Genomic DNA, 144,179 nt, shown 5'->3' with positions numbered 1-144,179 from the left:
TAAAAGTGTCAAACTTGTAGAATTTGACAAAACGAATGTCGGTTTGACCAAGTAGCCGCCCGACAAAATATTCATGGAGACCCCGCGGGCGGCTGCCCACGAAAGTCTTACAATGCGCGTAAAGCGCGCTGAAATGGAAAACGGAGGTTCCCTAGTAACCGCCAAGAAGACTGTCTGATGATCAGATGTATCCAACTGTCCAGCATATGCTGGGGCCCCGGCTATTTAGTACGGGAGCATCATCCAGAGCAAAGAAGAAAAAACACTTCATCGAATAGCCTGAGACCTCTGTAGAGAGAGTTGACGAGCCCTGACAACATTCAGAGAGGATTGAAAACCACTAGTGTCAGATTTATATGAAAAATGGACCTCCCCTCTGGAAGAAACGACCGCTGAGGCCGAAGCCGAGCCCGGGGAGTTGCCAATAGAGTACTCCCTGAACAAGAGGCCGAACTTACGGCCGCTAGGCTAATCTCATTTGGAAGAAAAGCGAAAAAGGCAGAGACCTAAAATTCCGGTCAGTGTGGTTTGAAGCGCAGCGGAGCAAAAAACCTCCCAGAGAAACCAAAGATGAATGGTAACTGGAAGAAGGGGGAAAAAACCCCTTTTATCTTCATTATGTTCCATAAAGTTTTCCCAAAGTGGCAAAAGCGAGAAGAGGTAATAGACTTCTGAAATCGGAGCCCAGTAGGCCTAACCGAACTAGGGAACTCCTCCCTTCTGAGGTCTCGTGAACAGTCACACGGGTAACCGAAACCAGTGTAAAATTGAACAAGGAGAAAAAAGGAGCCTGTTGAAGTAGACAGTCCAGTCGAGGTAGGAGCCAAGGCTCCTCTACTGACAACAGGCGTATCTGTATCTTCAAGTCATGCGTGGCCCAACCAGCGCCACCGAGAGGACTAGCACGCATAATCCCCTCCTGTGTTACTGAACATGAAGTAGAAATAGAAAAAGGAGGCAGGATAGAATAACCAGAAAACTCCCCGGAGCCCTGAGGGCCTCCACGGCTACTGCCGTCCGAGAGTAATAAAGGGTTAACGAGTCAGTCAGAACGCCCTGAGGTCGATCCGAAATCTCCGCCCACAGCGGACCAGCTGACAAAACTCCGGGGCATGTTCCCTCACCCAGGAGTCTGACCTGGTGGCTTGATCTGGAAACAAGATTGTTGTCCCCCGTTCCGAGAGGAATGGAGGCGACCACTCATTACGTCGCAACTTGACTGAAGAAATAGAGTCTCTGGTGCCGAGGAATGAAAAAACCTCTGACGGACCGTGTTGAGAAACGTCTATGCGGAGCATAAATTGGATCTGTGTCGAATCAGAAGCTCGTGGATCCTCCGGATATTCAGAAGCCACCTAATGTACAGAGTGGGATAGTAGCAGTAAATTGTCCCATTAGGGAACCAACGTCACCCACTGCCCCTGAAAAAGAGTTATTCTGTTATCTTCCTAAACTCTGTGGGAGCGGAAGAGAGAAGAGTAAAGGACTTACAGTGAAAATGAGAATCCTGTTAAGGGGGAATCTGAGAAAAGCCTGTCCAACGGAAATCAGTAAACAGGCATCTCTGAAGACAAGGGACACGTAAAACTCCCTTTCTTGTTTAAACTAGCAATCACAGACTAAAAGGATTGTAAGGCCAGAATAGGCCTGTCCGAGCCACTTGGCTTCGGAACGTGAAAAGAAAACAAAGGCCTGAGAACTGTCCTAATTCAAATGATATGTGAAAAACAGGGATCAACACCCTTTGCGGTTAGAAACCTATGGAGCGCAGCCTGCAGTATGACTCTCTTGTCATCGTAAATCAGCCGACCTATGCCGAGGGACTCCTGAGACGGTTGTAACCGCCCAAGCCTTCTCCCATCGACCTGCGCCTACCCTGGGACCCTGCAGGTGTAATGGGTGTATAGGATGACATAAAATCAGACTGGACTGAGGATGTTGAACCTCTGCTTCAGCCTTTTTACCCTGAGAACCCCTGGCGACGAAGATATCACCCGTGTGGAGTCAAAAACCTGAAAGGGCACGAAAAAATCTAAAGGGAAGACCAGTAAAGGTCTGTCTTGGAGCTGGGGCAGTAGTAGGAGAAATCAAAGTGGACCTACCTCCATTGGTTCAAGAAATCCTGCAGAAAGTTCCTTCCCCAGAACCATCTGCCCCGTAGGATTTCATGTTTACTTGTCACTGTCGCAGCCCCAGAGGTCGTCGGGTTAAGACAGCCCAAGCGAAGATGCAGGGTCCGAGTCTGTAGACATGGAGACCTCCAAGGAACATAAAGCAGAATCGTGATTCTGACCTGTATCAAAGTATCAATTGATCCTGATGCGAAGCATCCTGTAACCTAGAGGACAATTGTTCCCCAACCTACCTGCTCCGGATACGGTAGAACCATGCTGCCGCATATGTCGATGGATCCCTGAGCAAGGTTGCCTCAGGAAAACGGCGGCTTGATGGACCGGCGATACACCGAGGTGTATACCCTAGAGAGGTTCTGATACCCTCTCCTGCCATCTGCGGGGAAAAGATAGGAAAACAAACCTTGTTTGATACCTGATATTGTGTATTCGGGTGTCTGTCGGCCGCCTACCGGAGCCTGCCCAGCTCATCCGAAACTGAACCAGTCGCTGTCATTTTCGTCAATGGCGTGGAACCCTGATGGACTTGACGTGTCCTCCTCCTTTACCTGCAGTATCAGATGAACTGCTGTATTATGTACCTGTATATTCTGAGACACTGGTTCAGATCCACAGAAAACAGACATCAGTAATGCATGGAATGTTAGCAAAGTTTCTTTTTGGAAAGGTGTGTTTGGTCCCGCTGTGATTTGATCCTGTGACCTTGGAAACCAAAGTCCAAGGGCTTACCTGATGAGTTATTGTCTGGTTAATAGTGACATTACCTGCATCATTGATCAAACAGGGGTGTGCAGGTGCGTGGAGGGCGAAGCAGATGGCTCCGCCGCATACTTCACACCTAAGAGGGAATTCTTCGACTATCCCAGGAGAGACAAACGAAAGGAGAAAAGGTGGGTTAAATAAACAGAGCCCTACGTAAGGTGTGCACTATAATGTGTAGTGACCGATACGATTAAAATAAACTTTCTGGAGCAGCGGAGACCTGAACCAGCAACGCTGCGCTGTGGGACAGGAGTCTTAGCCCTAGGCTATAGGAGTTCTCCTTAAAGTTTTGTTTGGATTCAAACCCCTGTTCAGATACCCGCTACTAGCGTACTGAGCCGCAGCGCTATTTGTCTTATGCCTTACACGCATTCCACAATTACAAATAGCATTAGTAACTAGTGACAACAAGGAATAATAAAGGGAAGGCAACACCCCGCCCTGTATTTAGTGTACCGCTAATTAAGGTGCACCAGATGTTTCTCTGAGGTTCCGCTGGCTTTTCAAAATGGTGACCAGCCTGTGAGAAAGATGGGGGAAAATGTTATGTGCAAGATGTTGTTATTAGAAAACATTGCGGAAGTAGCCTACAGCACCTGGTATTCCCAGGCGGTCTCCCATCCAAGTACTAACCGGGCCTGACCCTGCTTAGTTTCCGAGATCAGACGAGATCGGGCGTGTTCAGGGTGGTGTGGCCATAGGCTTTTATCCCCTATATCTGGTATTTTATGGATTTATCTATATACATACCTACACGCACTTAAATATATATATCTATATATATACATGCACAAACATAACTATATATGTATATATACACACACACCGTAGGTAAATAAATACTGCACAGTAGATCCTTTTAATTATTATTGAGCTGAGTCCCAGCTACTGTAATAGAGCAGGTTCCCTGATTTGCAAGTAGGAAAATGCTGGGTAGAGGACTCTACTGCAGGAGGAATGTATCTATATTTCAGCAGCCTGAAGTATCGAAAAGTTACAAATCCCAGAGCTGTTGCCTAGCGACGGGGAGACCTGGGAGCCCGCTGAGTAAAGCAGGTTAACTGTTAATATACCTGGGACTTTATTTGTATTTGTCTCTGAGTATGCAAGATTAGCCCACTGGGCTATAGGAGACACTGCAAATATGAAGCCAGGTCTGTGCATGGAGGAAATGGCCGCCAGAGTGAAACTCCTCTGGGCTATGCGATAAAATCTATATAGTGGATAACTGGATTAGTGCTGAGCCACTCTGACTATATCACATTCTCCTCAGCACCATGTGCATTAAACTCACATAAATGCCTATTACACTATAACAGTGGCCGGGGAGCGGAGAATGCTGAGCCCGCTGTACAGAGCGGGAGTTAGCTCCGCCCCCCGGCTATGGCGCCTTATTGCAAAACTAAGCGGGAAGCGAGCTGTACCCTCCGCTGGGCCTGCGAGTCACCGCCGGGGAGCGCTGAGCGCTGAGCCCGCTATACAGCGCTAGTAGAGCCCTGTATCTGCTAGCCGCCGCCGGGGAGTGTTGCGCTGAACAGAGCGCGAGTCGCCGCCTGGGAGCAGGGAGCGCTGAGCTCGCTCTACAGAGCGGGACTTAGCTCCGCCCCCTCCGTACAAGGCGCCAAATTTAAACATTGCTTTGCGCTCGAGCGGGATCCCTGTGCCGGCTCTGTGAGTCGCGCTGAGTGGGGATCTGTGCGGGGGGTGCGGGGAGCTGGGGGAGCAGAGGGTTATCAGAATGACACACACCCGTTTTTCAGTCAGGGTTGTATAAACACATACTCAGCCTCCCCCAATCATCCTGTCTGTTTCTCCATGAGGAGGACAGGTAAGGATACAATAAAGTACATTACAGCCCCAGAGAGCCCTTCTGGAGTGGGTTGTACAACAATAAACAGTGCATTGCTCTAAAAACATACATAGCCACCACAAATAAAGTATACTTCACTCACCACTGTGTTCTTGGTGGATCGGCCCCGACACACGCCGCACGCAGCGGCGTCCAGCCGGAATCTTCTGTGGTGGGGTGGTCCCGACACAAGCCGCACGCAGCGGTGTCCGACCATTTTTTGATACTCACCGCTGCCATGCTGCCGGAATCTTCTGCTGGATGGAGTGGCCGCGACACGCGCCGCACGCAGCGGTGTCCGCCAACTCAGGAGAGCTCAGTGTCTCCCTCAGCCGGGGCCCATCCCTAGCCGCACGCAGCTGCGATGGGACCCCGCCGGCAGCTCCCACGGTGCAGACTGGCAGTGGCAGAGCTGCCAGTCTGTGAGTGTGTGTAAGAAAAATAAAATAATAAAGAAAAAAGAAGAAAATTCTTCAGCTAAACCCAAGTGAACCAGCTACCTCGGGCACTTAACTAAGACTGGCTTGGAGGGGAGATAGTAGGGGAGGAGCTAGCCACAGTGTGAGAATTTTTAAAGTGCCAGCTACCAATACCACCTACTATCTCCCCATTGTAACTACACTCCAGTGGCCCCTAGTGGATGAAGGAGAAACTATAGTGTTAATAAATTAGTGTTTAGGAAGCCGAAGCAATAAAGTGATACAAAAATGAAATGCAATTAAAATAGAGAAATAGTGTTAAAAAATTAATAAGTGAAAAGTGTTAATAGAATGTAAGGGTATGCCACACTAAGGCCATCCAGCTCAGCCAGTCCAGAGGCACCACACCTCACACCTCCATTACCCCAATCTGGGTCTAAGATTAACCAGCAAGGAGCCACATGATAATGGCTCCTTACTACAATATGTCTAAGCTAAGAGCTACCTACCTTGGAGCAACCCCATAATGCTCCATGTGGCATGTCAGGGCCTGCACCTCCTCCTAATGCAGGAACCTCTCTGCCTCTCACAACAAACATATATATTGGTAGATGCTCAATTAGCTTAGTGATATCATTCAGGTGCTCGAAAGGGAGGGGTATTTCTAAGCAAGAAAAAAAGCCATTTGTTTCCCCCAGCACCCTGAATGATAACCGTAACCAGATTTAAATTCCACATAATAATAGAATTCAGAGATCTTCGTTACACATATTTGCGCAAATGTGTGAATAAGCCCCAAAGCCGCATCAAGGCATCTCTGTATATTTGGGGTCCCTAGCGCTATATCTAGGTGCAGGGTGTGGCACCCCAAAACACCAGCATAAGCCAGAAAGCCCAGCGTAGCATACCAGTGAAAAAACTATAGTGTTAATAAATTAGTGTTTAGGAAGCCGAAGCAATAAAGTGATACAAAAATGAAATGCAATTAAAATAGAGAAATAGTGTTAAAAAATTAATAAGTGAAAAGTGTTAATAGAATGTAAGGGTATGCCACACTAAGGCCATCCAGCTCAGCCAGTCCAGAGGCACCACACCTCACACCTCCATTACCCCAATCTGGGTCTAAGATTAACCAGCAAGGAGCCACATGATAATGGCTCCTTACTACAATATGTCTAAGCTAAGAGCTACCTACCTTGGAGCAACCCCATAATGCTCCATGTGGCATGTCAGGGCCTGCACCTCCTCCTAATGCAGGAACCTCTCTGCCTCTCACAACAAACATATATATTGGTAGATGCTCAATTAGCTTAGTGATATCATTCAGGTGCTCGAAAGGGAGGGGTATTTCTAAGCAAGAAAAAAAGCCATTTGTTTCCCCCAGCACCCTGAATGATAACCGTAACCAGATTTAAATTCCACATAATAATAGAATTCAGAGATCTTCGTTACACATATTTGCGCAAATGTGTGAATAAGCCCCAAAGCCGCATCAAGGCATCTCTGTATATTTGGGGTCCCTAGCGCTATATCTAGGTGCAGGGTGTGGCACCCCAAAACACCAGCATAAGCCAGAAAGCCCAGCGTAGCATACCAGTGAAAAAACTATAGTGTTAATAAATTAGTGTTTAGGAAGCCGAAGCAATAAAGTGATACAAAAATGAAATGCAATTAAAATAGAGAAATAGTGTTAAAAAATTAATAAGTGAAAAGTGTTAATAGAATGTAAGGGTATGCCACACTAAGGCCATCCAGCTCAGCCAGTCCAGAGGCACCACACCTCACACCTCCATTACCCCAATCTGGGTCTAAGATTAACCAGCAAGGAGCCACATGATAATGGCTCCTTACTACAATATGTCTAAGCTAAGAGCTACCTACCTTGGAGCAACCCCATAATGCTCCATGTGGCATGTCAGGGCCTGCACCTCCTCCTAATGCAGGAACCTCTCTGCCTCTCACAACAAACATATATATTGGTAGATGCTCAATTAGCTTAGTGATATCATTCAGGTGCTCGAAAGGGAGGGGTATTTCTAAGCAAGAAAAAAAGCCATTTGTTTCCCCCAGCACCCTGAATGATAACCGTAACCAGATTTAAATTCCACATAATAATAGAATTCAGAGATCTTCGTTACACATATTTGCGCAAATGTGTGAATAAGCCCCAAAGCCGCATCAAGGCATCTCTGTATATTTGGGGTCCCTAGCGCTATATCTAGGTGCAGGGTGTGGCACCCCAAAACACCAGCATAAGCCAGAAAGCCCAGCGTAGCATACCAGTGAAAAAACTATAGTGTTAATAAATTAGTGTTTAGGAAGCCGAAGCAATAAAGTGATACAAAAATGAAATGCAATTAAAATAGAGAAATAGTGTTAAAAAATTAATAAGTGAAAAGTGTTAATAGAATGTAAGGGTATGCCACACTAAGGCCATCCAGCTCAGCCAGTCCAGAGGCACCACACCTCACACCTCCATTACCCCAATCTGGGTCTAAGATTAACCAGCAAGGAGCCACATGATAATGGCTCCTTACTACAATATGTCTAAGCTAAGAGCTACCTACCTTGGAGCAACCCCATAATGCTCCATGTGGCATGTCAGGGCCTGCACCTCCTCCTAATGCAGGAACCTCTCTGCCTCTCACAACAAACATATATATTGGTAGATGCTCAATTAGCTTAGTGATATCATTCAGGTGCTCGAAAGGGAGGGGTATTTCTAAGCAAGAAAAAAAGCCATTTGTTTCCCCCAGCACCCTGAATGATAACCGTAACCAGATTTAAATTCCACATAATAATAGAATTCAGAGATCTTCGTTACACATATTTGCGCAAATGTGTGAATAAGCCCCAAAGCCGCATCAAGGCATCTCTGTATATTTGGGGTCCCTAGCGCTATATCTAGGTGCAGGGTGTGGCACCCCAAAACACCAGCATAAGCCAGAAAGCCCAGCGTAGCATACCAGTGAAAAAACTATAGTGTTAATAAATTAGTGTTTAGGAAGCCGAAGCAATAAAGTGATACAAAAATGAAATGCAATTAAAATAGAGAAATAGTGTTAAAAAATTAATAAGTGAAAAGTGTTAATAGAATGTAAGGGTATGCCACACTAAGGCCATCCAGCTCAGCCAGTCCAGAGGCACCACACCTCACACCTCCATTACCCCAATCTGGGTCTAAGATTAACCAGCAAGGAGCCACATGATAATGGCTCCTTACTACAATATGTCTAAGCTAAGAGCTACCTACCTTGGAGCAACCCCATAATGCTCCATGTGGCATGTCAGGGCCTGCACCTCCTCCTAATGCAGGAACCTCTCTGCCTCTCACAACAAACATATATATTGGTAGATGCTCAATTAGCTTAGTGATATCATTCAGGTGCTCGAAAGGGAGGGGTATTTCTAAGCAAGAAAAAAAGCCATTTGTTTCCCCCAGCACCCTGAATGATAACCGTAACCAGATTTAAATTCCACATAATAATAGAATTCAGAGATCTTCGTTACACATATTTGCGCAAATGTGTGAATAAGCCCCAAAGCCGCATCAAGGCATCTCTGTATATTTGGGGTCCCTAGCGCTATATCTAGGTGCAGGGTGTGGCACCCCAAAACACCAGCATAAGCCAGAAAGCCCAGCGTAGCATACCAGTGAAAAAACTATAGTGTTAATAAATTAGTGTTTAGGAAGCCGAAGCAATAAAGTGATACAAAAATGAAATGCAATTAAAATAGAGAAATAGTGTTAAAAAATTAATAAGTGAAAAGTGTTAATAGAATGTAAGGGTATGCCACACTAAGGCCATCCAGCTCAGCCAGTCCAGAGGCACCACACCTCACACCTCCATTACCCCAATCTGGGTCTAAGATTAACCAGCAAGGAGCCACATGATAATGGCTCCTTACTACAATATGTCTAAGCTAAGAGCTACCTACCTTGGAGCAACCCCATAATGCTCCATGTGGCATGTCAGGGCCTGCACCTCCTCCTAATGCAGGAACCTCTCTGCCTCTCACAACAAACATATATATTGGTAGATGCTCAATTAGCTTAGTGATATCATTCAGGTGCTCGAAAGGGAGGGGTATTTCTAAGCAAGAAAAAAAGCCATTTGTTTCCCCCAGCACCCTGAATGATAACCGTAACCAGATTTAAATTCCACATAATAATAGAATTCAGAGATCTTCGTTACACATATTTGCGCAAATGTGTGAATAAGCCCCAAAGCCGCATCAAGGCATCTCTGTATATTTGGGGTCCCTAGCGCTATATCTAGGTGCAGGGTGTGGCACCCCAAAACACCAGCATAAGCCAGAAAGCCCAGCGTAGCATACCAGTGAAAAAACTATAGTGTTAATAAATTAGTGTTTAGGAAGCCGAAGCAATAAAGTGATACAAAAATGAAATGCAATTAAAATAGAGAAATAGTGTTAAAAAATTAATAAGTGAAAAGTGTTAATAGAATGTAAGGGTATGCCACACTAAGGCCATCCAGCTCAGCCAGTCCAGAGGCACCACACCTCACACCTCCATTACCCCAATCTGGGTCTAAGATTAACCAGCAAGGAGCCACATGATAATGGCTCCTTACTACAATATGTCTAAGCTAAGAGCTACCTACCTTGGAGCAACCCCATAATGCTCCATGTGGCATGTCAGGGCCTGCACCTCCTCCTAATGCAGGAACCTCTCTGCCTCTCACAACAAACATATATATTGGTAGATGCTCAATTAGCTTAGTGTTATCATTCAGGGTGCTGGGGGAAACAAATGGCTTTTTTTCTTGCTTAGAAATACCCCTCCCTTTCGAGCACCTGAATGATATCACTAAGCTAATTGAGCATCTACCAATATATATGTTTGTTGTGAGAGGCAGAGAGGTTCCTGCATTAGGAGGAGGTGCAGGCCCTGACATGCCACATGGAGCATTATGGGGTTGCTCCAAGGTAGGTAGCTCTTAGCTTAGACATATTGTAGTAAGGAGCCATTATCATGTGGCTCCTTGCTGGTTAATCTTAGACCCAGATTGGGGTAATGGAGGTGTGAGGTGTGGTGCCTCTGGACTGGCTGAGCTGGATGGCCTTAGTGTGGCATACCCTTACATTCTATTAACACTTTTCACTTATTAATTTTTTAACACTATTTCTCTATTTTAATTGCATTTCATTTTTGTATCACTTTATTGCTTCGGCTTCCTAAACACTAATTTTTCTCTATCGTCCTAAGTGGATGCTGGGGTTCCTGAAAGGACCATGGGGAATAGCGGCTCCGCAGGAGACAGGGCACAAAAAAGTAAAGCTTTTACCAGATCAGGTGGTGTGCACTGGCTCCTCCCCCTATGACCCTCCTCCAGACTCCAGTTAGATTTTGTGCCCGAACGAGAAGGGTGCAATCTAGGTGGCTCTCCTAAAGAGCTGCTTAGAGAAAGTTTAGCTTAGGTTTTTTACTTTACAGTGAGTCCTGCTGGCAACAGGATCACTGCAACGAGGGACTTAGGGGAGAAGTAGTGAACTCACCTGCGTGCAGAGTGGATTTGCTGCTTGGCTACTGGACACTAGCTCCAGAGGGACGATCACAGGTACAGCCTGGATGGTCACCGGAGCCGCGCCGCCGGCCCCCTTGCAGACGCTGAAGAGAGAAGAGGTCCAAAATCGGCGGCTGAAGACTCCTGAGTCTTCATAAAGGTAGCGCACAGCACTGCAGCTGTGCGCCATTTTCCTCTCAGCACACTTCACACAACAGTCACTGAGGGTGCAGAGCGCTGGGGGGGGGCGCTCTGAGAGGCAAATAAAAACCTTATTAGAGGCAAAAAATACCTCACATATAGCCCACAGAGGCTATATGGGAGATATTTAACCCCTGCCTAACTTCAAAAATAGCGGGAGACGAGCCCGCCGAAAAAGGGGCGGGGCCTATCTCCTCAGCACACAGCGCCATTTTCTCTCACAGAAAAGCTGGAGAGAAGGCTCCCAGGCTCTCCCCTGCACTGCACTACAGAAACAGGGTTAAAACAGAGAGGGGGGGCACTGATTTTGGCGATATTGTATATATATATAAAAGATGCTATAAGGGAGAAACACTTATATAAGGTTGTCCCTATATAATTATAGCGTTTTTGGTGTGTGCTGGCAGACTCTCCCTCTGTCTCCCCAAAGGGCTAGTGGGTCCTGTCCTCTGTCAGAGCATTCCCGGTGTGTGTGCTGTGTGTCGGTACGTGTGTGTCGACATGTATGAGGACGATGTTGGTGAGGAGGCGGAGAAATTGCCTGTAATGGTGATGTCACTCTCTAGGGAGTCGACACCGGAATGGATGGCTTATTTAGAGAATTACGTGAGAATGTCAACACGCTGCAAGGTCGGTTGACGACATGAGACGGCCGACAATCTATTAGGACCGGTCCAGGCGTCTCAGAAACACCGTCAGGGGTTTTAAAAACGCCCTTTTACCTCAGTCGGTCGACACAGACACGGACACTGAATACAGTGTCGACGGTGAATAAACAAACGTATTTCTCATTAGGGCCACACGTTAAGGGCAATGAAGGAGGTGTTACGTGTTTCTGATACTACAAGTACCACAAGAAAGGGTATTATGTGGGAGTGAAAAAACTACCTGTAGTTTTTCCTGAATCAGATAAAATAAAATGAAGTGTGTGATGATGCGTAGGGTTACCCCGATAGCAAATATTGGCGTTATACCCTTTCCCGCCAGAAATTAGGGTACGTTGGAAAACACCCCTTAGGGTGATAAGGCGCTCACACGCTTATCAAGTGGCGTTACCGTCTCCAGATACGGCCGCCCTCAAGGAGCCAGCTGATAGGAAGCTGGAAAAATATCCTAAAAGTATATACACACATACGGTGGTTATACTGCGACCAGCGATCGCCATCAGCCTGGAGATGCAGTGCTGGGTTGGCTTGGTCGGATTCCCTGACTGAAAATATTTTATTCATGTAGAGCATTTAATAGGATGCATTCTATATATATGTATGTGAGATGCACAGAGGGATATTTGCTCTCTGGCATCAAGATAAGTGCGTTGTCCATATCTCCCAGAAGATGTCAGGGACACGACAGTGGTCAGGTGATACAGATCCCATACGGCACATGGAAGTATTGCTGTATAAAGGGAAGGAGTTATTTGGGGGTCGGTCCATCGGACCTGGGGACCACAGCAACAGCTGGGAAATCCAACCTTTTTTACCCCAAGTTACATCTCAGCTAAAAAAGACACCGTCTTTTCAGCCTCAATCTTTCCTTTCCCATGAGGGCATGCAGGCAAAAGGCCAGTCATATCTGCCCAGACATAGAGGTAAGGGAAGTAGACTGCAGCAGGCAGCCCTTTCCCAGGAAAAGAAGCCCTCCACCGCGTCTGCCAAGTCCTCAGCATGACGCTGGGGCCGTGCTAGCGGACTCAAGGTGGGGGGGTAGTCTCAAGAGTCTCAGGGCGCAGTGGGATCACTCGCAAGTTGACCCCTAGATCGTACGAGTATTATCCCAGGGGTAAAGATTGGAGAGTCGAGACATCTTCTCCTCGCAGGTTCCTGAAGTCTGCTTTACCAACGGCTCCCTCCGACAGGGAGGCAGCATTGGAAACAATTCACAAGCTGTATATCCAGCAGGTGATAATCAAAGTACCCCTCCTACGACAAGGAAAAGGGTATTATTTTTCCACACTATATTGTGGTACTGAAGCCAGACGGCTTGGTGACACATAGTCTAAATCTAAAATGTTTTGAACACTTACATAAAAGGTTCAAATCGAGATAAAGTCACTCAGAGCAGTGATAGCGAACCGGAAAAAAGGGGACTATATGGTGTCCCTGGACATCAAGGATTACCTCCATGTCCAAATTTTGTCCTTCTCATCAAGGGTACCTCTGGTTCGTGGTACAGAACTGTCAATATCAGTTTCAGACGATGCCGTTTGAATTATCCACGGCACCCCGGGCCTTTTTACCAAGGTAATGGCCGAAAAGATGTTTCTTCAAAGAAAAAAGGCATCTAAATTATCCCTTACTTGCACGACCTAAAAAGGGCAAGTTCCAGAGAACAGTTGGAGGTCGGAAGAGCACTATTTAAAGTAGTTCTTCGACGGCACGACTGGATTCTAAATATTCCAAGAATCGCAGCTGTTTTCCGACGATACGTCTGCTGTTCCTAGGGATGATTCTGGACACGGTTCAGAAAAAGGTTTTTCTTCCCGAGGAAAAAGCCAAGGAGTTATCCGACCTGCAGGAACCTCCTAAAACCAGGAAAGGTGTCTGTACATCAATGCACAAGAGTCCTGGGAAAAATGGTGGCTTTTTACGAAGCAATTCCATTCGGCAGATTCCATGCAAGAATTTTCCAAAGGGATCTGTTGGACAAATGGTCAGGGTCGCATCCTCAGATGCACCTGCGAATAACCCTGTCGCCAAGGACAAGGGTATATCTTCTGTGGTGGTTGCAAAAGGCTCATCTATTGGAGGGCCGCAGATTCGGCATACAGGATTTGATCCTGGTGACCACGGACGCCAGCCTGAGAGGCTGGGGAGCAGTCACACAAGGAAGAAACTTCCAGGGGGTATGGACGAACCTGGAAAAGTCTCTTCACATAAACATTCTGGTACTAAGAGCAATCTAAAATGCTCTAAGCCAGGCGGAACCACTCCTGCAAGGAAAACCGGTGTTGATTCAGTCGGACAACATCACGGCGGTCGCCCATGTAAACAGACAGGGCGGCACAAGAAGCAGGAGTGCAATGGCAGAAGCTGCCAAGATTCTTCGCTGGGCGGAGAATCACGTAATAGCACTGTCAGCAGTGTTCTTCCCGGGCGTGGACAACTGGGAAGCAGACTTCCTCAGCAGACACGATATTCACCCGGGAGAGTGGGGTCTTCATCCAGAACTCTTCCACATGCTAATAAACTGTTGGGAAAGACCAATGGTAGACATGATGGCGTCTCGCCTCAACAAGAAACTGGACAAGTATTGCGCCAGGTCAAGAGATCCACAGGCAATAGCTGTGGACGCACTGGTAACACCTTGGGTGTACAAATCAGTATATGTGTTTCCTCCTCTGCCTCTCATACCAAAGGTATTGAAGATTATACGGTGAAGAGGAGTAAGAACAATACTAGTGGCTCCGGATTGACCAAGAAGGACTTGGTACCCGGAACTTCAAGAGTTGGTCACGGACGACTCGTGCCCTCTACTTCTGAGAAGGGACCTGCTACAACAGGGTCCCTGTCTCTTTCAAGACTTACCGCGGCTGCGTTTGACGGCATGGCGGTTGAACGCCAGATCCTAAAAGGGAAAGGCATTCCAGAAGAAGTCATTCCTACCTTGATTAAGGCAAGGAAGGAAGTCACCGCGAAACATTATCACCGCATTTGGCGAAAATATGTCGCGTGGTGCGAGGATCGGAGTGTTCCGACGGAGGAATTTCAACTGGGTCGTTTCCTACATTTCCTACAATCAGGATTGTCTATGGGTCTCAAATTGAGATCTATTAAGGTTCAAATTTCGGCCCTGTCAATATTCTTCCAAAAAGAATTGGCCTCAGTTCCTGAGGTACAGACTTTTGTTAAAGGAGTACTGCATATACAGCCTCCTGTGGTGCCTCCGGTGGCACCGTGGGATCTAAATGTAGTTTTAGATTTCCTCAAATCCCATTGGTTTGAACCATTGAAAAAGGTGGATTTTAAATATCTCACATGGAAAGTGACTATGTTACTGGCCCTGGCTTCCGCCAGGAGAGTATCTGAATTGGGGCTTTATCTTATAAAAGCCCTTATCTAATCTTCCATTCGGATAGGGCAGAACTGAGGACTCGTCCGCATTTTCTCCCTAAGGTGGTATCAGCGTTTCACCTGAACCAACCTATTGTGGTGCCTGCGGCCACTGGCGACTTGGAGGACTCCAAGTTGTTGGACGTTGTCAGAGCCTTAAAAATATACATTTCAAGGACGGCTGAAGTCAGAAAATCTGACTCGCTGTTGATACTATATGCACCCAACAAGTTGGGTGCCCCTGCTTCTAAGCAGACGATTGCTCGTTGGATTTGTAACACAATTCAACTTGCTCATTCTGTGGCAGGCCTGCCACAGCCTAAATCTGTTAAGGCCCATTCCACAAGGAAGGTGGGCTCATCTTGGGCGGCTGCCCGAGGGGTCTCGGCATTACAATTCTGCCGAGCAGCTACGTGGTCGGGGGAAAACACGTTTGTAAAATTCTACAAATTTGATACCCTGGCAAAAGAGGACTTGGAATTCTCTCATTCGGTGCTGCAGAGTCATCCGCACTCTCCCGCCCGTTTGGGAGCTTTGGTATAATCCCCATGGTCCTTTCAGGAACCCCAGCATCCACTTAGGACGATAGAGAAAATAAGAATTTACTTACCGATAATTCTATTTCTCGGAGTCCGTAGTGGATGCTGGGCGCCCATCCCAAGTGCGGATTATCTGCAATACTGTACATAGTTATTGTTAACAAATTCGGGTTATATTGTTAAGGAGCCATCTTTAAGAGGCTCTTTCTGTTATCATACTGTTAACTGGGTTTAGATCACAAGTTGTACGGTGTGATTGGTGTGGCTGGTATGAGTCTTACCCGGGATTCAAATTGCCTCCCTTATTGTGTACGCTCGTCCGGGCACAGTACCTAACTGGAGTCTGGAGGAGGGTCATAGGGGGAGGAGCCAGTGCACACCACCTGATCTGGTAAAAGCTTTACTTTTTTGTGCCCTGTCTCCTGCGGAGCCGCTATTCCCCATGGTCCTTTCAGGAACCCCAGCATCCACTACGGACTCCGAGAAATAGAATTATCGGTAAGTAAATTCTTATTATTAACACTATAGTTTTTTCACTGGTATGCTACGCTGGGCTTTCTGGCTTATGCTGGTGTTTTGGGGTGCCACACCCTGCACCTAGATATAGCGCTAGGGACCCCAAATATACAGAGATGCCTTGATGCGGCTTTGGGGCTTATTCACACATTTGCGCAAATATGTGTAACGAAGATCTCTGAATTCTATTATTATGTGGAATTTAAATCTGGTTACGGTTATCATTCAGGGTGCTGGGGGAAACAAATGGCTTTTTTTTCTTGCTTAGAAATACCCCTCCCTTTCGAGCACCTGAATGATATCACTAAGCTAATTGAGCATCTACCAATATATATGTTTGTTGTGAGAGGCAGAGAGGTTCCTGCATTAGGAGGAGGTGCAGGCCCTGACATGCCACATGGAGCATTATGGGGTTGCTCCAAGGTAGGTAGCTCTTAGCTTAGACATATTGTAGTAAGGAGCCATTATCATGTGGCTCCTTGCTGGTTAATCTTAGACCCAGATTGGGGTAATGGAGGTGTGAGGTGTGGTGCCTCTGGACTGGCTGAGCTGGATGGCCTTAGTGTGGCATACCCTTACATTCTATTAACACTTTTCACTTATTAATTTTTTAACACTATTTCTCTATTTTAATTGCATTTCATTTTTGTATCACTTTATTGCTTCGGCTTCCTAAACACTAATTTATTAACACTATAGTTTTTTCACTGGTATGCTACGCTGGGCTTTCTGGCTTATGCTGGTGTTTTGGGGTGCCACACCCTGCACCTAGATATAGCGCTAGGGACCCCAAATATACAGAGATGCCTTGATGCGGCTTTGGGGCTTATTCACACATTTGCGCAAATATGTGTAACGAAGATCTCTGAATTCTATTATTATGTGGAATTTAAATCTGGTTACGGTTATCATTCAGGGTGCTGGGGGAAACAAATGGCTTTTTTTCTTGCTTAGAAATACCCCTCCCTTTCGAGCACCTGAATGATATCACTAAGCTAATTGAGCATCTACCAATATATATGTTTGTTGTGAGAGGCAGAGAGGTTCCTGCATTAGGAGGAGGTGCAGGCCCTGACATGCCACATGGAGCATTATGGGGTTGCTCCAAGGTAGGTAGCTCTTAGCTTAGACATATTGTAGTAAGGAGCCATTATCATGTGGCTCCTTGCTGGTTAATCTTAGACCCAGATTGGGGTAATGGAGGTGTGAGGTGTGGTGCCTCTGGACTGGCTGAGCTGGATGGCCTTAGTGTGGCATACCCTTACATTCTATTAACACTTTTCACTTATTAATTTTTTAACACTATTTCTCTATTTTAATTGCATTTCATTTTTGTATCACTTTATTGCTTCGGCTTCCTAAACACTAATTTATTAACACTATAGTTTTTTCACTGGTATGCTACGCTGGGCTTTCTGGCTTATGCTGGTGTTTTGGGGTGCCACACCCTGCACCTAGATATAGCGCTAGGGACCCCAAATATACAGAGATGCCTTGATGCGGCTTTGGGGCTTATTCACACATTTGCGCAAATATGTGTAACGAAGATCTCTGAATTCTATTATTATGTGGAATTTAAATCTGGTTACGGTTATCATTCAGGGTGCTGGGGGAAACAAATGGCTTTTTTTCTTGCTTAGAAATACCCCTCCCTTTCGAGCACCTGAATGATATCACTAAGCTAATTGAGCATCTACCAATATATATGTTTGTTGTGAGAGGCAGAGAGGTTCCTGCATTAGGAGGAGGTGCAGGCCCTGACATGCCACATGGAGCATTATGGGGTTGCTCCAAGGTAGGTAGCTCTTAGCTTAGACATATTGTAGTAAGGAGCCATTATCATGTGGCTCCTTGCTGGTTAATCTTAGACCCAGATTGGGGTAATGGAGGTGTGAGGTGTGGTGCCTCTGGACTGGCTGAGCTGGATGGCCTTAGTGTGGCATACCCTTACATTCTATTAACACTTTTCACTTATTAATTTTTTAACACTATTTCTCTATTTTAATTGCATTTCATTTTTGTATCACTTTATTGCTTCGGCTTCCTAAACACTAATTTATTAACACTATAGTTTTTTCACTGGTATGCTACGCTGGGCTTTCTGGCTTATGCTGGTGTTTTGGGGTGCCACACCCTGCACCTAGATATAGCGCTAGGGACCCCAAATATACAGAGATGCCTTGATGCGGCTTTGGGGCTTATTCACACATTTGCGCAAATATGTGTAACGAAGATCTCTGAATTCTATTATTATGTGGAATTTAAATCTGGTTACGGTTATCATTCAGGGTGCTGGGGGAAACAAATGGCTTTTTTTCTTGCTTAGAAATACCCCTCCCTTTCGAGCACCTGAATGATATCACTAAGCTAATTGAGCATCTACCAATATATATGTTTGTTGTGAGAGGCAGAGAGGTTCCTGCATTAGGAGGAGGTGCAGGCCCTGACATGCCACATGGAGCATTATGGGGTTGCTCCAAGGTAGGTAGCTCTTAGCTTAGACATATTGTAGTAAGGAGCCATTATCATGTGGCTCCTTGCTGGTTAATCTTAGACCCAGATTGGGGTAATGGAGGTGTGAGGTGTGGTGCCTCTGGACTGGCTGAGCTGGATGGCCTTAGTGTGGCATACCCTTACATTCTATTAACACTTTTCACTTATTAATTTTTTAACACTATTTCTCTATTTTAATTGCATTTCATTTTTGTATCACTTTATTGCTTCGGCTTCCTAAACACTAATTTATTAACACTATAGTTTTTTCACTGGTATGCTACGCTGGGCTTTCTGGCTTATGCTGGTGTTTTGGGGTGCCACACCCTGCACCTAGATATAGCGCTAGGGACCCCAAATATACAGAGATGCCTTGATGCGGCTTTGGGGCTTATTCACACATTTGCGCAAATATGTGTAACGAAGATCTCTGAATTCTATTATTATGTGGAATTTAAATCTGGTTACGGTTATCATTCAGGGTGCTGGGGGAAACAAATGGCTTTTTTTCTAACTATAAAGACCTGCAAGCGCACCACTGAGACATGGCTTCTCACAGCTAATGATCCCGAGTCGGGCGCAACTGGAAATGTGAGCGGACAGCTGCATTAGCATAAGGCAGAAAGAGGACTGCTACGGTCACATGGAACTGCTGCTGCAGACTGGTCCGACTCGGAATCAGCCACAGTACATCTGGAAAATCTAGATAGGTAAAATTGGTTTACACCCAATATAGCAGGGGTGGGGAACCTCAGGCCCGCGGGCAGTATAAGGCCCGCAGAGCCACTTGATCCGGCCCGGACAGGCTCACCTGACCGTGGAGATGCCAGGCGCCCGCTGAGATTTTGTTACTAGTGGGCGCCTGGCTTCTTACCCTCAGCAGCAGCCGGAGGCAGGAGCTCACCCCTGAGTTCTGGCTTCCGGCCCTGGCAGTGTGCATGTGCTGCTGTGCGGTGTTATGGTAGAGATGTCATGACGTCTATCCCATAGTTCTGAAGAGCGAGTGGCCAGGAAGAGGGCAAGGGTCTGGAAGCAGGAGCGGGGCTGGTGAGTATTGTGGGGTTTTTTCTTTCTTTTAATGTGCGTGTGTAAACGGCGCTACTAGAGAGCATATCTAATGGGGCATATTTAATGGAGCATAACAAGTGACTGGGGGCATATCTAATGGGGGCATAATTACTGACTTGGGGTATATCTACTGGGGCATAACTACTGGTGGCAGGCTAATTTTTAAGTTGATCATTTTTGTTTGGCCCCCGAAGTATTTTATAAATATCCAAATGGCCCTTGGTAGAAAAAAGGTTCCCCACCCCTGCAATATAGGTTTACACCCAATATAGAAATAAAGAAATACCGTTTCAGGGAGGGAGCAGGCCGCGGCGGTCTCCCCTTGCTGCTTCTCTTGCTGGGTGTGACCTGTGTGCTCTCTGGCTGGACCTTTAAAGACTCCACGATGACCCGAGCCACGTGCATCCGACCCAGAAGAGTCAGGCGGTCGATCGTCAGATCAATGGCTTCCGATCTCGTTGCAGCGTCATCAGACTGCCCGTCAGACCTGTGCGTTCTTATGAGTGACAATATGGACATTTACTGGGGTTACTGAAGCACTGAACACTGTGCGACTGCAAACTCAAGCTGGGAGTCTCAGAGATAGAAATATTACTTTATCATATTGCTTTAGGGGCAATTTAATCATCACTTTTATCAATGCAGAACCTATTACATTCTAGTCATAGTGGTTTATTTCCGAAGTGTCGGGTTGTACATCCAGCGCTTCTGAGCGAGTGTATGCCAGATATTTAAAAGGGCAATGCTTTTACTAGCCATGTCTCGCTAGTAAAAGCATTGAGCTTTTAAATATGGGCACAAACACGCTCAGAACTTCGATAATAAACCTCAGAGTCTTAGTCCCAATTTATTTACACAGGCAGGTTCCAAAAGGTCAGCGGTTCCAACCAAAGGCCAGCACGGCGGACAGGTCTTGATATCCCAGGACTGGCACACAGCGTCAGACCCAGACTGGATATTATGAATGACACATAAAAATAAGTCACAGAAGTCGCCCACAGAAGGCGTCTCTGGTGCTACTAAAAGGCACAATTCACTATCACAGAAGATTTTATTTTTAACCCTCACATCCCCCCAATGCCTAATCCTATCGCCCCTTTCTGCGGCCTAACCAACTCTGCCCTAAGTGCCTATCTGTCCCCTCTGGCAGCATAACCCCAACCCTCCCCCAAGTGCCTAACACCACCCCTAAAAATCCTTGAAAAACATGCATCGACCATCTGTGCGTTGACTTTTTGCCCATGTCGACCTTCTGACCCTGCCGGCCTACTGCCTTCGACCTATTGACTGTTTATCTATGTACTGTCTCCCATAGTGTGGCTTCTACTTAACGGACATGATTTGTCATCTAGGCTACTAGCAGTCTCCCCTCTCATCTACTAACATTCTCTCTCTTCCTCCTCTCTGGTACAGACAGTTTCCCACACTCACCCCTTCCCTCTATCTTGTATTAAAGTAGCCAGAGTTATCTAGCATATCCTTTGTTCTCCGATGTCAGTTTCCGCATGGGGTTTATAATTATTATATGAGTTTTATTTTCCCTATGTTCAATCTCACGGGCAAAATCCAACAAAAAGATTTCACTAAGTAAATCTATGATTTGAGCAGCTCATGTGTGTAGAACAAGGACGGGCAGCCGCTTTGTGATGGTTGGGCTTCCATTAGGGGATACATGACCTGTGTGGAGCTGAATCAGCAGTGACAGGCTTATTGGCCGGTCTCTTGGCAGCTGTACTGCGACAGAAAGACGCAGCCCGGTAATCTGAGGATTTACCCATAACACCCGCCTCAGCTCACTGCCAAGAGTCTCTTCCGACCAGTGATCTCACATCCGTCTAATGACCGTTCTTACCCAGAGATGTGTAGCGATGCCCCAGAGGCCTCCGCTTTACGCGGCGACTCCCCCGTTGGCCGTCCTTCATTCCGGACCGCTTTATTTTTGTTTTTATTCCTTTGAGACTTAGACAGGTCATCATCACTTATGTAATCGCTGGTGCTGCCATCCGATTTCTTCACACAAGTGCGCACCCCCAAAAAAGAAATATATATATATAAAAAAGAAGAATAGACAAAATGTTAGAAGTGGTCGTTGAAGGACCCTCAGTTGTGCTTTATGAAAGCATAATAAGAGTTATTGGATATCATAGATGTGACAGAGAGGATTCTTTGGACTTACAGGTGTCGTGTAGAAGAGGTTCTCCAGCAGGCTCTGGTCATAGTGTGGATCGTTCAGTTCACTCTCATTGTAGAAGTCGCTTCCTGCCATGGATTCTGGTGGTGACCCAGTCCCATCCCAGTAATGGCCAGGAGACAGAGGAGAGCTGAACAACAGACAACCGAATCAGCTGCATGAGTGGGTTTATGTATACTGCATAGGAGGCCGGGTGCACAGCAGAGGGAGATCACAATGTATACACTGTAAATCTATAGTACACATGCAGCAGGAGTATATGTCACATATTCTGTAATATATATACTGATGTACATGGTGCGGTAATGTTATCACATATTTATAGTAACAGGTAAAAAAAATAATTTTAGGCTTAGCTTATAATATGGAGAATCAGCCAAATATAAATACAGAACATTCGCAGACTATAGAGAACAGACCGCACAGGGGGAGATACAGGATCAGCCTGACCAGAGACCGTGTAAAGTCTGCAGCACAAATTACTGAACTCATCAATAAATGATTAAGTGTTAGGTGGATTACCCTAAGTAACACCCGCGCCCAAATAATGATTAACCTGCGGTCCAGTATTCGCATTCTCCAATGACTCCCATGAAACAGTGATGGGAGCAGCCAGGAGCAAGCTAAGCAATCGCAGGAGTGGGCAGACGCAAGATAAGCAGTCATGGGCAAGAGCAGACAGGAGTGAGCAAAGCAGCCACGGGAGTGGGAAATCACAGGCTTAGTAACCACAGGAGGAGGAAAGCTTGAGCAAAGCAGCCACGGAAGGGGGAAATCACAGGCTTAGCAACCACAGGAGGGGGAAAGGTGAGCAAAGCAGCCACGGGAGGGGGAAATCACAGGCTTAGTAACCACAGGAGTGGGAAAGTGTGAGCAAAGCAGCCACGGGAGAGGGAAATCACAGGCTTAGTAACCACAGGAGGGGGAAAGCGTGAGCAAAGCAGCCACGGGAGGGGGAAATCACAGGCTTAGTAACCACAGGAGGAGGAAAGCTTGAGCAAAGCAGCCACGGGAGGAGGAAATCACAGGCTTAGCAACCACAGGAGGGGGAAAGGTGAGCAAAGCAGCCACGGGAGGGGGAAATCACAGGCTTAGTAACCACAGGAGAGGGAAAGTGTGAGCAAAGCAGCCACGGGAGGAGGAAATCACAGGCTTAGCAACCACAGGAGGGGGAAAGGTGAGCAAAGCAGCCACGGGAGGGGGAAATCACAGGCTTAGTAACCACAGGAGGGGGAAAGTGTGAGCAAAGCAGCCACGGGAGAGGGAAATCACAGGCTTAGTAACCACAGGAGGGGGAAAGCGCGAGCTAAGCAGCCACGGGAGAGGGAAATCACAGGCTTAGTAACCACAGGAGGGGGAAAGCGTGAGCAAAGCAGCCACGGGAGAGGGAAATCACAGGCTTAGTAACCACAGGAGGGGGAAAGCGCGAGCTAAGCAGCCACGGGAGAGGGAAATCACAGGCTTAGTAACCACAGGAGGGGGAAAGTGTGAGCAAAGCAGCCACGGGAGAGGGAAATCACAGGCTTAGTAACCACAGGAGGGGGAAAGTGTGAGCAAAGCAGCCACGGGAGAGGGAAATCACAGGCTTAGTAACCACAGGAGGGGGAAAGCGCGAGCTAAGCAGCCACGGGAGAGGGAAAGTGTGGGCTAAGAAGCCACAAGAGCAGGAAAGTGCAGGCTAAGCAGGAGCGAGGGGATGTTAGAGGACCCACAGTTTAGCCTCAGCTTGGACAGCAGGTAAATGGTCATTTAGGACAAGTTCTGTTTCGCATTGAGGCCTCGTTACCAGCGATATCCATTAGGCACAGACACTTACCTGCCCAGTAGCAGCTCTATAGCCCTGTCATCATGTGAAATATGTAACTCGGGAAGAGCGTGGTCTGCCGGTTGCAGGATCACATCTCTACCGAACATAGATTTATGGACATTCAGGAGGTTCTGGTGAAGACGAGATGAAAGGATCTCTGGAGAAGACCTGCAATAAACAAATGTGTATATAATAACCACGTAACAGTCTGCTATTGAAGAGAAATGTTTATCTGAGCACTTCTAGTACAGTCACCTGACAGCGTGTGAGGTGTAATCTCTATTAACCAAGACAGGGGACAGCACTGACTCTCCGTCCAGGTTAGGTTCCAGCCGCAGGGCAGATTCGGCTATGGCGTCTCTGAGACGGTTTCCTTGGTGTAAGAGAACTGAAAAACACAAACTCGCCCTCTTAATAATGTACTGTAAGCTAGGAAGTCTGCTTGTGTGAGCAAACAACAATGCAGGGCACCCGAACAGGCCAGGTTTTAAGGATATCCATGCTTGTATAATAAAACTTAATGAGATACTAATTTAGTCACCTATTCTCTAGCATGGATATCTTTAAAACCTGGACTGTTAAAGTTCGTCGAGGACAGTGTTTGCGAACCTCCCCGAAAAAAACCTTATCTTTGGAGTAAACGGTTTATTGGTAAGCGCCCAAACTCCAGAAGCGGAGGCTCCCCATTCACAAAAATGAGTAGAGGATTATTATTATTAGCGGTTATTTTTAAGGAGCCACGAGTCCTGCAGAGCCGTACATGGGCAAATCAGGGAAGAAGAGGAGGAGGAGGAGGAGGAGGAGGAGGAGGAGGAGGAGGAGGAGGAGGAGGAGGAGGAGGAGGAGGAGGAGGAGGAGGAGGAGGAGGTTGTTGACAGGGGGTGCGAGTGGAGATGATGTTGGGGATGTAGAGGGGGAGAGGTTGTTGACAGAGAGTGTGAGTGGAGATGATGTTGGGGATGTAGAGGGGGAGAGGTTGTTGACAGGGAGTGTGAGTGGAAATGATGTTGGGGATGTAGAGGGGGAGAGGTTTTGTTGACAGGGGGTGTGAGTGGAGATGATGTTGGGGATGTAGAGGGGGAGAGGTTTTGTTGACAGGGAGTGTGAGTGGAGATGATGTTGGGGATGTAGAGGGGGAGAGGTTTTGTTGACAGGGGGTGTGAGTGGAGAGGATGTTGATGATGTAGAGGGGGAGAGGTTGTTGACAGGGGATGCGAGTGGAGAGGATGTTGGTGATGTAGAGGGGGAGAGGTTGTTGACAGGGGATGCGAGTGGAGATGAAGTTGGGGATGTAGAGGGGGAGAGGTTGTTGACAGGGGATGCGAGTGGAGATGATGTTGGGGATGTAGAGGGGGAGAGGTTGTTGACAGGGGATGCGAGTGGAGATGATGTTGGGGATGTAGAGGGGGAGAGGTTGTTGACAGGGGGTGTGAGTGGAGAGGATGTTGGGGATGTAGAGGGGGAGAGGTTGTTGACAGGGGGTGTGAGTGGAGAAGATGTTGGGGATGTAGAGGGGGAGTGGTTGTTGACAGGGAGTGTGAGTGGAGAGGATGTTGGGGATGTTGAGAGGGAGAGGTTGTTGACAGGGGGTGTGAGTGGAGATGATGTTGGGGATGTAGAGGGGGAGTGGTTGTTGACAGGGAGTGTGAGTGGAGATGATGTTGGGGATGTAGAGGGGGAGAGGTTGAAGGCTTTGTGAGTGAGCGGAGTTTGAATCTGATTTGGTGTAGTCACTGGAGAGTCAGACAGCCGGGAGGAGGATTGGTGAGTGCGGAAAACGAGATTGGCAGTAGAGTGGAGAATGGAATGACGAGGATGTAAAGCGAGAGAGGAGTAAGACTGAGAGGAGAAGGGTACGGTAATAACGGAGGTAGAGGATAAGGGAGTGGAATGACAATTTTGGTGGCTTCTAGAGTGAGAAAGGGACCAATCCCAGAAATATTTTGGAGGTAAAGAAGCAGGATTGAGTGAGGGACTGAAAGCGGGGAGTGAACGAGAGGGTGAAGTCACCAAGATAGCTGGATTGGAATTTGGAGGAGAGGAAGGTCTTGGCAATGGACAAAGGGGGTCATTCCGACCCGATCGCTCGCTGCAGTTTTTCGCAGCGCAGCGATCGGGTCGGAACTGCGCATGGCAGCCGTCGTTGCCTAGCGATCGCCTCTGAGGCAGAGGCGGTCGCTGGGCGGGAGTGGGGGGACGGCCCGCGGCATCTGCGTGACGTCACACGCAGTCGCTGCGGCCCGGGGAGCGACGAGTAGCTCCCGGCCAGCACGCTAAAGCTGCGCTGGTCGGGAGCTACTCTTGAAGTGCAAAGGCACTTCTCCGGGGGGGGGGGATGCTTCACTGACATGCGGGGCGTCCACCCGCATGTCAGTGTGAATGATCGTAGCTGTGCTAAGTTTAACTCTGAATGACCCCCAATGTACTTTGGAGCGGGGAAAGACGATGAGTTTGGTTGTCTAGATCTTCATTTACAGGTAAACGCAAAAAGTTGCAGAGGTGTCAAAGTGTAAAAATAAGATTTTAAACCTACCGGTAAGTCTTTTTCTCCTAGTCCGTAGAGGATGCAGGGGACTCCGTAAGGACCATGGGGTATAGACGGGCTCCGCAGGAGACATGGGCATTATAAAGAACTTTTAGTATGGGTGTGCACTGGCTCCTCCCTCTATGCCCCTCCTCCAGACCTCAGTTAGAGAACTGTGCCCAGAGGAGATGGACAATACGAGGAAAGGACTTCGGTAACCTAAGGGCAAAATTTATACCAGCCCACACCAATCATACCATATAACCTGGAATATACGCAACCAGTTAACAGTATGAACAAAAACAGCATCAGTCAAAGACCGATCTTAACTGTAACATAACCCTTATGTAAGCAACAACTATATACAAGTCTTGCAGAGTAAGTCCGCACTGGGACGGGCGCCCAGCATCCTCTACGGACTAGGAGAAAAAGATTTACCGGTAGGTTTAAAATCTTATTTTCTCTTACGTCCTAGAGGATGCTGGGGACTCCGTAAGGACCATGGGGTTCATGACTCTGTAGCACCGATTGAGCAAACGCGAGGTCCTCATCAGCCAGGGTATCAAACTTGTAAAATTTAGCAAAAGTGTTTGAACCCGACCAAGTAGCTGCTCGGCACAACTGTAAAGCCGAGACCCCTTGGGCAGCCGCCCAAGAAGAGCCCACCTTCCTAGTGAAATGGGCCTTTACCGAATTTGGTACCGGCAATCCAGCCGTAGAATAAGCCTGTTGAATCGTGTTACAGATCCAGCGAGCAATAGTCTGCTTTGAAGCAGGCACTCCAATCTTGTTGGCTGCATACAGGACAAACAGAACCTCTGTTTTCCTAACCCTAGCCGTCCTGGCTACATAAATCTTTAAGGCCCTGACTACATCCAGGGACTTGGAGTCCTCCAAGTCACTCGTAGCCACAGGCACCACGATAGGTTGGTTCATATGAAATGAAGTGTCAAAGTCGAAAAATATTGTAATGCATACACCATGTACTAACCCCATACACATGCCCGCTGCGCGTGCACTTGTTCCGCCATGCGTGCACATATCCGCAATTTGCGTATGATCGCTCCCGCGTTCCTGCGCGTGGTATAGGTATATACGGCGGGGTTTGTGAGCACATAGGGGGTTATCAGAACATTACATATTTAACCCAAATAGTGCACATTGTACACATATCCCCCTGCACCACATCAGCAAGTATCAACAGTTTAAATGATTCCAGGACTAAGGGATTCGCCTTTGCATGATAGGAAGGGACAGACTAAGGTTAGAAGGTGATGTCTAGTATCCAGCTGTACGGTATTTTAAGGGTAACATTCCGGTGTTGGTTAGAGAAAGATCGCATGTTCCTGCGTATAGTTATGTGCAAAAGTAGAATATAGATATAAACTGCATTTACTGTATATTATGTATGCGGCGGGAATCCAGAGGATACCACCCCCAAGAGCAGTTGAGAAAGACATCGCCCACCTTTTCAAATCAACCTATGACCTCTCCTGTAATATAGAGATGCATCCCTGTGTCCAATGGACAATGAGATTACAGTAACCATTGTATTGTGTATGGAAGTTGTGTATAAAAAGCCCATTGCTGCCTGGCCGGTCAGAAGACTCTGAACGCTTTCTACCCGATAAGCGGAGGACTGGTCCAGGTTGCGCAAGCGAACATTCTCACGTATGTACATTGACTGTAGCCATTATTCTGTTGTAGATTTATCTTGTTAGCCTTGTAGTGTATAACTTGTAACTGTTATCCCCTTTCAAATAATCCACTGTGGTGTTAGAACCCAGCGGTTAACTACATATCGGTGTTGTGTCCTCATTTCCCTGCTAGGGTTTAAAGTGTTTAACTGTGAAAGGTTTAAAAGTGTATTGATAAGGTGTGTACGCATAGCGGGTACTTTATACCGTCAGCGCTGCGTAAGGTTTAAAGTGTAACATCGTTACAGTGCTTTGCGGCACATAGTTTAGAGTGTAAGAATAACATTGCATTGCATTACGAATAAGGTTTAAAGTTTAATAAAAGTGTGCGCGCGCTGTGCGTACTCTGTACACCCAGCGCGGCGTGTGTACGCCAAGTACGTACAACGTACGGGACTCTGTACGCAAATAACGTACAAAGTGCGTAGCGTGTGTAATAAGTCCAGCGGCAGCAGCGGCTCAATGGTTAAAGGGTGTTTAAAGGTATAGCTTTATCGTTTAAGATAATATCGGCATTATCAATTGGGGGCATCGTCCGTTTTTTCCTCATACCCACAACCTAGCAGGTTAAAGCAGACTTCATCTATCAGCAAAGGGCGGAGAGGTATCTAGGTATCCTACGTAAGCCTTTTCCTGGTCGTAGAATACACTGATAAACCCTACCTCAATTGCTGATATGATGGCGTCTGCTCTGCATGGTTTGTAGGGATGCTGGTGGGATACGTAAGGTAAGAACGCAAAGCTATTTTTAAAGTCTGTAAATTTCTGTTTGGCGCCAAATGCGCACACAACACACGCATACACCTGTATTTTGTACTTTGCATATTTGCTTGCATTGTTGCCATAAGTAGCGATTACTAGATTCATTTAGACCTGTACTGAAAAATTTGTTGCTATTTAGTTAAAATATAGTTAATATTTAAGGAAGTAAGTGTAAGACGCATACGCAGCCTGGCCTAGTTGTAAAGGTTTATACAGAAGAAACTGTGTGTGGTGTTAAGTGAGCGATTATAGTTAATATCGCTTACATTTATAGAAGTGTGGTATTTGTACTACTGCGGACGTACGGTCTTTGTACACGTGTCTTGGACAAAGTACGGGACTGCGTACGCTACGTAAAGACATACGCACGTGGCGTGTTCACGCAACGTGCGTAAAGGTACGACCGCTAAGTACAAATTACACAATAGCATTGTTTACTTTAGGCGCGAGACGGTAGCCACGCGATAATAGCACAAATTGTTCAGTGTCCAAAATTTAGTTTAAATAAATCCTTTTTTACTGTATTACCTCTGGTACTAAGGCTGTTTATCTGAATGAAAGTTAATTTTCTGTACAGAAAAACCAAAGTGTATTTGAGTGAACGAGTGTGAGTGTGCAAACAATAAAGGTTTTGTGGACCCAGGGAATTCGGGATCCCGTAGGAGACCACACCAGGTGAGTGGACACTTGGTGGCGTGAGAGTGGCTTGCTCACGTTAACATTGATTAAAGTACAAAGGAGCAAAGTAGTAGATATCGCAGACCAAAGGTCAGCGAAGGTTTCGAGTACCGCAGACCAAAGGTCAGCGAGGTTTTTGTTTAGATACCGCAGCCCAGGGGGTTAGCGAAGAACCCATATAGGCCATTTGATTGATACGCTCCGGCTGAGGTTTCGCAGCCTGAAAAACGATTCCATTGGTCGTACGGCGGATAAGTAACAGTTATCTATGCGCTGTGCGATTGTACCGCGCGTTCGTGAGTGCAATACTTAGCGCAAGGTGATACCCTTTTTACGAGCTTTGTGTAAAATCGCGAGATCATTAGCGCTGGGAGTTGTTTTAAGGGAGTTTCGCTGGTCACTCAGGAAATCTCCAACAACCAATATTTACTGGAAAGGGTAAGTCACTCCCAGATACTTTCAGTAAATAGAGGTTACACAGGGGCCCTAGGTTGGGTACATTGCCTGCGCTATCAACAGTGTATGGTAGTATTGGCCAACGTGGGCGTGAGTGGGTGAGAGCACTCGTTGAACTTTCACCGTTGCCTTATATTGAGTATTTTGTTTTTTTTGTAGGAATTAGCTGAGAAGGCAATACCTGCAAAATATGGGGGCCAGTTGCTCAAGTAAGGGACGTTCAACCAGGGTTCAGGTTGATATTCCGCGGCCCAAGGGGTCGGCGAGGTACATAATGTGTGAGAAGTATGGATCACACACAGAGGTTTTATGCAATGAATGGGAACGTATGACTGCGGAAGATAGGGAACCATTCCCTAAGGTAGGAAGTTTTAATCCAGAGGTATTGCAGAATTTAAGGTTTAGGATATGTCTGATAAAATCCCGAAAACAAAGGGTCAGACACACAAACGGTTTACATTTATGGCAGCAAGAGGGCGATATGCAGAGGGAACTAGCTCACGCAGCCGGTTCCAAACCTAGCAGGAAACTGATGGCAACCGCACTACTACCACCGTATATTACAGGGGAGAAAGTGGCTACAGACAATGGCATACTGATATATGATAAGAGTGAACTTGATAAATGTATTAATGCTAACCCGTGCAAGTTGTATCCCATTCTAAACTTCCCTCAGGACTGCGAGCAAGAAGATGAGCACAGCACAATATCGGCACTCTCTCTAGCAGCCACCATACAAGACACCCAAGTGGGCACGGACCAACCAATAAGAGTAGTAAAGGCCCCTAGCGGAGGAGTAGGTGAGGTCGTGTCCACAGGTAAGTACGGTACAGTACATTATGCAGAGACAATTGCACCTCACATTGAAGAATCAACTCAGAATGATGTAATTGAACTAAATCCTGTCAGGGTGATCGCAGTCCCCAATGCGAGGACTGACGCTCAGGGAATCACTCCCATCAGGAACATTGCTATGCATTGTCCTTGGTCCTGGACAGAATTGAGAACAATTATGTCTGAATTTCCCGATCCCAGAAAGGATCTAGCCGCATGTCAGAGGTTTATTAGAGAATTAGGTAACGCCACCGAACCCACAAACAAAGATTGGCGAACAGTGCTACGAGTAGGTTTACCCTCCAATATTGACCCTGCGAAATTCATTACTGATTGTAAATTGGACGTAGAAGTACCTTTCACTGATGAATACACTCAGGAGAATGTAAGACAGATCAATCTACAATTAGGAGTATGTTTCCCTACTGTTGTCAAATGGAATAAAATCTTTTCCTTAAGACAAAAAGAAGGCGAAACTGCTTCTGAATATTTCCATCGAGCACTGCAAGAAATGGCTAGATACACTGGGGTCGAGGACATCAAGGAAAATATACATCATAGAGAGGTAGCCGTGTCAGTATTAATGGACGGGTTAAAAGAAACATTGAGAACAAGGGTACAAACCACTCAACCTAACTGGAGGTGTATCTCGGTGGCTGCATTAAGAGAGTCCACTATCGAGCACGATCGGAACATCATTAAGCACAGGGAGTCACAGGGGGATAAGCTGATGACAGTAAGTATAAAAGCCCTTACAACGAAGCCGCATCAGCCGAAACCCCAGACCCCTGATGGTAAGTCGTATGTAGTAAAATGTTATGACTGCCAGAGGGAAGGACATTACGCACGAAACTGTAATTATAAAAAGGCATACATAAGGTATATCGACCCCCTAGACCAGAACATGAACCACATTATGATACACGTAATAGGGATCAGGGATCGCATAGGAGGAGGAGTTATGAGCCACATGCAGGGGAAACAAGGAGGTACCCACCTAGGAGGGACTGGCAGACCTCTGGAAATTCTCAGCTACCCCCCTCACATATTGTAGCTGCCAGCGCGCTGCGGGAGGGTCACAACATACAATAGGGGTTAGGCCACACCTGTAGTTTGCAGCCAGTGAAGTTGATTGCTAGCCTTGGAAATGAACCCGAGGTCACAGTTGATGTAGCTGGTAGATCACTACCTTTCCTTGTAGATACAGGGGCGGCCAGGTCAGTGTTAAATTCAACGGTAGGTATGAAAACCACGGGCAAAACAATTTCAGCAATGGGGGTAACAGGAATAGTGCAACACTACCCTTTTAGTAGACCAGCTGAGATTACGATAGGGCCTTTGCAGACCTAGCACTCCTTTTTGCTGGCTGCATCGGCTCCGACTAATCTACTTGGGAGAGATTTATTGTGTAAGATGAGGTGTGTCATATATTGTACTCCTGAGGGTGTCTTCTTAGATATACCTGAGAATCACGTTCAGGAAGTGCAGGATATGTTAGACACCCCACAAAGGTTAATGTCACACTCTGCTGTTATAGACAAGTGTCCATCCAAGGTAGAGGAAATGATCTCCCAGATACCGGAATCCCTCTGGACCAAAGATGGACAAGACACTGGATTAATGGCAAATGTAGCTCCTGTAGTAGTGCAAGTAAAAGATGGTAGGATAGCTCCAAAAATCCCACAGTATCCTCTGAAGCCAGAGGTGGAGTTAGGAGTGTACCCAATCATAGAGCGCTTGCTACAACAGGGCATCCTAGTTAGGATGTCCAGCACTGCCAACAGTCCTATCTTCCCTGTGAAAAAGAGTGGGGGGAGGGGTTACAGGCTAGTGCAGGATCTAAGGGGGATAAACAAGACAGTTGAGAGCCAATTCCCCGTAGTGCCAAATCCAGCTGTCATCCTCATGCAAATTCCCCCTACTGCAAAGTTTTTCATTGTCATTGACCTCTGTTCTGTTTTCTTTTCGGTCCCTCTGCACCCTGACAGCCAATACCTGTTTGCATTCACATACAGGGGAGTACAATACACATGGACTCGCCTACCCCAAGGTTTCATTGACAGCCCAAGTATTTTCTCCCAGGCTTTGCATGACTGTTTACAATCCTTTCAACCTGAGAGCGGGTCAGTATTAATACAGTATGTAGATGACTTACTGCTGTGTTCAGATTCACTCGAATCGTCCTTGAAAGACACGAAACAGCTTCTGTTTCACCTTTCTAATACGGGACACAAGGTTTCAAAGGACAAGTTGCAGTTGTGCCAGACCAAGGTAAAATATTTGGGACATTGCTTGACACAAGGACTTCAGACACCTCACCGCTGATAGAATACAGGCGATTCGCGACATGACTCTGCCACAAACCCAGCAGCAGATCCGCACTTTCCTTGGAATGTGTGGGTACTGCCGAAACTGGATCCCAGGGTTCTCCATCCCAGCTTTACCTTTACAGGAAATGGTCTCCTCAAACAAACCAGATCGAATCTTTCACACAGATGAGTCCGAACTGGCATTTGAGAGACTTAAACAATGTCTATCACAGGCACCTGCATTAGACATGCCAGATTATGGGAAACCCTTTGAATTGTACGGCACGGAAAGTGCTGGGTGTGCGGCAGGTGTCCTAACCCAGAGACATGGTGATGCCAGCAGGCCGGTAGCTTACTACAGTGCACAGTTGGACACCGTAGCACGGTCTCTCCCCACATGCTTGCGAAGTGTTGCAGTGATAGCTTTGCTAGTGAGTAAAAGCGAAGACGTAGTGTTAGGACACAACCTGACCATCCGTACACCTCATGCAGTGTCAGCCTTACTGAACTCTGCCCAAACCAGACATGTCTCATCTGCACGGTTTACAAGGTGGGAATTAGCACTAATGGCCCCTGTAAACATCACCATAAAGAGATGCAGCGTACTAAATCCTGCAACTTATCTGCCAGGTGTGCCTGGACAGGCACAAAGGGTGGAGGATGAGGATGGTGAAGGAGGATTTAGTACAGACACTGACACACATGATTGTATGGAATATCTGAACCAAACTTTCACTGCAAGACCCGACATTAGTGACAACCCACTGGAAGGCGTAGATTTTACTTTTTACACTGACGGTAGTTGCCACAGACAGACGGACTCGGGAGACCTGTGTACTGGATATGCAGTCGTAGATGAGAGGTATCATAGAAGCTGAACCCCTGGGCCCACCGCACTCAGCACAAGTGCTGAGCTGGTCGCCCTAACCAGAGCGTGTGAATTGGCCAAGGGTAAGTCAGCCAATATATATACAGATTCTAGGTATGCCTTTGGAGTAGTGCATGATTTCGGGGCCCTATGGCGCCTCAGAAATTTCATGACGGCAGCTGGCACACCTGTAGCGCATGCATCCCATATAAAAAGACTTCTAACAGCGATACAGGAACCTGACAGGGTGGCTGTTATCAAGTGCAAAGCCCACACTTACAGTCAAGACCCAGTGTCACTTGGTAACAGCCGGGCAGACGAAGCTGCTAAATCAGCAGCCAGCACCCCCATACAAACAGATATCACACCACTGATGGTATTCAACACCGTCAACACACAAAAATTGAGTGAAATGCAAAATGTGTGTTCTCCACAGGAAAAGGCAGTCTGGAGGTCAAAAGGGTATGGCCAGGAGTCCTCAGGACTCTGGACAGATGGACAGGGTAAGCCAGTAGCTCCCAGAGCATATCTTCCAAGCTTAGCTGAGGCGGCACACGGTCTGATTCACCTGGGTAAAGAGGGTATGTGTAAGCTGGTGAGAGCCTACTGGTGTGCGCCAGGATTCTCTTCTCATGCGGGTAAGAGAGCAATGACATGTCTTATCTGCTTGAGGAAGAATATTGGAAAGTCAATACCAACAGAACCATCCCATATCCCGCCGACAGACGGCCCTTTCCAGGTAATACAGATTGATTTCATACAGTTACCACCCTGCAGAAATTTAAAATATGTGTTAGTCTGTATTGATGTGTTTTCCAATTGGGTAGAAGCGTTCCCTGCTGCCACAAATAATGCTACATGCACTGCAAAGACAATTGTGCAGGAATTTGTGTGCAGATATGGTATCCCTAGGATAATTGAAAGCGATAGGGGTACCCATTTTACAGGTGAAGTCTTTCAGGTTATGTGCAAACTGATGGGAATTAATAGCAAGCTGCATACTCCATACTGCCCACAGGCGAGTGCGAAGGTGGAAAGAGTCAACAGCACTATTAAGAACAAGCTGAGCAAAGTGATGGCTGAAACTGGATTGTTGTGGCCAGAAGCTTTGCCACTTGTATTGTACAGCATCAGAACCACTCCCAGGTCCCCCCTTAACCTATCACCCTTTGAGATTCTTTTTGGTCGACAACCCCATGTAATGATTGACCCCCAGGATGATTTGAAATGCAATAATGAGGTGACTGTAAAATATTTGGTTAAGATGAGCCAGCAGCTGAGGAATCAAAACAGAAATCTAAAGCTGGCGATTCCTGACCTACCGAACAGCAATTGTAATGACATTGAACCTGGGGATTATGTAATGTTTCGAAATTTTCTACGATCAGGTTGGGAAGGACCGTACCAAGTCTTACTAACCAGCACGACAGCGTTAAAGGTTGCCGAAAGAGAAACTTGGGTCCACTCGTCCCACTGTAAGAAGGTCACTGACCCAGAGAGAACCCGTGACAAAGAGCAGAGTGTAGAGAACATCTTATCACTGGAGTGTCTGTTCCGGGAAGGTTGAGAGGCAGGACTGTTGTCACGGCACCTGAGCGCGGAAAACAACAAGACCAGAGGCGGTTGTCGCACCAATTTTTCTTTTTTCCTTATTATTATTTTCTCCATCTCCCATTACTCTCCTTTCCTCCCCCTTCTTGTTCCCTTTTCTCTCCCCTTAACAAGATGGACTTACCCCAAGAGACTGCGTTCCGGATTTTCCTGTTGACCCTGTTGTTGACCAGAGCATTCTGTTTCGGTGAGAGTACCAGATAGGTCGAGAAAGGATCTGGAATGGGTTCTGATGGCAAGGACGGATTTGTAGAATTCCAAGAGCAACACATCCATCGAGCAAAGGCGAGTATCAGAAAACGATCTGGTAGTCAGGAAACTAGGAGGCACTGTGAAGGGTTATTGGCTGAGGAAAATTGCATTTGCAGGAACTGTGAAAACATAGTTGAGGACGGGTGCATCCAGAGATGTCAGTCCAGCCTTAATATCAACATGGACCGTCATCCATTGAGTGATTATCACTCACTAGTGGGTAAGCTTTTAAACCAAACAGAAAGCTGGGTGTGCTCACAATTACCTCAAGGTCAGAGCAAGTCAGGACTAGTACCGTACCCTTTAGCAATAGATGAGGTACTCGAATTACGGGGTGGGAGACCGGTGGACAAGAAATTTAATATTTCTAGGCCCCCTAGTTTGAAGCTCCACCAGTACCATGTAGATAGATCCTTAGTGCGTTTCAACATTTCCAATTCCCGAAAGCCGGGAAATTGGGAGGTGACATGGAATAACCAGACCATGGCATTTTCGCACAGAGCTGATAGGATACCCGTAGACTCTGAATTTATACGCCAAATAGCCGACGGTGGAAGGTATTTTCGGTATAGGTATACTCTAGGAAGTAAGACCATGTGGGTTGGAGAAGTATCACCAGGGTACTGTGCGCATATCATACAGCCTTATACGTGTACTGAACAGATGAGAGAACTAGGGATTGGGTTTTTACACTTGGAAAGTTTGCAATATGGTAATGTCATATTCTGTCCCATATGTTCTCCCCGATGATGCCTATTTCATATGCGGGAGGAAGGCGTATAAGTGGCTTGCCCCAAACTCAGAGGGATTGTGTTACATTGGAAGAGTGTCGCCAGAAGTAATGACCATAACCCATTATAAGATATAAGAGGTTCACCGCAATGCTCAAGCTCCTTACACTCATACTCACTATGAACACATCGTTAAGAGACACCTTATAGATAGGACAGAGCACGCAGCCTCTAATTTGATCCACAAATCCACCGGGATTCAATTCCTACTCGCGTTAGACATCACCCGTACTGCCAGAGGAATTATAAATTATAGGTATATCCATGCGCTAGCGAACCAGATAGATAATATCACCGAGATGTATGATGACACCTTCAGGTATACAGGGAGGGAATTGCATGCTTACAAAACGGAACTGATCCAGCACAGGATGGTTCTCAATTACATCACAGCAGTGACAGGCGGGTATTGTGTCACCCTAGCAATTCAGTATGGTGTGAAGTGCTGCACGTATATTACAAACAGCACTGATGACCCAACCGAGGTCATAGATCAAAAGATGGACGATATCTTGCAGTTGAAGTGGGAGTTCCGAAGGAGACACAACCTTACCCTTACTGCTGTGAGTAATGAACTGACCGGCTGGGTTTCATGGTTGAACCCACGCAATTGGTTCTCAGGTTTAGGAGAATGGGCTCAAAATGTTATCATGACTGTAGGAAAGTTTCTCCTTTGTATCCTGGGAGTCATCATAATTATTGGCTTGATATTTAGGTGTGTTCGAATTCTAACGCGGCGCAAGCACGGCACAAAATTGATGAGTCTAAGGAGCGGGGGCATTGGTACAGCAACAGATTTAATATACGACCCATCAATAGAGACAAGGTTGTGATAAGACGTGATTCCACGGCCCGTTTTTCACCCGTTTTTCCTTTGTTTTCCCTCAGCAAAAATACACCCATCCGGAAAAGACTTCAATCAACACCCAAGATTGATTACGCAAATGTTATGTGAATGTATTTTTGATATGTTTCTTATCTTCATCTCTACAACCTTCAGGTAGCGACACACATAGTCGACAGGCGATATCCATATATTAGCATTCACATATGTTCCCCCTCCATGTATCATCAACTAAATGTGCACCCCGTTTGTTGGAACAAGAAGCCGAAAAGAGCTCAGTAGTGTTTGTTGGCCCACTTACAGACCCTTAATACGGGATAAGAAGGATTTAATGTATACTTCGCAATACCTCAAAGCTTATCTAGAACATATACGGCACGATGATACATGTCCCTCAGACATGGATTTCATATATACATGCTTTTACTATCCCACTAGGTCATACATTTCCCACCTACACCTCTCCTCCTACCATAAAATCATCTGTAGATATTTGTATTGTATATTTTATCTAATCATCTGTAGATATTGTAAAGTATATTTTTCTGTTTAATGTTTAGATAGTGGCAGTTATCGTTGACTGCCAAAGGGTGGACTGTCAAAGTCAAAAAATATTGTAATGCATACACCATGTACTAACCCCATACACATGCCCACTGCGCGTGCACTTGTTCCGCCGTGCGTGCACATATCCGCAATTTGCGTATGATCGCTCCCGCGTTCCTGCGCATGGTATGGGTATATACGGCAGGGTTTGTGAGCGCATAGGGGGTTATCAGAACATTACATATTTAACCCAAATAGTGCACATTGTACACATAGCCCCCCTGCATCACATCAGCAAGTATCAACAGTTTAAATGATTCCAGGGCTAAGGGATTCGCCTTTGCATGATAGGAAGGGACAGACTAAGGTTAGAAGGTGATGTCTAGTATCCAGCTGTACGGTATTTTAAGGGTAACATTCCGGTGTTGGTTAGAGAAAGATCGCATGTTCCTGCGTATAGTTATGTGCAAAAGTAGAATATAGATATAAACTGTATTTACTGTATATTATGTATGCGGCGGGAATCCAGAGGATACCACCCCCAAGAGCAGTTGAGAAAGACATCGCCCACCTTTTCAAATCAACCTATGACCTCTCCTGTAATGTAGAGATGCATCCCTGTGTCCAATGGACAATGAGATTACAGTAACCATTGTATTGTGTATGGAAGTTGTGTATAAAAAGCCCATTGCTGCCTGGCCGGTCAGAAGACTCTGAACGCTTTCTACCTGATAAGCGGAGGACTGGTCCAGGTTGCGCAAGCGAACATTCTCACGTATGTACATTGACTGTAGCCATTATTCTGTTGTAGATTTATCTTGCTAGCCTTGTAGTGTATAACTTGTAACTGTTATCCCCTTTCAAATAATCCACTGTGGTGTTAGAACCCAGCGGTTAACTACATATCGGTGTTGTGTCCTCATTTCCCTGCTAGGGATTAAAGTGTTTAACTGTAGAAGGTTTAAAAGTGTATTGCTAAGGTGTGTACGCATAGCGGGTACTTTATACCGTCAGCGCTGCGTAAGGTTTAAAGTGTAACATCGTTACAGTGCTTTGCGGCACATGGTTTAGAGTGTAAGAATAACACTGCATTGCATTACGAATAAGGTTTAAAGTTTAATAAAAGTGTGCGCGCGCTGTGCGTACTCTGTACACCCAGCGCGGCGTGTGTACGCCAAGTACGTACAACGTACGGGACTATGTACGCAAATAACGTACAAAGTGCGTAGCATGTGTAATAAGTCTAGCGGCAGCAGCGGCTCAATGGTTAAAGTGTGTTTAAAGGTATAGCTTTATGGTTTAAGATAATATCGGCATTATCAGAAGACACCACTTTAGGCAAAAATTGAGGACGAGTCCTCAACTCTGCTCTATCCACATGGAAAATCAAATAGGGGCTCTTGTGAGACAAGGCCGCCAACTCGGACACCCGCCTCGCAGATGCCAAGGCCAATAACATGACCACCTTCCAAGTGAGAAATTTTAATTCAACTGTTTGAAGAGGTTCAAACCAGTGTGATTTAAGGAACTGCAACACCACTGGATGTGCAGCACTCCCTTCACAAAAGTCTGGACTTCTGGGAGAGAAGCCAATTCCTTCTGAAAGAATATAGATAGGCTCCATTAAAGTACAGATTTTGGCCCTAACTTCAGGCCCATATCCACTCCCGTCTGTAGGAAGTGGAGAAAACGGCCCAGATGGAAATCTACCGTAGGAGCATTCTTGGTTTCACACCAAGAGACATACTTCCTCCAAATGCGGTGATAATGTTTCGCTGTCACCTCCTTCCTAGCCTTTATCAGAGTAGGTCTGACCACTTCCGGAATACCTTTTCCAGCTAGGATTCGGCGTTCAACCGCCATGCCGTCAAACGTAACCGCGGTAAGTCTTGGAACACGCAGGGCCCCTGCTGCAACAGGTCCTCCCTGAGAGGAAGAGGCCAAGGATCTTCTGTGAGCATTACCTGAAGATCTGAGTACCAGGCCCTTCGAGGCCAGTCTGGAACAATGAGTATTGTCTGTACTCTTTTGTGCCCTATGATCCTCAAAATCTTTGCGATGAGAGGAAGAGGAGGAAACACATAGACCGACTGAAACACCCATGGTGTCACCAGGGCGTCTACTGCCACTGCCTGAGGGTCCTGGGACCTGGCACAGTACCTCCGAAGCTTCTTGTTGAGGTGTGACGCCATCATGTCTATTTGAGGTATTCCTCAGAGACCCGTTATCTCTGCAAAGACTTCTTGATGAAGTCCCCACTCTCCTGGATGGAGATCGTGTCTGCTGAGGAAGTTTGCTTCCCAGTTGTCCACTCCCGGAATGAAGACAGCTGACAGAGCGCTTACGTGATTTTCCGCCCAGCGAAGAATCCTGGTGGCTTCCGCCATCGCGATTCTGCTCCTTGTCCCGCCTTGGCGGTTTACATGAGCCACGGCTGTGACATTGTCTGATTGAATCAGAACCGGTAGGTTGCGAAGAGGAATCTCCGCTTGTCGAAGGCCGTTGTATATGGCCCTTAATTCCAGCACGTTGATGTGCAGACAAGCCTCCTGGCTTGACCATATTCCCTGAAAATTTCTTCCTTGCGTGACTGCTCCCCATCCTCGGAGGCTCGAGTCCGTGGTTACCAGAACCCAGTCGTGAATGCCGAACCTGCGACCCTCCAGAAGGTGAGCACTGTGCAGCCACCATAGTAGAGATACTCTGGCCCTGGGGGACAGTGTTATCTTCTGATGTATTTGTAGATGAGACCCGGAACACTTGTCCAGAAGGTCCCACTGAAAAGTCCTCGCATGAAACCTGCCGAAGGGGATGGCCTTGTAGGTTGCCACCATTTTTCCCAGAACTCAAGTGCATTGATGAACTGACACTCTCTTTGGCTTTAGCAGGTCTCTGACCATGTTCTGGAGATCCTGGGCTTTTTCCGATGGGAGAAAAACCCTCTTTCGTTCCGTGTCCATAATCATGCCTAGGAACGATAGTCGAGTCGTTGGAACCAATTGTGACTTTGGTAGATTGAGAATCCAACCGTGCTGTTGGAGCACTCTCAGGGAGAGCGACACGTTTTTCAGCAATTGATCTCCTGATCTCGCCTTTATCAGGAGATCGTCCAAGTATGGGATAATTGTGACAGGATCACCATCATTTCCGCCATTATCTTGGTGAAAATCCTCGGGGCCGTGGAAAGCCCAAACGGCAACGTCTGAAACTGGTAATGACAGTCATGTACAGCGAATCTCAGGTACTCCTGATGAGAGGGGTATATGGGGACATGAAGGTAAGCATCCTTTATGTCTAGTGACACCATAAAATCCCCCCCTTCCAGGCTGGATATTACAGCTCGGAGTGATTCCATCTTGAATTTGAATTTTTTTAAGTACAGGTTTAGGGATTTTAGATTTAAAATGGGTCTGATCGAACCATCCGGTTTCGGGACCACAAACAGGGTCGAATAATACCCTTTTCCCTGTTGGGCCAGGGGAACCCTGACAATCACTTGCTGCTGGCACAGCGTTTGAATCGCAGCTAACACTACTTCCCTCCCTTGGGGAGAAGTTGGTAAGGCCGACTTGAAAAATCGGCGAGGGGGCACCTATTCGAATTCCAGCTTCTAGCCTTGGGAAACAATTTCCATCGCCCAAGGGTCCACGTCTGACCGAACCCAGATGTGGCTGAAGAGTCGAAGGCATGCCCCCACCGGTGCGGACTCCCTTAGGGGAACCCTAGCGTCATGCGGTGGTTTTGGAGAAGCCGGGGAAGGGCTTCTGCTCCTGGGAACTAGCCGAAGCAGGTGTTCTTTTTCCTCTACCCTTACCTCTGGCAAGGAAGGAGGAACCCCGACCTCTTCTGGACTTTTGCGACCGAAAGGACTGCATCTGATACTGTGGAGTTTTCTTTTCCTGTTGGGGAACAAAGGGTAAAAAGGTAGATTTACCTGCTGTAGCTGTGGAAACCAGGTTCGCGAGCCCCTCCCCAAAGAACACTTCACCCTTGTAAGGTAAAACCTCCATATGCTTTTTTGAGTCCGCATCACCCGTCCATTGGTGGGTCCATAAGGCTCGTCTCGCAGAAATAGCCAAGGCATTGGCTCTGGAACCCAGCAATCCAATGTCTCTTTGAGCGTCCCTCATATATAAGACCGCGTCCTTAATATGGGCTAAAAATAATAACACGGTATCCCTATCTAGGGTATCAAGGCCAGCTGAAAAGGTATCTGTCCAAGCTGCAACTGCGCTACATACCCATGCCGACGCAATGGCCGCTCTGAGCAAAGCACCCGTATGTGTATAAATAAGAATTTACTTACCGATAATTCTATTTCTCGGAGCCGTAGTGGATGCTGGGTTCCTGAAAGGACCATGGGAAATAGCGGCTCCGCAGGAGACAGGGCACAAAAAGTAAAGCTTTAGGATCAGGTGGTGTGCACTGGCTCCTCCCCCTATGACCCTCCTCCAAGCCTCAGTTAGGATACTGTGCCCGGACGAGCGTACACAATAAGGAAGGATTTTGAATCCCGGGTAAGACTCATACCAGCCACACCAATCACACTGTACAACCTGTGATCTGAACCCAGTTAACAGTATGATAACAGCGGAGCCTCTGAAAAGATGGCTCACAACAATAATAACCCGATTTTTGTAACTATGTACAAGTATTGCAGATAATCCGCACTTGGGATGGGCACCCAGCATCCACTACGGACTCCGAGAAATAGAATTATCGGTAAGTAAATTCTTATTTTCTCTATCGTCCTAGTGGATGCTGGGGTTCCTGAAAGGACCATGGGGATAATACCAAAGCTCCCAAACGGGCGGGAGAGTGCGGATGACTCTGCAGCACCGAATGAGAGAACTCCAGGTCCTCCTTAGCCAGGGTATCAAATTTGTAGGATTTTACCAACGTGTTTGCCCCTGACTAAATAGCCGCTCGGCAAAGTTGTAAAGCCGAGACCCCTCGGGCAGCCGCCCAAGATAAGCCCACCTTCCTTGTGGAATGGGCATTTACATATTTTGGCTGTGGCAGGCCTGCCACAGAATGTGCAAGCTGAATTGTATTACACATCCAACTAGCAATAGTCTGCTTAGAAGCAAGAGCACCCAGTTTGTTGGGTGCATACAGGATAACAGCAAGTCAGTTTTCCTGACTCCAGCCGTCCTGGAACCTATATTTACAGGGCCCTGACAACATCTAGCAACCTGGAGTCCTCCAAGTCCCTAGTAGGCGCAAGGCACCAAAATAAGCTGGTTCAGGTGAAACACTGACACCACCTTAGGGAGAGAACTGGGGACGAGTCCGCAGCTCTGCCCTGTCCAATGGACAACCAGATATGGGCTTTTTTGAGAAAAAAACCACCAATTTGACACTCGCCTGGTCCAGGCCAGGGCCAAGAGCATGGTCACTTTTCATGTGAGATGCTTCAAATCCACAGATTTGACTGGTTTTAAACCAATGTGATTTGAGGAATCCCAGAACTACGTTGAGATCCCACAGTGCCACTGGAGGCACAAAAGGGGGTTGTATATGCAATACTCCCTTGACAAACTTCTGGACTTCAGGAACTGAAGCCACTTCTTTCTGGAAGAAAATCGACAGGGCCGAAATTTGAACCTTAATGGACCCCAATTTGAGGCCCATAGACACTCCTGTTTGCAGGAAATGCAGGAATCGACCGAGTTGACATTTCTTCGTGGGGCCTTTCTGGCCTCACACCACGCAACATATTTTTGCCACATGTGGTGATAATGTTGTGCGGTCACCTCCTTTCTGGCTTTGACCAGGGTAGGAATGACCTCTTCCGGAATGCCTTTTTCCCTTAGGATCCGGCGTTCCACCGCCATGCCGTCAAACGCAGCTGCGGTAAGTCTTGGAACAGACATGGTACTTGCTGAAACAAGTCCCTTCTTAGCGGCAGAGGCCATAAGTCCTCTGTGAGCATCTCTTGAAGTTCCGGGTACCAAGTCCTTCTTGGCCAATCCGGAGCCATGAGTATAGTTCTTACTCCTCTACGTCTTATAAGTCTCAGTACCTTAGGTATGAGAAGCAGAGGATGGAACACATACACCGACTGGTACATCCATGGTGTTACCAGAACGTCCACAGCTATTGCCTGAGGGTCTCTTAACCTGGCGCAATACCTGTCCCGTTTTTTGTTCAGACGGGACGCCATCATGTCCACCTTTGGTATTTCCCAACGGTTTACAATCATGTGGAAAACTTCCCGATGAAGTTTCCATTCTGCCGGGTGGAGGTCGTGCCTGCTGAGGAAGTCTGCTTCCCAGTTTCCATTCCCGGAATGAAACACTGCTGACAGTGCTATCACATGATTTTCCGCCCAGCGAAAAGTCCTTGCAGTTTTTGCCATTGCCCTCCTGCTTCTTGTGCCGCCCTGTCTATTTACGTGGGCGACTGCCGTGATGTTTTTCCCACTGGATCAATACCGGCTGACCTTGAAGCAGAGGTCTTGCTAAGCTTAGAGTATTATAAATTTACCCTTAGCTCCAGTATATTTATGTGGAGAAAAGTCTCCAGACTTGATCACTCTCCCTGGAAATTTTTTCCTTGTGTGACTGCTCCCCAGCCTCTCGGGCTGGCCTCCGTGGTCACCAGCATCCAATCCTGAATGCCGAATCTGCGGCCCTCTAGAAGATGAGCACTCTGTAACCACCACAGGAGAGACACCCTTGTCCTTGGATATAGGGTTATCCGCTGATGCATCTGAAGATGCGATCCGGACCATTTGTCCAGCAGATCCCACTGAAAAATTCTTGCGTGAAATCTGCCGAATGGAATTGCTTCGTAGGAAGTCACCATCTTTACCAGGACCCTTGTGCAATGATGCACTGATTTTAGGAGGTTCCTGACTAGCTCGGATAACTCCCTGGCTTTCTCTTCCGGGAGAAACACCTTTTTCTGGACTGTGTCCAGAATCATCCCTAGGCACAGCAGACTTGTCGTCGGGATCAGCTGCGATTTTGGAATATTTAGAATCCACCCGTGCTGTTGTAGCAGTATCCGAGATAGTGCTACTCCGACCTCCAACTGTTCCCTGGACTTTGCCCTTATCAGGAGATCGTCCAAGTAAGGGATAATTAAGACGCCTTTTCTTCGAAGAAGAATCATCATTTCGGCCATTACCTTGGTAAAGACCCGGGGTGCCGTGGACAATCCAAACGGCAGCGTCTGAAACTGATAGTGACAGTTCTGTACCACGAACCTGAGGTACCCTTAGTGAGAAGGGCAAATTTTGGACATGGAGGTAAGCATCCCTGCTGTCTCGGGACACTATATAGTCCCCTTCTTCCTGGTTCGTTATCACTGCTCTGAGTGACTCCATCTTGATTTGAACCTTTGTAAGTGTTCAAATTTTTTTAGATTTAGAATAGGTCTCACCTAGCCTTCTGGCTTCAGTACCACAATATAATGTGGAATAATACCCCTTTTCTTGTTGTAGGAGGGGTAATTTGATTTTCACCTGCTGGGAATACAGCTTGTGAATTGTTTCCCATACTGCCTCCTTGTCGGAGGGAGACCTTGGTAAACCAGACTTCAGGAGCCTGCGAAGGGGAAACGTCTCGACATTCCAATCTGTACCCCTGGGATACTACATGTAGGATCCAGGGGTCCTGTACGGTCCCAGCGTCATGCTGAGAGCTTGGCAGAAGCGGTGGAACGCTTCTGTTCCTGGGAATGGGCTGCCTGCTGCAGTCTTCTTCCCTTTCCTCTATCCCTGGGCAGATATGACTCTTATAGGGACGAAAGGACTGAGACTGAAAAGACGGTGTCTTTTTCTGCAGAGATGTGACTTAGGGTAAAAACGGTGGATTTTCCAGCAGTTGCCGTGGCCACCAGGTCCGATGGACCGACCCCAAATAACTCCTCTTCCTTTATACGGCAATACACCTTTGTGCCGTTTGGAATCTGCATCACCTGACCACTGTCGTGTCCATAAACATCTTCTGGCAGATATGGACATCGCACTTACTCTTGATGCCAGAGTGCAAATATCCCTCTGTGCATCTCGCATATATAGAAAATGCATCCTTTAAATGCTCTATAGTCAATAAAATACTGTCCCTGTCAAGGGTATCAATATTTTTAGTCAGGGAATCCGACCCAGCCACCCCAGCTCTGCACATCCAGACTGAGGCGATCGCTGGTCGCAGTATAACACCAGTATGTGTGTATATACTTTTTATGATATTTTCCAGCCTCCTGTCAGCTGGCTCCTTGAGGACGGCCCTATCTATAGACGGTACCGCCACTTGTTTTGATAAGCGTGTGAGCGCCTTATCCACCCTAAGGGGTGTTTCCCAACGCGCCCTAACTTCTGGCGGGAAAGGGTATACCGCCCATAATTTTCTATCGGGGGGAACCCACGCATCATCACACACTTCATTTAATTTATCTGATTCAGGAAAAACTACGGTAGTTTTTTCACATCCCACATAATACCCTCTTTTGTGGTACTTGTAGTATCAGAAATATGTAACACCTCCTTCATTGCCCTTAACGTGTGGCCCTAATAAGGAATACGTTTGTTTATTCACCGTCGACACTGGATTCAGTGTCCGTGTCTGTGTCTGTGTCGACCGACTAAAGTAAACGGGCGTTTTAAAACCCCTGACGGTGTTTCTGAGACGTCTGGACCGGTACTAATTGTTTGTCGGCCGTCTCATGTCGTCAACCGACCTTGCAGCGTGTTGACATTATCACGTAATTCCCTAAATAAGCCATCCATTCCGGTGTCGACTCCCTAGAGAGTGACATCACCATTACAGGCAATTGCTCCGCCTCCTCACCAACATCGTCCTCATACATGTCGACACACACGTACCGACACACAGCACACACACAGGGAATGCTCTGATAGAGGACAGGACCCACTAGCCCTTTGGAGAGACAGAGGGAGAGTTTGCCAGCACACACCAAAAACGCTATAATTATATAGGGACAACCTTATATAAGTGTTTTCCCTTATAGCATCTTTTATATATTTCTAACGCCAAATTAGTGCCCCCCCCTCTCTGTTTTAACCCTGTTTCTGTAGTGCAGTGCAGGGGAGAGCCTGGGAGCCTTCCCTCCAGCCTTTCTGTGAGGGAAAATGGCGCTGTGTGCTGAGGAGATAGGCCCCGCCCCTTTTTCGGCGGCCTCGTCTCCCGCTCTTTAATGGATTCTGGCAGGGGTTAAATATCTCCATATAGCCCCCGGAGGCTATATGTGAGGTATTTTTAGCCAAAAAAGGTTTTCATTTGCCTCCCAGGGCGCCCCCCTCCCAGCGCCCTGCACCCTCAGTGACTGCCGTGTGAAGTGTGCTGAGAGGAAATGGCGCACAGCTGCAGTGCTGTGCGCTACCTTAAGAAGACTGAGGAGTCTTCTGCCGCCGATTCTGGACCTCTTCTCGTTTCAGCATCTGCAAGGGGGCCGGCGGCGAGGCTCCGGTGACCATCCAGGCTGTACCTGTGATCGTCCCTCTGGAGCTAATGTCCAGTAGCCAAAGAAGCCAATCCATCCTGCACGCAGGTGAGTTCACTTCTTCTCCCCTAAGTCCCTCGTTGCAGTGATCCTGTTGCCAGCAGGACTCACTGTAAAATAAAAAACCTAAGCTAAACTTTTCTAAGCAGCTCTTTAGGAGAGCCACCTAGATTGCACCCTTCTCGGCCGGGCACAAAAATCTAACTGAGGCTTGGAGGAGGGTCATAGGGGGAGGAGCCAGTGCACACCACCTGATCCTAAAGCTTTACTTTTTGTGCCCTGTCTCCTGCGGAGCCACTATTCCCCATGGTCCTTTCAGGAACCCAGCATCCACTAGGACGATAGAGAAAATAGACTTTAACGTAGTCTCCTGCCTGTCTGCAGGATCCTTGAGGGCCGCCGTGTCCGGAGACGGTAGCGCCACCTTCTTGGACAGGCGTGTTAAAGCCTTGTCCACCCTGGGAGAGGATTCCCAACGTACCCTGTCCTGTGTAGGGAAAGTATACGCCATAAGAACCCTTTTGGGAATCTGCAGTTTCTTATCTGGAGTTTCCCAAGCTTTTTCAAATAACTCGTTAAGTTCATGGGATGGGGGAAAGGTTACTACCTGCTTCTTCCCCTTAAACATGTGTACCCTCGTGTCGGGAACAGAGGCTTCATCAGTAATATGCAAAACATCCTTTATTGCAATAATCATACACTGAATACTTTTTGTCACCCTAGGGTGTAATCTTGCTTCATCGTAGTCGACACTGGAGTCAGACTCTGTGTCGGTATCCGTGTCTACTATTTGTGACAAGGGACGTTTCGGAGACCCTGAAGGGCCCTGTGACTCAGTCCAATCCGTGGATTGACCCACTGTTGTCTCCCTGGACTCTGCTTTGTCCAGTCTCTTATGTAGTGATGCCACACTTGTATTTAACATATGCCACATATCCATCCACTCTTGAGTCGGCACCACCGACGGGGACTCACTACTCATCTGCTCCACCTCCTCCTTGGACGAGCCTTCCATTTCAAACATGCCGACACGCACGTACCGACACCCCACACACACAGGGATATAACTATAAAGGGACAATTCCCAGCCAGGCCCTTTGGAGAGACAGAATGCCAGCACACACTTATGCTGGAATGATACCAGATAGCGCTTTTCAGTTATAATTAACCACTTCCCCACTCACTGCGCCAATAAAATGTGCCCCCCTCCTCTTTTTCAGCCCTCTGATCTGTGTTCAGCAGGGGAGAGTCCGGGGAGCCAGCGTCTCTGCAGCTTCTGTGGAGAAAATGGCGCTGGAAGGTGCTGAGGGATGAAGCTCCGCCCCCTCCAGCGGCGGGCTTCGGTCCCGTTCTAAATTGGAAAAAATGGCGGGGGTTTAACAATTTACTGCCTCCGCAGCCTAATGTGTACCATTCTGCCAGCCTTGAGGTTTATTGCTGCCCAGGGCGCCCCCCCTGCACCCATCTGTGCCTGCCCTGTGTGTGTTGTGTAGGAGCAATGGCGCGCAGCGTTACCGCTGCGCGCTTACCTCTGTGAAGATCTGTAGTCTTCTTTTCTTCACATACTCACCCGGCTTCTATCTTCCGGCTCTGCGAGGAGGACGGTGGCGCGGCTCCGGGACGAACGGCGAGGGCGAGACCTGCGTACCGATCCCTCTGGAGCTAATGGTATCCAGTAGCCTAAGAAGCAGAGCCTATCATTTAAGTAGGTCTGCTTCTCTCTCCTCAGTCCCACGATGCAGGGAATCTGTTGCCAGCAGGTCTCCCTGAAAATAAAAAACCTAACAAAATTCTTTATTAGAGAAACTCTGGAGAGCTCCCTGTAATGCACCCTATCTCCTCTGGGCACAGGATCTAACTGAGGTCTGGAGGAGGGGCATAGAGGAAGGAGCCAGTGCATACCCATACTAAAAGTTCTTTATGGTGCCCATGTCTCCTGCGGAGCCCGTCTATACCCCATGGTCCTTACGGAGTACCCAGCATCCTCTAGGACGTAAGAGAAATATCTTTCATGTTCCCGGCCCTCCAAGTAAGTTTGAGTTTTCCTAGGGACGGGATGAAGCTTGTGCAGAAGTACAACTCCACTGCCAACCTAAGAGACTTGATAAACCCCTGCCGAGACATCAGCTGCCTGGTTGGTTCCCCCTGACTCTGCGTAAACACTTCAGAAGAGTCTCTGGGAAACTCAGAGCTGCAAAAACAGAGATTCAATATTCCCAAGCGATGACTAGGAGCACCAATAGGACAGAGCCCCAGCCACTTCCCAGCCCCCATGTCCTACCTGGAAGGTAGGAGGATATATGTAGAAGTTCAGTAGACCATCTTTCTATGCTGTGCTGGCTGGGAACACTGGCATTATGTGTAATAATGTACAGCGAGGCTCACACTGGCATTATGTGTAATACTGTACAGCAAGGCTCACACTGGCATTATGTGTAATACTGTACATCAAGGCTCACACTGGCATTATGTGTAATACTGTACATCAAGGCTCACACTGGCATTATGTGTAATACTGTACAGCAAGGCACACCCTGGCATTATGTGTAATACTGTACAGCAAGGCTCACACTGGCATTATGTGTAATACTGTACAGCAAGGCTCACACTGGCATTATGTGTAATACTGTACAGCAAGGCACACCCAGGCATTATGTGTAATACTGTATAGCAAGGCACACCCTGGCATTATGTGTAATACTGTACAGCAAGGCACACACTGGCATTATGTGTAATACTGTACAGCAAGGCTCACACTGGCATTATGTGTAATACTGTACAGCAAGGCACACACTGGCATTATGTGTAATACTGTACAGCAAGGCTCACACTGGCATTATGTGTAATACTGTACAGCAAGGCACACACTGGCATTATGTGTAATACTGTACAGCAAGGCTCACACTGGCATTATGTGTAATACTGTACAGCAAGGCTCACACTGGCATTATGTGTAATACTGTACAGCAAGGCTCACACTGGCATTATGTGTAATACTGTACAGCAAGGCACACCCTGGCATTATGTGTAATACTGTACAGCAAGGCTCACCCAGGCATTATGTGTAATACTGTACAGCAAGGCTCACCCTGGCATTATGTGTAATACTGTACAGCAAGGCTCACACTAACATTATGTGTAATACTGTACAGCAAGGCTCACACTGGCATTATGTGTAATACTGTACAGCAAGGCACACCCAGGCATTATGTGTAATACTGTATAGCAAGGCACACCCTGGCATTATGTGTAATACTGTACAGCAAGGCACACACTGGCATTATGTGTAATACTGTACAGCAAGGCTCACACTGGCATTATGTGTAATACTGTACAGCAAGGCACACACTGGCATTATGTGTAATACTGTACAGCAAGGCTCACACTGGCATTATGTGTAATACTGTACAGCAAGGCACACACTGGCATTATGTGTAATACTGTACAGCAAGGCTCACACTGGCATTATGTGTAATACTGTACAGCAAGGCTCACACTGGCATTATGTGTAATACTGTACAGCAAGGCTCACACTGGCATTATGTGTAATACTGTACAGCAAGGCACACCCTGGCATTATGTGTAATACTGTACAGCAAGGCTCACCCAGGCATTATGTGTAATACTGTACAGCAAGGCTCACCCTGGCATTATGTGTAATACTGTACAGCAAGGCTCACACTAACATTATGTGTAATACTGTACAGCAAGGCTCACCCTGGCATTATGTGTAATACTGTACAGCAAGGCTCACCCAGGCATTATGTGTAATACTGTACAGCAAGGCTCACACTGGCATTATGTGCAATACTGTACAGCAAGGCTCACACTGGCATTATGTGTAATACTGTACAGCAAGGCTCACACTGGCATTATGTGTAATACTGTACAGCAAGGCTCACACTGGCATTATGTGTAATACTGTACAGCAAGGCACACACTGGCATTATGTGTAATACTGTACAGCAAGGCTCACACTAACATTATGTGTAATACTGTACAGCAAGGCTCACCCAGGCATTATGTGTAATACTGTACAGCAAGGCTCACCCAGGCATTATGTGTAATACTGTACAGCAAGGCTCACACTGGCATTATGTGCAATACTGTACAGCAAGGCTCACACTGGCATTATGTGTAATACTGTACAGCAAGGCTCACACTGGCATTATGTGTAATACTGTACAGCAAGGCTCACACTGGCATTATGTGTAATACTGTACAGCAAGGCTCACACTGGCATTATGTGTAATACTGTACAGCAAGGCTCACCCTGGCATTATGTGTAATACTGTACAGCAAGGCTCACCCTGGCATTATGTGTAATACTGTACAGCAAGGCTCACACTGGCATTATGTGTAATACTGTACAGCAAGGCTCAGAACATCCGGAGTCTCGAGAGCGCTGTGACGGCTGCGTTCCCCTCACCTGTAAGCAGGTCCTTAGCAGCAGGTGCAGACGCTGCACTGGGGTCATCTCTGGCTGCGTCAGATCTCTCCTGTGTTATAGCAATGGAGGGATCAGTTTTAGATACACGAGCATCTTCTTGCTTCCAGTGATCCTGTGATCTTTTAAGCTCCTCCTTATTAGGCTCGGTGTTTTCTTTGAAGTACAAGTGATCTATGCCCCTACAACACAAACAATTCAGACAATTACAGAACACTCAGCATAACGTTTATAAAATCCAGTCCTCGGTGCACCCTAACAGTGCACGCAGAGCGGCATGAAGGTAATACGGGAGGGGGCGGCCGCATCAATTCCCGAATAGCCGCAGATCCTAATTCTGTACGGTCACCCCTACGGTTAGTGCATAGCATGTTATAGGTAGACATTTGCCATTAAAGGATGCTGGGGAACATTTCAAGATTCTGAATATCTTTATGCTAAACCTCCCACTGACAAGAGCACCAAGGCTGTATGTACATAGAAGATACTGTGTGGGAATGAGCATACAGCTTCACGTGCGGACAGGACCACTGCCATTCATACTAAGTATCCCACTTACCTGGGGGTGGATAAGCTGCCTGAAGACATCACAGACAGTTTCCTGGGCTGTGACGAGTCTGGCTTAGACAGTGCAGTGTCCAGGCTGATATCAGTGTTGGAGATAGATCTGCTGCTGTCATACGTCTCACACAGAGGTTCCAGGGCCACAGACACCTGCAGCAAAGCAAACACCGTTATTAATTAGCTTCTCTGTACTCGAACTACAAGTGCCAGCATACGCAGACAGCCAAGTCAAGTATGTGATACCAGATCCTCACCTGTAGTTCTCCCATTTTCTCTGACGTTGGGGAAACAACTGTGAAGAAGCCGTTGAGAGGGTGCGTTGGGGAGAGACGCGAGATCTGATTGATTTGCGCACGGCCAATTGGTAGGTGGTCTATTCTGGTCATGACCTCCACCACAAGCGCACCCATGTCTGCAAGAGGAGAGGGGATGTTAGTAAGGATTACGATACAGAAACAGCACACAGGAAGCATGCTGCAGGATCTGGACTTCACTCTGTTGGGATTGGCAGGAGAAGACAATATAAACCTGCAACAATCTTGCACTCAGAGCACTTGATAGAACCAGGAGCTGGGATAACGGTCAGACTGGTAACAGAAGACCAGTCCAATATGTGCCAGTTCAATGGTCAGTGTAAGTCTTAGGCTAGAGTCTCTGGGGCTTACCTGTAAGATAGGACGTTAGCTGCTTAGGTCCACAGCGAACAGCATATCGGGTTGTTGTGTTAACCCCCTTTTGGTCAGTCTGCGAAGTGTCCCTCGGGTGGAAGATGGTGCCGTCGGACGTCTCCCCCCACCAACGTAGCCGTACAACGACAAACTGTGGGGGCTTAGGCACTGTCCAGAGAATCTTACTGACGGTTACCCTCAGGAAACACCGGAGCTGACCCTCTACGAGGGGAGGGAGGCTGGTTGACGGGCAAACGTCCGTAGCGCCTGCAAACACAAGAAACAGGTGTTAGCAATCAGCAAGTAGGACGCCAAGCCGGAACATTTGTTAATGCTAGGACACCAAGACTAGAGGTCACAGTTTAATACACCGGTACCTGGATGGTGGAACGACAGTGTATAGGTCAACAGTCAATAGGGCGACATCATATGGTCGACACGCATTAGTTCCACAGGTACAAAAGTTTGACATGTCCCCCCCCCCCAACATTTGCTTGATTTTCTATCCACGTGGAGTAACGATTATGATAGCAGCCCCCCCCAAGCTTTATTAAGAATATAATACCCCTTTTACGCATAGCCTTTCTACCTGGGTTTTTGCGGGGGCTTGCTGCTCGACCTTGATCTCAGCTAAGGGGGGTATTCAATAGGTGCCGGTTTTTCCAACAGTCGGAAAAACTGCACTTTTCTATCAAATATGCATTCGACCTATTCAATGAAAGTGAATAGGTCGACAGTCGAAAAAAACGGCACTTATCGGAGTTACTCGCCGATCCACGCGTTTTTGTCGAAAAGCGGCTGTTTTCGACAGTTTGCCGCTGATGCAGATACGACTGGTAAAAAAGTGGAATCTGCATTGTCGGAATGCTGGCCGGAAACGGCCGGCATTGAATACTGGTGTGTCGGATCCTCTCCGTTGGAGATAATCCAACTTCAATTGAATATACCCCTATGTGTGAACAGACCCGACACGGTTCCGCGACCCTGTTTGGTAAAAGGGTTATTCCCGGGACCGACCCGGGTTGACTGCAGTCTGACAGTATCTGCCTGGCGGGCACAATAGTGCTGACATCATCTCCAAGCGTCCACTGTAAGCCGGAAGACCCGACGCGTGGATCCACTGCAAAAGGAAATACTGATTTTGCATTTGTTTTATTTTCAAATAATCAGCTCTAACATTTATTTTAAACATATTCCCTTCCTTACAGGGTTTAATACCTTCTACAGTTTCACCAATTTTCATCACTTGTTGAAATTCCAAGATGAAGTCAGTAGCTCATTAGCATAAACAACCAGGGACGGATCTAGACTTTTCTTTAGGGGGGGCGGTTTACCGTTTAATCTTGACTCCTCCCTCTACAGTCCCAATTCCTCCCATCTGCAATCCTAACTCCTCCTCTCTCAATTCCTGAAAACCTGAACTTTTTGAGTGAGACCGAGATAGAGCTTTGTGATTGTTCTATGTACATGTGACTGTGCTATGGGGTAATTGTATTTATTAGCCCTAGTACCCAAACACCAGCAAGTGAGGGGCAAATGCTCTGTAACCCTTGCTCTCCTGGCTCCTCTGGTATAAGCTGCAGCACATCGTTCTGCCTCAGGCTCTCCCCGGAGAGCTCTCTTCTGCTCAAAAGTGGGCGTGGCTATGACTGTTAGGGGGGGCGGTCGCCCCCCTCCCTCCCCCCCCCCCTCCCCCTAGATCCGGCCCTGTAAACAACACACAGCAATCATCATACCATGCAAGCAGGGAAAACCTCTGACTACAACCTGCTGGACTCAGTTGCTGCCTAGTCTACACACGGGCAGCTTCATACACAACGTGCTGGAAACAGTCCAAGCCTATCGGATTGCTTCCAGCAGTCACAGCCCGAATCTGAATTTTACTCTTGCTGACGTTTTTGCCAGCAGATGCCTCAATTAAGAACAGGACCAGGAATTGGAATTGTTTCCTCAAATCAGGGACATAACACAGGGACAGCACAAGAACCACACAGTACCTCGCACACAGCCCCCTATCACATTATAGTGTGTGAGGTACTGTGTGTTACATGTGGTATCCAAGTGTTACATGTATGAGGGGAAGCGTCACAGCCCCCTGTCACATTATAGTGTGTGAGGTACATGTGGTATTCCAGTGTTACATGTATGAGGGGAAGCGTCACAGCCCCCTATCACATTATAGTGTGTGAGGTACTGTGTGTTACATGTGGTATCCAAGTGTTACATGTATGAGGGGAAGCGTCACAGCCCCCTATCACATTATAGTGTGCGAGGTACATGTGGTATCCCAGTGTTACGTGTATGAGGGGAAGCGACACAGCCCCCTATCACATTATAGTGTGTGTGAGGTACTGTGTGTTACATGTGGTATCCAAGTGTTACATGTATGAGGGGAAGCGTCACAGCCCCCTATCACATTATAGTGTGTGTGAGGTACTGTGTGTTACATGTGGTATCCCAGTGTTACGTGTATGAGGGGAAGCGACACAGCCCCCTATCACATTATAGTGTGTGAGGTACTGTGTGTTACATGTGGTACCCCGGTGTTATGTGTATGAGGGGAAGCGTCACAGCCCCCTATCACATTATAGTGTGTGAGGTACTGTGTGTTACATGTGGTACCCCGGTGTTATGTGTAACACACAGTACCTCACACACTATAATGTGATAGGGGGCTGTGACGCTTCCCCTCATACTGTATACACACACACACACACACACACATACATCTCTCAGGGACATAACACCGGGACCCTACAAGTAGCACACAATTCCTCACACACACTATAATGTGTTAAGGGAGCGGCGACACTTCCCCTCATACACTTACATCCCCTAAGGGACATAACACCGGGATACCACAAGTAACACACACTAACTCATACACTATAAGATAGGGGGCTGTGACGCGTCCCCTCATACACATAACACCAAGGTACCACATGTAACACACAGTACCTCACACACTATAATGTGATGTGATAGGGGGCTGTGACGCTTCCCCTCATACACATAACACCAGGGTACCACATGTAACACACAGTACCTCACACACTATAATGTGATAGGGGGCTGTGACACTTCCCCTCATACACATAACTCCAGGATACCACATGTAACACACAGTACCTCACACACTATAATGTGACTTTAGAGCTGTGACGCCTCCCCTCATACTGTAGTGTATAGACACACATCTCATCTAAACGACATGATACTGGGACACCACAAGTAACACGCACACTATAATATGATAGGGGAGGTGTGACGCTTCAGTCATACTGTATACACACACACACACACACACACACACACACACATCTCTCAGGGACAGAACACTGTGACACCACAAGTAACACTATAATGTGATAGATCTAGAGCTTACAGATAATGAAAATAAATCACACAGTAATGGAAACGCCTCTACAAAATCTATAGGAAAAGAAATGAATCTTGGATATACTCCCCATGCAGCACCCGCACACAGGGGCAGAATACGATTTCGACAAGAAGTCTATAAACCCGCTGTATAGTCTAATCTTAATTGCTGGGTGAAATAATACTCCACCCTAGGCTATAACTGCCCCAAACCCTGCGCAGTCACCAGCTGCCCCTACATTCTACAAATACTGCCCCACCCCAGGGTGTATAACTGCCCCAAACATTCTACAAATACTGCCCCACCCCAGGGTGTATAACTGCCCCAAACATTCTACAAATGCTGCCCCACCCCAGGGTGTATAACTGCCCCAAACCCTGCGCAGTCACCAGCTGCCCCTACATTCTACAAATACTGCCCCACCACTGGGTAAACTGTCACTAGGTGCCCCTGTAGTATACCAATACTGACCCACCCCAAGGAATAACTGCCCTAGCCTGCCCAGCCACCAGGTGCCCCTGCATTATACTGAGCCAGGGTATAACTGCCCCAGTCCCTCGGTGCCCCCGGTACCTTTCTTCCTCCTGCTCGCCGCCTTCCCACTCTTACTTCCCCGGCACTTCATCCTATCTCCTGGCTGTCATTTCCCTCTCCCGCCGCCGACACTCGGTAGCTTCACTCGGTTCTCCTGGCAACCATGGAGACACTTCCGCTTCCGCTCCGTACTGCCAATCAGGTAACGACGCGCAGAGGCTGCTGGGAGTGACAGTTGTGGCGATGACATGCTATCAGATGATCAGAGTGGGAGCTGTCATGTGATCAGAGTGGGAGCTGCCATGTGTGATCAGAGCGGGAGCTGCCATATGATCACAGTGGGAGCTGCCATGTGTGATCAGGGTGGGAGTTGCCATGTGTGATCAGAGTGGGAGCTGCCATGTGATCACAGTGGGAGCTGCCATGTGATCACAGTGGGAGCTGCCATGTGTGATCAGAGTGGGAGCTGCCATGTGTGATCAGGGTGGGAGTTGCCATGTGTGATCAGAGAGGGAGCTGCCATGTGTGATCAGAGTGGGAGCTGCCATGTGTGATCAGAGTGGGAGCTGCCATGTGTGATAAGGGTGGGAGTTGCCATGTGTGATCAGAGAGGGAGCTGCCATGTAAGAGTGGGAGCTGCCATGTGTGATCAGAGTGGGAGCTGCCATGTGTGATCAGAGTGGGAGCTGCCAAGTGTGATCAGAGTGGGAGCTGCCAAGTGTGATCAGAGTGGGAGCTGCCAAGTGTGATCAGAGTGGGAGCTGCCATGTGTGATCAGAGTGGGAGCTGCCATGTGTGATCAGAGTGGGAGCTGCCATGTGTGATCAGAGTGGGAGCTGCCATGTGTGATCAGAGTGGGAGCTGCCATGTGTGATCAGAGTGGGAGCTGCCATGTGTGATCAGAGAGGGAGCTGTCATGTGATCAGAGTGGGAGCTGCCATGTGTGATCAGAGTGGGAGCTGCCATGTGATCAGAGTGGGAGCTGCCATGTGTGATCAGAGTGGGAGCTGCCATGTGTGATCAGAGTGGGAGCTGCCATGTGTGATCAGAGTGGGAGCTGCCATGTGTGATCAGAGTGGGAGCTGCCATGTGTGATCAGAGAGGGAGCTGCCATGTAAGAGTGGGAGCTGCCATGTGTGATCAGAGTGGGAGCTGCCAAGTGTGATCAGAGTGGGAGCTGTCATGTGATCAGCGTGGGAGCTGTCATGTGTGATCAGAGTGGGAGCTGCCATGTGTGATCAGAGTGGGAGCTGCCATGTGTGATCAGAGTGGGAGCTGCCATGTGTGATCAGAGTGGGAGCTGCCATGTGTGATCAAAGTGGGAGCTGCCATGTGTAATCAGAGTGGGAGCTGCCATGTGTGATCAAAGTGGGAGCTGCCATGTGTAATCAGAGTGGGAGCTGCCATGTGTAATCAGAGTGGGAGCTGTCATGTGTGATCAGAGCGGGAGCTGCCATGTGTGATCAGAGCGGGAGCTGCCATGTGTGATCAGAGCGGGAGCTGCCATGTGTGATCAGAGCGGGAGCTGCCATGTGTGATCAGAGTGGGAGCTGCCATGTGTGATCAGAGTGGGAGCTGCCAAGTGTGATCAGAATGGGAGCTGCCATGTGATCAGAGTGGGAGCTGCCATGTGTGATCAGAGCGGGAGCTGCCATGTGTGATCAGAGCGGGAGCTGCCATGTGTGATCAGAGTGGGAGCTGCCATGTGTGATCAGAGTGGGAGCTGCCATGTGTGATCAGAGTGGGAGCTGTCATGTGTGATCAAAGTGGGAGCTGCCATGTGTAATCAGAGTGGGAGCTGCCATGTGATCAGAGTGGGAGCTGTCATGTGTGATCAGAGCGGGAGCTGCCATGTGTGATCAGAGCGGGAGCTGCCATGTGTGATCAGAGCGGGAGCTGCCATGTGTGATCAGAGTGGGAGCTGCCATGTGATCAGAGTGGAAGCTGCCATGTGATCAGAGCGGGAGCTGCCATGTGTGATCAGAGCGGGAGCTGCCATGTGTGATCAGAGCGGGAGCTGCCATGTGTGATCAGAGAGGGAGCTGCCATGTGTGATCAGAGTGGGAGCTGCCATGTGTGATCAGAGCGGGAGCTGCCATGTGATCAGAGCGGGAGCTGCCATGTGTGATCAGAGCGGGAGCTGCCATGTGTGATCAGAGCGGGAGCTGCCATGTGTGATCAGAGCGGGAGCTGCCATGTGTGATCAGAGCGGGAGCTGCCATGTGTGATCAGAGCTGCCATGTGTGATCAGAGCGGGAGCTGCCATGTAATCAGAGTGGGAGCTGCCATGTGATCAGAGTGGGAGCTGCCACGTGTGATCAGAGTGGGAGCTGCCATGTGTGATCAGAGCGGGAGCTGCCATGTGATCAGAGTGGGAGCTGCCATGTGTGATCAGAGTGGGAGCTGCCATGTGATCAGAGTGGGAGCTGCCATGTGTGATCAGAATGGGAGCTGCCATGTGTGATCAGAATGGGAACTGCCATGTGTGATCGGAGCGGGAGCTGCCATGTGTGATCGGAGCGGGAGCTGCCATGTGTGATCAGAGCGGGAGCTGCCATGTGTGATCAGAGTGGGAGCTGCCATGTGTGATCAGGGCGGGAGCTGCCATGTGTGATCAGAGTGGGAGCTGCCATGTGATCAGAGTGGGAGCTGCCATGTGTGATCAGAGTGGGAGCTGCCATGTGTGATCAGAGTGGGAGCTGCCATGTGTGATCAGGGTGGGAGTTGCCATGTGTGCTCAGAGAGGGAGCTGCCATGTAAGAGTGGGAGCTGCCATGTGTGATCAGAGTGGGAGCTGCCATGTGTGATCAGAGTGGGAGCTGTCATGTGATCAGAGTGGGAGCTGTCATGTGATCAGAGTGGTAGCTGCCATGTGTGATCAGAGTGGGAGCTGTCGTGTGATCAGGGCGGGAGCTGTCATGTGTGATCAGAGTGGGAGCTGCCATGTGATCAGAGTGGGAGCTGCCATGTGATCACAGTGGGAGCTGCCATGTGTGATCAGAGTGGGAGCTGCCATGTGTGATCAGGGTGGGAGTTGCCATGTGTGATCAGAGAGGGAGCTGCCATGTAAGAGTGGGAGCTGCCATGTGTGATAAGAGTGGGAGCTGCCAAGTGTGATCAGAGTGGGAGCTGCCAAGTGTGATCAGAGTGGGAGCTGCCATGTGATCAGAGTGGGTGCTGCCATGTGTGATCGGAGAGGGAGCTGCCATGTGTGATCGGAGTGGGAGCTGCCATGTGTGATCAGAGTGGGAGCTGCCATGTGTGATCAGAGTGGGAGCTGCCATGTGTGATCAGAGTGGGAGCTGCCATGTGTGATCAGAGTGGGAGCTGCCATGTGATCAGAGTGGGAGCTGCCATGTGATCAGAGTGGGAGGTGCCATGTGTGATCAGAGTGGGAGCTGCCATGTGTGATCAGGGTGGGAGTTGCCATGTGTGATCAGAGAGGGAGCTGCCATGTAAGAGTGGGAGCTGCCATGTGTGATCAGAGTGGGAGCTGCCAAGTGTGATCAGAGTGGGAGCTGCCAAGTGTGATCAGAGTGGGAGCTGCCATGTGTGATCAGAATGGGAGCTGCCATGTGATCAGAGTGGGAGCTGCCATGTGTGATCGGAGCGGGAGCTGCCATGTGTGATCGGAGCGGGAGCTGCCATGTGTGATCAGAGCGGGAGCTGCCATGTGTGATCAGAGCGGGAGCTGCCATGTGTGATCAGAGTGGGAGCTGCCATGTGTGATCAGAGTGGGAGCTGCCATGTGTGATCAGAGTGGGAGCTGCCATGTGTGATCAGAGTGGGAGCTGCCATGTGTGATCAGAGTGGGAGCTGCCATGTGTGATCAGAGTGGGAGCTGCCATGTGTGATCAGAGTGGGAGCTGCCATGTGATCAGAGTGGGAGGTGCCATGTGTGATCAGAGTGGGAGCTGCCATGTGTGATCAGGGTGGGAGTTGCCATGTGTGATCAGAGAGGGAGCTGCCATGTAAGAGTGGGAGCTGCCATGTGTGATCAGAGTGGGAGCTGCCAAGTGTGATCAGAGTGGGAGCTGTCATGTGATCAGAGTGGGAGCTGCCATGTGTGATCAGAGTGGGAGCTGCCATGTGTGATCAGAGTGGGAGCTGCCATGTGTGATCAGAGTGGGAGCTGTCATGTGTAATCAGGGCGGGAGCTGCCATGTGTGATCAGAGTGGGAGCTGCCATGTGATCACAGTGGGAGCTGCCATGTGATCACAGTGGGAGCTGCCATGTGTGATCAGAGTGGGAGCTGCCATGTGTGATCAGGGTGGGAGTTGCCATGTGTGATCAAAGAGGGAGCTGCCATGTGTGATCAGAGTGGGAGCTGCCAAGTGTGATCAGAGTGGGAGCTGTCATGTGATCAGAGTGGGAGCTGTCATGTGATCAGAGTGGGAGCTGCCATGTGTCATCAGAGTGGGAGCTGTCATGTGTGATCAGAGTGGGAGCTGCCATGTGTAATCAGAGTGGGAGCTGCCATGTGTAATCAGAGTGGGAGCTGTCATGTGTGATCAGAGCGGGAGCTGCCATGTGTGATCAGAGCGGGAGCTGCCATGTGTGATCAGAGTGGGAGCTGCAATGTGTGATCAGAGTGGGAGCTGCCATGTGATCAGAGTGGGAGCTGCCATGTGTTATCAGAGCGGGAGCTGCCATGTGTGATCAGAGCGGGAGCTGCCATGAGTGATCAGAGCGGGAGCTGCCATGTGTGATCAGAGCGGGAGCTGCCATGTGATCAGAGTGGGAGCTGCCATGTGTGATCAGAGTGGGAGCTGCCATGTGTGATCAGAGTGGGAGCTGCCATGTGTGATCAGAGTGGGAGCTGTCATGTGTGATCAGAGTGGGAGCTGTCATGTGTGATCAGAGTGGGAGCTGCCATGTGTGATCAGGGTGGGAGTTGCCATGTGTGATCAGAGAGGGAGCTGCCATGTGTGATCAGAGTGGGAGCTGCCATGTGTGATCAGAGTGGGAGCTGCCATGTGATCAGAGTGGGAGCTGCCATGTGATCAGAGTGGGATCTGCCATGTGTGATCAGAGTGGGAGCTGTCATGTGCGATCAGAGTGGGAGCTGCCATGTGTGATCAGAGTGGGAGCTGCCATGTGTGATCAGTGCGGGAGCTGCCATGTGATCAGAGTGGGAGCTGCCATGTGTGATCAGAGTGGGAGCTGCCATGTGATTAGAGTGGGAGCTGCCATGTGTGATCAGAGTGGGAGCTGCCATGTGTGATCAGAGTGGGAGCTGCCATGTGTGATCAGAGTGGGAGCTGCCATGTGATTAGAGTGGGAGCTGCCATGTGTGATCAGAATGGGAGCTGCCATGTGATCAGAGTGGGAGCTGCCATGTGATCAGAGTGGGAGCTGCCATGTGTGATCGGAGAGGGAGCTGCCATGTGTGATCAAAGTGGGAGCTGTCATGTGTGATCAGAGTGGGAGCTGTCATGTGTGATCAGGGCAGGAGCTGCCATGTGTGATCAGAGTGGGAGCTGCCATGTGATCAGAGTGGGAGCTGCCATGTGATCACAGTGGGAGGTGCCATGTGTGATCAGAGTGGGAGCTGCCAAGTGTGATCAGAGTGGGAGCTGCCAAGTGTGATCAGAGTGGGAGCTGCCAAGTGTGATCAGAGTGGGAGCTGCCATGTGTGATCAGAGTGGGAGCTGTCATGTGTGATCAGAGTGGGAGCTGCCATGTGTAATCAGAGTGGGAGCTGTCATGTGTGATCAGAGTGGGAGCTGCCATGTGTAATCAGAGTGGGAGCTGTCATGTGTAATCAGAGCGGGAGCTGTCATGTGTGATCAGAGCGGGAGCTGCCATGTGTGATCAGAGCGGGAGCTGCCATGTGTGATCAGAGCGGGAGCTGCCATGTGATCAGAGTGGGAGCTGCCATGAGTGATCAGAGCGGGAGCTGCCATGTGTGATCAGAGCGGGAGCTGCCATGAGTGATCAGAGCGGGAGCTGCCATGTGTGATCAGAGCGGGAGCTGCCATGAGTGATCAGAGCGGGAGCTGCCATGTGTGATCAGAGCGGGAGCTGCCATGTGATCAGAGTGGGAGCTGCCATGTGTGATCAGAGTGGGAGCTGCCATGTATGATCAGAGTGGGAGGTGCCATGTGTGATCAGAGAGGGAGCTGCCATGTGATCAGAGTGGGAGCTGCCATGAGTGATCAGAGCGGGAGCTGCCATGTGTGATCAGAGCGGGAGCTGCCATGAGTGATCAGAGCGGGAGCTGCCATGTGTGATCAGAGCGGGAGCTGCCATGTGATCAGAGTGGGAGCTGCCATGTGTGATCAGAGTGGGAGCTGCCATGTATGATCAGAGTGGGAGGTGCCATGTGTGATCAGAGAGGGAGCTGCCATGTGTGATCAGAGAGGGAGCTGCCATGTGTGATCAGAGTGGGAGCTGCCATGTGTGATCAGAGTGTGAGCTGCCATGTGATCAGAGTGTGAGCTGCCATGTGATCAGAGTGTGAGCTGCCATGTGATCAGAGTGGGAGCTGCCATGTGATCAGAGTGGGAGCTGCCATGTGATCAGAGTGGGAGCTGTCATGTGTGATCAGAGTGGGAGCTGCCATGTGTAATCAGAGCGGGAGCTGCCATGTGATCAGAGTGGGATCTGTCATGTGTGATCAGAGTGGGAGCTGCCATGTGTAATCAGAGCGGGAGCTGCCATGTGATCAGAGTGGGAGCTGCCATGTGTGATCAGAAAGGGAGCTGCCATGTGTGATCAGAGTGGGAGCTGCCATGTGTGATCAGAGTGGGAGCTGCCATGTGTGATCAGAGTGGGAGCTGCCATGTGTGATCAGAGTGGGAGCTGCCATGTGTGATCAGAGTGGGAGCTGCATGTGTGATCAGAGTGGGAGCTGCCATGTGTGATCAGAGTGGGAGCTGTCATGTGTGATCAGAGTGGGAGCTGTCATGTGTGATCAGAGTGGGAGCTGTCATGTGTGATCAGAGTGGGAGCTGTCATGTCTGATCAGAGTGGGAGCTGTCATGTGTGATCAGAGTGGGAGCTGCCATGTGTGATCAGAGCGGGAGCTGCCATGTGATCAGAGTGGGAGCTGCCATGTGTGATCAGAGTGGGAGCTGCCATGTGTGATCAGAATGGGAGCTGCCATGTGATCAGAGTGGGAGCTGCCATGTGATCAGAGTGGGAGCTGCCATGTGTGATCGGAGAGGGAGCTGCCATGTGTGATCAAAGTGGGAGCTGTCATGTTTGATCAGAGTGGGAGCTGTCATGTGTGATCAGGGCGGGAGCTGCCATGTGTGATCAGAGTGGGAGCTTCCATGTGTGATCAGAGTGGGAGCTGCCATGTGATCAGAGTGGGAGCTGCCATGTGATCAGAGTGGGAGCTGCCATGTGATCACAGTGGGAGCTGCCATGTGTGATCAGAGTGGGAGCTGCCATGTGTGATCAGGGTGGGAGTTGCCATGTGTGATCAGAGAGGGAGCTGCCATGTAAGAGTGGGAGCTGCCATGTGTGATCAGAGTGGGAGCTGCCAAATGTGATCAGAGTGGGAGCTGTCATGTGATCAGAGTGGGAGCTGCCATGTGTGATCAGAGTGGGAGCTGCCATGTGTGATCAGAGTGGGAGCTGCCATGTGTGATCAGAGTGGGAGCTGTCATGTGTGATCAGGGCGGGAGCTGCCATGTGTGATCAGAGTGGGAGCTGCCATGTGATCAGAGTGGGAGCTGCCATGTTATCAGAGTGGGAGCTGCTATGTGATCACAGTGGGAGCTGCCATGTGTGATCAGAGTGGGAGCTGCCATGTGTGATCAGGGTGGGAGTTGCCATGTGTGATCAGAGAGGGAGCTGCCATGTAAGAGTGGGAGCTGCCAAGTGTGATCAGAGTGGGAGCTGTCATGTGATCAGAGTGGGAGCTGCCATGTGTGATCAGAGTGGGAGCTGTCATGTGTGATCAGAGTGGGAGCTGCCATGTGTAATCAGAGTGGGAGCTGCCATGTGATCAGAGTTGGAGCTGCCATGTGTGATCAGAGCGGGAGCTGCCATGTGTGATCAGAGTGGGAGCTGCCATGTGTGATCACAGTGGGAGCTGCCATGTGTGATCACAATGGGAGCTGCCATGTGTGATCAGAGCGGGAGCTGCCATGTGATCAGAGTGGGAGCTGCCATGTGTGATCAGAGTGGGAGCTGCAATGTGTGATCAGAGTGGGAGCTGCCATGTGATCAGAGTGGGTGCTGCCATGTGTGATCAGAGTGGGAGCTGCCATGTGTGATCACAATGGGAGCTGCCATGTGTGATCAGAGCGGGAGCTGCCATGTGATCAGAGTGGGAGCTGCCATGTGTGATCAGAGTGGGAGCTGCAATGTGTGATCAGAGTGGGAGCTGCCATGTGATCAGAGTGGGAGCTGCCATGTGTGATCAGAGTGGGAGCTGCCATGTGTGATCAGAGCGGGAGCTGCCATGTGTGATCAGAGCGGGAGCTGCCATGTGTGATCAGAGCGGGAGCTGCCATGTGATCAGAGTGGGAGCTGCCATGTGTGATCAGAGTGGGAGCTGCCATGTGATCAGAGAGGGAGCTGCCATGTGTGATCAGAGTGGGAGCTGCCATGTGTGATCAGAGTGGGAGCTGCCATGTGTGATCAGAGTGGGAGCTGCCATGTGTGATCAGAGTGGGAGCTGCCATGTGTGATCAGAGTGGGTGCTGCCATGTGATCAGAGTGGGAGCTGCAATGTGTGATCAGAGTGGGAGCTGCCATGTGATCAGAGTGGGAGCTGCCATGTGTGATCAGAGTGGGAGCTGCCATGTGTGATCAGAGTGGGAGCTGCCATGTGTGATCACAATGGGAGCTGCCATGTGTGATCAGAGCGGGAGCTGCCATGTGTGATCAGAGCGGGAGCTGCCATGTGATCAGAGTGGGAGCTGCCATGTGTGATCAGAGTGGGAGCTGCAATGTGTGATCAGAGTGGGAGCTGCCATGTGATCAGAGTGGGAGCTGCCATGTGTGATCAGAGCGGGAGCTGCCATGTGTGATCAGAGCGGGAGCTGCCATGTGTGATCAGAGCGGGAGCTGCCATGTGTGATCAGAGCGGGAGCTGCCATGTGTGATCAGAGCGGGAGCTGCCATGTGTGATCAGAGCGGGAGCTGCCATGTGTGATCAGAGTGGGAGCTGCCATGTGTGATCACAATGGGAGCTGCCATGTGTGATCACAGTGGGAGCTGCCATGTGTGATCACAATGGGAGCTGCCATGTGTGATCAGAGCGGGAGCTGCCATGTGATCAGAGTGGGAGCTGCCATGTGTGATCAGAGTGGGAGCTGCAATGTGTGATCAGAGTGGGAGCTGCCATGTGATCAGAGTGGGTGCTGCCATGTGTGATCAGAGTGGGAGCTGCCATGTGTGATCAGAGTGGGAGCTGCCATGTGTGATCAGAGCGGGAGCTGCCATGTGTGATCAGAGCGGGAGCTGCCATGTGTGATCAGAGCGGGAGCTGCCATGTGATCAGAGTGGGAGCTGCCATGTGATATCAGAGTGGGAGCTGCCATGTGATCAGAGTGGGAGCTGCCATGTGTGATCAGAGCGGGAGCTGCCATGTGTGATCAGAGCGGGAGCTGCCATGTGATCAGAGCGGGAGCTGCCATGTGATCAGAGCGGGAGCTGCCATGTGTGATCAGAGTGGGAGCTGCCATGTGATCAGAGTGGGTGCTGCCATGTGATCAGAGTGGGAGCTGCAATGTGTGATCAGAGTGGGAGCTGCCATGTGATCAGAGTGGGAGCTGCCATGTGTGATCAGAGTGGGAGCTGCCATGTGTGATCAGAGTGGGAGCTGCCATGTGTGATCACAATGGGAGCTGCCATGTGTGATCACAATGGGAGCTGCCATGTGTGATCAGAGCGGGAGCTGCCATGTGTGATCAGAGCGGGAGCTGCCATGTGATCAGAGTGGGAGCTGCCATGTGTGATCAGAGTGGGAGCTGCAATGTGTGATCAGAGTGGGAGCTGCCATGTGATTAGAGTGGGAGCTGCCATGTGTGATCAGAGTGGGAGCTGCAATGTGTGATCAGAGTGGGAGCTGCCATGTGATTAGAGTGGGAGCTGCCATGTGATATCAGAGTGGGAGCTGCCATGTGATCAGAGTGGGAGCTGCCATGTGTGATCAGAGCGGGAGCTGCCATGTGTGATCAGAGCGGGAGCTGCCATGTGATCAGAGCGGGAGCTGCCATGTGTGATCAGAGCGGGAGCTGCCATGTGTGATCAGAGCGGGAGCTGCCATGTGTGATCAGAGTGGGAGCTGCCATGTGTGATCAGAGCGGGAGCTGCCATGTGATCAGAGTGGGAGCTGCCATGTGTGATCAGAGTGGGAGCTGCCATGTGATCAGAGTGGGAGCTGCAATGTGTGATCAGAGCGGGAGCTGCCATGTGATCAGAGTGGGAGCTGCCATGTGTGATCAGAGTGGGAGCTGCCATGTGATCAGAGTGGGAGCTGCAATGTGTGATCAGAGTGGGAGCTGCCATGTGATCAGAGTGGGAGCTGCCATGTGTGATCAGAATGGGAGCTGCCATGTGTGATCAGAGCGGGAGCTGCCATGTGTGATCAGAGCGGGAGCTGCCATGTGATCAGAGTGGGAGCTGCCATGTGTGATCAGAGTGGGAGCTGCCATGTGTGATCAGAGTGGGAGCTGCCATGTGATCAGAGTGGGAGCTGCCATGTGTGATCAGAATGGGAGCTGCCATGTGTGATCAGAGCGGGAGCTGCCATGTGTGATCAGAGCGGGAGCTGCCATGTGATCAGAGTGGGAGCTGCCATGTGTGATCAGAGTGGGAGCTGCCATGTGTGATCAGAGCGGGAGCTGCCATGTGATCAGAGTGGGAGCTGCCATGTGTGATCAGAGTGGGAGCTGCCATGTGATCAGAGTGGGAGCTGCAATGTGTGATCAGAGCGGGAGCTGCCATGTGATCAGAGTGGGAGCTGCCATGTGTGATCAGAGTGGGAGCTGCAATGTGTGATCAGAGTGGGAGCTGCCATGTGATCAGAGTGGGAGCTGCCATGTGTGATCAGAATGGGAGCTGCCATGTGTGATCAGAGCGGGAGCTGCCATGTGTGATCAGAGCGGGAGCTGCCATGTGATCAGAGTGGGAGCTGCCATGTGTGATCAGAGTGGGAGCTGCCATGTGTGATCAGAGTGGGAGCTGCCATGTGTGATCAGAGTGGGAGCTGCCATGTGATCAGAGTGGGAGCTGGCCGTCTTTAAGTGCTGAAACACACTACCTGGCTTTTGCCGGCCGGGAAAAAGCCGGACGGCTTTTTCCCGTGCCGGCATTGTAGTTCACAGTGTGAGGGCTAGGGTCCCTTCACACTGCACGGCCCCGGCCCGGCTGCCGGGTTGCAGCCGGGTCTCACCACTGGAAGGTCCGGCGGCCGGGCGGCCGCCGGGCCGTCTTTGCAGCCAGTAAACCATGTGTGTGAAGGGGAGCTTTCACACACAACGGTTTTTTCTGAAGCCGTGTCTGATGCTGCGCATGCGCACAGCATCACACACGGCTCAAAGCCGTCCTGTGTGCGAGACTCTGTGCCGGACAAACTTTGTCCGGCTTTTTGCCATCCGGGAGAAACCGGCCAGTGTGTTACAGCCTGGGGGCCTTCCTTGGGAACCACTGCCATAGACTAAACTGTCTGTCTGCCCAATGGTTATGAATGAGAAAGTGAGAATCTGTCAGTGTTATCTTTTACCAGGACTAATAAAGTTATTGTTTGAAAGGAAAAAAAAAAAGAAAAGAAAAGAAAAAACCCTGGCTCAGTGCAGCTCCCAGAAGCCTGCGCGGCACGACGTGAGATCCGGAGACGACGCTCAGGGGGCGGGTCCGGCTGTCTCCACGGAAACCACTCTGGCTGGTGGGCTGCGGCCTGAAGGGGCTGACACTGGGGGTGCGTATGACCGGGGAGGGGGGTCCTGCAGATAGGGGGGATGTCCGTGATTCTGGGGTTGGTGGGTGATGGCGGTATATGAGGGGAGGTAACATTTTTAGAGGGGTGTATGGGGGATAAATGTGTATGGGGGAGGTGTAATGTATCAGAGGGGTGTAAGGGGGGGAGCTTGTACGGGGGATAGTGTACTAGAGGGGTGTAAGGGGGAGGTGTAATGTAGCAGAGGGGTGTAAGGGGTGGGGAGTTTGTATGGGAGATAGTGTAGAGAGGTGTAAGGGGGGATAGCTGTGTATGGGGGAGGTGTAATGTATCAGATGGGTGTAAGGGGGGGGGGGGGGTAACTGTGGGGGATAGTGTATTAGAGTGGTGTAAGGGGGGTAGCTGTGTTTGGGGGATAGTGTATTAGAGGGGTGTAAGGGGGGGGGGGTAGCTGTGTATTGGGGGAGGTATAGTGTATGAGAGGGGTGTAAGGGGGATAGCTGTATATGGGGGAGGTGTAACTTATCAGAGGTGTGTAAGGGGGGATAGATGTGTATGGAAGGAGGTATAGTGTATTAGAAGGGTGTAAGGTGGGGTAGTTGTGTATGGGGGGGTAGTGTATTAGAGGGGTGTAAGGGGGGATAGATGTGTATGGGGGTGAGGTATAATGTGTCATAAGGATGTGTGTGTGGGCGGGATAGTGTGTGAGGGGGGATAGATGTATATGGGGGAGGTGTAATGTATCAGAGGGGAGTAAGGGGGGGGAGGTAGCTGTGTATGGGAGGAGGTATAGTGTATTAGCGGGGTGTAAGGGGGGATAGATGTGTATGGGGCGAGGTATAATGTGTCATAAGGATGTGTGGGGGGGATAGTGTATCAGAGGGGTGTAAGGGGGTATAGATGTGTATGGGGGAGGTATAATATGTCTGAAGGATGTGGGGGCGGATAGCTGTGTATGGGGGAGGTAGTGTATCGGAGGGGTGTAAGGGGGGGGGGGGGGCGCTGTGTATGGGAGAGAGGTAATATATTACTGGAGTGTAAGGGGGGATACCTCTATATGGGGGAGGTGTAATGTGTTAAGGGGGATATCTGTGTATGGGGGAGGTGTAATTTATCGGGTGTAAGGGGGGTTAACTGTTTATGGGGGAGGTGTAATGTATCGGGTGTAAGGGGGGGAAGCATAACTATGTATGGGGGAGGTGTAATGTATCAGAAGGGTGTATTGTGGAGCTGTAATGTATCAGAGGGGTGTAAGGGGGGCATAAGAATGTTTGGGGAAGGTGTACTGTATCAGAGGGGTGTAAGGGGGGGTGGAGCTATGTATGGGGGAGGTGTAATGTATCAGGGGGTGCAAGGGGGGATATAGCTGTGTATTGGGGATGTATAATTATGTCAGAGCTGTGTATAGGGTGAGATGTATCAGAGTGGTGTAAGGTTTATAGCTGTATGTAGGGTGAGATGTATCAGAAGGGTGTAAGTGTTATAGCTGTATATGGGGTGAGATGTATCAGAAGGGTGTAAGGGTTATAGCTGTATATGGGGTGAGATGTATCGGTAGGGTGTAAGTGTTATAGCTGTATATGGGGTGAGATGTATCAGAAGGGTGTAAGGGTTATAGCTGTATGTAGGGTGATATGTATCAGAAGGGTATAAGGGTTATAGCTGTATATAGGGTGAGATGTGTCAGAGGGGTGTAAGGGTTATAGCTGTATATAGGGTGAGATGTGTCAGAGGGGTGTAAGGGTTATAGCTGTATATGGGGTGAGATGTGTCAGGGGTGTAAGGGTTATAGCTGTATATGGGGTGAGATGTATCAGAAGGGTGTAAGGGTTATAGCTGTATATGGGGTGAGATGTATCAGAAGGGTGTAAGGGTTATAGCTGTATATGGGGTGAGATGTATCAGAAGGGTGTAAGGGTCATAGCTGTGTATAGGGGGAGATAGACAGTTGTGTTGGAGTTCAGTGACTATGGAGAGAGATGTTCTGGATGTGTGCAAAGAATATTGCGGTTTGTGATATCTGACCATTGTCTGTTATATGAGAGAATAGAGTAAAGTGGTCATGCTGTGCTAAAAAAAAAAAAAAAAAAAAAAAAAAAAAAATATATATATATCTATCTATCTATCTATCTCTTCTCTGTCCATCACCTGTAGCCTCTCTCCTGTCTTCCCTTTCAGAGAACATGTCTGCATTGGAGAAACATTTCCACCTGGGGCGGCTGCCCCCTCGGCCTCCCATGCCTGGAGGTCTGCAGTCTGGATCCAAGATGAGAATGGGGTACGTGGGTACAAATGTCAGCTTTCATATCGTACATGGTAACTGGACATGTAACACATTTGTTAGTGATTTGCTGGGTTATTTGTTCTGCTGTCCCAGGAGTCGCATACAGTTCTGCAGCGTTCTAGTGGTGTAGGGTTTTTTTTATGCTGTGTATGCAGATTTTATATTGCACCAGTACATGTGGTACTGACTTTCGTGGCCCATTCAAAGTATATACACTGTAGAGATCTCAGCAACACCCACAATTATGTGTGTTCATGCTACCAGATGTAGTAATATTTGGGATTGTGGTTTGTGTTAGTAACACCATGTAATTAATGTAAACTGATAGCTATCAGTGGACAGTGTTGTGCAGCGAGACAGATAACAGTTGCATGTGAGTTAGTGTTACCGTTATAGTGTGTGTGTGTGTGTATATATAATATATATATATATAATATATGGGTTCACTATGGTATGCCGGCGGTCGGGCTCCCGGCGACCAGCATACCGGCGCCGGGAGCCCGACTGGCGGCTTACCGACAGTGTGGCGAGCGAAAATGAGCCCCTTGCGGGCTCGCTGCGCTCACCACACTACGGGCACGGTGGCGTGCCACGCTATTTTATTCTCCCTCCAGGGGGATCGTGGACCCCCACGAGGGAGAATAAGTGTCGGTATGCCGGCTGTCGGGATTCCGGCGCCGGTATACTGTGCGCCGGGATCCCGTCAGTCGGCATACTGAAAACCACCCATATATATATATTTGTGCCATACCATAATTGTTTTTGAAGTATTACGTTTTTGGTTTAGGCTTTTGAATGAGAAGCAGACACCGCCTGATACACAGCTGCACACGGTGGCGATGCTAGCATAGCTGAGCGATTCTTTTGCAATTGCACATTCATAAAAAATTCTAAAATTCCCTTCGGCGCCCGTGTCCCATAGTGGGTACACACAACACAATCAAAACTGCTGCCACCTTTCTGATACGGTTACAGTCAAGACCGAACAGTATGAGAAATATGGCGGCAAAGCGATGGGCGATGACTGGGAGGTGGCTAGTAGCGCAAGCAGATATGATCCATTTAGCGGGCGTGTCATTGCAAGTGTCAGCGTTCCCAGACACAGGCAGATGGGTAAAAATGCACCTACCATAGGGATTGTGCGTGCAAGGACGCAGCAATTATCTCAGTGGACGCTGGCACTGGGCATCTCGGTCCTTCCACGTTCGGCCTCATGGATGTACACAAGGGGAGGAGGGGAGGAGTTTATATCGGCATTTGCATAACGCTGCAGACGGACGACCGCCAGTAGACGCTGCTGCCATCGACTACTAATCAGGCCCAGTGTCCTTTGGCTGGATTGTCAGACAGAACTATGGTTATTATCCCAGTGGAGTCCAGAACCAGAACATTGCTGCTGATCCACGGTGTCTCCCCTGGATAACGTTCCTCACCATAGAGGCTGCTGTCTCTTTATGACTCGGTTTTCCTCTTTTTCAGGCCTGGAAGAAAGCGTGACTTTTCCCCCGTTCCCTGGAGCCAGTATTTTGAATCCATGGAAGATGTGGTGGTTGACTGTGAAACTGGCAAAGACATATCCTTCTGTGGTGCAATGTAATCATCATTCACACCTGGGGCCAAATGTAATAGCGTGAGAGTTTCAGAGATTTGGTAAGGTTTTTCAGTTTGTTTTTTTAAAGTGGCAATCATTTACACTGCAAAACCAGGTTGATCTTGCTGTGTAAATGATTGCCACTTTAAAAAAAGAAAAGAAAAACCTTACCAAATCTCACTTTCTGAAACTCACATTTGGCCCAAGTTGTAAAATAGTCAGTTGTTCTTTGGTAATAAAAACTTGCTGTGAGTGCGCTGAAACGTGTGTAATAAATATTTCCATACGCTAGTGTTATACCATACACTGCTGCTATAGTATATGGATGCCAGCTATACCTAGGTGGCATGTTGGCATGAGACGGCCAGTTCTGTGTATAGAGTACTGTGAGCCTAAACGCAGTACGTAAACTTTAGGGGTAAATATAAAAGCCGGTGCGTTTTGGTATAATTTAGCCGCGAACTTTGTATTTTGTTTTGGAGGTTTTTTTTTTTTTTTTAATGCATAATCAGATTGGTTTTGGCTTAAAGAAAATTGCTGCCTTAAATGTCGTGGCTTGACTTGCTGATATCTCTGCACTTCCCGCTCGCACGCCAAATGTGATAGTCTGCAATTTATAGGAGCCAAAGTGATTCCGGTGAGCTGGTCTTCAGATTTAAAGCGGCAGTTAGTTGAAAGACCAAGCCAGGTTAGCTTTTCCTTTTTAAATGAATTGCTGCTTTAAATTCCGTGACTCTGGCCAGAATTATGCTGTCTCCCTCAATCCCGTGACTCTGGCCAGAATTATGCTGTCTCCCTCAATCCGTGACTCTGGCCAGAATTATGCTGTCTCCCTCAATCCCGTGACTCTGGCCAGAATTATGCTGTGTCCCTCAATCCTGTGACTCTGGCCAGAATTATGCCGTCTCCCTCAATCCCGTGACTCTGGCCAGAATTATGCTGTGTCCCTCAATCCTGTGACTCTGGCCAGAATTATGCTGTCTCCCTCAATCCCGTGACTCTGGCCAGAATTATGCTGTCTCCCTCAATCCCGTGACTCTGGCCAGAATTATGCTGTCTCCCTCAATCCCGTGACTCTGGCCAGAATTATGCTGTCTCCCTCAATCCCGTGACTCTGGCCAGAATTATGCTGTCTCCCTCAATCCCGTGACTCTGGCCAGAATTATGCTGTCTCCCTCAATCCCGTGACTCTGGCCAGAATTATGCTGTCTCCCTCAATCCCGTGACTCTGGCCAGAATTATGCTGTCTCCCTCAATCCCGTGACTCTGGCCAGAATTATGCTGTCTCCCTCAATCCCGTGACTCTGGCCAGAATTATGCTGTCTCCCTCAATCCCGTGACTCTGGCCAGAATTATGCTGTCTCCCTCAATCCCGTGACTCTGGCCAGAATTATGCTGTCTCCCTCAATCCCGTGACTCTGGCCAGAATTATGCTGTCTCCCTCAATCCTGTGACTCTGGCCAGAATTATGCTGTCTCCCTCAATCCTGTGACTCTGGCCAGAACTATGCCGTCTCCCTCAATCCTGTGACTCTGGCCAGAATTATGCTGTCTCCCTCAATCCCGTGACTCTGGCCAGAATTATGCGGTCTCCCTCAATCCCGTGACTCTGGCCAGAATTATGCGGTCTCACTGAAATTACATTTGGCCTTTTAATTTTGGATACACTCTGCTCACAGCAATGACTGGTACGGGTCATTAGGCCGACCACTATTGGTCAACATGGTCAATAGGTCGACATGGAAAAAGGTTGACATGAGTTTTTGACTGTTTTTGGTGTTGCTTTTTTCGTAAAGTGACCAGGAACCCCAATTAGTGCACCGTGTCCCCTCGCATGCTTCGGGCAAGGTTCCTCGCTGCGCTCGGCACAGATTACCGTTCCCAATTGTAGTCCAAAGGATCGTAAAGTATGAAAAAGTAGAAAAAAAAAGTGAAAAACTCATGTCGACCTATTGACCATGTCGACCAATAGTGGTCGACCTAATGACCATATCCCGCAATGACTGGTCTGTTCCTCTCCTTTCCTGTAAAGACATGCCTGATAAGATAGAGGAGTTATTCTGTGTATGGATAGGGTGGAACACTGACGTCATATACACACGTGTGAAGATCTCACCTGGATAGAGCACAAGAGTCCTAGTGATCCTTCATGTGTGTTATTTAATTCCTGTATGTAACCAAAGGTGTCGCTGGATGGGCAACAAACCTTTTACATGGCCAAATGTGTGTGGACACCCCATCTAATGAGTGTGATTGGCCAATAGCTAGTGGGTGCGTAACCTCCAGCATACACCCAGGCAATCTCTGTACTTGCACATTAGGAGCAGAATGATGATGTACCGAAGAGCTCAGTGGCTTCAGGGTGGCACTGCCATAGGATGCCACATTTGTGCCCTGTTAGAGCTGCCCTGGTCTCCTGTAGGTGCGGTTATTGTGATGTGGGGATTTATAGTCACCGGCTCACAGAACGGGGCGCCCGTATGCTGACACGCGGACTGTGAAATAATGGTCTGTCCTTGGCTGCCACGCTAACTACGTAGTGCCATCTGGGTTTGGCAGATGCCAGGTGGAGGCTTCCTGCCTGAATGTGTACTGCCAACTGTAGTATTTTATGGAGTATCTATGGTGATTTAGGAATGTTTTCTCCTGCACTACTTAGTCCCAGTGGAGGGAAAGTGCAATCCTACAGCACACACTGACATTCTAGTGACCTGTGTGTGAGCCAGGCCTTATCCCCCTACATCAGTGGCTGAATGGACGGGAATGCCCAAGATCGATAGCAGCAAAGCGGAAGGAAACTCTTTATTAATGCCCGGGTATGTTACGGAGATATTGAACAAGCGTGGATGGGTGTGATATTCTGGTGTGCACATACTTCTGGTTGTGTAAGTTCACCAGATAACTCCCATGGGAACACGTTAGGAATGGGGGAAAGATGCCTGTAACGTCTGTGTATCACCTCTGTTCTCTTCTTACAGCTGCTTACCGTGTCCTGTGAGAAAGTGATTGTGATTCCACCGAGTGAGTGTGATTGTGATTCCACCGAGTGAGTGTAATTCCACTGAGTGAGTGTGATTGTGATTCCACTGAGTGAGTGTGATTGTCATTCCACTGAGTGAGTGTGATTGTGATTCCACCGAGTGATTGTGATTCCACCGAGTGAGTGTAATTCCACTGAGTGAGTGTGATTGTGATTCCACTGAGTGAGTGTAATTCCACTGAGTGAGTGTGATTGTGATTCCACTGAGTGAGTGTGATTGTGATTCCACTGAGTGAGTGTAATTCCACTGAGTGATTGTGATTCCACTGAGTGAGTGTGATTGTGATTCCACGGAGTGAGTGTGATTGTGATTCCACGGAGTGAGTGTGATTGTGATTCCACGGAGTGAGTGTGATTGTGATTCCACGGAGTGAATGTGATTCCACGGAGTGAATGTGATTGTGATTCCACGGAGTGAACGTGATTGTGATTCCACTGAGTGAACGTGATTGTGATTCCACTGAGTGAATGTGATTCCACTGCGTGAATGTGATTGTGATTCCACTGCGTGAATGTGATTGTGATTCCACTGCGTGAATGTGATTGTGATTCCACTGCGTGAATGTGATTGTGATTCCACTGCGTGAACGTGATTGTGATTCCACTGCGTGAATGTGATTGTGATTCCGCCGAGTGTATGTGATTGTGATTCCGCCGAGTGTATGTGATTGTGATTCCGCCGAGTGTATGTGATTGTGATTCCTCCGAGTGAATGGTTGCATTATTTTCCCATGAGCAGTGTGGAGTATGGCTGCCTCTGATTAATTGTTTTCATCACAACTCCTTTCATCTCCTGGATTTCCTTAACATTATAACACAGCTTCCGTATTTACAAGAGTGGATCGGAGGGACCTGTCCTGCTCCTGCTGCATGGTGGGGGGCACTCTGCTCTCTCCTGGGCCGTGTTTACTGTGAGTGACCAGATCTGCAGTAAGAATAATGGTTGTGCTTTAAAATAAGCTGCGTCAGTTCACAGCCGTATGGATAAAGCTGATTCATATTTGACTCTGGGTATCATGGTGTGTGTAAACAGTAGTACGCATAGGTGGTATCCCCAATAGCACTATTGCATGAAACCCCCCTGAGCCTAGATGTCAGGGTGACAGCGCTTCCACCGATTCTCCCATTAGGGCGATTCTGATATTCTGTCTCATGACAGAGGCTTGGGCATTGGACTCCTGACGTTCCTATATCTTAGTGCAGGGGGTGTTACTAGATAAGAAAATAAACCGCCTGTGCTGGTAGACATCTGCTATCATCTCTTAGAGAGCAGTGAGAAGCCGACGTGCAGCCGACATGTTATGGCCCTGCAGTAGAAGGTGCAATAATGGATCAAATCTTTGCAAAGAGTCGGAGGGTCTTATTGCCCCCTCCCCCTCACCGCAGGACAAAGGAGAGGACATTTGTCACAGTGGTCCAGATCTCAGCCATTAAAGTCAGGATGACAGATTGAGAGAGTGACGTCCTTTCTGCACAGGAGCAATATAGGAATGATGAGGGGGTTTGAACCTTTACTACATCTCCTGAAGAAATCAGCATATGGGTGTAAGTGTGCTGGGAGTATATAAATGATGGTACTTATGGCTACATCACATGTTTTGTTTCCCTGCAGACTGCGATTATCAGCCGCATTCGGTGCCGAGTTGTGGCAATAGATCAGCGAGGCCACGGTATGTATCGATGCATCAAACCGCAGCCTGTCCAGGCGTCTCCCTGGAATCCGTTCTTTTATTGCATTCTATAGATTTAGCAGGTTGGTTGTCGGTAGATGACACGCCTCGTGTGCGTATGCTGTGCCCACTCACAGGCGTCTGTGTCAGGCACAACTGGATGTACGCAGCGATGGATCGTGCCTTTCATTTTAAACCATTCTACATCCTGAAGATATGAGACGTTTTGCTGAACCTTCCAGTTATTAGTTATAAGTCTTGGTGTGCCTTCCCTTTATGTACCTGCTGTGACTGGCACTATATAGTGATGTATGATCATCTCTCTGTACCATCTGGTTTGCTTTATAGGTGAAACTAAAGTAAAGAACACTGAGGACCTGTCTTCAGAGACGATGGCCAGGTTAGTGTCCTCGCTCCTACAGAAGATACTGCCTTCCATTTGCAGCCATAAGTATAAATAGTATAATTCTCCCCACCCCTCTGTGAGAGCATCACTGTAGACCTACGTCAGGGGGGAGTGGGCTACAGTCTCACCCCGGAACCAGTACAGCAGTCACCCAAGAGGGTCGGGTTCCAGATCAGCGGCTAAAAACATTCTTATTACTCCCCAATCCAAAGTTAGATAACGCTGTGTACAGGCCGGAGGCGGAGTCATTCCCTTGACTAGTATTAGCCCTGTGGCACTTGTGGATACAGTTATATTTCTCCTTCATCCACTAGGGGACACTGGAGAGCAGTTACAGTGGGGATATAGTATGCAGTAACTGGGAGCTGGCACTTTAAATTTTATCAGTGTGACTAGCTCCTCCCCTACTATGTCCCACTTCCAAGACAGTCTTTTTATTGTGCCCAAGGGAGCTGGTCACTCTTGGGTTTCTCCTTAAGAATTATTTTTTTCTTTATTTTTCATGCTAGAACAGACTGGCAGCTTCTGCCTCTGCCAGTCTGCATCGTTGGAGCTGGCGGCAGGGTTTCCATCGCAGCTGTTTGTGGCTTGGGTTGGATCCCCGACTGTCGAGACGCTGGCTCTCTGGAGACTGACCGGACACCGCTGCGCGCGGCGGGGTCGCTCCTTCAGCCTCATGGCCGGCAGCGAGGCAGTGGTCAGTATAAGCCCCGGCCGTGGTTAGCAGACAGCGGGGTCTTTACACTGCTCACTCCGTTGGTGGTGAATACCGCTAGCGCTGCTATGTTTGAATTAGGCGCCATAGCGGGGGGGCAGAGCTTACTCTCGGCTCTCAGTTCCCGGCGGCCTCGGCGTCTCATCGCGCGCTGGCGGACATTTTACACAGGCGCTACAGGCTCTACAGCATCAACGGAGTTTACAGCACAACATACCAGGCACTGTGAGCAGTTCGGTGGGGTGTTTGTTGGACAGTTTGGGGAACGTGTGAGGCCATCCCTCTCGCTGCACTATAGAGTGCAGGGCTTACAGGGCGGGTGTGACTACTCGCCCTTACTATTCCCTCTTCTGTCTGTTATTCTTACCTTTTCTTGTTGCTGACACTGTGGGGTATATGGAATTGCGGGCGAATCGCGGCAAATTATCGCCGTTTTTTTAATTTGACACAATTCGACAGGTGAATTCCGGCAGGTGGCTGCCGGAATTCACCATATTCAATGAAAAACGGATTCGACATTCCTGCGGGCGAAAAACGGCCGATTTGCCGGATTTTGCAGCGAATTAAAAAAACGTGGAAAAACCCGGAAAAAAATGGCGTGGGGTCCCCCCTCCAAAGCATAACCAGCCTCGGGCTCTTCGAGCTGGTCCTGGTTCTAAAAATGCGGGGGAAAATTTGACAGGGGATCCCCCGTATTTTTAAAACCAGCACCGGGCTCTGCACCTGGTGCTGGTGCAAAAAATACGGGGGACAAAAAGAGTAGGGGTCCCCCGTATTTTTTACACCAGCATCGGGCTCCACTAGCTGGACAGATAATGCCACAGCCGGGGGTCACTTTTATACAGTGCCCTGCGGCTGTGGCATTAAATATCCAACTAGTCACCCCTGGCCGGGGTACCCTGGGGGAGTGGGGACCCCTTCAATCAAGGGGTCCCCCCCCTCCCAGCCACCCAAGGGCCAGGGGTGAAGCCCGAGGCTGTCCCCCCCATCCATTGGCTGAGGATGGGAGGCTGATAGCTGATAGTATCATTTTTTCACAGGTACCCTCGGATCGTCGGAGACTGTGGCAGTCGGCGTGTCAACATAGGTAAGTATGTGTGTCGGCAGTATGTAATAAAGTTGTACTTGTCACGGTGTGTGTGTCCTGTTTTTTATTTGGGTATTTTTTTTTCCAGTAGTACTACAGGTACCAGCGGGCCCGTTTTTCTCCCGCATGCTGGTACTTGTGGTTCTCCAAGTACCAGCTTGCGGGGGAGGCTTGCTGGGACTTGTAGTACTACTGGAAAAAACAATATATAATTTGCACCAGCACCAGGCGCAGAGCCCGGTGCTGGTTTTAAAAATACGGGGGATCCCCTGTCAAATTTTTCCCCGCATTTTTAGAACCAGGACCAGCTCGAAGAGCCCGAGGCTGGTTATGCTTTGGAGGGGGGACCCCACGCCATTTTTTTCCTTGATTTTACCGTTCCAGCTATTAAAAAAAAAAAAAAAAATCTTTTTAAAAATATATAAATAATACTTGTGCAACCAAAAAAGACAAACCAAGTACCTAATCCCTTCTAATATAAATAGATATGCTATTCCCCAAAAAAAAAACACCAAAAAAAACATGTTTTAAATTTTTTTTTATTGGTTTCACCCTCCAAAGTGTGGCGGATTGAAAATGACGAATTTACTGTCTAAAAGCACTGTTGTCGAATTTCCAAACTTGAATTGAATACACTTTGGTCGAATTGCAGCACTTGTATCATTGCAGAAAAGTCGAATTTGACAAAAGTCGAATTTTGAAAGTCCGTTTTTTTGACGGAAAGCACTGAATTGCATTGACGATTTTTTTTTTTTTTTTGGCGAAAAAATCCCGAAATTCGACAATTTCGGGAATTCGACCGCAATTGCATATACCCCTGTGTGTGTGTGTGTGTTTGTGTGAACAGTGCTGACATGGCAGGAAGAGGGTCCAAAGCAGCACAGAAAGTTTTCACATGTCAGACATGTGCTGCAAAATTCACACAGGGACAGTCGGAGAACTCCCTGTTATGTGAGGATTGTGGGTCTGAGCCATCGGCTCAGCCCTCACCGCAGCTGCAGGACGCTCCTGTTTGGACTACTCAGCTTACAGAGGTATTGTCACTGTTCACCAAGAAACTGGAGGCTTCTCGTCAAGATAGAGAAGCTTCCAGGTTCCAACAGCTTGTCCAGAACCCTGAGCCTGAACCAGCATGGGCTCGGTCCCTGGCAAGATCAGTTGAGGGGCTCTCTAAGGCAATGATCCCTTCCCAAACCCGTCCTTAATTTCACCTCCCCAAGTTTAAAAAAAAAAGGTTACTAGCCTCAGTGTTACACGAATCTGACGATGATAATCCTCTATTGGAGGAGGCGGTAGATGTACAGGATTCTGATGACGATCAGGTTTATGAGGACTCTGAACCAGTGGCTCAGGGTATCGAGGTGCTTATGCAGCCGTTCATTTGGTGCTGAAGGTAGAAGAGACGGAACAGGACACTTCACGTCCTTCAAGGTTCAGCACCAACCAAAAACTGGCAGCAACCTTTCCAGTTTCGGATGAACTGGATGCGCTCCTGACGGCAGCCCGGAAACATCTGTATGCAAAATTTCAGATATCAAAAAAAATATTGTCTTCCTCTCCTTTTCCCGCAGAAAGCGATATGAGACCCCTCCAATTGTAGACCCCTCGGTGTCTTGTCTGTCCAAAAGGTGGTTCTGCCGGTTTCTGGAGCAACCTCGCTGAAGGAACCATCAGATAGAAAGTTGGAGACTACCTTGAAGACAATTTACTCGGCGGCGGGGGTTTTACATCGCCCGGCGCAGGTAGGTTGTTGGGTCAACAAGGCTATGGAAGCCTGGGCGGAACAATTGTCCTCAGGTTTGCATGATGATTTGCCTCCGGATCAACTGATACCTTTGGCAGGACATATTTGAGAATCCGCTTTATATCTTTGTGAGACCTCCAAGGACGTCTGTATCCTCGGAGCCAGAATTTCCGCTTTGGCTAACTCGGCCCGCAGAGCTCTCTGGCTACGGCTGTGGCAGGCGGATACTAAATCCAAGAGGGCAACAGAGGCGTTGCCCTTTATGGGAGAGGTCCTGTTCGGGAAGGATCTTGATGCCTGGATTTCTCAACCCACTGCTGCTCCAGCTCCTCGATGGACCTATACGGGTCCTTCCTTTCGTGCCCCTTCCAGGTTTCGAGGCCATGCCAGGGGAGGAGCTTCTGTCACCTGTGGCTCTCGAGGTAGAGGTTCAACAGCCTCAACCCAGCCAGAGGGTAAGTCTTCCACCACACCCACTGCATGACTGGCTTCCCTCCCAACTGGGGGACCCCAGAGTGGGTGCTCGTCTGTGGGATTTCAGGGAGGCCTGGGTACAATCCTGTCCAGATGCTTGGGTCAGGGATCTCATCAATTACGGTTACAAACTTGATTTTCAAATACAACCGCCTCAACGTTTCTTCACCACGGGTTTGCCAGCTTCCGATGACAGGAGGGTCATCTTGCAGGCGGCGTCCCAAAAACTCCTGTCCGCAAGAATGCTGGTCCCTGTTCCCTCACCTCATCGGAAACAGGGCTATTACTCAAGCCTGTTTCTCGTACCGAAGCCGGACGGCTGGCCCAGGCCATTTCTGAACTTAAAGGATCTCAATCCTTTTTTGAGGATGTTCATATTCAAAATGGAGTCCCTTCAGTCTGTTATTGCCAGTTTGGAACAGAATGAGTTCATGGCGTCCTTGGACATCAACGATGCCTACTTACATGTTCCCATTTGGCCTCCACATCAGGCTTTTCTCCGGTTCGCGATACACAAGGCCCTTCCAGCTGTGTCTCCTACATCAGTGGTCTGGGTCTCATCTATTTCTTCATCAGCGGGTGACGCTGTCTCCAAAAGTACGGTTGTCTCTCCTCTGGTGGCTAAATTCGACTCATCTGTTTGAAGGAAAACGGATTGGGCTCTCCTCACCACAGACGCAAGCCTGCGAGGGTTGGGGGCTGTGACCCTGGAACACCGGTTTTGGGGGCACTGGTCATCTCACGAATCCGCTCTCCCGATAAACATACTCGATTTGCGGACAGTGTACAACGCCCTGCTTCGTGGTCGGGCAGTCAGAGTTCAGTCCGACAACGCCACAACATTGGCATACATCAACCGTCAGGGCGGCACTCGCAGCTGTGCGGCGATGAGAGAGGTCACCAACCTCCTCCTCTGGGCAGAGAAAAATGCTCTGGCCTTGTCGGCAATCTTCATTCCAGGGGTTGAACATTGGGAAGCCGATTATCTCAGCTGCCAGGACGTGCACCCAGGAGAGTGGACACTCAATCCTCAGGTGTTTCGTCAGCTGGTCCGCCGGTGGGGAAGAACACAGATCGACCTCATGCCGTCACGCCTGAACCATCAACTGCCTCTTTACTACTCTCGGCGAGAGACCCGGCGGCATCAGCCGTGGATGCCCTCACGGCTCCTTGGAACTTCCAGTTTGATTATCTCTTTCCTCCTTTCCCGTTACTACCTCGGGTTATGCAACGCATAAAGAGAGAAAACGCGCTGGTCCTCCTGGTGGCTCCGCGCAGGACTTGGTACTCAGCCCTACACCTGTTGTCAGTAGCAGAGCCTTGGCCCCTGCCACTACGGGACGATCTGCTACAACAGGGTCCTTTTCTTTATCCATACTTACGCAGGCTTCGTTTGACGGCGTGGCTGTTGAGAAGGAAGGGGATTCCTTGTACGGTTATACCTACTAGGCTCCGAGCTCAGAAGTCAGTCACATCGTCTCACTGTTGCCGCATTTGGAAAGCTTATGTGGCCTGCTGTGAACAACGATAGTTTTCTCCTTCCGTTTTTCTTTGTTTTCTGCAGGCGGGTTTCTCGGCGGGGCTGAGACTGGGTTCGCTAAAGAATCAGGTCTCTGCTCTATCAGTTTTCTTCCAGAAGAAATTAGCTTTGCTGCTGGAAGTTCAGACCTTCTTTCAGGGGGTTATCCGAATACAACCTCCCTTTCACCCTCCGACGGCACCATGGAACCTCAACCTGGTCCTCTCTTTTCTACAGTCTCCATTATTTGAGCCTCTGGAGTCGGTGGAGATTAAATATCTCACCTGGAAAGTGGTCCTGCTCCTCGCTGTGGCTTCGGCCAGATGAGTGTCGGAACTTGGGGCTCTCTCTTGCCGACCTCCTTACCCGGTGTTCCATGAGGATAGAGCTGAGCTTCGTACTCGCATGTCGTTCCTCCCGAAGGTGGTGTCTGCTTTTCACCTCAATCAGCCACTTGTGGTTCCGGCCCTCTCGGCGGATTCACCAGATTCCAAGTCTTTGGATGTTGTCAGGGCACTCAGGATCTATGTTGATAGGAATTCTGCTATTTGAAAGTCTGATTCCTTATTTGTTCTGTTCAATGCTGCCCGTCCTGTATGGCCGGCTTCCAAGCAGACGTTGGTCCGTTGGATACCTCTGACCATCAGACAAGCTTATTTGGCGGTTTCTCGAGAGCCTCCATCTTCCATTTCAGCACACTCTACAGGCTCTGTGGGACCCTCGTGGGCGGCTGCCAGCGGGGTTTCCATGACTACTTTGTCGCGCTGCCACTTGGTCGGGCCGACATACGTTTATCAAGTTTTACAGGTTTGATACTTTTGCAGCCTCTGCATCGCAGTTTGGCCGGGCGGTTTTGCAGGACTCTCAGCGCTCTCCCACCCGTCATGGGAGCTCTGGGACGTCCCCATTGTAACTGCTCTCCAGTGTCCCCTAGTGGATGAAGGAGAAATCGGAATTTCTGCTGCAGGGTACACTGGACTCCACAAGGAATGGACAATGAGGGTGTAGAGTAGGATCTTGATCCGAGGCACCAACCGGCTCAAAGCTTTGACCTTCTTCCCAGAATGCATAGCGCCACCTCCTATATCACCCCACCTCCCTGCACAGGATCTCAGTTTTGTAGTTGCTACTGCAGTAGCAGGCACTTAACAGAGGGGCTGCTCCAGCCAGCCCTAAGAAGAGCTTTTTTTCTGAGGAAAAAAGTGAAGACTTCAAGGACAGCAGCAGTGTTACATGTCAGTGGACATTCACTGCTGCAGCTCCAGCTCTCCCCAGCGGCGCTGTACACTTCCGAGCCCTGGTTGCTGGGTAACTACAGCAGGAGGCTCCGGTTTTCTTCTTGTCAGGCACACACGACGGGGGCTCACCGGGATCGCGTGGCCGCGCTTCGGGAGGTGGTAAGTGGGTCCCGCTTGCGGGACCCGGTCTTTATCGCGATCCGGCGCGGTCAGTGGGAGGCGGGCTGCGCGCGCTGGCGGTGGACACTGTGGCAGTACAGGCGATCCCACTAGATCACCAGGACATGGGACAGGTCAGGTTTTCTCTATAAACCGTTTAATTATTAGAGCCCACAGTACCCGGTGGTTTTGCCAGCAGGGGGATAGAGCTTGGACCTGAAGCCCCTCCCCCAGCCCAAGGGCGCCATTTTCTGCAAATGTTCCCGCCCTGGAGCTGCATATCTGTCTCTCCCTCACTCCCTGGCAATGTCTGCGGCGCCATTATCCCTCAGATCACTGTTCCTGGGAATGCTTGGGCAAATCCTCCTATGTAAAGCCGCCTGGATGTCAGTGCTATGACTTTACAAGACACTTAAGTATTCTACCTGGCTTTTTTAGTCCGTGTTAGTTAAGAAATAGTGCATTTAGTCAGGGTTTCCTAGTACAATTACCCTGTGATATACATCCAGTTCTTGCTGTGTAATGTTATATCTATTGTTATATAGCTGTGTAAGCTAGTCCAGTGCAGTATTATTGTCAGTAGTAACCTCTGCATTGTACAAACTGTGACTATTTGTGTGTGCATTTGATAGCTGAGTGGTGTCCATTTCGTGTCTTTCACTCAACCTGCTATCCCTATATTCTATAACCTGAGGGGGCTTGGTGCGTCAGGTTTTATCTGATATAGGATTTTCACAAAGATATACTGTATTACGTATTTTTCTCTGTGATTTAGTCACCATACCTCTCCTTTATCTCTGCTGGTGCTGACTACACTGCGCAGGGGTTTGGGCTAGAGGTATTGTGCTGCTGACAAATTGTACTGTGTTACCTGATACTGCAAGTTATATCATGTCTGCTTCTGAGGGTAACGGTTCTGGGGCTGAACACACTGCCGGTGTTGCTGAAGCCACAGATCCCTATGAGGAGAATATAGCAGCTTTGGGCTCTGGTTCTGGAGGCTCCTTGTCCCCCAGTGGAACGGTGGCAACGGGGGCAAATAATGACCCGCCGTGGACCGCTTTTTCCGCGCTTCTGCATACGCTAGTTCATAAACTAACACCCCCTATGGGACTCCCAATGCCGGTGCAACCGTTTGTGGTCCCTGCAGCTAACCCGCCGTGGGCGGACGATTTATCTGCTCAAATAAAGAAGTTGAACCAGTTCCTGACTACTAAAAAGTCTGACCGTCGCTCGCCTACGTCCAAGGGGTCCTCTAAGCGAGCGCTTGTCTCCTCCCAATCCACTGCTGTCACTGACACCTTGTCAGATGAAGACGGCACTTACACTGACCCCACTGGTTCTGACTCGGATACGGCTGATGGGGAGGGTGGTTCACATGTGGATGTTCCTGATCTTTTGGAGGCTATTAAGTTAATTTTACAGATTACGGATGATCCAGAGCCATCTGTTTCTCCTAAGAAACCTGATAGGTTCAAACGTCAGAAGGTGATTAAACAAGTTTTACCTCACTCTGACCACCTAATTGATATACGTCAGGAACCCTGGGAAAACCCGGGTACGAAGTTTGTGCCTCAAAAGAAGATGCTGGCTCGCTATCCCTTCGCGCCAGAACTGTCTAAGAATTAGGAAACGCCTCCTCCAGTGGACTCACATGTGGCTAGGATGGTGGTTTCCTCAGCTCTACCGGTCACCACCGTCACGTCTCTAAAAGAGCCTACGGATAAACGTGTGGAGGGTTGTCTGAAAGCGATTTACACCCTCACGGGTGCTGCACAAAGGCCCACTATTGCAGCTACTTGGGCTACAGAGGCCATTGAAGCATGGGCCTTGGAGTTAGATGCTGAAATCTCCTCTGACCATGCTAGACAATGCTTGTCTTATATTTTCACAGCTTCTCGTTATATTAAAGAGGCGGCTTCTGATGCCGGTATCCTGGCAGCCAAGGCCTCTACTACGTCAGTCCTGGCTCGCCGGATATTGTGGCTGAGATCCTGGTCTGTGGATCTGGACTCTAGAAAAACCCTGGAGGTACTCCCTTTTAAGGGAGATATTCTGTTTGGGGAGGATTTAAATAAGATTGTGGCTGACTTGGCTACAGCCAAGTACTGCTCCTTCTGTGTCGAAGGCTAAAGGTACTTCCTTTCGCCCCTTTCGTCCTTCAGGTAAAGCAAAAGGTCAGGCGTACAACAAGCAGGCCCACACTTCCAAACCTGGTAAGCTTAAGCCCAAAAGAGCCTGGGCGGCCCGTCAGCCAGCTTCCAAGACAGATAAGCCTGCCACATGACGGGGCGGGCCTCCCTCTGGGGGATCCCGGGGTGGGGTGGGGGGGCCGGCTTCTAGGGTATACCCAGGAATGGTTGAAGACCACTTCAGAAGCCTGGGCACGGGAAGTAGTCACTCGAGGTTAAGCCATAGCCTTCAAAAACCGACCCCCCTCATCGATTTTGCCAGACAGATGTCCCGTTGGACAAGACAAAGGCAAACACTCTACATTCGGTGGTACAGACCCTCCTGGATACAGGAGTCGTAGTACAGGTGCCTCTTGCGCAGAGGGGCCGGGGGTACTATTCTCCGCTGTTTCTGGTCCCGAAACCGAATGGGTCCTCCCGGCCCATTCTCAACCTCAAGGCATTGAACAGGTTTGTGAAGGTTTCCAAGTTCCGGAAGGAAACCCTTCACTCTATAGTTCTGGCCTTGGAACCTGGGGACTTCATGGTCTCCCTGGATATACAGGATGCTTACCTGCATATTCCTATAGCAGTGTCTCATCAGCAATACCTGAGATTTGCGATTGGCAACTGCCATTACCAGTTTCGGGCGTTACCTTTTGGTTTAACAACGGCTCCGCGAGTCTTTACAAAAGTCATGGCGGTGATGACTGTGGTACTCTGCCGTCAAGGGGTCAGGATACTGCCGTATTTGGACGACTTGTTAATCCTGACAAATTCCCCAGAACTTCTCCTGCGTCATCTAGATGTGACGTGACGGTTCCTGCAAGCCCACGGGTGGCTCATCAACTGGAAGAAGTCATCCCTGATCCCTGATCAATATTCTGGAGTTGCGGGCGGTCTTCAATGCCTTGAACCTAGCCCAGCATTTAATTCAGAACCGTCCTGTTCAAGTACAGTCGGACAACGCCACCACAGTGGCTTACATAAATCATCAAGGCGGCACTCAAAGCCGCCTAGCAATGAAGGAAGTCTCACGGATTCTACAGTGGGCAGAACGCCATATCGGCAATATTCATTCCGGGAGTCCTGAATTGGGAAGCGGACTTTCTCAGTCGTCAGGACGTGCATGCCGGCGAGTGGGGCCTCTATCCAGAAGTGTTTCAACTACTAGTGGAAAGGTGGGGCCTTCCAGACGTAGATCTGATGGCGTCGCGACACAATCGCAAGGTTCCAGTCTTCGGAGCAAGGACAAGGGATCCTCAAGCAGCATTCGTGGATGCGCTGGCGGTACCGTGGAGGTTTCGGCTGCCGTACGTGTTCCCTCCGGTGTCACTCCTGCCCAGGGTAATTCGGAAGTTCAAGCAAGAAATAGGAATTCTGCTTCTCATAGCTCCAGACGGCACTGGTTCTCAGACCTGCAAGGCCTATCGTCAGAGCGTCCAATTCTACTTCCACAACGCCCAGACCACCTCGTTCAGGGCCCCTGTGTCTACCAGGACCTAGCCCGGCTGTCTTTGACGGTGTGGCTCTTGAAGCTTCCGTCTTAGGGGATAAAGGGTTTTCTGAGACGGTCATTCAAACTATGTTGCGCTCTCGGATTTACTATAGGGTCTGGCATTCTTACTTTGTTTTGTTTATGACGCTTCCAAGTTTAGTATAGCCAAGTTGTTGGCTTTTCTTCAGCAGGGCCTGGACTTAGGCTTGCGTCTGGCATCCCTCAAGGTTCAAATATCTGCCTTGTCGGTGTGGTTTCAGAGAAAAATTGCGACCTTACCTGATGTGCATACCTTTACTCAGGGCGTGTTGCGTATCCAACCTCCCTATGTCCCGCCTGTGGCTCCTTGGGACTTGTTGGTGGTTTTGGAGACGTTACAAGAGTCTCCGTTTGAACCTCTTGGTTCAGCTAACCTTAAATGACTTTCCTTTAAGGTGGTGTTTCTGCTGGCTATTGCTTCAGCTAGAAGAGTGTCGGATTTGGGTGCCTTGTCCTGTAGTTCCCCATATCTGATATTTCACCATTCTTCGGACTCGTCCTGGCTATCTACCTAAGGTGGTTTCTTCGTTCCACCTTAATCAGGAGGTTGTAGTTCCGGCACTTGTTTCTCCTGATCTGTCTCCCAAAGAGCGGTCTTTGGATGTGGTACGGGCTCTCCGTATGTATGTGAAGAGAACTGCTCCTATTAGGAAATCTGATTCTCTTTTTGTTGTGTTTGGGTTTCACAAACGGGGCTGGCCTGCTCACAAGCAAACTCTGGCCAGATGGATTAGAATGGTGATTGCACATGCTTATGTGAAGGCTGGTCTCTCTGCTCCTGATCACATTAAGGCCCATTCTACTCTGTCTGTTAGACCTTCTTGGGCGGCCCAACGTGGTGCGACCCTTGAACAATTGTTCAAGGCGGCTACGTGGTCCTCTGAACACGTTCATAAGGTTCTATGCCTTAGATACTGCCGCTTCCCAGGATGCTTCCTTTGGACGCCGGGTTCTTGTGCCCGCTACAGTGCGTCCCCTCCCATAAGGAACTGCTTTAGGACATCCCCATTGTCCATTCCTTGTGGAGCCCAGTGTACCCCGCAGCAGAAAACGAATTTTATGGTAAGAACTTACCTTTGTTAAAACTCTTTCTGCGAGGTACACTGGGCTCCACAAGGCGCCCACCCTGACGCACTTAGCTTCTTTGGGTTGGTATGGCATTAGTCGCTGACACGTCTCCTGTCGTGAGAATGCGGTGTTGTGGCTACTAACCATTGTCGTCTCTCTTCCTGCTACTGCATTGGACTGGTTAACTAAAAACTGAGATCCTGTGTCTGGAGGCGGGGTGATATAGGAGGCGGCGCTATGCATTCTGGGAACAGTCAAAGCTTTGAGCCTGTTGGTGCCTCGGATCAAGATCCTACTCTACACCCCCATTGTCCATTCCTTGTGGAGCCCAGTGTACCTCGCAGAAAGCGTTTTAACCAAGGTAAGTTCTTACCATAAAACTCGTTTTTGGTAGTTACCGATAAATCCCTTTCTCCGATTCCACAGGGGACACTGGTCACCCAACCAGCGTTGTTTTCCTCCTACTTCATTTCTCTGTTTGCTTGTCACTGAGTGACTGCTAGTTTAGTTCATATTCACCTTGATTACAATTGTTTGTTCCCAAATTTCCTTGGTGTTTTCCTGTTTTCGGTGACTTGGTTAACCTCCTCTACTTTAACGTTGGTTTCTTCCAGATCTCCTCGGGCACAGTTTTTGTAGACTGACTTGGAGGCGGGACATAGTAGGGGAGGAGCTAGTCACATTGATAAAATTTAAAGTGCCAGCTTCCAGTTACTGCCTACTATATCCCCATTGTAACTGCTCTCCAGTGTCCGCTGTTTAATCGGAGAAAGGGATTTATCGTTAAGTACCAAAATCCTGATCTTGAGACTAGGTGATTTATCGCGCCCTACGGGTGTGCAGTATTTTTATTATATGGCGTATCAACTCCAATCATAATTTTGTGAGTGGTTAAATATTGCACGGACAAAGGGAGTGTGATGGTTAAGGGGCCGTAGCCCCTTTGCGACGGTGTGAACAGCGCACGCAGGGCACGATGATTCACCTAGTAGGTGTGTGGCGGGGAGATGCGGATGGAGGAGGGGGTGCCGCGGGTGGGGGAGGGGCGGTTGCAGGGGCACCACAGGTGGGGGAGGGGCGGTTGTGGGGGCGCCGGGGGAGGGCCAGGGGTGCCGCGGGATGGGTGGGTGCGGGGTTGCCGCGAATGGGGCAGGCAGCTAAGCTGCTTACCTTTTGTTGGTGCTTCCTGCACCAGGCGGAGAAGGCTCCTGTGCCCGGGCCAGGCACCGCAGCTTCCCCCCCGATGGCGAGTCCCTCTGCAGCCGAATGGAGACCAGGGAACACACAGCAGCCAAAAGGCAGAGCCTCCCATTGGCTGTAACCTGTGTGGGAGGGCGTTTCTCGCCCAGTCAGCTGTAGACTGGGTGTGATAGACCTGCCGCTAACCCAATGAGAGCTCCTAGCCACGCCCAGCGTTAGGAAATGAGTCACAGATCTGTGATAATATATAGGAGATGTTTGTTCTGTCCTTGGTGGTTTCTTATGAGCAATGCACAACTGATTTACTGTCATCTCTGCCACAGACTCTAAGTGGTTAATGTTTAGCTGACATTACTGTATGCCTCCACAGGGATATTGGGAACGTGGTGGAAGCTTTGTACGGGGATCTGCCTCCTCCCATCATGCTCATTGGTCACAGCATGGGCGGCGCGATCGCAGTGCATACTGCCGCTGCTAACCTTGTGCCGAGTCTGCTGGGCCTCTGTATGATTGACGTTGTGGAAGGTAAGTGCTACTACTCTGTAACCTGTCCACTGTGTAGATTTCATATCCCCTCCTGGGAGCCCATCGTTCCCTAAACTCAGCTGCTGTGATGCTGCATGCAGCAGAGAGACAGCCAGCGCTGGAGGACTGTAGATAACAGATGCTGCATGCAGCAGAGAGACAGCCAGCGCTGGAGGACTGTAGATAACAGATGCTGCATGCAGCAGAGAGACAGCCAGCGCTGGAGGACTGTAGATAGCAGATGCTGAATGCAGCAGAGAGGCAGCCAGTACTGGAGGACTGTAGATAGCAGATGCTGCATGCAGTGGAGGCAGCCAGCACTGGAGGACTGTAGATAACAGATGCTGCATGCAGCAGAGAGACAGCCAACGCTGGAGGACTGTAGATAGCAGATGCTGCATGCAGCAGAGAGACAGCCAGCGCTGGAGGACTGTAGATAACAGATGCTGCATGCAGCAGAGAGACAGCCAGCGCTGGAGGACTGTAGATAACAGATGCTGCATGCAGCAGAGAGACAGCCAGCGCTGGAGGACTGTAGATAACAGATGCTGCATGCAGCAGAGAGACAGCCAGCGCTGGAGGACTGTAGATAACAGATGCTGCATGCAGCAGAGAGACAGCCAGCGCTGGAGGACTGTAGATAGCAGATGCTGCATGCAGCAGCGAGACAGCCAGCGCTGGAGGACTGTAGATAGCAGATGCTGCATGCAGCAGAGAGACAGCCAACACTGGAGGACTGTAGATAGCAGATGCTGCATGCAGCAGAGAGACAGCCAGCGCTGGAGGACTGTAGATAGCAGATGCTGCATGCAGCAGAGAGACAGCCAGCGCTGGAGGACTGTAGATAGCAGATGCTGCATGCAGCAGAGAGACAGCCAGCGCTGGAGGACTGTAGATAACAGATGCTGCATGCAGCAGAGAGACAGCCAGCGCTGGAGGACTGTAGATAGCAGATGCTGCATGCAGCAGAGAGGCAGCCAGCGCTGGAGGACTGTAGATAGCAGATGCTGCATGCAGCAGAGAGACAGCCAGCGCTGGAGGACTGTAGATAGCAGATGCTGCATGCAGCAGAGAGACAGCCAGCGCTGGAGGACTGTAGATAACAGATGCTGCATGCAGCAGAGAGACAGCCAGCGCTGGAGGACTGTAGATAACAGATGCTGCATGCAGCAGAGAGACAGCCAGCGCTGGAGGACTGTAGATAACAGATGCTGCATGCAGCAGAGAGACAGCCAGCGCTGGAGGACTGTAGATAGCAGATGCTGCATGCAGCAGCGAGACAGCCAGCGCTGGAGGACTGTAGATAGCAGATGCTGCATGCAGCAGAGAGGCAGCCAGCACTGGAGGACTGTAGATAGCAGATGCTGCATGCAGTGGAGGCAGCCAGCACTGGAGGACTGTAGATAGCAGATGCTGCATGCAGCAGAGAGACAGCCAGCGCTGGAGGACTGTAGATAACAGATGCTGCATGCAGCAGAGAGCAAAGAGACAGCCAGCGCTGGAGGACTGTGGATAGCAGATGCTGCATGCAGCAGAGAGCAAAGAGACAGCCAGCGCTGGAGGACTGTGGATAGCAGATGCTGCATGCAGCAGAGACAGCCAGCACTGGAGGACTGTAGATAGCAGATGCTGCATGCAGTGGAGGCAGCCAGCGCTGGAGGACTGTAGATAGCAGATGCTGCATGCAGCAGAGAGACAGCCAGCGCTGGAGGACTGTAGATAGCAGATGCTGCATGCAGTGGAGGCAGCCAGCACTGGAGGACTGTAGATAGCAGATGCTGCATGCAGTGGAGGCAGCCAGCACTGGAGGACTGTAGATAGCAGATGCTGAATGCAGCAGAGAGGCAGCCAGCACTGGAGGACTGTAGATAGCAGATGCTGCATGCAGTGGAGGCAGCCAGCACTGGAGGACTGTAGATAGCAGATGCTGAATGCAGCAGAGAGGCAGCCAGCACTGGAGGACTGTAGATAGCAGATGTTGAATGCAGCAGAGAGGCAGCCAGCACTGGAGGACTGTAGATAGCAGATGTTGAATGCAGCAGAGAGGCAGCCAGCACTGGAGGACTGTAGATAGCAGATGCTGCATGCAGTGGAGGCAGCCAGCACTGGAGGACTGTAGATAGCAGATGCTGAATGCAGTGGAGGCAGCCAGCACTGGAGGACTGTAGATAGCAGATGCTGAATGCAGCAGAGAGGCAGCCAGCACTGGAGGACTGTAGATAGCAGATGCTGCATGCAGTGGAGGCAGCCAGCACTGGAGGACTGTAGATAGCAGATACTGAATGCAGCAGAGAGGCAGCCAGCACTGGAGGACTGTAGATAGCAGATGCTGCATGCAGTGGAGGCAGCCAGCACTGGAGGACTGTAGATAGCAGATGCTGAATGCAGCAGAGAGGCAGCCAGCACTGGAGGACTGTAGATAGCAGATGCTGAATGCAGCAGAGAGGCAGCCAGCACTGGAGGACTGTAGATAGCAGATGCTGCATGCAGTGGAGGCAGCTAGCACTGGAGGACTGTAGATAGCAGATGCTGAATGCAGCAGAGAGGCAGCCAGTACTGGAGGACTGTAGATAGCAGATGTTGAATGCAGCAGAGAGGCAGCCAGCACTGGAGGACTGTAGATAGCAGATGCTGCATGCAGTGGAGGCAGCCAGCACTGGAGGACTGTAGATAGCAGATGCTGAATGCAGCAGAGAGGCAGCCAGCACTGGAGGACTGTAGATAGCAGATGCTGCATGCAGTGGAGGCAGCCAGCACTGGAGGACTGTAGATAGCAGATACTGAATGCAGCAGAGAGGCAGCCAGCACTGGAGGACTGTAGATAGCAGATGCTGAATGCAGCAGAGAGGCAGCCAGCACTGGAGGACTGTAGATAGCAGATGCTGCATGCAGTGGAGGCAGCCAGCACTGGAGGACTGTAGATAGCAGATGCTGAATGCAGCAGAGAGGCAGCCAGCACTGGAGGACTGTAGATAGCAGATGCTGCATGCAGTGGAGGCAGCTAGCACTGGAGGACTGTAGATAGCAGATGCTGAATGCAGCAGAGAGGCAGCCAGCACTGGAGGACTGTAGATAGCAGATGTTGAATGCAGCAGAGAGGCAGCCAGCACTGGAGGACTGTAGATAGCAGATGTTGAATGCAGCAGAGAGGCAGCCAGCACTGGAGGACTGTAGATGGCAGATGCTGCATGCAGTGGAGGCAGCCAGCACTGGAGGACTGTAGATAGCAGATGCTGAATGCAGCAGAGAGGCTGCCAGTACTGGAGGACTGTAGATAGCAGATGCTGCATGCAGTGGAGGCAGCCAGCACTGGAGGACTGTAGATAGCAGATGCTGAATGCAGCAGAGAGGCAGCCAGCACTGGAGGACTGTAGATAGCAGATGCTGCATGCAGTGGAGGCAGCCAGCACTGGAGGACTGTAGATAGCAGATACTGAATGCAGCAGAGAGGCAGCCAGCACTGGAGGACTGTAGATAGCAGATGCTGCATGCAGTGGAGGCAGCCAGCACTGGAGGACTGTAGATAGCAGATGCTGAATGCAGCAGAGAGGCAGCCAGCACTGGAGGACTGTAGATAGCAGATGCTGAATGCAGCAGAGAGGCAGCCAGCACTGGAGGACTGTAGATAGCAGATGCTGAATGCAGCAGAGAGGCAGCCAGCACTGGAGGACTGTAGATAGCAGATGCTGCATGCAGTGGAGGCAGCTAGCACTGGAGGACTGTAGATAGCAGATGCTGAATGCAGCAGAGAGGCAGCCAGTACTGGAGGACTGTAGATAGCAGATGTTGAATGCAGCAGAGAGGCAGCCAGCACTGGAGGACTGTAGATAGCAGATGTTGAATGCAGCAGAGAGGCAGCCAGCACTGGAGGACTGTAGATAGCAGATGCTGCATGCAGTGGAGGCAGCCAGCACTGGAGGACTGTAGATAGCAGATGCTGAATGCAGCAGAGAGGCTGCCAGTACTGGAGGACTGTAGATAGCAGATGCTGCATGCAGTGGAGGCAGCCAGCACTGGAGGACTGTAGATAGCAGATGCTGAATGCAGCAGAGAGGCAGCCAGCACTGGAGGACTGTAGATAGCAGATGCTGCATGCAGTGGAGGCAGCCAGCACTGGAGGACTGTAGATAGCAGATACTGAATGCAGCAGAGAGGCAGCCAGCACTGGAGGACTGTAGATAGCAGATGCTGCATGCAGTGGAGGCAGCCAGCACTGGAGGACTGTAGATAGCAGATGCTGAATGCAGCAGAGAGGCAGCCAGCACTGGAGGACTGTAGATAGCAGATGCTGAATGCAGCAGAGAGGCAGCCAGCACTGGAGGACTGTAGATAGCAGATGCTGCATGCAGTGGAGGCAGCTAGCACTGGAGGACTGTAGATAGCAGATGCTGAATGCAGCAGAGAGGCAGCCAGTACTGGAGGACTGTAGATAGCAGATGCTGCATGCAGTGGAGGCAGCCAGCACTGGAGGACTGTAGATAGCAGATGCTGAATGCAGCAGAGAGGCAGCCAGCACTGGAGGACTGTAGATAGCAGATGTTGAATGCAGCAGAGAGGCAGCCAGCACTGGAGGACTGTAGATAGCAGATGCTGCATGCAGTGGAGGCAGCCAGCACTGGAGGACTGTAGATAGCAGATGCTGAATGCAGCAGAGAGGCTGCCAGTACTGGAGGACTGTAGATAGCAGATGCTGCATGCAGTGGAGGCAGCTAGCACTGGAGGACTGTAGATATCAGATGCTGAATGCAGCAGAGAGGCAGCCAGTACTGGAGGACTGTAGATAGCAGATGCTGCATGCAGTGGAGGCAGCCAGCACTGGAGGACTGTAGATAGCAGATGCTGAATGCAGCAGAGAGGCAGCCAGCACTGGAGGACTGTAGATAGCAGATGCTGCATGCAGTGGAGGCAGCCTGCACTGGAGGACTGTAGATAGCAGATACTGAATGCAGCAGAGAGGCAGCCAGCACTGGAGGACTGTAGATAGCAGATGCTGCATGCAGTGGAGGCAGCCAGCACTGGAGGACTGTAGATAGCAGATGCTGCATGCAGTGGAGGCAGCCAGCACTGGAGGACTGTAGATAGCAGATGCTGCATGCAGTGGAGGCAGCCAGCACTGGAGGACTGTAGATAGCAGATACTGAATGCAGCAGAGAGGCAGCCAGCACTGGAGGACTGTAGGGTGACTCTGCTGGATTGTGAAGTGTGTAGTAAATGCACCTGATTTGGGTAGTTTTTAGCTACTGCCCGGTGATGAATTCATTACAGCTCTTGTCTTAAAGTTTGATCCTTCTACCCAGTCATCTTGTAGCTATGCCAGGTCTTCTACTGTCTGCCAATCACAGTGCTTTAGCTATAGAGTCTAGGTACAGTGGGGATCTTAGTGTGCAGCCTCCACTTCAGCCCACCCATTGGGTGCGAGACCTAAAAGTAAAGGACTCGTGAAATAAATGTATTATTAGTTCAGGAAGTCATTGTTACCTGGCTTAGCAGCATTGTTTCTGCCTCTGAGATCACACTCACCAAGGTAACTCTGGTTCTCCGGGTCTCAGGGACGGCGATGGACGCACTGAACAGCATGCAGAACTTCCTGCGCGGCCGTCCAAAGACATTTAAATCGCTGGAGAATGCTATTGAGTGGAGGTCAGTGATCAGAGCTGTGTGGTTACCGGTGGGGATAATAGAGAAATGCTGTCATGCTGACACTAAACAGGTCTATACTGTGTGTGATCTCTTCCTCAGTGTGAAGAGTGGGCAGATCAGGAATCTGGACTCCGCCAGAGTGTCCATGGCTGGGCAGGTCAAGCAGTGAGTATTGAGCTGAGAGTGCAGGGACTGAGAGGCTGGTTACACTGTGCCGAGTATGAGTGCTCTTGTTTACCCAATAGATGCGAGGAAGCCATGACTCCTGAAGGGCCAAAAGCCATAGTAGAAGGAATAATTGAGGAGGAAGAGGAAGATGTAGAAGAGAACGGAGGGCAGTCCATTAACAAGAGGAAGAAGGAGGATGATACAGAGGTACATGTGCTCTATGTATGGTTATATACTCCTCCATATGTCACTATAGCATCATTCCTTTCCATTGACACGTGAGCTGTACTGTGTATGCGTTTATAGTATCCGTCACTACACGTGATCTATATGATCTTATAGAATCCATCAGTACACGTGTGCTCTGCATGTTATAGAATCCATCAGTACACGTGTGCTCTGCATGTTATAGAATCCATCAGTACACGTGTGCTCTGCATGTTATAGAATCCATCAGTACACGTGTGCTCTGCATGCTATAGAATCCATCAGTACACGTGTGCTCTGCATGTTATAGAATCCATCAGTACACGTGTGCTCTGCATGTTATAGAATCCATCAGTTCACGTGGGCTCTGCATGTTATAGAATCCATCAGTACACGTGGGCTCTGCATGTTATAGCATCCCTCAGTACACGTGTGCTCTGCATGTTATAGAATCCATCAGTACACGTGTGCTCTGCATGTTATAGAATCCATCGGTTCACGTGGGCTCTGCATGTTATAGAATCCATCAGTACACGTGTGCTCTGCATGTTATAGAATCCATCAGTACACGTGGGCTCTGCATGTTATAGCATCCCTCAGTACACGTGGGCTCTGCATGTTATAGAATCCATCAGTACACGTGTGCTCTGCATGTTATAGAATCCATCAGTTCACGTGGGCTCTGCATGTTATAGAATCCATCAGTACACGTGTGCTCTGCATGTTATAGAATCCATCAGTTCACGTGGGCTCTGCATGTTATAGAATCCATCAGTACACGTGGGCTCTGCATGTTATAGAATCCATCAGTACACGTGGGCTCTGCATGTTATAGCATCCCTCAGTACACGTGTGCTCTGCATGTTATAGCATCCCTCAGTACACGTGGGCTCTGCATGTTATAGCATCCCTCAGTACACGTGGGCTCTGCATGTTATAGCATCCCTCAGTACACGTGTGCTCTGCATGTTATAGCATCCCTCAGTACACGTGGGCTCTGCATGTTATAGCATCCCTCAGTACACGTGGGCTCTGCATGTTATAGCATCCCTCAGTACACGTGGGCTCTGCATGTTATAGAATCCATCAGTACACGTGTGCTCTGCATGTTATAGAATCCATCAGTACACGTGTGGTCTGCATGTTATAGCATCCGTCAGTACACGTGTGCTGTGTGTGTGATTATAGTATCCGTCGGTACACGTGGGCTCTCTATGTGATTATAGTATCCGTCAGTACATGTGGGCTCTGTGTGTGATTATAGTATCCGCCAGTACACGTGGGCTGTGTGTGTGATTATAGCATCCGTCAGTACACGTGGGCTCTCTATGTGATTATAGTATCCGTCAGTACATGAGGGCTCTCTATGTGATTATAGTATCCGCCAGTACACGTGGGCTCTCTGTGATTATAGTATCCGTCAGTACATGTGGCCTCTCTATGTGATTATAGTATCCGTCAGTACATGTGGCCTCTCTATGTGATTATAGTATCCGTCAGTACATGTGGGCTCTGTGTGTGATTATAGTATCCGCCAGTACACGTGGGCTGTGTGTGTGATTATAGCATCCGTCAGTACACGTGGGCTCTCTATGTGATTATAGTATCCGTCAGTACATGTGGGCTCTCTATGTGATCATAGTATCCGTCAGTACACGTGGCCTCTCTATGCGATTATAGTATCCGTCAGTACATGTGGGCTCTGTATGTGATTATAGTATCCGCCAGTACACGCGGGCTCTCTATGTGATTATAGTATCCGCCAGTACACGTGGGCTGTGTGTGTGATTATAGTATCCGCCAGTACATGTGGGCTCTCTATGTGATTATAGTATCCGTCAGTACATGTGGGCTCTCTATGTGATTATAGTATCCGCCAGTACACGTGGGCTCTCTATGTGATTATAGTATCCGCCAGTACATGTGGGCTCTGTATGTGATAATAGTATCCGTCAGTACATGTGGGCTGTCTATGTGATTATAGTATCCGCCAGTACACGCGGGCTCTCTATGTGATTATAGTATCCGCCAGTACACGTGGGCTCTCTGTGATTATAGCATCCGTCAGTACACGTAGGCTCTGTATGTGATTATAGTATCCGTCAGTACATGTGGGCTCTGTATGTGATTATAGCATCCGTCAGTACACGCGGGCTCTCTATGTGATTATAGTATCCGTCAGTACATGTGGGCTCTGTATGTGATTATAGTATCCGTCAATACATGTGGGCTCTGTATGTGATTATAGCATCTGTCAGTACACGTAGGCTCTGTATATGATTATAGAATCCGTCGGTACACGAGAGCTCTGTATGTGATTATAGCATCGGTCGGCACACGTGGGCTCTGTATGTGATTATAGAATCCGTCGGTACACGAGTGCTCTGTATGTGATTATAGCATCGGTCGGCACACGTGGACTCTGTATGTGATTATAGCATCCGTCGGCACACGTGGGCACATACGTACGTCTTAGAGATGTCTCTTATGTAGAAGTGAGACACATCCTGATGGTCTCCCTAGTACTGGTATATTGCTTTATGCATGTACTGTAGCACGTCCCTGCCTTCTGTTATCTGTTCTCTGGCTGGACACTAGTACCGTAGGGTATAATGAATCACTCTGGAGTTTGGACAGTGTAAATGTAAACCTGGCCTGAGCTTCTCTGCGCAGCCTTCTGGGGGAGGTTCTGCTGTAGTTGGCCACGCTGTTTGCAGTTTTTTTCAGAAATATAGTTATTATGAAAATCATGTTGTTGGGGTTTTTTTTAGGTGAAGAAAGAGCGCCCGTATACCTGGAGGATTGAGCTGTCCAAAACGGAGAAATACTGGGACGGGTGGTTCAGGGGCCTTTCCAACCTTTTCCTCAGCTGCTCAGTACCTAAGCAGCTTCTCCTGGCGGGTGAGTGACGTCTATAGCTCTGTGCCCAGGCCCCTGTATTCTCTTATACGTTCTGACCCCTCCTACCAGTTGGTAACGTCCATGGTTCTCGGTCTGACTTCGTTAGGTCCATATATGTTTAGACACTAACACAATCATTGTCATTTAGGCTGTTTACCAAAACATATTTAAGTTGGTTATATAATTAATATGGTTTTAAAGTGCAGACGATCAGCTTTAATTTGAGGGTATTCACGTCCAAGTTGGACGAAGGGTTTAGAAGTTGCAGCTGTTTAATGCAGTCCATCCTTAGGCTGCATAAATAAGCCATTGGAGAGAGAGACGGAACTGCAGGAGTGGCCAAATCAGCAGTTTAGTACATTCTGAGAAAAACAAACACTGGTGAGCTCGGCAACACAAAAAGGGATGGACATCCACAGAAAACAACAGTGGTGGATGATCGCAGGATGCTTTCCATTGTAAAGAAAGAACACTTCACAACATCCAGCCAAGTGAGGAACGCTCCCCAGGAGGTAGGCGTATCATTACTCAATCCTACCATAAAGAGAGGACTTCACAAAAGCAAATACAGAGGGGTCACCACAAGGTGCAAACGCTTCATAAGCCTTAAGAATAGAAAGGCCAGAATAGTCTTTGCCAAAGGAATTCTAGAAGAGCCAGCCCAGCATTGAAGCAGCATTCTTTGGACATGTGAAACTACGATCAATCTGCAAGTATGGGGAAGGCTTGGGATGGCCCATCATCTGAAGCATACCACGTCTCCTGTAACACACGGTGGAGGCAGTGTGGTGACATGTTCCTGCATGGCTTCCAGTGGCAGCGGGTCACTAGTGTTTATTGATGTGACAGAAGCAGCCGGATGAATTCTGAAGTGTATAGAGAGATACTGTCGGCTTGTATTAAGCCACATTCGGCAAAGTTGAGTGGACGGCGCTTCACATAGATGGACAATGATTTAAACCATACCGCGGAAGCAACCCAGGAGTTTAAGGCAAAGAAATTGAATATTCTGCAATGCCCACCGGATCTCAGCCCGAGCGAGCAGCATCTCCCTTCCAAGACCAGACTAAATGCGGAAAGACCCACTAAGAAACAACAACTGAAGACCTCTGCGGTAAAGACCTGGCAAAGCATAACACAGGTGATGTACATAAGTTTCAGACATCAGGCAGTCATTGCCTGCAAAGGATTCTCAACAGTATTAAAAATGGACATTTCATTTCTGATTGTATTCATTTGTCCAACCACATTCGAGCCCCTGAAAATAGGGGACTGTGTATATAAAAAAAAATAAAAAAAAATATATATATATATATATTTCTCTATCTTTAATGCTGTCCTGATTTATTTACTGCTTTTTTTTTTTGCATCTGTACTGGAGGGCAGACCTACCTCCTGTCTCCAGGTGTGGAAAAAATACTGCAAAGTAAGAATGCTTTCAAAAATAGAAAGCCCTTTGCCTTCAAAACAGCATCAAGTCTTCTAGGTACACTTGCGCACAGTTTTGCAGGAACTCTGCAGGGAGGTTGTTCAAAACATCTTGGAGAACTAACAGATCTTCTGTGGATGTAGGCATGCCCAGATCCTTCAGTCTCTTCATGTAATCCCAGACAGATTTGATGATGTTGAGATCAGGGCTCTGTGGGGGCCATATCATCACTTCCAGGACTCCTTGTTCTTCTTTACGCTGAAGATAGTTCTTAATAACATTGGCTGTATGTTTGGGGTTGGTGTCCTGCTGCAGAATAAATTTGGAGCCAATCAGACGTCTCCCTGATGGTATTGCATGATGGATAAGTACCTGCCTGTATTTTTTGGCATTGAGGACACCATTAATCCTGACCAATTCCCCAACTCTATTTGCTGAAATGTAGGTAATATGTGTCATCTGTCCCCAGCAAATACGAGGGGTGTGCAATAAGATTCCGATGTGCAGTGCATAGGTAGAGTAGACCCAATCTGACTGCCTGGTTGTGAACTGTGATCTCTGACTAAAGTTCTTGTGAAATGTCCGGGCACAGAACTGCATACCACAGAGTCATCATGTTCACTTCCTTCACAAACTCTTAATGGAGCTCAACAGGGACCACTGGAGAACTGCGAGCTGCTTTTGGGGAGGAAGCACTATCCCAAACCACAGAATTTTGGCATGTCCCTGGAAGACCAGGAGTGCTGCGGGCGCCCTTTGTCCACCATCACTGAGGACAACGTAGCTGCAGTGTGGGCCATAGTTGAGTTGGATGCCAGGGTCACTGTGGCTCAGTTAGAGAAGGAGATTAGCTTATCGGGATCCTTTCACTTGATACTCTATGAAAAACTTTTGCCCAAGCAAGGTTTCTGCATGCTGGGTGCCCCATCAGCTGACTTGAGAACAGAAGGAGGATTGGTGCTGCAATATGCTGGCCAGGTTTGATGGCTGTCTCTCAAACACTGATACAGATGTAGCCATGCTCATCTTTCTGTCTTACTGCGATGCGACATGCTGGAACCACTATTCGTAGCCGGCAATCGCTCCATTAATTCCTAAAGTTAGATGAGCATGGCTACATCTGTAGATCATCAGTGGTGATGAATCCTTGATCTACAGTTTCGACCCCAAGACCAAGGCAAGGAAGGTGGCACAGTGGACTCCAGTTGGAGGTGCGCTGCCACAGAAGTCCGATGCGAGTACAGCATGGTCAAGCAGGTGGTGGCTGTTTTTGTGGTTAAGACTGGTCATGTAGCTACCACTCGTGAAGCACTGCACCATCACTGGGGACTGGAATGCCAACCAATTCCTGCTGCAAGTGCTGGAGGCCAATTACAGGCACCGTCCAAGAACTCGCTCTCGTGGTGCCCTTCTCCATCAAAACAATACACCTGCCCACAAGTCCAGGAAAGTGGTGGATTTTCTGGTCCATGAACGCATCCAGGAGCTTGGTCATCCACCATACAGTCCAGACCTGGCCCCTGCGACTTCTTCATGCCAGCTGCTTCACCAAGTGGTTTGAGCGCACGCAACCTTGGCATAGACAACTACTGGCGAATACTTTGAAAAAATGGAATGTTCACTTTATTTGTAAATAAAATACTTTTTTATGCGTCTGTAAACTTCTTACACACACCTTGTATGGTGAAGCTGTCTGCTTGCTCCCTATTGCAGTGCATTAACTTACCCCGAAGAGCAGCCTGGCAGGGGTGGGCATTCAGTGTGCATTACTTGGAGACTCCCAGCTGGGACAGTACAGGGCTGATCAGGTCCTGCACATGTGACTGGAGAGCACAGGATCATCTCTTGATAGTAGTAGCTAGTATCTCTTCTGTTCTTAGCTCAGCAACTTCAGTGTCAACCACAGATCTATAACTTGCAGCAACCCGGTAGTCCAGTCTACTCGGGTCACAGTGGTACTGACACAAACCGTCCCTGGCTTTCCGTGGCCTACAATGAACTTTGGGATCTTGCGTTTCTTCATTGTCTCTTCCTGCTCCGCTTTGCTCTTTCCTGTGCTGTAGACTTACTTAAAAGTAAGAATTGGGTTCTCTCCCAGTCTTCTCTGGTTTAGCTTTTCCATCAAGAACGTAATTCAGATTCCACATCCACCTTCTTCCCAAGTCCTTCCAAGTGTGCTTTGCACAAGCTGCAGAAGTCTGTCTAAGCTGAAAAGCATTGGGGCCCCAGTCTTGGATGTACACACTTACCATCTGCATTGCACGTCACTGTCCATGGAACATATTTGAATTCTCCTTGTCATGGCAAGAAACATGAGAGCTCTCTGATGTCCACTGAATACATCCTGTTTCCAGCCCATTTCCTAATTGAGGTTTTGCGTGGCCGGCTTTGACCTTCTAGCTGTTGGTCATGGTCCTTAAAGCTAAAAGCTTCTCTTTTATAGAATGCAAGGAAGCTTGTGAAATCGAGAACAATGGTAAAAAGCCTGTTATCCAAGGGGCCTTGCGAATCCACTTCTCAAGCTCGCCGTTTGTACTCTGGAGGCTCGTTTCTGGATTATCAATACACTCTGGTCTCCTCTGCTGTTGATGGCCTCCTTGGTGTTCCTTGCCCTCCATTCCCATATGGGGCACAAGTAGGTGTTTTTTAGCAAGGGCAGTAGTTCTCTACAAGTGATCCTGACTCCTTCTGACAGACCCATGTTTGATCATCAGGTACTGGTACTTGTGGGGATGTTCAAGGAGGTTCTTTTTGCGTAGTTCCACATGTATCTCCTTCAGATCACATTGCTGTCTTCAAATCCTATCCAACTATCTCACATGGGAGTTCATGCACCAGAGCTACTAGAGAGACCATTCTTAGTTTTTATCTGACAACTATGGCTATGAGGGATTCCCATCGATGGGGCTGGACTGTGCATCATCATCTTCATTTCGCCCAGGGCACATGGTCTCCTCCGAACTCCAATAAACACATTTGTGCTCAGGGCCATTTGTTAGTCCCCGATCTACTTTAGGGTCAAGGTACAGACAAATGAAATGCCACTATGGTCTCTTGCCTAAATCAGTAGGATACTCGCAGTCTCCAAGCCATGAAGGATATATCTTGTTTTCTGTGATGGGTGAAGATAACTATTAAGTTGTCTATATCCCACTGGGAAGCAGACTTTCTTAACCTAGATGCTGGCAAAGGGTTCCTTCACCTGAAAGGTTTCTAGGATCTCTTGGACCGATCTCAATCACCAGTGATGGATCTGCTGGCACTGCATCTAAATAACAAGTTCCCCCAGTATGGTGCTAGGTCTGAGGACCTGGTGGTGCTTCTAATCCATGAACTGGAGGTCCATTGCTCATGTAGGTTTGTGTACTTTTTTCCCCTTGAACGCTAATTTCTTGGTTCAGACTAGAAGGGGTTTCGGAAGTGTTCATTACTGCCGCTTGGGCAGTAATATGCTGGTTTGGTCAGCATTTTCCCTTTAACCAGATCTTCTGATTCAGGTCCCCCTCTGTGGTCATGGCCTGCAGGAAGTCACTTGAAGGGGATTGCTTTTGAAAACATCAACCGTGGGATTGTGGTCTTATTGTAAAGGTTCTACAGCTGAACTCCTTGTAAGCCCCCTTCATTTGAATAACCTGTGATTTCTACCTTGGAAGTTGGGCCGTTTCCAGTGCTTCCCCTCTTACGGAGGTGGGATAGAACCCAATACGTGTGGCTCTCTACAGCCTTCCAAAGAGCAGGTGTATTATCTCACACGAGACTGAAGTCAAATAGGTAAAATAACCAGCGTATCAAAGGTATATAGAGGTTTCCATAACCATTATAATTAATGTGTGCGCCCAAGAATCGAATACCATGTACTCTTAGAAAAGGTAGTTAGTACAAGCTAATTGCAGCAAGATGATTCCTTGGTGGGGCTTGTAAAGATTACCGTCAGTAAAACATGAGTTATACCCCCCAGGAGTGCGCCTCCTCTTATCTTCTTGCTGGGCCATTTCCAGTGCATTACAGGGAAGGTGGTTTATAACCCAGTAACTGTGGATCTCTACAGCCTCCAAGAAAAAGATTTAACAGTCTGTAAAAAAATAAATACATAAATTCCGTAGGTTCTCGCTAATATTCTGTCAGATGTGATTTGTCCTTTTTTTTTTTTTTTAACATTTTTTTTTTTTCTGTTTTTTTTTTTTTTTCAGGGGTGGACAGACTGGACAAAGACCTCACAATAGGACAGATGCAGGGTAAGCCTCGTACATGTGACCTCTGACAGCTGCTTGTGATTGGCTTAGCAGGTATTTACATTAAGCCGCTGGTAGCAAAGCAGGACATGCTGGTAATTGTAGTTCCAAAATTCTATTTACATATAGGAGGTGATGGACTCTTTTTATGGAGATTGCTGGGTTATTTTAATATGCCCCCTTACCTGCTGTTTATAGGGTCTTTTTGTATTCCATTGCAGGGAAGTTCCAGATGCAGGTTCTCCCACAGTGCGGCCATGCTGTACATGAAGATGCTCCGGATAAAGTAAGAGACCCCCCCCATTCCCTGGGATGTAGTGTAAAACACACACGCCGCTATCTGACAAAAGGTGGGAAGGAGGGGGTCTGTGGAACTGCAGATGTGATGGCGATGCTCTGCACCCAGAGCGTTCTGTGCTTCATCAGTCTGAGCTGTATTTGTGACCACATGGCCCTTGCATACCTCGCCATGCTTCTGTCAATACTGAGGTCTGATGGTGGTGCTGCGTTCTGCTGTTGCTGCGCTCAGAGCCAGGATGTTTCCGAGATTTTGTCTTGTAGCTAGAAGGGGTGGAACTAACTAAGTCTCAAGCTGTGGTTGGCTGGCTTCCACCACCTCATCGCTGGAAAGAACCGATGGTGCTATCAATGGGGAAGCCTTTGATGGATTATCCTAGTCATCATTATTATCCAGTTGTTCGTAGCTCAGACTTATTTTTCAGGCACATCGCACAAATGCTCAATCGTATTGAGATTTGCGTGTGGCCGGGCCCATTATCTTGCTGGAAGAGGCCACTGCCATCAGAAGATACCTTTTCCATAAAGGGGTGCAATTGTTCTGCAACAATGTTTTGTTAGCTGGTGAAGGTCAAAGCAACATCCACATGAGTGCCGGGACCGAAGGCACCAGAAGGTGGGCTGGGATTAGGCACTAGAGGGAGGATTAAGGCTAGGATTAGGCGCTAGGGGGTGGGTTAGACTTTGGATAGGGAAGGTTAGGGTTAGGCACGGGGGAGGGGAGGTGGAGTTAGGATTAGGCATTGGGGGAGGATCAGGGTTAGGCTGCGGAAGGGGATGGTTAAGGTTAGGCATCGGGAGAGTGGGATTAGGGTTAGGCACTAGAGGGAGGATTAAGGTTAGGCCGCGGAAGGGGACAGTTAGGATTAGGCACTAGGGGTGGGTTAGGCTTCAGGAGGGGAAGGTTAGGGGTAGGCACCGGGGGTGGGGGGGGGGGTTAGGATTAGGCACTAAGGGGAGGATTAGGGTTTGGCCGCGGAAGGGGAGATTAGGGTTAGGCACCGGGGTGGAGAAGGTGAGGTTAGGCACTAGGGGAAGATTAGGGTTATGCTGCGGAAGTGTATGGTTAGAGTTAGGCACCAGGGGAGGGTTAGGATTAGGTTTAATAAAAAGCGTAGACCTTTTCTGTGTTGTCCTTTTTACTGTCAATCCACACCATTTATTTTGCCCACTGTAGACCTGAGCAGGGTTTGGTGCATTTTCCATACAAGTACATGGAGATAAGCATTTTTGGTGTCCCAAGCATGTCAAAAATTCTGCCCCCTCTGTCCTGTTTATTACAGACCAGAGAGACTCCATTTTGAATTTTGCAATCTTCATTGAAGTGGGAGACCTTTTAAGATTTAGGAAGGGCAAACTGGCCAATCCGATTAGTGGAAGCGAAAGATTAAAATAGAACCCCAGTCCTTCCAAGCAGTAGAGATGGAGGGGTAGATGTATTATGGGGGCGTAGTGGCGCATTGATGCTGCTTCTCCCCATGTATGAAGGAGGAGATGTGTGGCACATGACAGTGGCCCCTGTTATTATCTGCACTGCTATTTGAGATAGCGTGTCAATGTGCCACCCAGAGTATGAACGGTCAGTGGCACTGATAATTCCGACAACTGCAGCCATCGATTTCCACAGTTGCAGTTCATGTTGCCCCATCACCACAGCAGGGACAGCGCGGTCCCTGGCTGCCGGCTTTGGGAATGTCCTATTGTACAATAAGAACCCTTACATCATCCGCCGGGAATGGACTGACAAAGGAAGCACTAGTGTGGTGGCTCCAAGGGGTTGAGCACTTGTCTCTCCTGATGATACTTCCATACAGTGTTCCAAAGGCATCCACTGTTCCTGAAAAATAACAGCCAGACCCCCACCACAAAGCGGACCAGGTGGCAGGAAAGACCGTCCTATCACCCTGTAGTGAGATTATAGCATCTACTCCCATCACAAAGTGCATAGACTCTGAGAAGGGGAGAGCTTGTAGAGCCTTTTTAGACTCTGCTTCTGATTCCCAACACTTACGCCAGAGAGCGTGCTTGGCTAATATGGCCATAGGTGACATTCTCAGAAGGCTAAAGGCTGTATAAATTACATCCTCTTCCATACGGCAGAGCATCCTTTCCATCTGATCTAGTACATGGTAATAACTCTGCCCTTGAAATTCTAGATTGTAAACCTTCAACTGTTGTGTCCATTTTCTCTAACGTCCTTGAGGATGCTGGGACTCCGTAAGGACCATGGGGAATAGACGGGCTCCGCAGGAGATAGGGCACTTTAAGAAAGCTTTGGATTCTGGGTGTGCACTGGCTCCTCCCTCTATGCCCCTCCTCCAGACCTCAGTTTTACACTGTGCCCAGAGCAAGTTCTCTGCCTGAAAGCATTTTTGTTTGGATTTTTCTTTCTACTTTTTACTACTTTTTTACAGGGAGCACTGCTGGCAACAGGCTTCCTGCATCGAGGGACTGAGGAGAGAGGAGCAGACCTTCTTGTCAAAGATAGGCTCTGCTTCCTCGGCTACTGGACACCATTAGCTCCAGAGGGGGTGAACGCAGGTTCTTACTGGGCGTCCACCCCCGGAGCCGCGCCGCCGTTCTCCTCACAGAGCCAGAAGTACAGAAGTCAGAAGACGTCTCAGGCGGCAGAAGCCATCAGCTTCACTGAGGTAACGCACAGCACTGCAGCTGTGCGTCATTGCTCCACATCACCTCACACACTCCGGTCACTGTAAGGGTGCAAGGCGCAGTGGGGGGGGGCCCTGGGCAGCAATATAAACCTCTGCATGGCAAAAAGACTATATACATGTACAGGTGGGCTCTGTACATGTATATAAAAGAGCCCCTGCCATATTTTACTAAGTTTGAGCGGGACAGAAGCTCGCCGCCGAGGGGGCGGGGCTTCTCCCTCAGCACTCACCAGCGCCATTTTCTCTCCACAGCACTGCTGAGAGGAAGCTCCCCGGACTATACCCTGCTTACACACGGTGAAAGGGTGCTTAAAAGAGAGGGGGGCACATAATTGGCGGTTTACATATTACACAGCGCTGCTGGGGAAAAACATTTTGTGTTGGTCTCCAGGGTTATTGCGCTGGGGTGTGTGCTGGCATACTCTCTCTCTGTCTCTCCAAAGGGCCTTGACAGGGATACTGTCTTCAGAAAAGGGGTTCCCTGTGTGTGTGAAGTGTGTCGGTACGCGTGTGTCGACATGTTTGACGAGGAAGGCTCGCTTACTGTGGAGGGGGAGTGTTTGAATGTCAGGTCGCCGTCAGCAACGCCGACACCGGAATGGGTGGATACGCTGAATGTATTGAATGCAAATGTCAATCTATTGCATAAAAGGTTAGACAAGGCAGAAGCTAGGGATCAGTCAGGTACCCAGTCCATGCCTGTCCCTGTGGCGCCAGGCCCGTCGGGGTCTCAGAAGCGCACCATATCCCAGATCGATGACACAGATACCGACACAGATTCTGACTCTAGTGTCGACTATGAAGATGCAAAATTACAGCCGAAGGTGGCTAAGGGTATACGGTACATGATTATGGCCATTAAAGAGGTTTTGCATATTACTGAGGAACCGCCTGTCCCTGACACGAGGGTACACATGTATAAAGAGAAAAAGCCTGAAGTCACCTTTCCATCATCATTTGAATTAAGTGAATTGTGCGTAAAGGCTTGGGAATCTCAGGATAGGAGACCACAAGTTTCCAAAAGGATTCTTATGGCGTATCCTTTTCCACAAACTGATAGGATACGCTGGGAATCTTCACCAAAAGTGGACAAGGCGCTGACACGCTTGTCCAAAAAGGTGGCACTGCCTTCTCAGGATACGGCTTCCCTCAAGGAACCTGCTGATCGCAGGCAGGAAATTACCTTGAAGCACATTTACACTCACTCCGGTACTATTGCTAGACCGGCTATGGCGTCGGTCTGGGTTTGTAGTGCGGTTGTGGCATGGGCAGATTTCTTATCTACGAAAATTGACACCTTAGATAGGGACGCCATTCAAATGACCATAGAGCATATCAGAGATGCTGCCTTGTATATGAGGGATGCTCAGAGAGACATTTGTTTATTAAGCTCCAGAATAAATGCTATGTCTATTTCTGCCAGGCGACTCCTGTGGACCCGGCAGTGGACGGGAGAGGCCGATTCTAAGCAGCACATGGAGTCCTTGCCGTACAAGGGGGAGGAGTTGTTTGGAGACGGCCTCTCGGACCTTGTCGCTACGGCTGGTAAGTCGAATTTCTTACCTTATGTCCCCCCGCAGCATACTAAGAAGGCACCTCATTATCAAATGCAGTCCTTTCGTTCCAATAAAAATAAGAAGGTGCGGGGATCGTCCTTTGTTACCAGAGGAAAGGCAGGGGTAAGAAGCTGCACACAGCTAGTTCCCAAGAGCAGAAGTCCTCCCCTGCGTCTGCAAAGTCCACCGCATGACGCTGGGGCTTCCCGGGGGGAGGCAGATCTGGTGGGGGCTCGTCTTCGGTTTTTCAGCCATGTCTGGGTTCAATCGCAGGTGGATCCCTGGGCAGTAGAGATTGTTGCTCAGGGATACAGGCTAGAATACAGGCTAGAATTCGAAGACTTGCCTCCTCGCCGGTTTTTCAAATCGGCTCTGCCGACTTCCCCGTCAGAGAGGGAGTCAGTGTTGACAGCAATCCAAAAATTGTATGTTCAACAGGTGATTGTCACAGTTCCTCATCTCCAGCAGGGAGAGGGATATTATTCAACCCTGTTTGTGGTCCTGAAACCGGACGGTTCGGTCAGGCCCATTTTAAACCTGAATTCTCTGAACTTGTACTTGAAAAGGTTCAAGTTCAAAATGGAATCACTCTGGGCGGTCATTGCCAGCCTGGAGGTGGGGGATTGGATGGTGTCCCTGGACATAAAGGATGCATACCTTCATGTTCCAATTTCCCCCCCCCCCCCCCCCCATCAGGCGTTCCTGAGATTTGCAGTGCAGGACTGTCACTACCAATTTCAGACGTTGCCGTTTGGGCTTTCCACGGCCCCGAGGGTTTTCACCAAGGTAATGGCGGAAATGATGGTGCTCCTGCGCAGGCAGGGGGTCACAATTATCCCATACTTGGACGATCTCCTAATAAAGGCGAGATCTCGGGAGAAGTTGCTGGACAGCGTGTCTCTGTCCATGAAGACATTGCAGCTACACGGCTGGATTCTCAATATACCGAAGTCCCAGCTAGTTCCTACAACGCGTCTGACCTTTCTGGGCCTGATCCTAGACACAGACCAGAAAAAGGTTTTTCTTCCGATCGAAAAGGTTTAGGAACTCATGACCATGGTCAGGAACCTATTGAAACCAAAGAAGGTTTCAGTGCATCAGTGCACGCGGGTCCTGGGGAAGATGGTGGCTTCATATGAGGCCATCCCTTTCGGCAGATTCCATGCGAGGACTTTTCAATGGGACCTCTTGGACAAGTGGTCCGGGTCCCATTTACAAATGCATCAAAGGATCACCCTGTCTCCCAGGACCAGGGTATCTCTCCTGTGGTGGCTGAACAGTGCTCACCTTCTAGAGGGTCGCAGGTTCGGCATTCAGGACTGGGTCCTGGTGACCACGGACGCAAGCCTCCGAGGCTGGGGAGCAGTCACACTGGGAAGAAATTTCCAAGGTCTCTGGTCAAATCTAGAGACTTGTCTCCACATCAACGTCCTGGAGTTGAGGGCCATATACAACGCCCTGCGTCAAGCGGAGAACTTACTACGGAGAAGACCGGTTCTGATTCAGTCAGACAATGTCACGGCAGTGGCTCATATAAACCGCCAAGGCGGAACAAGGAGCAGAGTGGCCATGGCAGAAGCGACCAGGATTCTACGCTGGGCGGAAGGCCATGTAAGCGCGCTGTCAGCGGTGTTCATCCCGGGGGTGGACAACTGGGAGGCGGACTTCCTCAGCAGGCACGACCTGCATCCGGGGGAGTGGGGACTTCATCAAGAAGTCTTTGCACAGATCGCGGATCGTGGGGCCTGCCTCAAATAGACATGATGGAGTCCCGTCTCAACAAAAAGCTAAAGCGGTATTGCGCCAGGTCAAGGGACCCTCAGGCGGTAGCGGTAGACGCTCTGGTGACACCTTGGGTGTTCAGATCGGTCTATGTGTTTCCTCCTCTTCCTCTCATACCCAAGGTGTTGAGAATTGTAAGAATAAGCAGGGTCAGAACAATCCTCATTGTTCCAGATTGGCCACGGAGGACTTGGTATCTGGAACTGCAAGAGTTGCTCACAGAAGATCCGTGGCCTCTTCCTCTAAGGCAGGACCTGCTGCAGCAGGGGCCCTGTCTGTTCCAAGACTTACCGCGGCTGCGTTTGACGGCATGGCGGTTGAACGCCTGATTCTAGCGGAAAAAGGAATTCCGGAGGGAGTCATTCCTACCCTGATCAAAGCTAGGAAAGACGTGACGTTGAAACATTATCACCGTATATGGCGGAAATATGTTTCTTGGTGTGAGGCCAGAGCTGCTCCTACGGAGGAGTTCCATTTGGGCCGTCTACTTCACTTCCTTCAAACAGGAGTGACCTTGGGCCTAAAATTAGGGTCCATAAAGGTCCAGATTTCGGCCTTATCCATTTTCTTTCAAAGAGAATTAGCCTCTCTTCCTGAGGTACAGACTTTTGTGAAGGGGGTGCTGCATATTCAGCCTCCCTTTGTGCCTCCGGTGGCGTCTTGGGATCTTAACGTGGTGTTACGTTTCCTCAAGTCACCTTGGTTTGAACCACTTAAAACTGTGGAGTTGAAATACCTCACGTGGAAAGTGGTCATGTTGTTGGCGTTAGCTTCGGCGAGACGTGTTTCAGAATTGGCGGCTTTATCGCATAAAAGCCCATACTTGGTTTTTCACGTGGATAGGGCAGAGTTGAGGACTCGTCCTCACTTTCTGCCAAAAGTGGTCTCATTTTTTCATGTGAACCAACCTATTGTCGTGCCTGTGGCTACAAGGGACTTGGAGGATTCCGAGTCCCTGGATGTAGTCCGGGCTTTGAAGATTTATGTGACCAGAACGGCTCGGATCAGGAAGACTGAAGCTTTGTTTGTTCTGTATGCGGCCAACAAGGTTGGCGCCCCTGCTTCAAAGCAGACTATTGCTCGCTGGATCTGTAACACGATTCAACAGGCGCATTCTACGGCAGGATTGCCATTACCGAAATCGGTTAAGGCCCACTCCACTAGGAAAGTGGTCTCTTCTTGGGCGGCTGCCCGAGGGGTCTCGGCATTACAGTTGTGCCGAGCAGCTACTTGGTCGGGGACAAACACCTTTGCAAAGTTCTATAGGTTTGATACCCTGGCTGAGGAGGACCTCCTGTTTGCTCAATCGGTGCTGCAGAGTCATCCGCACTCTCCCGCCCGTTTGGGAGCTTTGGTATAATCCCCATGGTCCTTACGGAGTCCCAGCATCCTCAAGGACGTTGGAGAAAATAAGATTTTACTTACCGGTAAATCTATTTCTCGTAGTCCGTAGAGGATGTTGGGCGCCCGTCCCAAGTGCGGACTTCTTCTGCATGACTTGTATATAGTTATTGCTTACATAAGGGTTATGTTATAGTTTTCGGTGACACCATGGCTATGTTGTTGTTCATACTGTTAACTGGGTAAGTTTATCTTAAGTTATATGGTGTGATTGGTGTGGCTGGTATGAATCTCGCCCTTAGATTTACAAAAATCCTTCCTCATACTGTCCATCTCCTCTGGGCACCGTTTCCCTAACTGAGGTCTGGAGGAGGGGCATAGTGGGAGGAGCCAGTGCACACCCAGAATCCAAAGCTTTCTTAAAGTGCCCTATCTCCTGCAGAGCCCGTCTATTCCCCATGGTCCTTACGGAGTCCCAGCATCCTCTACGGACTACGAGAAATAGATTTACCGGTAAGTAAAATCTTATTATTCCCCGGCTGTATTGTCCAGGCGGCAGCTGAGAGAAGGCTAACCCCTTTTACTAAAATAGATTTTGCCACATACCGCGCCTCCTATCTGTCCCATCTTTGAAACTAATGTGCGCCAAATGGGGGGATTTTGGTGGATTTAGATAAATGCCCCATGGAAGGGTCCCCACACCATGCAGTGGAGTCTCCCATTTGCCAAAACCCAGTTTGGGAAAAGGATGAGGATAAAATGCCTGGGGTCTTTGAAAAGTTAGATACTTCTTTTTCTCTGACGTCCTAGTGGATGCTGGAAACTCCCAAAGGACCATGGGGAATAGCGGCTCCGCAGGAGACTGGGCACAACTAAAGAAAGCTTTTAGGTCACCTGGTGTGCACTGGCTCCTCCCACTATGACCCTCCTCCAAGCCTCAGTTAGATTTTGTGCCCGGCCGAGGTTGGATGCACACTAGGGGCTCTCCTGAGCTTCTAGAAAGAAAGTATATATTTAGGTTTTTTATTTTACAGTGAGACCTGCTGGCAACAGGCTCACTGCAGCGAGGGACTAAGGGGAGAAGAAGCGAACCTACCTGCTTGCAGCTAGCTTGGGCTTCTTAGGCTACTGGACACCATTAGCTCCAGAGGGACCGACCGCATGGAACTGGCCTTGGTGTTCGGTCCCGGAGCCGCGCCGCCGTCCCCCTTACAGAGCCAGAAGTAAGAAGAGGTCCGGAAAATCGGCGGCAGAAGACATCAGTCTTCACCAAGGTAGCGCACAGCACTGCAGCTGTGCGCCATTGCTCCTCATACACACTTCACACTCCGGTCACTGAGGGTGCAGGGCGCTAGGGGGGGGCGCCCTGAGCAGCAATAAAAAGACCTTGGCTGGCAAAAATACCACAATATATAGCCCCAGAGGCTATATATGTGATAATTACCCCTGCCAGAATCCAGAAAAAAGCGGGAGAATAGTCCGCGAAAAAGGGGCGGAGCTATCTCCTTCAGCACACTGGCGCCATTTCTCCCTCACAGCTCCGCTGGAAGGAAGCTCCCTGGCTCTCCCCTGCAGTCTACACTACAGAAAAGGGTAAAAAAGAGAGGGGGGGCACTACATTTAGGCGCAGTATATATAACAGCAGCTATAGGGGACATAATTCAGTTAGTCCCTGCATTATATAGCGCTCTGGTGTGTGCTGGCATACTCTCACTCTGTCTCCCCAAAGGGCTTTTGTGGGTCCTGTCCTCTGTTAGAGCATTCCCTGTGTGTGTGCGGTGTGTCGGTACGGCTGTGTCGACATGTTTGATGAGGATAATGATGTGGAGGCGGAGCAGATGCATATAGAAGGGATGTCACCCCCTGCGGGGCAGACACCTGAGTGGATGGACTTATGGAAGGAATTGCGTGCACGCGTCGACTCCTTACACAAAAAATTTGACGACATGCCAAATGCGGGACAGCCGGCTTCTCAGCTCGTGCCTGTCCAGGTGTCTCAAAGGCCTGCGGGGGCTCTAAAACGCCCGCTACCTCAGATGGCAGACGCGGATGTCGACACGGATACTGACACCAGTGTCGACGACGATGAGACTAGTCTAATGTCCACTAAGGCCATTCGTTGCATGATTGAAGCAATGAAAGAGGTGTTACAAATTTCTGATATAAACCCAGGTACCACTAAAAAGGGTATTATGTTTGGGGAGAAAAAACTACCCGTAGTCTTTCCCCCATCAGAAGAATTAAATGAAGTGTGTGAAGAAGCGTGGGCTTTCCCTGATAAAAGATTGGTAATCTCTAAGAAGTTACTAATGGCGTTCCCTTTCCCGCCAGAGGATAGGTCACGTTGGGAGACACCACCTAGGGTGGATAAAGCGCTCACACGTTTGTCTAAAAAGGTGGCACTACCGTCTCCGGATACGGCCGCCCTCAAGGAACCTGCTGATAGAAAGCAGGAGGCTATCCTGAAGTCTGTATATACACACTCAGGCATTATACTTAGACCTGCTATTGCGTCAGCATGGATGTGCAGTGCTGCCGCTGCGTGGTCAGATTCCCTGTCAGAAAATATTGACACCCTAGACAGGGACACTATTCTACTAACCATAGAGCATATAAAAGACTCAGTCTTATACATGAGAGATGCACAGAGGGAGATCTGCCGGCTGGCATCTAAAATAAGTGCACTGTCCATTTCTGCTAGGAGAGGCTTATGGACTCGCCAGTGGACAGGGGATGCAGATTCAAAAAGGCACATGGAAGTTTTGCCTTATAAGGGTGAGGAGTTATTCGGGGATGGTCTCTCGGACCTAGTTTCCACAGCAACTGCTGGGAAGTCAGCATTTTTACCCCATGTTCCCTCACAGCCTAAAAAGGCGCCGTTTTATCAGGTACAGTCCTTTCGGACTCAGAAAAACAGGCGTGGAAAAGGCGGGTCCTTTCTGTCCAGAGGCAGAGGTAGGGGAAAAAGGCTGCAACAAACAGCAGGTTCCCAGGAGCAAAAGTCCTCCCCCGCTTCTTCCAAGTCCGCCGCATGACGGTGGGGCTCCACAGGCGGAGCCAGGTACGGTGGGGGGCCGCCTCAAAAATTTCAGCGATCAGTGGGCTCGCTCACAGGTGGATCCCTGGATCCTGCAAATAGTATCTCAAGGGTACAAACTGGAATTCGAGGCGTCCCCACCCCACCGGTTCCTAAAATCTGCCTTGCCGACAACTCCCTCAGGCAGGGAGGCTGTGCTAGAGGCAATTCACAAGCTGTATTCCCAGCAGGTGATAGTCAAGGTGCCCCTACTTCAACAAGGACGGGGTTACTATTCCACACTGGTTGTGGTACCGAAACCGGACGGTTCGGTGAGACCTATTTTAAATTTGAAATCCTTGAACACATACATAAAAAAATTCAAGTTCAAGATGGAATCGCTCAGGGCGGTTATTGCAAGCCTGGACGAGGGGGATTACATGGTATCCCTGGACATCAAGGATGCTTACCTGCATGTCCCCATTTACTATCCTCACCAGGAGTACCTCAGATTTGTGGTACAGGATTGCCATTACCAATTCCAGACGCTGCCGTTTAGACTCTCCACGGCACCGAGGGTGTTTACCAAAGTAATGGCGGAAATGATGATACTCCTTCGAAGAAAGGGAGTTTTAATTATCCCGTACTTGGACGATCTCCTAATAAAGGCGAGGTCCAAGGAGCAGTTGTTGGTGGGAGTAGAACTATCTCAGGAGGTGCTATACCAGCACGGTTGGATTCTGAATATTCCAAATCACAGCTGGTTCCGACGACACGTCTACTGTTCCTGGGTATGATCTTGGACACAGTCCAGAAAAAAGTGTTTCTCCCGGAGGAGAAAGCCAAGGAGCTGTCATCTCTAGTCAGAGACCTCCTGAAACCGAAACAGGTATCGGTGCATCACTGCACGCGGGTCCTGGGAAAGATGGTGGCTTCTTACGAAGCAATTCCTTTCGGCAGGTTCCATGCCAGAATCTTTCAGTGGGACCTGTTGGACCAGTGGTCCGGATCGCATCTTCAGATGCATCGCCTGATAACCCTGTCTCCGAGAACCAGGGTGTCTCTGCTGTGGTGGCTGCGGAGTGCCCATCTTCTAGAGGGCCGCAGATTCGGCATAAAGGACTGGGTCCTGGTGACCACGGATGCCAGCCTTCGGGGCTGGGGGGCAGTCACACAGGGAAGAAACTTCCAAGGACTATGGTCGAGTCAGGAGACTTCCCTACACATAAATATTCTGGAACTAAGGGCCATTTACAACGCCCTAAGTCAGGCAAGGCCTCTGCTTCAAAACCAGCCGGTGCTGATCCAATCAGACAACATCACGGCAGTCGCCCATGTAAATCGACAGGGCGGCACAAGAAGCAGGATGGCAATGGCAGAAGCCACAAGGATTCTCCGATGGGCGGAAAATCACGTACTAGCACTGTCAGCAGTGTTCATTCCGGGAGTGGACAACTGGGAAGCAGACTTTCTCACCAGGCACGACCTCCACCCGGGAGAGTGGGGACTTCATCCAGAAGTCTTCACGCTGATTGTAAATCGATGGGAACGTCCACAAGTGGACATGATGGCGTCCCGCCTAAACAAAAAACTAGAGAGATATTGCGCCAGGTCAAGGGACCCTCAGGCGATAGCTGTGGACGCTTTGGTGACACCGTGGGTGTACCAGTCAGTTTATGTGTTCCCTCCTCTACCTCTCATACCAAGGGTACTGAGAATAATGAGAAAACGAGGAGTAAGAACAATACTCGTGGTTCCGGATTGGCCAAGACGAGCGTGGTACCCGGAACTTCAAGAGATGATCTCAGAGGACCCATGGCCTCTGCCGCTCAGACAGGACCTGCTGCAGCAGGGGCCCTGTCTGTTCCAAGACTTACCGCGGCTGCGTTTGACGGCATGGCGGTTGAACACCGGATCCTGAAGGAAAAGGGCATTCCGGAGGAAGTCATTCCTACGCTGATTAAAGCCAGGAAAGATGTAACTGCAAAGCATTATCACCGCATATGGCGGAAATATGTTGCTTGGTGTGAGGCCAAAAAGGCCCCAACAGAGGAGTTTCAACTAGGTCGATTTCTGCATTTCCTACAAGCAGGAGTGACTATATGCCTGAAATTAGGCTCCATTAAGGTACAGATCTCGGCTCTGTCGATTTTCTTCCAGAAAGAACTGGCTTCATTGCCTGAAGTTCAGACGTTTTTGAAGGGAGTGCTGCATATTCAGCCCCCGTTTGTGCCTCCAGTGGCACCTTGGGATCTCAACGTGGTGTTGAGTTTCTTAAAATCACATTGGTTTGAGCCACTTAAAACCGTGGATCTAAAATATCTCACGTGGAAAGTGGTCATGTTATTGGCCTTGGCTTCGGCCAGGCGTGTGTCAGAATTGGCGGCTTTGTCATGTAAAAGCCCTTATCTGATTTTCCATATGGATAGGGCAGAATTGAGGAATCGTCCTCAGTTTCTCCCTAAGGTGGTATCAGCTTTTCACTTGAACCAACCTATTGTGGTGCCTGTGGCTACTAGGGACTTGGAGGATTCCAAGTTGCTGGACGTAGTCAGGGCCTTGAAAATTTATGTTTCCAGGACGGCTGGAGTCAGGAAAACTGACTCGCTATTTATCCTGTATGCACCCAACAAGCTGGGTGCTCCTGCTTCTAAGCAGACTATTGCTCGCTGGATTTGTAGCACAATTCAGCAGGCGCATTCTGCGGCTGGACTGCCGCATCCTAAATCAGTAAAAGCCCATTCCACAAGGAAGGTGGGCTCATCTTGGGCGGCTGCCCGAGGGGTCTCGGCTTTACAACTTTGCCGAGCTGCTACTTGGTCAGGGGCAAACACGTTTGCAAAATTCTACAGATTTGATACCCTGGCTGAGGAGGACCTTGAGTTCTCTCATTCGGTGCTGCAGAGTCATCCGCACTCTCCCGCCCGTTTGGGAGCTTTGGTATAATCCCCATGGTCCTTTCGGAGTTCCCAGCATCCACTAGGACGTCAGAGAAAATAAGATTTTACTCACCGGTAAATCTATTTCTCGTAGTCCGTAGTGGATGCTGGGCGCCCGTCCCAAGTGCGGATTGTCTGCAATACTTGTACATAGTTACTGTTAACTAAAGGGTTATTGTTGAGCCATCTGTTGAGAGGCTCAGTTGTTTTCATACTGTTAAACTGGGTATTGTATCACGAGTTATACAGTGTGATTGGTGTGGCTGGTAAGAGTCTTACCCGAAATTCAAAATCCTTCCTTATTATGTCAGCTCGTCCGGGCACAGTGTCCTAACTGAGGCTTGGAGGAGGGTCATAGTGGGAGGAGCCAGTGCACACCAGGTGACCTAAAAGCTTTCTTTAGTTGTGCCCAGTCTCCTGCGGAGCCGCTATTCCCCATGGTCCTTTCGGAGTTCCCAGCATCCACTACGGACTACGAGAAATAGATTTACCGGTGAGTAAAATCTTATTTTTTTATTTTTTTTCTGCAATAGAAACCCCTGTCAGTTCAGGGTCTTGAAAATGAAGGGCCAGTCAGATAACCATTATCCGGTCATCAACTCCTGCTTAGCGGAAGAATATTCCTGCTAACCTTCAGAGTCCTCTAGGGCCTCCTCACCCCGTACCCCAGTCAGATCTAGAATCACTTTGGAGATGAATCCGCACAGAAGCGGGGTGTTGGCATGACTTAGAGTACGAGGCCTTACATAAGCGGCCTAGTGATGATGCCGTTAAGGCAAAACCCCTGCATGGATGTAACCAACTGGGGCTCAGACCGGAGGGTGGGATGAGGTGTAGGGTTGAGGCAGTCCTGTAAACGGAGGTCATTTCTGAAAAAGTAGGAGGAGTTCCCAGAAAACTAGGGTGCATAGCAAACCTGCCTCTTTAATTTCAAAAGTATTTCCAGGATCAGACCCTTTCTAAACCAGGATGCCACTAAAACCATTATCCACTCACTGGTCATCTCCAGACTGGACTACTGTAATCTCCTCCTGACTGGCATCCCTGACAAATACCTCTCTCCACTCCAATCTATCCTCAATGCTGCTGCCCGGCTCATCTTCCTCACCAACGCACTACGTCCACCTCCCCTCTCCTACAAGCCCTCCTCTGGCTTCCCTTCCCTTCAGAATCCAATTCAAGCTTCTCATACTCACAAAGCCTTCACCCACTCCTCTCCCATTTACACCTCTGACCTTATCTCCCTTTGCACTCCTGCCCGCTCCCCTCGCTCTGTTAATGCGCACTGCCTTTCCTGCCAGCTTATTACCTCCTCCCACTCCTACCTCCAAGATTTCTCCTGTGCTGCTCCCTTTCTCTAGAATTCCCTACCTCTCCACCTCTCGACAAAACTTCAAACGTGCTCTCAAGACCCACTTCTTTACCAAACCCAGACGTCTCTCATCCTAACCCCTCTGTGGGCCACGCTCACTTTCTACCCCATATGTGTCACCCCTGTCTGTGTGCCCCTCCCCTTTAGAATGTAAGGTCTCGCTTACTTAAACCATCCTCGACGGCACCAAATCCCGCTGTTTCCTCCGCATCCGGTGAACTGCCACCAGCCAGCAGTGGCTCTAGGCTGACCACCCATTGCTGCATTTCTGCCTGACCTTTAGAGCAGGGGTAATACACAATAGGTTTTCCTGATTTGGTCCTGTCCCTCTCATAGTGTGAGGCACTACAGGCATATCTGCAAAAAGCTGAGAAACACCGTGTGCATCCCCACATACAAGGGCCAGAAGAGCAACACTGGCCCTGAGCAAGAAGTGGAGGGGAATGGTAATGTGTCCAGTGCAAGAAGAGTACATGCCTGTGTTACACTCTGGCAGCCAGCAGAGGGCAGTAACGAGCTGCATATAAATGCAGGTAAAGCCTTCGAAAATAAGAACTCTCCTCACTGATATTGTGTGTGAAGATGCAGACCCATTTTGCAGTTACCTCTTTATTGCAGCTACGTTGGCCTGCGATAGCCTAGTCAGTCCTCTAACAAACCCGTAACCATGACACAATAAGAACTTAGTAATTTGGTGTTTAAGAATAGTCATCATTTATAAAGAGCAGATAGGAAAGGAGGACGGCCAGATCAGCATCATACTCTCTGGCCCTACAATCCTGCAGACCTGCAGAGGCCTCAGAAGGTGACGTAGAAGGGATAGCTTTCTGCCCTTGGTGTATAGCTTCAATGGTTCCCTCAGCTCTTTTATACTGTTCCTAACAACAAAGGCTGGGAAGGAATATCGGCCATCCCTCTCTGAGAGGGTCTGACATGCTTGCTCGCCTTCCTGCTTACATCATTTTTATCAGCACACGGTTTTATTATATAGATGATGTGTAGACAGAAAATGTGCATGCTGGTCTGATACAATGTAAATGTTCAGTGTTATGTAACTTAGCAACGCATTTTAGTTCTATGGGCCTAATTCAGAGTTGATCGCAGCAGCACATTTGTTAGCTAATGGCCAAAACCATGTGCACTGCTGGTGGGGCAGATGTAACATGTGCAGAGAGAGTTAGATTTGGGTGGGGTGTGTTCAAACTGAAATCTAAATTGCAGTGTAAAAATAAAGCAGCCAGTATTTACCCTGCACAGAAACAATATAACCCACACAAATCTAACTCTCTCTGCACATGTTACATCTGCCCCACCTGCAGTGCACATGGTATTGCCCGTTAGCTGACAATCTTGCTGCTGTGATCAGGTCTGAATTAGGCCCTATGTTTGTGTGAAGACTGTATAGTGCCTTAGTAAAGCAGCTTAATCTCTACTGGGGTGATTCAAATGTTTTAACGGGCTTCCGTCAGAGCAATTCAATTGCGCCCATCACTATAAAAGTGCCCAAATTTACAGGGTTTAGCCACGAATAGAGACTAAACCTAGTCCTAGTTAGGGCGCTGCCCAGAGCAGAGAGTGTTGGCACATTTCAGCTCGCCACCTCAGGAGGCTGTGAGCTGAAATGTGTGTCCTTCCCGCTGCATGCGCACCCAAACGGAACAGACAATTGAATTGCACCGTAGGGTGCCATCTAGTGGTAGTTGGGGAGAAAAATAATTAATTCCCCCCTACAGATCATATCACCACCATGTGCAGTTATAAAGCTATGTATGTAAGTATGGACAGTCCTATTGTCAGACGTTGATGGAATCTCTTCTCCTGTCCAGGTCGCTGAAGCTGTTGCCACGTTCTTAGTGCGTCATCAATTTGCAGAACCAGTTGGGGGCTTTCAGTGGTAAGAACATAATATAACAAATCCTTCTATATATTTCTATATGTGTCCTCCGATGCCCAGCCTCAATACACAGTGCTGCGAGACACCTGGCACAAGGAATCCTCGCTACGTCTTATCCGCACCGCAGAGGCAGCAGTCCTCTCAGTCTGTACCAGAGACAGCGGCTGCTACTTTTACCCTTTTACCGCACACGAATTGGTTTTAAAAACGTTAAAAGTGAGAAAAGTCCGCAGCTGCTGCATCAGAGAAATTCTCATACAGATTCAGACTGTCGTACACAGATGTACAAGTGTCGTATATCAAATTCATTAGTGCAGTCTTGTGAAGTGACCTCAGTTCTCTCCTCTTTTGTCAAAGCCATCTAGAGTTACCTGCTACAAAAAAAGTGTTGTAACTTTTGAACCATAACTGCTATATCAAATCTGTTTGCAGCAATAAACTTTTCAGCAAATTCTGCTGTTTGACATGTTACACGACCCCCTTTCCATTTGAAAAAACGGACTTAGATTCAAGATGGCCGATTTCAAGATGGCGCCCATGTTCGGTACATAACCTAAAAGATAGCCCACCTCACCCATACCTTACTGGAGTATTCAGTTTTCCCATTTCCCGCACAGTTTTTGAAACAAAAAGGGTACTGCGACTTTTGAATCACCCTTTATTATGCCATAAAAAGTCATGAAGTGAATAAAATAAGTTTATGTTTTAGGGAAACATTTGCTAAAGTTACAGTGCTGTATTGTATTTACTCTCCATCTTCTATACATCTAAGAGGTCTGCAGATTATAAGTGGATATTGAAACCGCCTTCAGCCAATCAAATGATGGTGTTCACAGCAACAGAGAAAGCGCTGACTTTGTTGACTACATATGTGTCAGTGAGGACAGGGCTGCATGTGACAGGGGCAGTGACATGATGTGAGGAGGGGAATGGAGGCAGCAAGAAGCCACAGACTGAGAGTTATATAGTGGAAGGAGCAGGGTCCCCAGCAGCACAGAGTATATCAGGAGATGAGGGATGTGTCAGTGATGATAGGGCTGCATGTGACAGGGGCAGTGACATGATGTGAGGAGGGGAATGGAGGCAGCAGGAAGCTACGGACTGAGTTATATAGTGGAAGGAGCAGGGTGCCCCAGCAGCACAGAGTATATCAGGAGATGAGTGATGTGTCAGTGATGATAGGGCTGCATATGACAGGGGCAGTGACATGATTTGAGGAGGGGAATGGAGGCAGCAGAAAGCCCCAGACTGAGAGTTTTCTAGTGGGAGGAGCAGGGTCCCCAGCAGCACAGAGTATATCAGGAGATGAGTGATGTGTCAGTGAGGACAGGGCTGCATGTGACAGGGGCAGTGACATGATGTGAGGAGGGGAATGGAGGCAGCAGGAAGCTACTGACTGAGAGTTGTATAGTGGAAGGAGCAGGGTGCCCCAGCAGCACAGAGTATATCAGGAGATGAGTGATGTGTCAGTGAGGACAGGGCTGCATGTGACAGGGGCAGTGACATGATGTGAGGAGGAGAATGGAGGCAGCAGGAAGCTACTGACTGAGAGTTATATAGTGGGAGGAGCATGGTCCCCAGCAGCACAGAGTATATCAGGAGATGAGTGATTTGACAGTGAGGACAGGGCTGCATGTGACATGATGTGAGGAGGGGAATGGAGGCAGCAGGAAGCTACTGACTAAGAGTTATATAGTGGGAGGAGCAGGGTCCCCGAGCAGTGCAGAATAATATAAGGCTGTTCTGCAGGAATACAGTGGTGTGAAACACTATGTATCTGAAATGTCATTTATAAACCTGACTTGCTGTCTTTCAGCGTGTTCCCGACCTGTTAGTAGCCTGCAGTCTGTGTGCACAGAGTCATCATGTAAATATTCTGCTCCAGATGCTGACGTGATGTTGCTGGTTTGCTACGTGAACCCTGGCACAGCGGAGAGATGCCGGTGTCCTCTGTCCGTACACGCAAATCAATATAGCAGCCACGTGTCCATGTTTAGTTTTTATTTTCTGACTGGGTTTCCACCCGCGCTGTATGTGAGCACACAGGCACCACGCAGCTGGACCTCGGAGAGCTGCCAATCCGCTTCCTCTGAAGTGACGAATAACTGCGCCGGATACTCGTCCAGCTTCCAGACAGTATTCCTTACGCTGACTACGTTCCGGAGCGGAGCCCCCCGTCTGGTGAGAGAGGAAGCGCGAGCTGTATAAATATCCGCTCTAGGCCAGCGTTAGTCTCCTGATCTGCATTCGCATCAAAGCTTAATGAAGTCCTAGCACAATAAGCGCCGGACAGCGGAGTATTGCCCAGCAGTGTTCTGGACCGAGGGGATCGCAGGCTCCTCCCGCAGAGCAATACTATGTGGTGTTCAAGTTTTTCCTTTCTATTTTTTTTAATGTACTGTAATATTTAAAAAAATAATAATAAAAGTGAGCGTCATTGGCCGCAATTCTCTGTATGGCCCTCACCTTTGGGAAGCTGTGGTACTTTCTGTTGAATGCAGTGAGCGCCGCCCTGCTGGAGGACCTGGTCCAAGTCTCCACCTGTGCCTGGAGTAGCTGCTGGTGTGTCCTGGGGTTCTGCAGTTTAGCACAATGTGAGTAGGTGGGCCTCTGTCTGCTACAAACGCCTATAGTGCACAGCACCGTGCGGCGGGGTTATTCTGTGGTGTACAGCAGGTTTCTATGATGTTCTAGAATAGAGAAACCAGTCAGTATAGGTAATAAACTCCAGTACCAGCTGTATAAACGGGAAGGGATAATGCCAAATCCTGGAAAAACTGTATGTCCTCATTGACTTGTTTGGGGTGAGTTCTTTCCCACAAACGCCTCTTTATCAGAATTCCTATCGCCAGGAACGTTTTCTGTCTTTCCCCATTACTTTAGATGCTGCCAGCTCTGTGCCACCTACACTCCCAACATGCCGACTTATAGTCGTCTGCTGCTGTCTTGTAGGGCTGGCCGTGGTCCGCCGCTGCCTTGTAGGGCTGGCCGTGGTCCGCCGCTGCCTTGTAGGGATGGCCGTGGTCCGCCGCTGCCTTGTAGGGCTGGCCGTGGTCTTAGCGGAGAGCACAGGACCTATAACATTCATTGGAACAATGGGGGTAATTCCAAGTTGATCGCAACAGGAATTTTGTTAGCAGTTGGGCAAAACCATGTGCACTGCAGGGGGGGCAGATATAACATGTGCAGAAAGAGTTAGATTTGGGTGGGTTATTTTGTTTCTGTGCAGGGTAAATACTGGCTGTTTTATTTTTACACTGCAAATTAGATTGCAGATTGAACACCCCACACCCAAATCTAACTCTCCCTGCCCATGTTATATCTGCCCCCCCTGCAGTGCACATGGTTTTGCCCAACTGCTAACAAAATTGCTGCTGCGATCAACTTGGAATTACCTCCCAATGTTTTAGCGGAGGATGGACTTGCTGTGAGCTTTTAGTTTTCAAGTGGTCCTTTTACCACCCGTGCTGGAGGCTGTTCTGTGGGCTGAACCATTATGCAACTTATGATGCTGCTTGGAACCAGTGACCTCACCAGTCCTCAGCCAGCCTAATATTCATAATCCCTGACTTGTATCCCCGATGTACAGGCTGCTATTGACTAATAGGCTATAGTCTCATTACTATTTGTTCAGCTGCATCTGCCAGACCTCCCTTACAAAATGCACACACGCATTGTTAACTGTTTACGTTTTGCAGCGGCGAGCCTCTGGTTTCTGTAGAAGTCTATGCATAGCGTAACACGCCTTTGTGAGGCGCCGCGCATTTATATGCCCAACACGCCTCACCTCTGCTCTCAGGAGGTTATACATGCGCTAAATGTGCGCCTCAGTCTGCGGAGTGGTCTCAGTCACAAAGTGTCACGTACAACCTCTACTCCTTTGGGACCAGTACTTTTGTTAAATAAATGTTGATTGCGCCAAAGCAGTTTTTACGCTGCAACTCTGCTGAGGCTCCTTGTGCCTCGGTGACTGGTCCTCTTTTTTTTTTTGTCAGACTCCAACTTGGAGCCAGCCAACCTGTGTCTCTACAGCTGCTGTGGAACTACAGCGCCCAGCATGATCTTCCATGACAGGTGGGATTGGTCAGTGCCCCTAGTCAGAGGCTCTGACGGCTTGCCTAGAGCGCCCTTGACATCTGTAGTGGCATGGGTCACCCATAGCTTCTCTTCACTGCCCCCCAGTGGTTAAAGTGCGCAACACAACTTTAGTAAGGTGATCTAGAGTGCTGCCATATTGTTCATCAACAAGCTGTACTGAATTTACTTTCCTTATATTGCATTGTATCTGTTACACATATGCCACTCCTGACCTAATAATGGAGCGACCCAATAGACTGACTTACACAGTATGGCGGTATAAGACCAGACGTAGAAGATTGTCAGCCATTCATTGCTGGCGCAGCGCTGAGAGGACGATGGTTTCACCGCAAATTACTGTATGTTTCTTCCTCTTCTTTCATTCTATTGTTATAACCTCTGGGGCATGGGTGAGGTTCTCCCGGATTCATCTCTCTGTCATTACTCCAGCACAGAATTGCTTTATGGCCGCAGGTTTTTAATGAATGTACACATTATTTATGGACCGTCATAACCGGACACTAATAAGATACAAAGAACTTTCCCCGTTCAAAGGCTACAAACCAGACCACGATAATAATAAAAAATAAACCTAATTAAACATCAAAGATTGAGAACCGTGTATTATTAAGTAGTGTTTTATTTTATTTATTTTAGTTTGTGTAATGATTTAAAAAAAAGTTTTTCTGTTTTTTTTTTTTTTTGAGGGGCACACAGGACCGAGGGCTATAGAGAATTCCTAAAGACTTTGGTGCTTTAAATATATACAACCTTTATAAGCTCCTCCCACTTCTGTATCTCCAATGAGCATGAATTTAAGAGTGCCCGTAGACAGAGGTGCAATGTTGAGATATGGGCCCCCAAAGAAAGCACATACTATGGCGCTCCCGTAGATTGTCAGCTCTCATGAGCAAAGCTCTTTTGCCTCATGTCTGCTCCTATGAATTGAAATGACTTTCTGGCACTGCAAACTTTCATAACGCCTTATAAACATGACGTATGGGCCTTCGCACTATAAGGGGCGATTGATTGCCGGCGGATGCATTAGCGTGAGTTCTGCTTGCAGACTCCTGAGCTGGCGATCAGAAATCAGCAGAAAATCCTGGTTTTGAGCTCCTAAACGGTTTGGGCGCACTCATCCGCAATGTAGATTGGTTTAGCTGCTTTACACGGCTAAACCCGGTCTATTTGGGTGCGACAAGTACAAAAAAATAAAATAAGGTGCGAGCAGGCATGCAAAAACAATTTCATCATCCCCTGAAACACGTGAAAGATAACTTCACTCATAATAAAAGAAATTAGATTTTTATTGGTGCTGCAATTACCTTGTACGTAACATTGGCTACAACTGCTGGCGCATATCTGATGATTGTAAACATCCCATTCTTCTCTCTATTCAAAGTTTAGGGCACAGATTCTCAAACGCGGTCCTCAAGGCACCCCAGCGGTCCAGGTATTACGTATATCCATGGCTCAGCATAGATGGTTAAATCAAATTGACTGCAGTACTAATTATGTCACCTGTGGCCAATCATGGACGTACCTAAAACCTGGACCATTAGGAAGCCTTGAGGACCGCGTTTGAGAACCTCTGGTTTAGGTGTTGATGTATTAAGCAAGGAAAAGCATGGAGAAGTTTCCCATAGCAACCAATTAGGTTGTACCCAGATGTCCATGCCCTCCTCTGTGATTTTCCCATGTAGATGAATGGGAAGATTTTAGGGGAGGGGTCACTCTCTCCCACTCTGGCAGTGACTATTACAGCACCACGGTTGTGTCCTGGTCAGATTCAATGAATGGTGCATACAGTACATGTAAACTATCATGGTATATATATTATTTATATATATATATATAATTTTTGTAAAGATTTTCTTTAAATGTTAGGACGCAGTTTCCTGTACATTATGTGCTGTGACCGGAGGAATAGGCTGATTATTTAAAGCAGTAGTTCCCTAACTTGGTCTTTACGGACCCCCAACAGTTCATGTTTTCCAGGTTACCCAGCAGGAGCACAGGTGTACTCATTACTCACTGACACATTCTAAAAGATCCACAGGTGGAGCTGATTATTTCATTAGTGATTCCCTGAGACTTGGAAGACGTGAACGGTTCGGGCTCCTTGAGGACTGAGTTTGGCAATCACTGATTTAGAGGTAGGAGAAAGCCCGGCTGGATGGTGCAGTGTCACACACAAGCGCTGTGAGCTGCAAGGGGAGCACATTAATGTGCGGACAGATTTATAGCTGGGAGGGGTGCGTCGTGCTGAGGCCCACAGTGTGCATTGTATTCAGTGTACAGACGTACAGGGTACAGAGCTGTGCTCAGAATGGGCAAATGTCAGTGATAGTATTCCTGAGCCTCTGCGTGACCAATCCCATATAACGGTAACTCGGGATGGGGGGTAATAATATATCTAATATTGCTTTATGCTTTGAATCACCCTCCCTGCCGCAATGGGGTCCCCTTTATAAAAGGCCCCTTACTCCTATCTTACTTCCCGTTCAGTGCAAAACCACGGATCCCAGGAAGCGCAGGGTTTATGCAGCCTAAAAGTAACAGGGGTCATGCACGTGTCAATAATGTCAGCTAAGGTTTATACCCCCCCCTATACCCCCACATGTCAAGTCACAATTCTAAAAAGGAATATTCTAAGATTGACAATTTATTGGCACAGATATAAGATTGCTCTACAACAGGGCTGGCCAAACCGGTCCTCGAGGTCTACCAACAGTTCATGTTTTCCAGTCCTCCTGGAGATCTGTAGAATTGTCAGTTAGGAATGAATGCAGCACATCTTAATTAGTAATGACTACACCTGTGCACCAGCTAGGTGGTCTGGAAAATGTGAACTGTTGGTAGATCTCGAGGACCGGTTTGGCCAGCCCTGCTCTACAACGTTTGGGAAAGTGAAGTGCACGGTTGTGTGATGGAATTGTGGGGTTACAGACACGGCCGCTGCACCCTCCTGGTGGGGATGTGCGACCTGTGCTGCAATGGGACAGCCGCTAGACGGGCGTACAGGTGGCTTTAACTGCCGTAATAAAACCTGACACGCCGTCTGCAAATAGGAAACCAGTAACAAGTGGTGAGGAAGCCTATAATCTGCGGTGTGCGAGGTCATCCTGCTAATGTCAGGGGGGCGGTGTGTAAGGGCTGTGCCTCTAGGCGTCTCCCATGATTGCTGCTACACAAAGGGGGAGATTCAATTGTTTGAAAAGTCAGTTGGGTGTCTGTTTTTTCCTATCTAATAGACAGGAAAAAACAGACTCCCAACCAACTTTTCAAACAATGGAATATCCCCCAAAGTGTCTTATAATCGCTCCTGTATTAGTGCAGTGCTGGTCACAGAACATGACATATACAAGATGTGCCCAGAAAATGTGTCGCCCATTGTCAAGTTGACCCTTTGTCCCTGTTGACCATATGGAGTCGACATATTGACTATCTGGCCAACCTGTGGCGCTCCAGCCTTTGTGAAACTACACATCCCAGCATGCCCTGCCACAGTTTTAGTATTCCCTAATATCACAACTGTGGAAGGACATGTTGGGACTTGTAGTTTCACAATAGCTGGAGCGCCACAGGTTGGCCAGAGCTGATCCAGACAATGTAGATCTACTATACCACGACCCTTGCAAATATTAAGTATCCATTGAATGTATGTACAAGGGACTGCGGCAGATATCGGAGGCCCCGTTTTTTCGCTTGCAGAAGGGTAGGGCTCGCCAGCGCTGAGTGTAGAAGTCTGTTACATATAGCACTTTGAACATGCAGTGGAATCCGCATTACTCCTGGTATGTGACAGAACCCAGCAGTCAGCCGCCTGGCCTGTCCTATTCCCTGTATCACCCCCATGTGTAATAACGAGCCGCACAGCTGGGGCTGAGGGGGTGTACAACCCAACATTAGAAAACCTTTCCCATCTTCCCTGCTGTCCACATCAGCTGCCAAATACATAGCTATTCAGCCTGTACTTCCCACATTACTCTGCACTGGTCTCACCACCACGCCCAGCGTCAGATGTAACCCGTAACACAATATAACCCCATGGCACTGGCCAGTGTACTTCACCGAGCATTACTGAGACATAGAGAGAAAACATTTCCTAATGCACCCAGACCTATACTCCTAGTAACCGCAGACCGGTGTATGAGAACGTCCTGCATCGTCTCTGCAGTGTATACTCGCCCTGTATTCTCCCAGGACTGCACATTTGTACAATCGTATGTTGTCGCTGACCCCACGGCTGTAACATTTGCATATTTTTGCAAATCCGCTGCACACGGAATCGCAGTCTCGATGGGATTTGTGCCTGAATCAGGTCTATATTGAGACTTCAGAGTAGTCCATTACATTATTGCGCACATTACCGGTAATGAGAACGCTGCTAATACTTCCTCGTACCCGTATGAGGTGCCAGCACATGTGGGCGTCCCACACACCGCGTTCTTTTCCCCTGTGCAATGGCAGAGCCTATCTTTCTGTTTATACTACTATGGATATGCTGAATCTGCCTCCTGCCCCACTTGCATAAATTCCCGAGGCGAAGGACATGGAAGTAGCATACTAGCGGCCCAGGTTTATCAAGCCTTTGGAGAGTGATAAATAGCACGGTGTTAAAGCACCAGCCAATCAGCTCCTAGCTACCATGTTACAGGCTGTGTTTGAAAAATGATAGGAGCTGATTGGTTGGTACTTGATAAATCGGGGCCACTCTATCAGCATTATTGGCACCAGAAGAAACATGAGCTGTTATTTATGTCTATGGTATTTAGAATGAAATAATGCTAGGTGGTCATTATCTGTATAGTGGATCTGGGGTCCTGAGATGTCTCTGAGCTTACAGCAGGCTGTACGGCCCGGGCACCAGAGGCTGCTGGGGAACCTGGGAGCGAGAGGGGGTCTCGTGCTGTGGGGCTGTAGGTGCCTGCAGAGGTCGGAGCAGACAGAGGGTCTGTGTGTGAGGAAGGGGGACTCATACACTGCAGATCCCAGGAGCGCAGATGTGGACAGAGGCCAAACAACTGCCTGGAGCCGTCAGAGTCAGGCTCAACGCTTTCATAAGTGTTATAATATACATCCTGATATAATATACACATAGCCTGTGTCTACATCCGCTCCTGCCAGTAATCCCGGCTAGCACTCCGCTGTGTGGCTGGCAGAGGCGCAGCTTGTGGGGAGAAGCTGGAAATAAACCAGATACCTGAAGTCCAAAACTCTGTCAGTCCAGAGCTGCAAATTGCAGAACGCACAGACCCCTTTATGTAGTTATTATTGTGACACTGGGTCCCATTCCTAAGATGCACCATGGGGGGGTCGCAGCAGATATCTCCCTCCATTTCTGAAAGCAAAGTAGTCCCCATAGGTTTCTACGGCGGCTGCTATGCCGTCGGATTTACCAAGCTCCGGAATGCGAATGAATGAAGATGGCAATAGCTTTGGGCCTACTGTAATGTGGATTTCTCCTACGTCCTAGAGGATGCTGGGGACACTTCAAGAACCATGGGGTATAGACGGGATCCGCAGGAGACATGGGCACTTTAAGACTTTAAATCATTCTTGCCGACTGTAAATATCTCCTCTCCGGGAGAAGCCCGGAGAGGAGACACTGCAGGAGACTTCGGGGGCCGGGCTATGACATCATTAAGCCCCCCCCCATCGGGAAACGCCGCAATTTGCGGGTCCGCGGAAGGGGGCAGGGCTAAAATAACGCAATCTGCGTCATTTTAACCCTTTCCCCACCCACAGACTCGCGTATACGGAAGTTTATTTCTTCATCCTGCCCGCATCACTAGGGTGCGAGCAGGATGCGGGAGACCTGCCTACTCTTCTGGGAGTGCGGGGGGCTACCCCAAAAAACGTGAGCCTCCCGCAGCTTCCGGGAGAGTAGGCAAGTATGCTTTAAATGGGTGTGAACTGGCTCCTCCCTCTATGCCCCTCCTCCAGACTCCAGTTTAGAATCTGTGCCCAGTGAGACTGGATGCACACTGAGGAGCTCTACTGAGTTTCTCTGAAAAAGACTTTTTTGTTAGGTTTATTATTTTCAGGGAGGCTGCTGGCAACAGGCTCCCTGCATCATGGACTGAGGGGAGAGAAGCAGACCTACTTCTGTGAGTTTCAAGGCTCTGCTTCTTTGGCTACAGGACACCATTAGCTCCTGAGGGTCTGAACGCTAGGTACGCCTAGATGCTCGCTCCCGGAGCCCGCCGTCACCCCCCCCCCCCTTCCCTTGCAGAGCCAGAAGACAGGTGAGTAGAAGAAGAGCAGAAGACTTCAGTGACGGCTTTGAGGCACCGCATAGCGGCCGCGCTGCACGCCATGCTCCCACACACAGCGGCACTACAGGGCGCGCGGGGGGGATGGTGCCCTGGGCAGCATTAAAATCCTCATATAAGACTGGCAAAGTGGTTTTTAAGTGCCAAGGCACTAAATCCGAACCCCCGCCAGTATAAATAATTTAAAAAATAGCGGGGCTGAAGCGCGCCATTAAGGGGGCGGGGCTTAGCCCTCACAGCTCTAATCAGCGCCATTTTTTCTCTTCACAGAGCTGCAGAGACACTGGTCCTTCCTCTACACTGCTGTATCAAGTAACAGGGTGCAAAGTAGGGGGGGGGCACAGTTATTTTGGTGCTATATATGTATTTATAAAAGCGCTAACAGGTCTGAGGCTTTGTATAAAGGTTTTCAGAACCGGGATAAGCTCTGGGTTGTGAGCTGGCAAAACTCCATCTGTGTTTCTCTGACAGCCTTTACTGTGGGTCTGTCCCCTATATGCCCAGTGTGTCTGTGGGTGTCGGTACACGTGTGTCGGCATGTCTGAGGCTGAGTGCTCTTCTCAGGAGGAGGCTGGATTAGGGACAGATACGGCTGTGGGAGTGACCATGTCGGCACCGCCGACTCCTGATTGGATAAATGTGTTGAGTGCTTTGAATGCAAATGTGGCTCTATTAAATAAGAGAGTGGAAAAATCTGAGTCTCAGAACCAGGCATGAAAAAAATCTGTGGAGGATGTTTTGTCACAGGTCCAGACCCCCTCGGGGTCGCAAAAGCGTACATTTACCCAGATAGCAGATACAGATACCGACACGGACTCTGACTCCAGTGTCGTTTATAGTGATGCCAGATTAAATCCTAACTGGCTAAGAGTATTCAGTACATGATTGTGGCGATAAAAGACGTGTTACATATCACGGAGAATCCTGCTGTTCCTGATACAAGGGTCTGTATGTATAAAGGAAAGAAACCTGAGGTAACGTTTCCTCCATCTCATGAGCTGAACTCGCTTTTTGAAAAGGTTTGGGAAAATCCTAACAAGAAGTTTCAGGTTCCCAAGAGAATTCCGGTGGTATATCCGTTCCCCTCTGGGGAGCGGGAAAAGTGGGAGTCTACTCCCACGGTGGACAAAGCTCTGTCGCGTCTGTCCAAAAAGGTGGCGCTTCCATCTCCTGACACGGCAGCCCTAAAGGATCCTGCAGATCGTAAGCAGGAAAATACATTGAAAACCATTTATGTCACTACAGGTTCGCTACTCAGGCCTGCCGTTGCTTCGGCGTGGGTGAGTAGCGCTATTGAAAAGTGGGCAGATAACTTGTCATCTGAGATAGATACCCTGGATAGGGATAGCATTCTTTTGACACTGGGTCATATCAGGGACGCTGCAGCCTACCTAAAGGAAGCTGCGAGAGACATTGGCCTTTTGGGATCAAGGGCCAATGCCATGGCAGTTTCAGCTAGAAGAGCATTGTGGATTCATCAATGGAATGCTGATGCTGACTCTAAGAAGACTATGGAGTCTCTGCCGTATAAAGGTGGTGTCTTCTTTGGCGACGGCCTCGCTGACCTGGTATCTACGGCTACCGCGGGTAAGTCATCATTTTTACCTTATGCTCCTGCACAACAAAAGAAAACGCACCACAATCAGATGCAGTCCTTTCGGCCCAATAAATACAAAAAAGGATGAGGGTCTTCCTTCCTTGCTTCTAGAGGAAGAGGAAAGGGAAAAAGGTCACCGGCTGTGGCAGGTTCCCAAGAGCAGAAGTCCTCTCCGGCTTCTGCCAAATCCACCGCATGACGCTGGGACTCCTGCGGGAGTCCGCACCGGTGGGGACACGTCTCCAACTCTTCAGTCAGTTCTGGGTTCGTTCGGCCCTAGAGACCCATGGGTGTTAGAAATAGTGTCCCAAGGGTACAAACTGGAGTTTCAAGACGTCCCCCCTCGGCGATTTTTTTAAATCAGCCTTACCAGCTTCTCTTCCGGACAGGGAAGTAGTATGCGATGCGATACAAAAGCTGTGTCAAAATCAAATAGGTTGAACTCGATGGACAATTGTCTTTTTTCAACCTTAGATACTATGTTACTATAAGTCATTGGCAAGGTGCCCCCGTCACAACAGGGAGAAGGTTTTTATTCGAGCCTCTCCGTGGGCCCGAAGCCGGACGGCTCGGTCAGATCAATTCTGAACCTAAAATCCCTCAATTTCTATCTGAGAATATTCAAATTCAAGATGGAATCTCTCCGAGCAGTGATCTCCAGTCTGGAGGAAGGGGATTTTATGGTGTCGGTCGACATAAAGGATGCATACTTACACGTCCCCATATATCCTCCACATCAGGCTTACCTGAGGTTTGCGATTCAGGATTGTCATTACCAATTTCAGACATTGCCATTTGGTCTATCCACGGCTCCGAGGGTTTTCACCAAAGTTATGGCATGGCGGAGATGATGGTTCTCCTGCGCAAGCAAGGAGTCACAATTATCCCGTACTTGGACGATCGCCTGATAAAAGCGAGATCCATGGACCGATTACTGCAGAGCATTACGATTTCCATGACAGTTCTGCAACAACATGGTTGGCTCCTGAACTTGCCAAAGTCACAGTTGAGTCCAACGAAACGACTGTCGTTTTTGGGAATGATTCTGGACACAGAATTACAGAGTTTTTTTCTTCCAGAAGAGAAGGCTCTGGAAATTCAGAGAGTCTCTGATCAAACAAATTCTGAAGCCGGCGAGAGTGTCAATCCATCAATGTACTCGATTGCTGGGGAAGATGGTGGCGGCCTACGAGGCCATTCAGTTTGGCAGGTTCTATGCCAGAGTGTTTCAGTGGGATCTGTTGGACAAGTGGTCCGGGTCCCATCTGCACATGCACCGACAGATAATCCTGTCTTCCAAGACCAGAATCTCACTCCTGTGGTGGCTGCACAGCTCTCACCTCCTAGAGGGACGCAGGTTCGGGATCCAGGACTGGATCCTGTTGACCACGGATGCGAGTCTCCGAGGCTGGAGTGCGGTCACACAGGGGGAAAATTTCCAAGAAAAATGTTCAAGCCAAGAAGCTTGTCTACACAAACATTCTGGAATTAAGGGCCATTTACAACGGCCTTCTACAAGCGGAACATCTTCGCGATCTGCCCGTTTTGATTCAGTCGGACAACCTAACAGCAGTGGTGTACATAAACCGCCAGGGCGGAACGAAGAGCAGAGCGGCAATGGCAGAGGCCACAAAAGTTTTCAGCTGGGCGGAAAGACATGTAAGTGCTCTGTCAGCGGTCTTCATTCCAGGTGTGGACAACTGGGAAGCAGACTTCCTCAGCAGACACGATCTCCATCCAGGAGAGTGGGGTCTTCATCAAGAGGTCTTTGCAGGAGTGACAAGTCGTTGGGGAATTCCTCAAATAGCCATGATGGCGTCTCGCATCAACAAGAAACTTCCGAGATATTGTTCCAGGTCAAGGGACCCTCAAGCAATAGCGGTGGACGCCCTAGTGACACCGTGGGTGTTTCAGTCGGTATATGTGTTCCCTCCGATTCCACTCATTCCAAAAGTGATAAAGAATCATAAGAAGAACAAGGTTTCATGCAATCCTCATTGTTCCAGACTGGCCAAGGAGGGCCTGGTATCCAGATCTTCAGGAATTGCTCATAGGAGATCCCTGGCCTCTTCCTCTATGAGAGGATCTGTTACAGCAGGGGCCGTGCGTGTACCAAGACTTACCGCGGCTTCATTTGACGGCTTGGAGGTTGAACGCTGGATCCTAGCCCAAAAGGGTATTCCCAGTGAAGTCATTCCCACTCTTCTTCAGGCTAGAAAAGTAGTAACGGCGAAACATTATCACCGTATTTGGAGAAAATGTGTGTCTTGGTGTGAATCCAAGAAGGCTCCTACGGAAGAATTTCAGTTGGGCCGTTTTCTCCATTTTTTTGCAAGCTGGTGTGGATGCGGGCCTAAAGTTAGGCTCAATTAAAGTACAAATTTCGGCCTTGTCAATTTTCTTTCAAAAAAGAATTGGCCTCCCTTCCGGAAGTTCAGACTTTCGTGAAAGGCGTGCTGCACATCCAACCTCCCTTTGTGCCCCCGGTGGCACCATGGGATCTTAACATGGTGTTGCAGTTGCTGCAATCTCATTGGTTTGAACCTTTACGTAAGGTAGAATTGAAATTCGTCACTTGGAAAGTGATCATGCTGTTGGCCTTAGCCTCTGCAAGGCGGGTGTCTGAATTGGCGGCTTTGTCTCACAAGAGCCCCTATTTGATCTTCCATGAAGATAGAGCGGAGTTGAGAACTCGCCGGCAATTTCTGCCAAAAGTGGTGTCATCGTTTCACATGAACCAGCCTATTGTGGTGCCAGTGGCTACTGACGCCTTAGCGGAATCGAAGTCTCTGGATGTGGTCAGAGCTTTGAAAATTTATGTAGCCAGAACGGCTCAGATTAGGAAAAATGAGGCTCTGTTTGTCCTGTATGATCCCAACAAGATTGGGGGCCCTGCTTCCAAGCAGACTATTGCACGCTGGATCTGTAATATGATTCAGCAAGCTCATTCTACGGCTGGATTGCAGTTACCGAAGTCGGTGAAGGCCCATTCTACCAGAAAGGTGGGCTCGTCCTGGGCGGCTGCCCGGGGGGTCTCGGCATTACAGCTTTGCCGAGCAGCTACTTGGTCGGGTTCAAACACTTTTGTAAAGTTTTACAAGTTTGATACCCTGGCTGAGGAGGACCTTGTGTTTGCCCTTTCGGTGCTGCAGAGTCATCCGCACTCTCCCACCCGTTTGGGAGCTTTGGTATAATCCCCAGCATCCACTAGGACGTTAGAGAAAATAAGAATTTACTTACCGGTAAATCCTTTTCTCTTAGTCCGTAGAGGATGCTGGGCGCCCGTGCCAGTGCGTACTGTATCTGCAGTTGTTGGTTATGGTTACACACGTGTTGTGTTGCGTTTATAGTTAGCCTGTTGCTGTCGTTATTCATGCCGTTGCATGCGTTGGGTTAAATGCCATGTTACGGCATATTTGAGGTGTGAGCTGGTATGTACCTCACCTTAGTTTAAATCAAAATAAATCCTTTTCCTCGAAATGTCCATCTCCCTGGGCACAGTTCCTATAACTGGAGTCTGGAGGAGGGGCATAGAGGGAGGAGCCAGTTCACACCCCTTTTAAAGTCTTAAAGTGACCATGTCTCCTGCGGATCCCGTCTATACCCCATTGTTCTTGAAGTGTCCCCAGCATCCTCTACGGACTGAGAGAAAAGGATTTACCGGTAGGTATTAAAATCCTATTTTTTTTTTTTTTTGCTCTTAGGCACCGAACCAAGAAGCAGGGCGATAGCCTATCAGAGCCCGTCTCTCGGCAAGAGCTTATTGGTAACTTGACACGAGAATGTTCATTTTCACGATTCAAATTTATGTGAAGAATATCACATCCGCATTAAAATGTGCCCACAGAACCTTATACAGAGGCAGCCCGACGTGTAACTGCAATTTGTGATTTTTTTTTAAAAGCTGCATTTACGGTCAGTTGCGTCTGCAAATCTCGAGCTGCGCCTCGCCGCACCTGGCTGAGGTGAGACCGGACTGCGATTGGAGGCTTCACGGGCAGTGCAGAAAATGCGGAATAACCGCAGCGCACAATGGAAATATATTGCAGTTAATGTCGGAACTGTGGCGCTAATAGGTTCCCAACTGCGCACGAATCAGTCTCTGGTTCTGAAAATAGGTTGCGTACTGCTCAGATGGTGGGTGAGCCTCGCTGGGCCGGGTCCATTCTGCGCATGGGCAGAACAGATCCTGCTTTGTCGCTGGCAGTGGCCTCAGGCCGCAGCGTGAGTTACGTGCCGCGCCATTTAGGGTGCGGAGCGCATTCACACATTTTATTATTGGTTGGGCAAAAGATTATAAAGAGTATTAGGGAAAATAAACGTAAATTTGTTCAAATTTTGTTGTCTGTAGCTTTTTTTTTTTTTTATTATTTATTGTGGTTCTATAGGAGTTTTGTTACTTTTTTGTTTTGCGTCACTCATCCATTTTTCTGCCGGTTCAGAAATATCTGCATTAGTCATCACTGGGCCCTTCTCCAGTTACCCTCCAGCTGTGAAATGGTTACTGCAGCTCAGTGTTACCCCCTGGGGGAAGAATCCACTCTGAGTGGCAGTGAGGCTCTGCTACCTCTTCCTATAGACACCTGATCTGCCAGGACCTCCGGGCTGGGCTGGAGAGGAGGGTCTGTCAGCAGCCGTGTCCATCCTGAGATGGGAGGAAGAATCGCATTATTCTGCTGCTGACGGAGAAACTTTCCCAGCAGTGCAGACAAGTAGGATACAGAGAGACCTGGAAGATGGTCATAGGGCTGTGATATTGTGGGTAGGATAGGATTCTACTGCTCTGCTCAGTAACACTGTCAGGTGTAACCAGTTCCATTATATACAGTATCACATTCATCCGAGCCCCGACACCTATATCTGTGCTAAGTTATTAGTGACTACTTACCAGCCCGTGACGCAACAACATAACAGTAATGTCAGTGCTGGTGGCTGTGTGCGCCCAAACGGAGCAACACTTGCGTTGCTCCATCAGGCGCCATCTAGTGGCTGCCGGTGTGTAAAACACCTGAATTCCCTCCAGAGAGGTGAGGAGCAGCGTTAGCCTTTTATTATAGAGGATAAATGTTCTGCTACAGTATTTATTCTGTGCAGCTCGCTTTCAAGGCACAGTCTCAGTGTCAGTGTGTTGAATGGGGTCACAGAACAATGGCACCCTGACACTAGGGGTCCCGGAACAATGGCACCCTGACACTAGGGTCCCGGAGCAATGGCACCCTGACACTAGGGGTCCCAGAACAATGGCACCCTGACACTAGGGGTCCCGAAGCAATGGCACCCTGACACTAGGGTCCCGGAACAATGGCACACTGACACCTGGGGTCCCGAAGCAATGGCACCCTGACACTAGGGGTCACAGAACAATGGCACCGTGACACTAGGGGTCCCGGAGCAATGACACACTGACACTAGGGGTCCCGTTGCAATGACACACTGACACTAGGGGTCCCGGAGCAATGACACACTGACACTCGGGGTCCCGTTGCAATGACACACTGACACTAGGGGTCCTAGAGCAATGGCACACTGACACTAGGGGTCCCGGATCAATGGCACACTGACACTAGGGGTCCCAGAACAATGGCACCCTGACACTAGGGGTCCCAGAACAATGACACACTGACACTAGGGGTCCCAGAACAATGACACACTGACACTAGGGGTCCCAGAACAATGACACACTGACACTAGGGGTCCCAGAACAATGACACACTGACACTAGGGGTCCCGGAGCAATGGCACACTGACACCTGGGGTCCCAGAACAATGGCTCCCTGACACCTAGGGTCCCGAATCACTGACATCTGGGGTCCTAGGACAATGGCACACTAACACCTGGGGTCCTGGAACAATGACACACTGACACTAGGGGTCCTGAAGCAATGGCACCCTGACACTAGGGTCCCGGAACAATGGCACCCTGACACTAGGGGTCCCGGAGCAATGACACACTGACACTAGGGGTCCCAGAACAATGGCACCCTGACACTAGGGTCCCGGAACAATGGCACCCTGACACTAGGGGTCCCGGAGCAATGTCACCTTGACACTAGGGGTCCCGGTGCAATGGCACCCTGACACTAGGGGTCCCGGAGCAATGGCACACTGGCACTATGGGTCCCGGAACAACGTCACACTGACACTAGGGGTCACAGAACAATGGCACACTGACACCTGGGGTCCCGAAGCAATGGCACCCTGACACTAGGGGTCACAGAACAATGGCACCGTGACACTAGGGGTCCCGGAGCAATGACACACTGACACTAGGGGTCCCGTTGCAATGACACACTGACACTAGGGGTCCCGGAGCAATGACACACTGACACTAGGGGTCCCGGAGCAATGACACACTGACACTAGGGGTCCCGTTGCAATGACACACTGACACTAGGGGTCCCGGAGCAATGACACACTGACACTCGGGGTCCCGTTGCAATGACACACTGACACTAGGGGTCCTGGAGCAGTGACACACTGACACTAGGGGTCCCGGAGCAATGACACACTGACACTAGGGGTCCCGGAGCAATGGCACCCTGACACTAGGGGTCACAGAACAATGGCACTGTGACACTAGGGGTCCCGGAGCAATGACACACTGACACTAGGGGTCCCGTTGCAATGACACACTGACACTAGGGGTCCCGGAGCAATGACACACTGACACTAGGGGTCCCAGAGCAGTGACACACTGACACTAGGGGTCCCGGAGCAGTGACACACTGACACTAGGGGTCCCGGAGCAATGACACACTGACACTAGGGGTCCCGGAGCAATGGCACACTGACACTAGGGGTCCCAGAAGAATGACACACTGACACTAGGGGTCCCAGAACAATGACACACTGACACTAGGGGTCCTGGAGCAGTGACACACTGACACTAGGGGTCCCGGAGCAATGGCACACTGACACCTGGCGTCCCAGAACAATGGCTCCCTGACACCTAGGGTCCCGAATCACTGGCACACTGACATCTGGGGTCCTAGGACAATGGCACACTAACACCTGGGGTCCCGGAACAATGGCACCCTGACACTAGGGGTCCCGAAGCAATGGCACCCTGACACTAGGGTCCCGGAACAATGGCACCCTGAAACTAGGTGTCCCGGAGCAATGACACACTGACACTAGGGGTCCCAGAACAATGGCACCCTGACACTAGGGTCCCGGAGCAATGGCACCCTGACACTAGGGGTCCCGGAGCAATGGCACCCTGACACTAGGGGTCCCGGAGCAATGGCACCGTGACACTAGGGGTCCCGGAGCAATGGCACACTGGCACTATGGGTCCCGGAACAATGGCACACTGACACTGGGGGTCCCGGAGCAATGGCACCCTGATACTAGGGGTCACAGAACAATGGCACTGTGACACTAGGGGTCCCGGAGCAATGACACACTGACACTAGGGGTCCCGTTGCAATGACACACTAACACTAGGGGTCCCGGAGCAATGACACACTGACACTAGGGGTCCCGTTGCAATGACACACTGACACTAGGGGTCCTGGAGCAGTGACACACTGACACTAGGGGTCCCGGAGCAATGACACACTGACACTAGGGGTCCCGTTGCAATGACACACTGACACTAGGGGTCCCGTTGCAATGGCACACTGACACTAGGGGTCCCGGATCAATGGCACACTGACACTAGGGGTCCCAGAACAATGGCACACTGACACTAGGGGTCCCTGAAGAATGACACACTGACACTAGGGGTCCCAGAACAATGACACACTGACACTAGGGTTCCTGGAGCAGTGACACACTGACACCTGGGGTCCCAGAACAATGGCACACTGACACCTAGGGTCCCGAATCACTGGCACACTGACATCTGGGGTCCCGGAACACTGGCACATTGAAACCTGGGGTCCCGGAACAATGACACCCTCACACTAGGGGTCCCAGAACAATGGCACACTGACAGCTGGGGTCCCAGAACAATGGCACTGATAATGTTGATATTATCTTAGACCGAAAAGCTATACCTCTAGATACACTATTACCGTGGAGCCGCTATGGCCGCTAGACTGAATACACATGCTACGCACTTTGTACGCTATTTGCGTACAGAGTCCTGCACGTGGTACGCACTTGGCGTACACACGCCGCGCTGAGTGTACAGAGTACACACAGCGAGCGCACACACAATTGATAACCTTTAAACCTTGTTAATGATACAATGTAATGATATGATTACACTTTAAACCCTTAACAGCAAAGTACTGCAACGATGTTATACCTTAAACCTTAAGTAGCGCTGACGGTATAATGTACTCGCAGTGCGTACACCTTATCAATACTTATACACCTTATACAGATAAATACACTCTAAAACCCTTGCAGGAAAGTGAAGACACAACACTGATTTGTAGTTGAAACCACAGGGTTCTAAGGCCACAGTGGATTCATTCCCAAAAGGTAAAACAGTACAAATCATACACTACAGGCTAACAAGATAAATCTAAACAGAATAATGGCTACAGAGAATGTACATACGTGAGAATGTTCGCAAGCGCAACCCGGCCGGTCCTCCGCTAGTCAGATAGAAAGCGTTCAGAGTCTTCTGACCGGCTAGGCAACACTGGGCTTTTTATACACAACATGCATACACAATACAATGGTCACTGTAATCTCATTGTCCATTGGACACAGGGATGTCTTTACATTACAGAAGAGGTCATAGGTGGATTTGAATAGATGGGCGATGTCTTTCCCCAACTGCTCTTCCCGCCGCATACATAATATACAGTAAATACAGTTAATGTTCATATTCTGCTTCTGCACATAACTATACGCTGGAACATGCGATCTTTCTCTAACCAACACCGGAATGTTACCCTCAAAATACACTACAGCTGGATACTAGACATCACCTTCCAACCTTTATCTGACCCTTCCTATCATGCAAAGGCGAATCTCTTAGTCCAGGAACTGTTTAAACTGTTGATACTCGCTGATGCGGTCTAGGGGAGCTATATCTAAAATGTACACTATTTGGGTTAAATATGTAATGTTCTAATAACCCTCTATGCGTTCACAAACTCTACCGTAAATGCGCATACCACGCTCTAAGGCGCATGGCCGTGAAAAGCTCCTTTACGCAAATTGCGGATATGTGCACGCACGGCAGACTGAGTGCACGCGCAGCGGGCATGTGCATGAGGTTAGTACGTGGGGCATGCATTACAATATTTTTCGACTTTGACAGTCCACCCTTTGGCAGTCACCAATAACTGCCACTATCTAAACATTAAACAGAAAAATATATCATACAATATCTACAGATGATTGGATGATAGGAGGAGAGGTGTAGGCGGGAAATGTATGACCTAGTGGGATAGTAAAAGCATGTATGTATGTATGAAATCCATGTCTGGGGGGCATGTATCATCGTGCCGTATATGTTCTAGATAAGCTTCGAGGTATTGCGAAGTATACATTAAATCCTTCTCATCCCGTATGAAGGGTCTGTAAGTGGGCCAACAAACACTACCGAGCTCTTTTCGGCTTCTCGTTCCAACAAATGGGGTGCACATTTAGTTGATGATACATGGAGGGGGGGAACATATGTGAATGCTGATATATGGGTATTACCTATCGACTATATGTGACACTACCTGAAGGTTGTAGAGATGAAGATAAGACACGTATCACAAATACATTCACATAACATTTGTGCAATCGTTCTT

The 144,179-nt window shown here is 49.1% G+C and overlaps 2 protein-coding genes and 1 non-coding gene across 3 annotated transcripts in view; 1 reads left to right on the top strand and 2 right to left on the bottom strand.

Annotated features, from left to right (window-relative positions):
* C2CD3 (C2 domain containing 3 centriole elongation regulator) overlaps positions 1-57,218 on the bottom strand; it is a 165,777-nt gene extending 108,559 nt beyond the window's left edge. The window contains exons 1-10 of the mRNA XM_063950988.1: positions 56,829-57,218; positions 52,874-53,143; positions 52,463-52,620; positions 52,204-52,358; positions 51,627-51,826; positions 23,810-23,942; positions 23,564-23,722; positions 21,733-21,877; positions 21,409-21,566; positions 19,843-20,052 (exon numbers count right to left, since the gene is read on the bottom strand). Of these exons, the coding sequence (XP_063807058.1) occupies positions 19,843-20,052; positions 21,409-21,566; positions 21,733-21,877; positions 23,564-23,722; positions 23,810-23,942; positions 51,627-51,826; positions 52,204-52,358; positions 52,463-52,620; positions 52,874-53,143; positions 56,829-56,880 (1,640 nt within the window). The 5' untranslated portion in view covers positions 56,881-57,218. The remainder of the gene's footprint in view (positions 1-19,842; positions 20,053-21,408; positions 21,567-21,732; positions 21,878-23,563; positions 23,723-23,809; positions 23,943-51,626; positions 51,827-52,203; positions 52,359-52,462; positions 52,621-52,873; positions 53,144-56,828) is intronic.
* LOC135052578 (5S ribosomal RNA) lies at positions 3,479-3,597 on the bottom strand. Its single transcript, XR_010242231.1, has one exon. It is a non-coding gene; the product is annotated as a 5S ribosomal RNA (ribosomal RNA).
* Positions 57,219-68,323: 11,105 nt separating the features above from the next.
* Positions 68,324-124,998, top strand: PPME1 (protein phosphatase methylesterase 1). The gene is made up of 15 exons (XM_063950987.1): positions 68,324-68,671; positions 70,829-70,928; positions 72,414-72,508; positions 76,384-76,475; positions 77,177-77,234; positions 77,583-77,634; positions 90,923-91,077; positions 96,627-96,717; positions 96,817-96,882; positions 96,963-97,092; positions 99,864-99,993; positions 105,613-105,657; positions 105,876-105,940; positions 122,456-122,523; positions 124,340-124,998. The coding sequence occupies exons 1-15, from the start codon at positions 68,431-68,433 to the stop codon at positions 124,356-124,358; spliced, it is 1,407 nt and encodes a 468-aa protein (XP_063807057.1). The 5' UTR covers positions 68,324-68,430; the 3' UTR covers positions 124,359-124,998.
* The last annotated feature ends 19,181 nt before the right edge of the window (positions 124,999-144,179 follow it).

The sequence above is a fragment of the Pseudophryne corroboree genome, chromosome 2 (assembly GCF_028390025.1).
Source record: "Pseudophryne corroboree isolate aPseCor3 chromosome 2, aPseCor3.hap2, whole genome shotgun sequence".
NCBI lineage: Eukaryota > Metazoa > Chordata > Amphibia > Anura > Myobatrachidae > Pseudophryne > Pseudophryne corroboree.
Note: the sequence above shows the minus strand (reverse complement) of the source record. Positions and strands in the feature narration are given on the sequence as shown.

Bases quoted from the DNA above. Each gene is read 5' to 3' on its own strand.
- PPME1 (XM_063950987.1), top strand. From the start codon at position 68,431: ATGGTTATGAATGAGAAAGTGAGAATCTGTCAGTGTTATCTTTTACCA. The intron at 77,635-90,922 runs GTTAGTGTCCTC...ATGCCTCCACAG, and splicing joins TCTTCAGAGACGATGGCCAG to GGATATTGGGAACGTGGTGG. The intron at 105,658-105,875 runs GTAAGCCTCGTA...ATTCCATTGCAG, and splicing joins CACAATAGGACAGATGCAGG to GGAAGTTCCAGATGCAGGTT.